At 47.2% G+C, this 142,215-nt stretch overlaps 2 protein-coding genes across 2 annotated transcripts; one reads left to right on the top strand and one right to left on the bottom strand.

The window, feature by feature from the left end:
- The first annotated feature begins 28,735 nt into the window (after positions 1–28,735).
- On the top strand, positions 28,736–92,868 carry IGFBP2 (insulin like growth factor binding protein 2). The gene is made up of 4 exons (XM_030454779.1): positions 28,736–29,163; positions 84,337–84,560; positions 86,033–86,173; positions 86,950–92,868. Exons 1-4 carry the CDS (start codon positions 28,761–28,763, stop codon positions 87,115–87,117), a joined length of 936 nt encoding a protein of 311 aa, XP_030310639.1. The 5' UTR covers positions 28,736–28,760; the 3' UTR covers positions 87,118–92,868.
- A 3,811-nt stretch (positions 92,869–96,679) lies between these two features.
- IGFBP5 (insulin like growth factor binding protein 5) lies at positions 96,680–116,782 on the bottom strand. Its single transcript, XM_008497053.2, has 4 exons — positions 115,436–116,782; positions 97,695–97,921; positions 97,395–97,514; positions 96,680–96,980 (listed from the first exon to the last, which is right to left on the bottom strand). The coding sequence occupies exons 1-4, from the start codon at positions 115,764–115,766 to the stop codon at positions 96,849–96,851; spliced, it is 810 nt and encodes a 269-aa protein (XP_008495275.2). The 5' UTR covers positions 115,767–116,782; the 3' UTR covers positions 96,680–96,848.
- Between the last annotated feature and the right edge of the window lie 25,433 nt (positions 116,783–142,215).

Consider the following 142,215-nt stretch of genomic DNA (forward strand, 5'->3'; position numbering starts at 1 on the left):
TAGGGTGACAGAGAATCACATGCTTGAAACCATCCCCAGTCCTCTGGAGGTGGGCAGCTGCCATCAGTAACATATCCTTCCTCTGAGTATTTGACCCTTTGTCGATGTCTCTTGAGGCTTGGAGTGTGGTGGAGTTGTGGATGTGCCTCAGGTGCCCTTATTAGATGCCTGGATGCATTTTGAAAATGGCTGCTAACAGAATGTCTGATTGCTATTCCACATATTCAAAATGTGTTTTTTTTTTTCTTCTCTTGACAAGGCTTTGGCATGCCTTGGATTGCTAAATATACTTTCTTCTTGCAAATTCTTGGCAGGAATCCGTGTAAGGAATCATGCCAAGCAGTCTCTTCAAATGTTAACAAGCTCATTGGTGTGGCTTTCCCAGCAGAGGGTTTGTGCTTTTTAAAATTTTTTTCCCACCCCCCTTCCCAAAAAACCCAACCCTTCTTTCTGTTGTATTTCTCTGAGCATATGAACTATGGCAGCTCTGCAAAAAAAATTTTTTTCTAACCAGAGCTGAAAAAAGTGCTTGTTTGGTGTTCAGGAGTTTGCTGCCATAACCGTACTCGGCCTCCTGGAGCTCCTGTTGAATTGGAATTTTGGGGCATGGGATGTTTCTAGAAAACCTATCCATTTCCCGTCCTCCCTTGCTCAGTTTTGCTTTTTCTTCTGTTTTTAGCAACCCAGACTCTGAACTTGCATGGCAATCACAGATTCCATGTCTATCTTTCAATAGTCTGTTAGCAAGTGAATGAGGCTGTCCTGCTCTTCTTTTGTTTCCCCTGATGTAGAAGCAGCCCTGGAGGTGGTGCCTCCAGCCAGGCAGGAACTCTGGGTCAGAGCTTCAGGCCCAGGCTGCCTCTACCCCAGGCAAAGGGCAGTGCTGCTCTGGTCTCTTAAACCACCAAAGCAAGGAAAGGCAGGGAGAAGCCAGTGCAGCATTTCAGAAGCCCCAAAGCTTCCTTAAAACAAACCTTCTCCTAGGGCTCTGGCATCCATCGATACATCAGGCTACAAACTTCCCTTTTGCTCCATCAGAGCCAATCTTGCTTAAGCATTTGTAGAGCTGAAGGGCTGTCTTTCCCTTGACCTTTGTCCATATCTTGTTTTTTCACTTGTCCTCTTTTACCTCCTGACCCAGAGCAGGTATAGCATTGCTGTGGGACTGAGCATCCTGGTGCACAGCCAGAGGAGGAGTATGGTCATCCCTGTGGGCTGTAGGTCTGGGGGCTTTGCTGGCAGCACACCTATGCCTAATCTCCAAGGAGGAAAAAAATGGGTTGGAGCTGTCTTCATCAACATGGCCACTGCTGCCCCTTGCTCTTGTGGCAGCAGAGGAAGAGCTGGCTGGGGTTCTTTATTTTTGAGCAATTACAAGCACAATATTGTGAGGGCTGGGGCTTTGGGCTGCCCTTTTATAACAAGAATTCTGTAAAAGATTCCTGCTCTGCCTCAGGCATCCTCTCCTGGTCTTCGGTCAGGAGCGTGGTGGACACACCTTGGGAGCACAAATTTGTGTTTGGGATATTGTATCCTCTTCCTGCTCTCAGAGTCCCTTGTGGAAAAAACTCATCAAGAGGGGTGGGGGTCGATGTGGGGAAGCTGCTGCAGAGGAAACAGAGTTGTGGGGCCACAGAGCCTGTGTTCATCATGCTACAGCCCGGGATGAGCAGAGGGTTGGAAAGCTAAGGGTAGCCCTTGACACAGAGAGATGATACTGGAGACAATTGGAAAAGTATCCAGATCATGTGATGTCTCACTGTTTTCACTGCTTTTCCACTAAGAGGCTTATTGTTCACATTCTCTGCTTTAAAAGTTGTGTCTTTGGCCTTGAAATAGGCCCATTAACCTGGAGAGTGGGCCCTCATAGATCTTGTAGCTCTCCTATTAATGATGACTGGGGTTTTTTTTGTGTGCTGTTCACAAAACCAGGATATTTTCATCGTTGATTCAGTGGGCTTTTCCAAAGGGACCTGTTCACATCAGGGAATATTTATTTATAACTCATGAGTCTGATTTAGGAATTTGCTCTGTGACTCCCCTCCATTTCTTTGATTAAATCTCATATTATGAGGAACATTTTGTTCTGCAGTCTTTGCCCACCCTGAGACAAGTGTCCTGTAAGTTGCTGCTTTGCTTTCTCCTTCAGGCAGTTCTGGAGTGGCTCCAGTTCTTTGAAAGTGTGGAAAGAGGACCAAATTCCTCCAAATAAATATTTCATGGCAGATGCTAAGAGCTGGACCAAGAGGACATTTGATTTTTTTTTTCACTGATTGTAGTTCTTTCAAGTCACCACCTACGACTGCACCTCACCTTTGAAGGGAGAAAGTGTGATGTGCAGAACACCACTGTCTGCAATATTCCAGCTGTGAGGCCAAAGTGATTGCTTGAAGGTAAGATGTATCCTGCTGTCTATCAGTCATCTGTTTCCATTCAAGCTGCTGGATTTAAAGCTATTTTTAATCTCAAATCCAATCCATTTCAGTAAAGGGCAAATCTGTAAAGGGAACACTAAAAAAATGCAGAATAGACCCAAGACATGCAAGGGAAGAATGGGAAAAAATAAACAGTCTAGGCATTAAACAGCTAATTTTTAACCTTAGTCAGCTAAAGTTGTATTATTCTCTTTTGCATGAAAAATAAGAAATACATTAATGAAACTTCTTGTATCAAGCAGAAGTGGCTATTCCAAAGTAGGTCCACAAAAATATATGCCATGATAATCCTTATGAACTTCAGAGGAACACTATGCTGGTATAGTCAAAGGAGAATTTAGAAGATCAACAATCAGATATGGAAGACTAAATAAATTAGTTTGTGATCTGAGCCCACCAGCAGCCTGACCATTGCCAAGAGCTTTGGTTTGGATTATTATTACTGAATCAGATTTTAGCAGCTTAAGACAGTGATGGTTTTTACAACATGGACCTTAAACATTGATAAGTCATTTCACATTGCTCACTTGTAGAATCCAAGCTGGCAGGCATGGTGATAGAACTGCCTGTTGCATTACTTCTGTTTCCAAATGGTGAGGGTCAGTGATCAGAGTGGCTGTGCATGGGTATTAAGTTACTTCATTTGGGCAGTGTACTGTCAAACCCTTAACAACTACTTTCCTCTTGTTTGTTTAGGTTTTTTTTTATGGTGTGTTATCACTTTACATGCACCCTCATGGAAGATGCATGGAATATCTTCTTTCTTTGCCCACAGAGGGTCCTGCAAGCTGCTTTTTAATTGTTTTTCACCTGAAGGATGGAGATCATAGAGTCTTAGAATGGTTTGTGTTGGAAGGGACCTTAAAGCTCATCTAGTTCCACCCCAGTGCCATGGGCAGGGACAGCTCCCACTAGATCAGGTTGCTCAGAGCCCCATCCAACCTGACTTTGAACACTTCCAGAGAGGGGGCAACCACAGCTTCTCTGGGCAACCAGTGCCAGTGTCTCACCATCTCACAGTAAAGAATTTCTTCCTAAGATTTAATTAAACCTGCCTTCTTTCAGTTTGAAGCTATTACCCCTTTTCCTACCTCACTACATGCCTTTGTAAAAAGCCTGCCTGTAGGTACTGGAAGAGCACTATAAGGTCTCCCTCGAGCTGCCTTTTCTTTAGGCTGAACAATGTGAACTCTCTGAGCCTGCATTCTTAGGTGACTGCTCCAGCCTTCTAATCACCTTCATAGCCCTCCTCTGGACTTGTTCCAACAAGTTGATGTTGTTCTTCTGTTGGAAAGCCCAGAACTGGACGCAGTACTCCTGGTGGAGCATGAGCATGACAGCAGAGTAGAGGGGGAGAATCACCTCCTTTGACCTGCTGGTTACACTTCTTTTGATCTTTCTGTGGTGACCCTTGCCTTTCAGAATACATTTTAGGAGCACACCCTGCCACCACTACAGAAAGATCGTACCTTTGTCAAAGGGAGAATTTGCCATCACTTTCAGAAAAAGAGAATAAATGAGAGAGATTCTGGTTTGTGGTCTTGCTCTAATTCTGCTACATTTTTAACATTCAGAAGCCAACAAAGATGAAAGACTCCTGGTCAACCTTTCTATTCCCTTGGAAAAAAAAAAAGTGCAAAGACTTGATAAATATTTTGCATTAATAAATTCCATTTGTCTTGTAAAACGAAGTTTGCCAACTACCCAAGCAGGGAAAATATTTTACATAACTCTGAGTGCAATGTCTAAAAGGTTGCTATGAGCCTGGTTTGAACAACTCTTTCCACAACTCAGAATGTGAAGGAATGCTAAGCTTCACCCATGCTAGGGCCAAGCTTGCTGTGTGTGTTTTTCTGCTGGCTGGCTGGTTGGTGTTATTGCAGTGGATGTGGCAGTCTGTCTGCCTTCTGGTGAGTGGAGTCCAGCAGGTGAGAGATGGGCCATGGAAAAAAGAGAAGGAGGCACGAATGTGGCCCAAAAGCTCTTTGTGAACCCAAATCACTGTTCCTCGCTGTGCTGTGAGAACATTGCTATAAAAGGCAGGAAAAGCACAGCTGTCTACTATTTATTGTTTTGTTACTAATTTTTAAGGGCGATGGTGATTAACCAGTGGAGCAGATTCCCCAGGGATATTTCTTGGTCTGGACTACTGACACTTTCTGATTCTCAGGACAAGGACCCCAGTGCAGGGTCTGTCTGATGGTTTCTATCATTCTGCTCTGGTTTCGCATCAAGTTGCAGAGAGGCAGCGTGTAGGGGAGCTGAAAAAGGATTTTCTTGCCCCTTGCCAGCCCACACCCTTGATCTTGGGTAGCTTTTCCCAGAATAGAGAAATATGAACTGCTGTGGGTGGTAGAAGGAGGGGGACACTCAAGCCTGAGATAAGCAGGGTGTAGCTAAGGTCTATTGTCAAATGACAGTCTGAGGACCCCTCAGGATTTGGCACTTGGAGAATTCCAAGCCAAGCATGCTCTTTTGTAGGACACATGTCCTCACAGCTGACCCACCTCCCTACAGCCTTCCCATCAGGCCTCTCACAGTCTTTTCCTACGTTATCAGCTTGGCTTGCAGGAGCTGGGGTTTTTTCTTTGCTTAGTTTCTTGAGCAGTTTTCAATCCATCTCCTCATCATGTTTTCCTACTCCCTTGAAGATGAGCTGGCTGTAGCTTTTTACATGCTTATACTTCTCCTTGAGCCTCCCTTTGCCCTGGGCCATCAGCCAGGCTCTCTTGGAGGGCAGAAGCCAACCAAAGGCTCCTAAATTTCTGTCAATGCCAAGACAAACCAATGCAAAGTGAAATACAGAGCAAATTAAGGGTGCAAAAACTCTGGGTGCATGAGAACTGTCTGAAGCTCTGCTTCTACAGGCATTGAATCCCCCAGCCCTGCTGCCTGGGATACACGTGCCAGGGAGATATGCCACATGGGAAGCAACCATTCTTTCTTGGGAAAGCATCTGAAACAGTTGTCTAAGGATTTATCCTGAGCCGGGGTGAAAATGTATTTGTGAATCCCAAACAATGTCTCTTGTGGAGCTGTGGGAATGTTGCTATAAAAGGCAAGAAAGGCCCAGCTGTCTATGATTATTGTGATGTTGTTGATTTTTAACAATGAGGGTAATTAGCCATTGGAACAGATTCCCCCTGGGATGTTTGTTGGTCTTGAGAATTTAAACTATGAGGTCCTCTGAGCAAAGATGTGTCTAGGACAAAGTGTGCATACAGCACCGAGAACCACAGTGCCTTCAGCCACAGCTTGTGCAAACCAACCTCTAGTTGTGCTGCAGCCGTCTGGGAGGACGCGTGTGGGCAGACACCCTGTCTCAGCAGAGGGGTGTCATCTCCCACAGGGGCAACAGTAAGTCTTGGGAAAACCTGGAGAGCTAGATAGCCCTGAGAGCCTGAAGTCTTTCTCAATTTCATAAGATTGGTATTTCACAGCAGAATGTCTTCAGTCAGACTATTTCTGGCTGGTCCCTAGCTAAGAACAATTAGTATTTGTTTTAACTGTGATTGAGGCTCTTAGGAAAGAGTTTCAACAGCTGAAGGATCAGACCTTGGTCACCAAGGGTGGGGGTTTTTTTCTCCCCCCCCTCAAGAGACTGTGCGAGTGCCTTCTCTTTTAGGAATCAGTTCTGGAACAGCTGGAGACATTACACTAAAATACATCTCTGGACAGAAAAGCAATACCAAGCCTGTCCACTGATTTTTGTAATGTAGGACACTGCTCCCTTTGCTCTGTGTGCAGTCATGCACAGACTTCTTGGCATCTAATTAATAATTTGCAATTAAGCAGTGGCTCCTTCCTTGCATCATTTCAACACAGTTGCCAAGTAGAAAATTGAAAAGCAAGAGAGCCAAAGAAACAATGACAACAACAACAACAACAGCCAGGGTTTAAAGCTCTAGGAAATTTCTCTTCATGAGGTCAAAATTTCTTGTGCATTTAAGGGCTGGGCTGTTGGCTGGCAGGTGCCTGTAGTTAACCTGGCAAGGCCCTTTTGTTTCAAAGCCCTCTGCTCCTCAAGCTCCTTCTGTTTGACTGGAGTTTCTCAGTCCTAAAATGTGCATGTGTTTGAGGAGGGGGAGGATGTGGGGAGAATTCAGGATGAGGGCAGGTTGAAGAGAGGTCAAATGAAGTTTTATTCTTGTGGCTGGAGAGATAACAAATGCTTTGCTGGGTGGAGGCAGCAGGGAAGGGTGGTAAAGCTGCGCTGAGGTCCCACACTTTCCAGGCCACAGGGCTGGAGAGAAGATGGGGTGACACAGGGAAGGGATTTGCAGAACAAGAGAGGGCTTATAACCAAGGTAGGCCTGGTGCTAACTTTTCTGGATTTTGAGGGACACACCACGAGCCACTCCTCCCAGTCTGCTGGCCAACAGATAGACTGTATGTGGCCTGTTCATGGCACTAAAGAACTTTCCTCTGGTTGGAGGGTTTTTTAGGGCAGCCCTGTTAGAAAACAGTAACAGTAACATCTTGAGAGTTAGGTTTTCCACTCTTTTATGCTGCTAGCCCTGGGGAAGAGCTAGGGCATGCAGCATTGTTGGCACAGGAAGAAGCACCACAGCTATCAACAGCTGAACTGAACACTTGGGGGTTTTGTGCTTCATGCTCAAGGTTGTCAGAGACAGGAGGAGAAGAGGCCCAAGGGAATACTGGTGTTCAGAGCATATCATGAGCCTTTTCTACTTTGCCTGCCTTTTCTCTGTCTTCTCTCCAAGGAGGAAGCCTGTGGATGCACGTGATTTGAACTCTTCCCATTTACAGTCACAGCAGTCTTCATGAGGTTGGCAGCTCCAGGATTTGTGTGGCTGGAGAATCTCTGTGGGAGGTAGGCATAAAAAAATCAGAAGTCTCAAAAACATGACCTTTGAGCAGGCTGAAAGATATGAAGAAGGAAAGGCTTTTTGAAAACATTTTTTTAACTACAAAAAAGATTTTGCTGTTAGGTGAAAGCGTCTCATTGGTTCCCTGTATCTATGGCAGACCTGACAAGTGATGGCTGAAACTGCAGCAAGAGAAACACAGGTTAGATGTTGATGGCCCAACATCTGGCCAAGTAGATCTGATTAACCTTATTTTGAGTCAGGGTTGGAGCAGAGACCTCTAGAGGTCTGTCCTAGCTTCAAAATTCTACAGTTCTATGGTAGAAACAACTTCTCTCCAACAAAGAAGGCCATGTAGTGATGAGGTGATGTGGTAGTATATCATCTCTGAAAGTTTCAAGGCAGAGATTAGGCTAATGCTTATCAGGAGTGCTTGGGTAGAGCTGACACTATTTGGAGGGGTAAAAACAGTCTGTCTTTCTGAGATCTCTTCTGGCTTTGGCTTTTAAAAACAGTAAGTCCTACTTTCAAACACTTTACCCATGTCTGAGGGTATCAATTTTTGCATCCTCCATTTCTGCTTGGAGGAGCCTGAGGCTTACAGATATCTGGTATGTGAAAGACGAACAGTTTCATGAAGAAAAATGCTGTTCCTCTGTGTTCACCCTCCTGGGATGGGGGGGGGTTTCTAGAGGGGAAAGGAATCAATGGTGCAGATGACTCATGGACTGTTTCTAGATGATCCAATAACGTGGGTTGAATCACTGAGCAAACAGACGATGCTGTAAACTGTACTCAGAAGTCTTAGCCTCCTTCCTCCACTCCCATTTCACAGTTTTATTACTAAATCTAAGCCTGGGGAGGTATGTTTAACAGCACTCATGTGTCATCAGCCAGATCTCTTCCTCTTTGCTCTAAGTCTTTGCACACGAAGCAATGATGGGGGGCCTGTAGCTTCTTGCAGTTTCTTGCTTTTGTGGGCTGAGCGTGACTGAATGGCTGCGGTCCTGTGGATGAAAAATGCCTCACACCCTGCTGGCATCAAAAAAGGATTACTGTTCCCCTACTTAATGCATTTGTTTAATGCCTGTTCCATGAGGCTGTTTCTGAGGCAGTTTTCCTTGCAGAATATATCTCCATGTGTGCAATTAGCCAAGAGACATTAGCTTAATGACTTCTGCATGCTTGAGTTAGGCTTAGCCCCATCTCAGATTGCTGCCTTTTCCCTCACCTTTCTCCCATCTGAAAACTTAATTCTCTGCAGCACAAACTGCTCTGTCATGCTCATCTGGATGAGGGCTGGATGCAGGTAGTGTTTCTTGCTGGTCCCCAGCCCTGCTATCACACCTAATTACCTCCTTGATTCATCATGAATTTTATTGCCTCCCCCCACCCCGCCTTTTTTTGTTGTTGTTGTTTTTTCTTGTATTGTAAGTTTGATTTGCTCTTTCAAAGCTATTGTTTCCAGTCCTGTATTCCCAGTGGCTCCAGACGACTGCAGTGTATTCATACTGGAATTGCTGGGGCGGGCTCTGTGGTCTATTTTGTACAAGAGTTCTGACTGAGTGATCGTTTTGGTCTCTTCTGGCTGGTTTCTGAGTTAATGGTTTGGGCAGAGGGAGAGAAATATCTGGCCGACAGGCTGCATTGTTCAGGAGCCTGGTGCTGAAGCAGAGTCCTTCTCCAAAATGTAGGTCAGCAGTTTATTGTGATGAACTGGTTTTCCTGGTCATCTTAAGCAGTCCCCAGCAGGTAGCTGAGCAGTGGCTTGGGTAAGATGAAGGGGACACTTATCACTTAAGCTTCTGAACAGTGCTAGAAGTTTTCAGGACTGCAAGAAGTATCTACCTGTTGAAGCCATAACAGCTGTCAGTGAGTTGTGCCGATGGGCAAATCCTTCTACCAAGCTTATTTCTAAGCTTAATTTTGCAGTTTTACTGCTATAACATAGATTGTGTTATGTTTCTGTCTTCCAGACTGAAGAGCATCTGTCATATTAGTTCTCTTCTCCATGTGCATAATTATTGTCTCAACCACATCACCCTGGGATTGTGTCATTGTTGGACTGAATGGTTCATGTCACACTTTCAGATTTGAAGTTATATATCTGAGCCTGTCCTCTCCCTCCATCTTTTATTCTCAGTCATTTTATTTCCCATTTACCTCAGCCCCAGTTCCAAAACTCAGCACAACAATCATGTCTGCAGAGGGCACTGGTAAGGACAGGCTCCTCTTTCTCCACTTCTGGCTGGATTGAAGCTTGTAGTGGCTCAGCTGTCTGGCCTTTCCTCTGAACACAAATGGATGAAGTTTCCAGAGCCCACAGTGTGTAGTTATTTGCAGTGACCAGACCTGCACAACAAAACTTATGGAAAGAAAGGCAAGCAGACCTGCGTATCTTGTAGGCTTGCTGATAGGTAAAAGCACAGCCAAATAAATTTGAACCAGATATGGTCTGCCTAATGCCACCTCTGACCCTTTCCTTAAATGAGGGTGCAGGAAGGGTGCTGTATGTTCTGAATAACACTGAGTCACATTGTCTGCATCTCTGGCCTTGTGAAAGGTTTCATTTAGTCTGTGAAGTGTCAATATCCTTTCAGATTTCTCCTTCTTTGCTCTACTCCTATGCACAAGTAGGGTCCTTGATGTCATCATCTGCAGCTTACACTGAGGAGGGACCTGTTCTCTCTCCCTTGAAAGGAGCTAAGGTAAAAAAATGTTTGGGTGGACCCTGGTGGGAGATTTTATTCCAGAATTTCTATCTGGGTAGGATGTCTGTTCCATGTAGCCAGCTGTTTTGGAGAAGGTAGTTTGAGATCCCAACTAGAGCAATAGGAAAGTAAGTGACAGGTTCAGGGGTTTTGTTGGTTTTCCTCATCAATTTGCACCTCTAAAGTAGATTTGGCAAGGCATCAGCTTCAGACTTGACACCAGGAGGAACAATCTGAATTAATTTCTGAATTAATTTACCTTATTGTGGCTTTAAAAACTCCAAGTTCTATCAGTTTATTGTCATCCTGGAAAGCACTGTGACATTTATCTTCTTGCTGAATACAGTATTCCTATTAAAAAAAAAGTGTCACTCATGATGTTTTTTTGATGTAGATGGATATAAATCAAATGCATTCTTTTCACCGATGCAATTAATGAGCAGAAGGCGTGGGGAAGTTGTTAAGCTGTTGCATACTGCAAATTAAGGCCTTCAAGAACAACAACAAATCTCTGTCTATGATTAAAAGAGCAGAGATGTCAGTCTTAGTTATCTGGTTATAGGATGCACGTTCTTTTACTGACAGTTTCAGAAAGATCTTGACAGGGTAGAAATACAAGAGTATCAGGTCCTGTAGCTCCTATTGAAACAAACCAACATGAACTTTCTCATCAGACATGCTTCTAATTTTCTTACAGGAATTGTTTATCTATGATGAAAAGCAGTCCTTTTTGTGAAATTGAGCATTTCAACAGAGCATGTGTCTCTCTGAGGATTTTTTCCCTAGATTTTTTTCATGGGAAACAGATCAAGTAACTCCAATGCTGAGGCTATTTTCTTTTAAAACAAATTTTGTGGGCTTTTTTTCTTCATCCTAAATCTGAGAAACTTGTTAAAAAGAGGTGAAGGAAAATTACATTTTTTAGCAGGGAAAAGCAACAACATTTAACTTGACAACCTTTCTTCCTGACTATCTTGGCTGATTGTCCATTAAGCCACTCTTAAAGGCCTTAGAGAGGAACAAAACCTCCATGCTTAGGGGACAGCAAAGCCCCCTGCCTGGAAAGTCCCTCTCAGACAGCCTGGTGACAGTGCCACAACCTTGCTAGTCCAGTGCCAGAAGCTCACCAACTTAACTCGCTCTTTTGCCAGCTGCTGTGACCCAAGCCTTGGGGTTTTGATCCCATTGGGATTCACTTGCAGAGACATGAGAAACCCCAGCTTGCATATGAGCTCCAGTTTTTCCACACCTCTAGGGGAAAGAGGGCAAGGAGAGTTGTCACAGGAGATGGGCAGGGAAGCCACCAGGAGTGCATGGATAAGGGACAGGACTCTGGTCCTTATCTGCTCTGGACATCTTCCTCCCCCAGAAGGCACTGAAGGACAGTGCTGTGCCTGTTTTTCGGGTCTTGGTTTTCATTGAGCATGGGCTTGGGCTTGCTGTCTGTGGCTCTGCTTGCAGCCTCTCCCTGACCCGTGAACCAAACTATTTCTGCAAAGAAAGATCCAGACAAATCCCATGAAAAGGATTCTTATGTCTTTCCTCTTTCAAACCCTGAAGACAAAGCTCCATTTGGTCTTGAGTCCACCTTAAAATAATGAGAGTTGTATCAAAAGCTGGGTTTATCCCTTTGTTTATTGCACAAACCATCCTGATCTCTCTGCCTTTCAAGTCTTTCAGTGAAGCTTCACAAGTGTCAGACATTGCTGGCAGGTGGTGTGCCTGGATTCACTGCTGCCATCTTGCTTTGGGTTACCAGTGAAGAAGGAAGAACATGAGACGTAAGTGTACATGTGCACAGGTAATCTCCCCTCTCACAAACACCACAGGCCAGGTCACCCTGGTCCTGACAGGTTCTCTCCATTGGGCTCAGAAGGACAGAAAGGGTAAAAGGGATGCTCAGGCTGCAGTGAGCCAAGGATGGAGGCCAATTGCCCCATGCACAGGCTTCCAGGGCTTTAACCTCTAGACCACAGTGCTCAGCTCCTTCTGAAACAGGACAAAGTCTTTCAGCAAAACTGTGGAACTGGGGGACTTTTGGGCTGAAATGAGTCCAAAAGACATATTGACAGGCATGAGAGGCCTGTGATGAAATAGCTAAGGTATTGCTGCCGCCAAAGGCTTGTGATGAATACAATGCCCATGTTTACCCAAGAGGTCCCAAAGGTCCCTTGTCAAGAACATTGTGATCCTTAAAGCAATCTTTAAAAAGTTAAACCATGGGGTTAGGGCTCTGAGAATAAAATCTGGGCTAGTATGCTCTCTCAGCTGCTCTGACCTGTTAGCTGATGAGATGCTGTTTAGGAGCTTTGTGCTGAACCTTGTGCTTTTTAAAGAGCATGGATAATATCCTCTGTGGCTTGCCACCCGGAGTCCTATCAGATGAGGGTGCTCCTTATCCCTATGGATGGCATGAATCTCCCAATGTGCCCTGTGACTGTGATGCCCTTAATTCTTGTTTTCTGATGAGGCTCTGTCACCCAGTGACAGGAGAAATCTTGAATGCTCAGGTACTACTTGCTGATATACAAAGTACCCTTCTAGTACTTAGCTGTTTCCATCTCTCTCAGCTGCTGAAAGAAATGCATGAGATGCAGAGCATGGGCTAGCACAGGCTAAACTATCATTCCAATTTGACTTTTGCTTCTTCACCTTGTTGGCTTGTCCTGTTACTTTAATGCACAGAAGGCTTGGAGATGGTACATCAGTGCTGAGCAGAGCTGGGTTGAGAGGAGAAGTGAGCTGGTTGGTGGCTGCTGAGAGCAGAAAGTTGTTGGGGGCCTGAGCACAGAAATAATCCAAGATGAGCAGGATCTGCCCTATGTTGAAAGTCATCGTGATGGAATAGTAAAAATTAAGAGTTGGCACTTCCTGCATAAATCCACAGATGCCAGAGGACAGGGAAGAGGAGGGAGCAGACAATGAGCACATACGACAGGATGAAGATGTTCTGAAGGAGTCTGTGAAGGTGTCTCCAGACTGGAAGGAAGGCCATAGACAGTGCAATGTATCCCATGGTGGGGTAGGACTTGAAGATAGAAATGATTGCGATTTTAGCTTTATAGCCAAGGGAATGGTGTAGAAGGACACATTGATTTGAAACACACAAATGAAGAAAAGACTGAAGTGTTCAAACATCTCTGCAAAGAAATACCAGAAAAGACCAATACTGGGTGTCAGATCCGGAACAGAGAGGATAAACCCATAACAGATGTAAACAAACACCATGACAATAAAGAAAACAAAACAGATTTGATGGATCTTCCTCTAAAGGTGCTTCCAAACTAAAGGCCTTCTGAACTGCTTTGAGGGCTTGCCATCAGGCATCTTTTTGACCCACACAAGTGGGATAGCCCCACCACTGGTGTGGGCAAATCCTGTTTGTCCCTCAAGTTCCTACACTGCTCAGCCCTTTCCTTGGTGCCCTTTAACCTCTCTATCCCTGAGAATTTGTTCTGTGCTTGTAGGTACTTTTTCTCATTCAGGATGCCCCTGTGAGGAAGGGTTGGTGAGTGAAGGTCTTGTCATCCAGCACTGGGCCCCTTGGCATGAAAACACTGCCATGCTGTCATTATTTTGTGCACCTGATGTGATAGTCCTTACAGCCATTCTTTGCTATGACCATTTACAAGGCCTGATTTTAGTCCAAAACAAGCTTCCTTGAAATAAAATCATAATTTTCCAGCCTTCCTGTAGAAGCCAAAAGTATTTGAAGTTGGACTGGACTGTCCTAAACACAGGGTGGGGAGGGAGTCAGTAGGTTGAGAACATTTTAATAATTAAAAGAAGAATGTGAAAGGAAGGATTAAATCTGGTGGTTTATGTGTATTTATTGAGTCACTTTATAAGGTGCCTTTTGCAAAATATCTTGAGCGCTACACAAAAAACCACAAAGCAAAATATTTGAAAAATTTGGACATGAAGCCAGTGTGTCCCAGCATACAGCCAGGCAGCGGAGGAGAACCTGGCACTGGGAGTAGTTCTTTAATCACCAGGCACCAGCAGAAGGAGATCTGTGTCTATAGGACAAGGTGAGCAATCAAGGGAAGGATCTGTTCCCTGTGGGCCAGCTGGCTGGGCCACTGTGGACAGCCTGGAGTACAGGATGGCTCAGGCCACCAGATCTCCTCCAGGCGAAGAGTGTTGAGATGAAAGACTTTTTCAGAGACAGGGTTACAATGGCAAGCCAGGAGACCTGAAGGTGACCCACTGCAAGCCCAGCTGATGTTCAGTCCCCAGGACCAGAGCTGCCCAGGTGGAGACCACACTGGGGAGTGCAACCATTTCTCCTCCTGCACTGCTCCATCCCTGACACGGATGCCCCTGGACCAGTTTCAGGGAGAGGCCAATTAACATATCATTGCAGTAATTTCACCTGGCCACGGCAGAAGCCCAGATGTTTGTCATGGTCTCTGTTATGGCATTTTCTTGCTCACAGGTGAAGGTCAGCACAAGTGTTGTCTCTGGCACACTGCCACGCTGACAGCTTGTTCCTGAGAGACATCCTGAGCTCCCCCTTCCAGCTGCAGGGCCCTGCTCAGCCTTGCCAACGGCTGTGAGTGCTGCCCCAGGGTAACTGCCTCTCCAGAACCTCTGGGAAGTGTGTGGGACACATATATGGTGAGAAGCATTCTAAAGAAGGTTGTTAATGAGAGTGCCTTCCAGTCGCAGGTAGCTCTTGAATGGTCGAATGCTTTTGGACAGGTATGTGAAAAATATTCTGTTGAGGGTTTAGCTGAATTAAAGAACAGGTAAAGACCTGAGAACAAAATTTACACCATTATGCACCTTCCTCAATCTCTTTTTTAGGGGTGGCAAGGAACTGAAAATGGGTAGAGCAGAAAAATGACCATGCCTATTGCTTCTGAGCCATACAAGGTACATTTCTTCACATGGTAGCGTAGCTAATTTCCTGATGCAATAGTTTTGCTGAAAATAGTTTACTACAATAAAAATGAAGGAACATCATGCCCAAGGGACAGTGATAAATCTGCTGTACACAAGGACATTTCTTCAGGGGAGTAAGCATGCCTGCAAGAGAAGGTTTCATTGCTGGAAATGCTGCTCACCAAAACGCAGGACTTAACAGGTAATTTTATAACATTTTCTTACAGTTCTAACTTGTGCATTATCTGCTGTGGCTCAGGCTGGGCATCATGAGTAAGATCAACGAAGCATTGTGAGTAGGGTAGGCTTCATCATTTCCTTCCCTACAGTCAATCACTTGTGTCTCTTCCAATGAGCAGAAGATTTGAATACTTTAAAAAAGAAAGAAAACCAATTTGCATAACAACATATGTTGGCAGTAAGGCCCAAAAGAGGACTTCAGTTTGGTTTTAGCTCTTGATTTTGACTGGACCTCAATCATAACCCTTTGGTTGGCTTTGGACAATCTCTGTTGTGAAAAGAGTTTTGGTTAGAGGTACTTGGAGAGTGGTCAAGAGTCTTTCAGGTTGGTTTCTCAGTGGAAAGAAAACCACAGCAAAGAGTCAGGGATGTTCTAGTTGTTATCCATTTTGCTGATGTATGATCTGCTTGTCTGTCTTAGTCTTTGAAAAGAGGTGATAATGGTAATTATGAAGCCTAAACATTCTGTTGGGATCCTGAGTGAGAAACACAGGATGCAGCACCCACATATGAGAAAGAAAGCATCACATGGCCTTCTGTTGCATGGTTTTCAGGTATTATTTGGAGACCCTCCTTGCTTTGAGGATTTTACCAGCTAAAAGTAGAGCTGATTTACAGCCTGGGTTTGGGTTTTTTTTTCAGAAAAAAAAAAAAAGGAGGAGAGGTACTTGTGTGGAAGATGTTAGATGTTAGAAAAGGAGGTGATGCTTGGCACAGATGCAAAGCATTGCTGGAGGAACTGGTTTGCATGCAGGAAAATTTGACCTTGAACTTTCTCCTGCAGTTCAAGCCAACATCCTCTAACCCCTAGTCCTGAAAAATGTTCCTCCCCCTTGTTTTAAAAATACATTTGTTATGTCTAATGATTCTGGCCAGAGCAATGGTACAGACTTTTATCTGCAGAGTTATGCAGGTCAGGCGTGTGGGGTGACGTGACTTGTGAGTGGCTTTAGCTGGCTTCCCTGAAGTCCTTGTGCAGTTACACCAGCGGAGCTGTTCTTTTCTGGGGACAGTTTGTTGTCATCCCAGGGGATGGTGACTTTGTCCCATTGTGAGGTACAGCCCTACTAGACCTTCTGGGTTCATGCCAAACTGTGACAGCCACAAACTAGCCTTGGCATTCATGCTGGCAGTTCAAGAGTGGGTTGGAAAGTAGATACCCAGATCTCTGACCTGCTCAAATTCATAGTCTGGGTATTTGTCCAGGACCAGAGCAGTGTCTCTGATCACCCAGAGCAGGTAAACCACATCTTGGCTGCAGGGCATGTATTTGTGTGTCAGTAAAATGGCTATCAAACAAGCCCCATTTTGGGGACAAGCTCAGATAGAGCAGTCATGTCTCCTGTGAGCCCATGAGTCAGGTACAGAATGCAGCATGGACAGAAGCAGTGATGGAGACTGTTTGTCTGCAATGAGGCTGCAGCCAGACTGCCTCATCCCCAGATGGAGCATCTCAGCATCCAGCCCAGCTGCATACTGGTTCCCCTCAGGATCAGGCACACAACCATCTTTATTCTGACTGTTGGGTTCTGTAGGGGAGAGCAGAGGCCACTGTCATTCTGCCAGGTGTCTGGGATGAGCCATGGAGTATAACACCCTCTACCCAAGACAGTCTGGACACAGGAGAAGTCAAGCTGCCTCAGAACACACCATCCCATCAGGTTCCTGGTTGTGCTGCACTGTTCTGACTGCGTAATTTGAAAGGACATTAGTGAAGGATTTGGCAGGTTAATCTGTCACAGATTTTCCCAGTTCCATCCAGTATGGCAAACTGGTTTACCAAGCCTGTCATGCTGTTCACTGAGTTCTTGCCCTTCTTCGAGTAATGACAGTTTATTGGCAAAATGTCAATGTGCATGTGGTGACACCCTTTGTCCTCATGTGGGAGGCTATTGTTATGATAGAGTGGGAACACCTCACTTTTTCAGAAGAAAAGCTGCTGTAGAGGGGAACTGTGGTGATTTTGCAAGCAGCAGTGTTTGTTATAGGAAGCTGCATGGTTGAATTCCATCTCTGCCACACAGGGTGGCTTTTCCAGAGAATTTCCAACAAGGGAGAATCTGTAATGTATCCCAAGAAAGACTCTACCTGTCTGTGAGGGTTTTTGTTTTTTGTTTCTTGTTTGGTTTTGGTTTTTTGTTTTGTTTTGGGTTTTGTTTTTTTTTTTTGGTGAATAGTTTGTCAAGAAAAGCTGATGTTTTCTCATGGACCATGATTTAAACCTTGTGGGAGCTCATGTGCAGGCTGCTGGTGGTGTGCATGTATACAGGAACCCTGGCTGGCTCCCATGCGGCTCCCTGCCCTGACATGTCCTATGCAATTAAGAGATGCAGAAGCTATTTCCTAGGAGATTTTTTGTGTTTATGTTCTTCTGGGTTAGGCTAGTCCCAAAAAAGCCATTGGCCTGGGGGGTTGTTTCTGCAGTGGCAAGATAGCTGGAAGAGTTTGAAAGCTGGATGTCTTTTCATAGCACCTGCTCTGTTCCCATCTCCTCTTCATGGGGCAGGGCAGTTCTGCTTGGACAGAAGGATGTCAGTACCCTCCTGACCCTACTCTGCACTAGTGAGGCCACATTTGGGGTGCTGTGTCTAATTCTGGGATGTTCGGTTTAAGAAAGACAAGAAACTACTGGATACAGTCCAACTGAGGACAATGAAGATGATAATGTCTCTGGAGCATCTCTTTTATGAGGCAAGGCTGAGAGACCTGGCTCTGTTTAGCCTAAGAAGACTTAGAAGAGGATCTTGTCAATGCTTATAAATATCTGCAAATTGGATGTCAAGAGGATGGGGCCAGACTCTTTTCAGGGGTCACAAGACATGGGGCAATGGGCACAAACTGGAATACAGGAAGTCCCATCTGAAAATGAGGAAAAACATCTTTACTTTGAGGGTGACACAGCACAGGAACAGGCTGCCCAGAGCAGCTGTGGAGTCTCCTCCTCTGGACATGCTAAAAATCCACCTGGATGTGATCCTGTGTAACCTGCTGTAGGTGAACCTGCTTTAGCAGTGGCAAGAGAATGACGTTTCAATTTTTTTTTTTCTTTTTTTTTTTTTTTTGAGCTCTCCCTCCATTACTTTCTGTATCTATTGCAGCTTCTAGCTTTCCCTCTTCTTGAAGTTCCAAGCGCATGCAACTCTGCAGAAATGCAGCCCTGGCCTGAGCCAGAGGTGACTGACACGGGGGCTCTGGATGCCGGTGGGGCTACGCCGGGCTCCGGCATCCGGCAGAGGGCAAGCGAGCGCGGGAGCCATCCCGTCCCTGCGGCCGGTCCCTCCGGCACTGATCTCATCGGGCCGGAGCAGCAAGTCCAGCACATCACCCAGGAAAGACCCTTTGGGATTGCTTTGAACTCTCAGCAGACAAGATCACCTTATCCCGCCCCTTTTTTTCCCCCCTCTTCATCTGGCTGAATCTTGCCTTTCTTTTGGCCACTAACACCATATTTTATTCTTTGCTGCATAGGTGTCCTCACTGGTATCCTGTATTCAAACTTTTTGACAGTTTTCTAGCCTTACTAGCATGGCCAGATACAAGATGTTTTTGGTTTGGTTTGGTTTGGTTTTTGTTTTAGCCTGTGTTTGTGTACTGCTGTTTTGGGAGACATTTGACTCTTGTTCTTGGTCTACTTTGTAGCATAACTGCTCTGGGCTTGAAAGCTGATTCCCTGGAAGAGCTGCTGTTTCCCAGCCTGCCTGTGGGAAGCAAGGAGCAGTTCTGCCCAAGGTGTGTGCAAATATTGCCCAGGTTGTGTTTGCTGCTCCTTTACAGCTATAGCAAATTCACATTGCTGCTTGTCACTGTTCCAGCTGGCAGGTGTACAATCCTATGTGCTGCAGGACACAAGAATTTTCTTCAAGTTTCCCTCTTTCTGGGGATGTGCACTGTTCACCCTTAGACATGACTGAAGTTTAAGATTTAACCAATAAATTAAATTTTTTTAAAAATCAAGTTTGAAGTGAAACAGATATTTCTGTCTTTTTTTTTTTTTTTTTTTTTTTTTTTTTTTTTTTTTTTTTTTCCCCTGGAGATGCTCTCTCTTTTTGTTCTCTGGACAAATTGGTGTGTGTGCATCATCAAAGTGATTTAAAATGTGGTTTAAATCTCAAAAGACGCTGTGGAAAACCAGCGCTTGTTGTTGAGCATTTGCTTCCTTTAAGAGGTCAGATTTGGGCTATACTTGCTGCAGGCTGGGGGAGCCAAAAGTGCTGCAGAAAGTCATGTACTCATTTCCTTTCAAATGCATGCAGTGCACAGGCTCCTGGTTCTCCTTGTCTCTTCAGAAAAATCCCAGTAAATGTGCTCTGCTCCATTTCATAGCTGTTCTGGTAGGTAAAGGTAAGGTAAGGGCTCCTGACTGCTCCCCATACCCTCCTGTAACCACACTAGCAGTGCCAGCTAGGACAGTCACCCATGGGAGAGTCAGATGCTGGACGAGAAGGGTGGATCTGGCCAAAGCAAGAAAGTGGATTATCAGGCTCCAGCTATCTGAATATCCTAAAAGCAAGAGTGGGGCTGGGCTCTGGGGAGGTAGATTTTGAGCCTTTGTTTTAGAGCTGGTGGGTGAGGGAGCAGAACCTGCTATTGCTGAAGGCTTGTCAGAAAACAGCCCTCTTTGGTGGGATGGGTTTCATCTGGAGTCTGCAAGAGACAATAAACAGGAAGTCCCACAATGACATTTTTATAGAGTTGCTCTGCAGAGTGGGGCTGTGTTTTAAATCCAGATTTAGTTTATTTGAGTGGGAGCATCCTTGGCTTTAATGTCTGCATGTTTTCAAAGCAATGTGTTAAGAGTTGGCTCATGTGGCTCTGATGTCCAGGCAAACCCGTGATCTGGATCCCTCCTGTTATCTTCCTAGAAGCCCATTGGGCTACATTTGTTCTCATGCTTTGAGACCTGAGCTGCAGTGTTTTTGCTAAAGGTTAGTTAGCAAGCTGTATTCTGCACCAGCAATTACTTCATTTTAAAGTTTAAGCAACTTGGTACATCAGGCCAGAAAAAGATTCTTGGAAACAGACACAGAACTATAAAACTAAAATCATCCTCTCCTGCTGAGTGAGACACTAGAATCTTTAATAAAAGGTCTGGTTAATAACAGCATGTGAGAGCAAGTGCTGAGGAGAGGCTGTGGGATGGGTTTATTCAACCTGGAGAAGAGAGGGCAAGAGCTAATTACTGTATTTTAGTCTCCAAAGGGAGGGTTCAGAGAGGATAGAGCAGGTGTTTCCTCCATGTGCTGCCACAAAATGACAAGAAGCTACAGGTTGTTGAAAATTCTGACCAGAAAAAAGGAAAAAAGTTCACGGGGAGAGTGGTTCAGCCCAGAGAGGCTATGGGTTCTCCGTCCCTTGAGATGTTAAAAATTAGACAGGACAAGGCCATCAACAGCCTTTTCTAGTTCTGAAGGGAACCTATGGAGTTCCCTGGCCCAGCCCTTTGTTTTGCATGGCATCTGTTTGGTTGTGATGGGGAGCTCTGAGAAGTATTGGTTTGTGGGGTCACCAGGTGACCTTCTCTTGGGGTGGAACGAATATACAGTTTTGGGCAGTAATGGTCCATCCTTGTTACTTTTGTCAGGCATTTTTTTTTTTGTCAGGGTGTCCATGTCAGTAAGGAAAGGGAGAGCTTGTTGCTCCAGCCCCTTCTGCATAATCAGAATCAGTGAGGGTCCAGCGGGGCAAGTCAGCAACAAGCAATGATGCTTGGGCAGAAGGTCCCAGAAGAGGCCTTGCTTGTGGGCTGCATGACACTGCTTGTGTTCACAGACTGGTACATATAGACATGCTGAAGAAATGGAAAGATTTGCTGCTGTGGGAGTGTCCTGCAAGGGGAAACCCACCCTCCAGGCTGTCTGCTGTCTCAGCAGGGCTGCAACAGTGCAGAAGGGCTCGTGGCGTTACCTTGGAATGAGATCATCCAGATCATCTCCTTCCACACCTGCCTTGACAGGTAGCATGCTTTAAAGCAAATGGCTAAATATTCTGAGTTGTAGCCCTGTCTTTTCAGCTGGCTTTTTGGTCAAGTTACCTGTAGAACGGCCATGGTACTCACCAGAGGTATTCATACACCTGTAGCTGCTAGCAGACCAGAACACTTCTGAACAGGGATGGTCCCTCAGTCTTTCTCCAGCACTCTTGCTGAGGAGGGCACAGGGGCTGTGTCTGTAGGCAGAAAGACAGGTCTTTGTCTTTACCACTGAGCAGGGATAGAGGTGGGACAGGGCTTGTCTGAGGGCAGGGGATCTGTGGGGTGAGGACCTGTTTCTGCAAGATGCTTTGTACCTTCAGCTCTTGGCTTTATCCTTCTGTGTTGGCCACATCTCCAGAAATTACTCAGACCCAAGCAAGGTGCAGACAAAAGACCAGTGAAACAGTATTGGAGAAATTCTTGTTTTAGGAGTTGGTGGGGGATCAAAGGCAGCACAGCCACATACACTCCCTAGTCTTGGAGGAGCTCCTGTTCCTCTACATCCTGTTCCTCTACAGCCAGGAGAGCACAGGGGCCTGGGATCACCTTTGGGTTAGAGGTAAACATCAGTGCACCTTCAAATACTTCTTTTGCCTTAGGAAAGCTCTGTGCTCTGGGTTAAAATTTGAATGGTCTATCTTGTCTTCTGACAGCACAAAACTGTTCCCTGTATTTCTTCCAGCACTTATTTATTTGTCCCAAGAGACAAATAAAGTTACTTCCCTGAGGAGGCTTTGACACAGGCAGCTAGAGACCAGCAGCTGGAGTCTTTTCGATACGTAGTCACTCCACACTTCCCTTCATCCTGTTCCATCTAAGCACTTTCTGTGGACTCGAGTAAGCAATCTCTGCTCCTCCTGGGGCTGCAGCCCCTTTCCACTCCATTCCTGCATGCAATGTTGTTACTCAAAGCAGTGTCTCAGCATGGTTCCCAGGAAAGAGCTGTTTTCTCTCCTGAGTAGGTTCTCCAAAATGTTATTACTTTTCCAACAGCAAATACAAAGCAAGTGGAAATGTTGGCTGATGCTGCTAATAAAATTCTTAAGTATCTACGTGTGCTTTGAAATGCTTTCATCCTACTGCCCTGCTCAAGGGATACCAGACAAAAGGTAAACCCAGGAAAGCCTGTCAATGTAAATGTAAAGAGATCTTCGGGTTCTCTTATTTTTCAGGAGGCTCCTGACCATTTCCTATCCCTTCTGTCTCATGAGTCTGGAAGGCTGTTCCAAGGAGCCTGACCCTCTAGCATTTTGGTCTTGCTGAAACAAAGGAGATTGTGAGTATAACTTTTATCTGGGGGTCTAAATAGCCACGGAAACCAAGGAGCATGTCAGGAGCCTTGACAGATGTAAGCAACATGGTAGCTCCTATGTTCAGGCTTGAGTTTATGGGAACACTGCTACCACTGAAGCAAAATCATGGTTGAGTGGCCTGGAGAGGGAAGGTCTCTAAAGCCAGAGGAGCAAGGTAAGGAGCTAGGGCTGTTGGCCACCAAACCCAGGGAACATTAATCCCTACTCCCTATAGGTTAAGACTGTGATTTTGCGATGTCTGAAAAAGTGCTGGAGTTTCAGGGTCTTTGCACAGATATCGCTCTCTGCTGATATAAGGACTACAGCTGTAATACAGAAGCTGTGGGTAGTACCAGGTCCTTTAATCCTTTAAGGCCCACTTCAAACAGAGATTTGTTTAAAATATAAATATTGGTCCAAAGATGTGCTGCTACCTTAGACTGGCATAAAGGCTCTTTCTTCCCCTCCCTCAGCCACATCTTCTTCCTCAACAGGTCCTCTAGCAACAGCAATTAATGCTGGTACCTGCTGAAGTCAAGGACAATCGCTACACAGATCCCCTCTGTCCTTGTTTTATCATCTTTATAAGCCAGGTCACTGTCCTTGACCAACCTATGTCAATATTTAACAATTTTTGTATCATGTCCTCTCTGTCAGCTGCTTGGTTTCAAACAGCTTTGAATACCTGAGATTAATGAAGGTATCTCTAAAGGATGCTGATGGATGAGTAAGTAGCTTGGCTACTGGGGTGTCCAAACCCACAAGCCTCTGCTATATATGGCAACTGTGGACCAGATAAACTCACAGCACCCTGTTTCACTCCCGTGCACCTTTGCTGAAGAGTGGCAGTGGCTGGGAGATGAGTAGATACAAAGTATCTGGCCCCTGAGCCTGAAAACCACCACTGCTTTATGCCTTCCAGCTAATGGGTGGTTTTAGCTCTGCTAATCTCTAATCAGCGCTGGAGAAACCTAAACAAACTAGCTTGGACCACTCCAAAGCATACATAATTACTGGATCAGGCTGATAATACCCTTAGGGTTGCTCTAAAAACATCTCAGATAGGGTAAATATAAAGAAAGTGGCCTATAATTGACCCTTCTGCTGACATCTGAACTCTGTCTGGGCTGATGCACCTGGGGAAAACAATTTGAGGATTGGGAGAGGAGCCTGGGGCACCAGGCAGGTTCAGACCTACCTCTCAGTGTGACCTGTGGAGCAGCAGAGCTAAGGGCTTGGAGATCAGAGCTGGAGGAGCTTGTGGGGGACCTGTGCTCACCAGAGCTGACCAAGCTCCAGAGAACAAGCGCTGAGGGAAGAATGAAACATGCTGGATGAGTTTTGGTGGGAGGGGGGAAAGGACAGAAGGCCGAGGTGTAACCGCAGGGCAAACAAAAGTGAGTCACAAGGAGGGCAGGGACAGGCAGAGGGTGTGCTGGGGAGAGGGGCAACACCCCAGAGCTGGTGCAGCTCTGTCCTTGCCTCTTACAGGAGTGCTCAGAGCTGCTCATTCCTCCAAGTAAGCAAACATGAGCTTCATTTCATATGAGAACCGTTCCTGCTTACATGGTCAACCACTTCTTCTAACTGAGCCTGGTGGGGGGCCAAAAATATGGTCTGGCACCACATGAAACTTTGCTCCCTCCTGCATGTCCTGGCAGCACAGGTAAGGTTTGTGGCAAACCCCTGGGCACCTAGCCCTCAGGAGGAAGAAGAGGTGATGCTGGCAACTTAGTTCTGGGCCATTCTTCTTATTTTCTTGAAAGGTTGCCATTTTCAGCCTGATTGCCTTGGGGAGCAGCCAGCACTGTATGCAGGCTGGATCAGGTGGGTCTTGCAGTGCTCATCCCTGCAGCACCCTGCTCAGCTTACTCCCACCACCCAGTTTTGGTGAGTGAAGCTGCTGAACTGGAGTTTCTGGAGGCAGGCTAAGTTTTACCCTTCCTGCTTTTGTGGCAGTGAGGCAAGATCTTCTTCTGTCCCCACAAGTGCTTGACCATGACCTGGGTTGGGTATGTTCCCCTGCCACCCTCCAGTGAGGGACAGGGGCAAGGTGGGGCAGATCCCTTGCTGTCACCCCTTGATGTGCTTTGCTGTGAGTCAGTGGCAATTCCCAGGTCCCAGCCCCTTGGCAAACCTTTACTCATGGCTGAAGCTTGGCAAATCTCCAGGGAGAAAGTAAGATGCTGGCCACTGAATACTGGCATCAGGCTCAGCACACAACCTTTCAGCCTTTCTCCTTGCAGCCTTTCTCCTTGCTGCCTTCCTCCTTGCTGCCTTCCCTTCCTCCTCACCTGCCCCTCAGCATGCCAGCTCTGGGACATGGGCAGCTTTTTCCGCCACTCACCGTAAAGTACTTCATGTCAGCCTATTGAAAAGGAGGCCTTTAAAATAATGACTGTTTTATTCTTCTTTCCTCTTTTTGTTTTTTTTTCTTTCTTCCCCCCACTCCCACCCCTAGCCCCCATTACTGACTGAGCTAAAAATGAGGAAAAGAAAAGCGCAGGAGGACACATTGTTTTCTCCCCCCACCCCCCAAGCTGTAAAATACTTCTTAATCATTGGTAGCAAGAGGATCTCTGTGCTGGGCCTCCACTTTTTGTTTGCAAGTTTATTTTTCCTAATTCATCCTTGACAAAGGACAGAGCCATAAAAGAATCGACCAGCACGTCTGTGGGAAAAAACTGCCCTGAAAAGGGTCGGAGGAATACTGTAGCATTTCCAAACAATTCCGAGGTCTAAAGCCTCTGTGAGATGCAGCTTCAGCTATAACTTGCCTTTCTAGGAACAAGCCTACATCTGTTTGGCAATGCCATATTTTGTAGGGTAAAATAAACCCTTGAGAACAAACAGGCCAGCTTATCCAGAGGGGTAAATGCCTGGGAACAGACCTCACTTGTTAATCCTAAAACTGTCAGCAACGAACCACTGGAGAAATTATAGCTGGCCATGGGCACTCAAGCTGTTTTCCCTCTGCCTCCCTGCCTCCCCCCATCCTCACAACAGCTGTAAAATCTTTATTGTTCTGCTGGATTTGGAGAGCAGCACGGAGAGGTCTCCCAGCTGAGGGCTACAGCAGCAGGAGCAGGGGGAGCATCTGATCCATTGTATCTGCACTGCTGTTACTGCTTCAGTGGCAGACAAAGAAAAAGGCAGTGATAAAAGAAGAACAGCCCAAGCACCTACTAAAGAGGCATATGAACAGGAAATCCTGGCTGTTCCCACATCTGAGTTGCATACGGTTTCTTTCCCTCCAGGATCATTATGTTTAATGTCCTCCTGCATTTCAGGCAGCTAAGCCTACAGAGCCCCTTCCCTCCCCCTCCTCTTTCCCTTCCCTTTTCTCATCAGATTTTGAGCCGTCCCTGAGGAAAAATGACTTGAGCACAAGCAGCCTACACAACTGTTCTCAGAAGGAATTTGCCCCTACCAAGAGTTAATAATGGCACCCCAGTAAATGCCCCCAGCAAAACTGGCCTCTTCAAGCATCAATTGCATGTTGAAAAATCGGGTTTAAATTGTCCCTTGGGGAATGACCTATTGGCCACCTAAAAAAATGCAGGATTGGTTCTCTTGATAATTAAGTTCAGGCCATCTCTTGTGCTTACACATGCAGAAACCCAGATGTCAGATTGGGACGAGTCAAAGTGCTGGGCTGCTTTGAAAGCACTGGGAGAAGACACTGTGGGGGCATCACATTTGCCACTGGAAGAAAACCTGCTTTGAATACTTGGAATATTCAACTGACTGCAACAGATAATTAGCCAAACCCTCTTACGCCTCTAAATATAGATTCATTAGTCATATGAAAGTACCTCATTGGAACCAAATGTGAGTCATTAGTGAAGTCAATGGCAGATCATAAAAAAGGTACTGAGCGCCTCCTTCCCCCCCATCCCCAAGAAGTCATGAGCGTGCAGTGAAAATAATTCGCTCCATTTTCTATTGCACATCTGCCGGCAAATCTGTTTTAAAGGGAAGCTTTTGAGGGGCTGCTTGTGTGACGGAATGTGCGTCCCGTTTTCCCACTTTGCAATTTGTGGGAGTAATGAATGCAAAGTCTGTGCTCGGCTTTTTTCTAGATTGTTGTGGGTTTTTTTTGTCTACTTGAAGAGACTTCCTTGAGTCACTCAGGCTAAAAATCAGGTTCTGTAATACAAAAAGGAATTTTGTGATGTGAAGCAGATAAAAATTTTCTTTGTTATTTGCTTCTAGTTTCAGGGGAACTTTTTGTAGGCTCGAAGTTCTGGAGTCCCTTACACTCAGAGCAATGAGTGCTGTGAGCAGCAAAAAGTGCTGCTGACAGAGGGAACCCCAAACTAATTGGATTCCTCCAGAAGTGAAAAGGGGATTGTTAAAATCACTGCCCAGCTTGAGGGAGGTGCAGACAAGCAATGGTACTTTTCAAAAAGTAAAGCAAATGGGCAGCTCTACCACAATGAGGTATGCACAGTTGGACAGGCAGCCAGAGAAAGGGACCATGCTTGATCAAAGTCTTGAAAACCTGAGTTATTGCTTGAGAAGATCCAGGGTCCAGAATGCTACTGCATGCTTGGTCCCAGGATGTATCACAGGAATTTCACAGAGTGTGCTGAACACTGAAGACCATCGTCCCACCTTGCAGTCCTTTCAAAAGCAAAACAAAACCAAAGCAACAAAAAAGAGAGCAGTAAACGTTAACGTGCCCCAAAACTGACATTCCTTCAGCTGAGAGAACTCAGGCTGCCTCAGAGCCTGACTTTAACCATACAGCCCCACAACAATTTGAACCAAGTTTTCCAGCTTTATTAGCTTGCTTGCATTCCTTTGGTTCTGATATTTTTTATTAGTGAAAAAAAAGTCACCTCTATGTAATGCCCCATGTACTTAAAACCCTCTTTGGAGCCTGCGGCAGTCAGGCATCGGAATCAGGAGTGTGATAGGGTTTGAAATGGGTATTTCATACTGAAAACCCAGACCAGAGAGCTCTGCCACTGCACCCCTACTAGCACCCTGAGTTTTGGGCACTCTTGGGAGGCATTGCTGCAGGGGAGGTGCTGGGGCTGCTGCAGATAGCTTTGATCTGGGGATGTAAACGACCTGTGGGGATCCAGGCTGGAGATGCAGCCAGCCCTAAGGGCATGGAACCTTGTGCCTTTCTCCAAGGTGTCTCAGCTAACCTCTGGTCCCTGCTTCCATGGAGGCAGGGTAGCTCCCAGGCCCAGTGTTTGGTTGGGGGCAGGATGATGAGACTGCCCCTGAGCACAGGTTTTGCCTCTCCATCCCATGGTGGGACTTGACCTGAAATGGGGCTGCTGGTGCCCCGTCTGGAACCTCAGGGGCAGCAGGGTGACTGTGGACCCCTGCCTGTCCCCCCGGTTGCCCTCTCAGCTCTCTCTGGGGTTGTGGAGATAACCCAGTTCCCTGCCACCCATAGCCTCAGCACTGGCTGTCCCTGTGGGGCAGGTCCCACTCCCTCCTGAGGGGCAGACCTTGCTCCCCCCTGGGTTTGGCCCTGCTCTACCCAGTAGGGCAGGCCCCTATTCCCCCGGGGGCAGACCTTGCTTCCCATTGCAGCAGGCCCTTGCCCCATGTTGATCACACCTCCCACTTCCCCTCTTGGGGCACCCCCAAATTTTTTGGTGCAGCGTGGCCAGAAGGACTAGGGCAGAAATTGTTAAATTGTACTCAGCACAGGTGAGGTGGCACCTGGTATCCCGTGCTCAGTTTGGGGCTCCTCACCAGAAGGACATTGAAGTGCTGGAGTGTGTCCAGAGAAGGGAAACAAAGATGGTGAAGGGTCTGGGGAACAAGTCATATGAGGAGCAGCTGAGGAAACAGGGGCTGGTCAGTCTGGGGGTGGCAGAGGGTAGACCTTATCCCTCTCTACAACTACCTCAAAGGAGGTTGTAGCAAGGTGAGTGTGGTGTTTCTTTTCCCAAGAAACAAGTGATAGGAGGATAGGAAATGGCCACAGATTGTTCCAGGAGAGGTTTAGATTGGATATTGGGAAAAATTTCTTTACTTAAAGGGTTGTCAGGCACTAGAACAAGCTGCCCAGGGAAGTGGTGGAGTCACCATCCCTGGAGGTATCTACAAAACGTGTAGATATGGAGGGACGCTGGTTTAGCGGTGGCCTTGGCAGTGCTGGGTTAACAACTGGACTTCACGATCTTCAGTCAAGGGAATTCTGTGAATCTGGGGCCGAGCCCCTCTCCTCTTTGGGGCAGCTCCGACCCCGCGGGGGGGAAGGGGGGGCGGGAGAGGGGGCGGCTCTAGGACCTGGCGGCGCCGCGCCGCGCCCGGCCCCGTTCCGCTCCGTTCCGCGCCGTGCCGCTCCCCTCCGCGCCCCGCCGCGCCGCCGGGGGGCTGAGCGCCGTGTCCACCTGCCGGCCCCGCCGCCTGTCAGTCCCGCCATGGCGCTCGGCGGGGACGGTCGCGGCAGCGCTGCGCGGGCCTCCTGGCCGCGGCTGCTGCTGGCGGCGGCGGCGGCGGCGCTGGCGCTGGCGGGGCCGGCGCTGCCCGAGGTGCTGTTCCGCTGCCCGCCCTGCACGGCGGAGCGCCTGGCCGCCTGCCCCCCGGCCGCCCGCCCGCCCTGCCCCGAGCTGGTGCGGGAACCGGGCTGCGGCTGCTGTCCGGTGTGCGCCCGCCTGGAGGCCGAGGCGTGCGGCGTCTACACGCCGCGCTGCGCCTCCGGTTTGCGCTGCTACCCCGATCCCGGCGCCGAGCTGCCCCTCCAAGCCCTGGTGCAGGGGCAGGGCACCTGCGCCCGCCGCCGCGACACGGCCGAGTACGGCGCCAGCGCCGAGCGCCCCGCAGGTGAGCAGCGCCCGGCACCGCGCAGCCGGCACCGGGGACCGCGCGGCGAGGCGCCCACCGAGGACAGGGCACCGAGCGCCTTGTGCTGCCTGCTGGAGACCGGGCACCGTGCACCGGCACCTGGGGCTTGGCACTGTGCAGCGGCACCGGGCGCCGGAGACCTGGTGTTGGGGGCAAAACGCTGCCCACCGGCACCTGGCACCGGCGACCTGGTGGTGCTGAGGACCCGCCACTGTGCAACGCACTCCAGGCGCGGGGAGCTTGGGGAGGGTGCACCGAGCAGCGGCCACCCAGGACCGAGCGCCAGGGCAGCGACGCAGCGGCACGTCGGGGGGACAAAGGGATCCTAAACGGTGTCCTCAAGGGGATCAGAGGGGTAGCTCGGGAGGACAGAGGAGGGGGGGAAGAGGGAGAGTACAAGGAAGGACAAAGGACGTGCATCCCTGGGAGTGTGGGGAAAATGGGGTATTTGGGGGTGCACAACTGTCCCGGGGGCTAGAGAGGTTTCCTGGACACACGGCAGGAACCCCAGGAGTGGGGTGTAACGGGGAGAAATGCAGGGAGTGCCTGGGGGAGGCAGGGTGGAGGTTAGGATTTTCTAGAGAAAACCTGTGGCGACAGATAAGGGTGAAATTTGGGGAGATGTAGCTGAGGGAAGGGGGAGTCATTCAAGGAGCAGAGGGAGGTGGAGGTTCTTATTTGGGTTTGGTGGAGTAGTAAAATCACCCTGGAGGGTGACGGATGCCTCAAAGATATACGGAGAGGCAATGTGGGAGGACTGTGCACTGTCTGGTAGGAAAGAGGTGGCTGAGGAACTGGGGGGGCCTGCTATGTAGGGAGCCCCTTCGCTATGGCTACCTTTCCAGCAGAGCTCACTTTGATGCTAGGGTGGCTGCTGCCGACTCTCGTGAGGGTCCTGGTCCCCTGTCCCCACCTGATCCAGGCACTGGGTGCCGGCTTAAGAGGAGCATCCCCTAAGGGCACAGCAAACAGGCTCTTCACCTGTTGCTGCGATTGCTGCGGGAGGGAGCGCTCCTGGGGACGCTCATTCAGCAGAGCTATTTTTTTAATGCCTCTGCTCCCGTGCTATCAGCTGCAAGCTGATGAAAATTGCGAGATCAATTCTGAGAGTAGAAATCAGCACCTTCTCCTTTAAAATCACCCCTGCTTCACTACTGCCTTCTCGCTAGTTTTACTCCCCTGGCTACAGCTGGATCTCTGACCCTCTTTAAGGGCAAACCTAGTCCAGCAGCACGACTCTGAATTCCCTCCCTTGCCTCGTTTAAAAGTGCTCTGAGCTGGGCTGTATCTCCCGGCTTCTCTCTCCGGAGGGTGAGAGCACAGCCAGGTACCTGCTCATAATGCTTCAGGTACCTGCACACGCTGCTCAGCTCCAGGGACAGAGATGGAGGGAGGGGGGTGAAGAAAAACCTGTATCAGGGAAAACTTTGCAAACTGCTGATTCCCGTGCACCCAGACTGTCCCCACTCCTGTTCCCACTCCTGTTCCCCTCCTTTGCCCAGCTGCAAAGGGCATTGGAGAGCCGAGAGTCTGGAGAACAGGTTGATGTGAAATCTTGCTTGACTACAGAATATGAGTGTCAAGGGAGTGAATTTTACATGCTCTGGAAGGAGCTGAGGACATTTAGATTTGAAGAATCTGGAGCTGACTTCTAGGCTTGTGCTTTTAAAAGAAACTGGAGGAAGTGGAGAGCATTGCACTGATGTGTTGAGAGGTGATTTTCTGAGTTAATGCTGGGGTTTGGGGTTTTTTTTGTTTGTTTGTTTGTTTGTTTTATGGTCTTAATGTCAGAATTACTTCATTGGGAATTTTGCTTCATTTTGTTATCTTTTTTTAATTTACAATGGATGCAATCTATTTGACCATATCTTTATGTCTAATACACACACACATAAATAGCACAGTTTAAGAATACTTTAATATTTGTGGTGCTCTGTAATGTCCATAGGAGGTGGATAATAAAAACACTGGCACATCCTTAAACAGCATGATGTGAAACGTGCAGCTGGAACATTTACAGTCCAGCATGTCTTGGCAGGGGATCTTGGACATCCAGAAAAGGGTTTGCTCTCTTCAAATTACAAAACTTGTAACAGGTTGTTGTAGCCATTAGAAAAACCAAACTAAACCAAACCAACCAACAAAACAAACCCACAACAAAACCAGAACCTGACTTTGCTAGCTTCACTTGATACTGATCTGTTCAGGCTCTCATAGTGGCTTCTCCCTCTGCAGCAAAAGGTATAGGAAGGAGTTTGCTTTTTCTTCAAAGCAGTGACAGGGATATAAGTCTGGCACCGGAAGAGCAGGGATTGGAATTCCCTTTCAAATGCTGATGTCAAGCTAGTTTCAAGAGTGCCCTGAGAGCAGGTTTTTGCCTGCAGAAGGCAGGTGTTGAGGCTTTATTGTTTGTTTGTTTTGTTGTTAAATGTGCTTAAAGGTATTTGCCCTTTTTTCCCTTTCCAAAGGCTCCTTTGGCTGATCCAGGGCTGGAATGCAGACCTCATGCTATTCCTAAATTAAGAGGTTGGCAAGTTTTTTGTCCCTGATGAGAGGCAGAAGCATTGCCCAAATGAAACAAGGAATAAAACTGCAAATTCTCCTTTTGTGGCTCCAGCATTGTTTAGTCTCCCACTTAGGTTTGTAAAGCCAATCCTGAAATGGGTATAGGCGGAAAGTAACATAAACCACTATGTAGCTAGGGAGCAGGGGATGTTGCTCATTGCACAAGAGGCTTCGGGTATTTTGAAGATGTTGGGAATGTTGGAACAAAATAGCAGCAGTCTGTGGAAATCAGGCTGAGAACTTCTACCTCCCCCCGGGGAGGTGAGTGCATGAACTCCCACCAATGGTGAGAGCAAGAAGGCAGCTCAGAAGCTCAGGGATCAGGGCCTCTGAAATAGTTTTGATGTCACTGGACCACACTTTGACAGTTTATTTCAGGTCATCATGTAACAAACTTTACATACTGCTGACTTCCACTGCCTGATCTGGGGACAGAAGGTTGTTGTTGTGTGCACAAAGCTCCCAGAGTTCATGCCAGTCTTGAGTGTGTTTATTCTTTCAGCACCTCAGAGAGGTCTGCACACTGTTTTGCAGATGGACTAAATTATGTGTCTGAGGTCTGCCAGGAACAGGGAGCAGTGAGGACTGTCTGTACACTGTGGCAGCAGTCTGTGTCCTCGTAGATAATCTCCCAGTCCTTGATAGCTGTCCTCTCTCCAATCAGGCCTGGGGTGCCCCAGGACTGAATGCATCTGGGAGACACAATATGCTTTTAGAGGTGTTTCCGGTACCAGTGAGTTGTCTCAACCTCTCCAATCTCAAATGGAGGGTGGGAATGCTCCCTTGTGCTTTGACCATCATGAACTGGAATCAGGGGCTTCTGTGGTCTTGTCCAGCTCAGCTGCACCATTGCATTCCCTTCCTTCTGCTGGGTTTGGCTCTCACCTTGTGTCAGACTAGGCTGGTTCAGGAGCTAATCCTGCAAAAAGCCAGCCCCAGGAAATGAGTCTAGGGTTTTCTGTGAGATCAAGGAGCAGCATGGTGCCAGTGCTTCTCCAAGATGGGAACTTGTGCTAGGAGGTGGAGCAGGGCAGGTCTTAGTGATGTCTACAGCTGTCCTGAATTGTCTTGCCAGAGTTATGGCAACAGTTGAAGAGCATGTCTTTTCTCTTAGTGGATACAAGGCCCTAGGAATAAAACTTGTTCCACTCTGAAAAAAACAGTTCTTGAGCTAACGAGTTCAAAGCTGACCAGTTTAGGGAATTTTTTTTTTTCCATTTGCTGGTGCTATTCATTTGGGTTTGTAGTATTGCTTTATTTTGTTGGGATATTTGTACTGATTCAGTGGGATTTGCCTCAGAATCCACTGCTGGCTACTGAGTACTGCTTTGGAATATCACTTTTTTATTAAAACAAATGTGTTTTTTTAGTCCATGCCAGTGCAAAGAAAGTAACCTTTCCAAATGGAAAGAGAGCTGAGCAAAGAATGTGGCCCCAGGCGAACTTGAACTTGCAGGGTTGGGTCAGCCTTATTCACCTGGTCAGGGACATCACTTTGAACTCCCAGGATACAAAAGCAGCGTCAAAATAGTTAACTGTTACAAGTGCAGCTTGTTTTAGCATCCAACTAAAATCCTTATTTGGGTAGCCTCAAATGCCACACATCCTTCCTTATGGGTCAGATGTCAAAACCTCTATTTCCCCTTGGCAGGCAGCTGCTAAAAGAGAGTTTAATGTATTGCTCCAAAACACAGAAGACTGAGGTTGGAGGTAGCATAATTGGAATTTTAACAGCAACTTGAAAACCATGCCAGTAATGCTATGAGTGCATTTTTCAAGTCCAGTGAATTGCCAGGCAGACTTCTGCTTTTCCTCTGCTTTTATAAGGAAATGAAGCATCCATCATGATATCCATGTGCATGTGTGTATCTGGCCTTCTGCCCCCACAACTTCTGCCCCTGTCAGTCAAGTTGGCCAGATCTAACAGAGTAGTGAAGGTCTTGAAGGCACCGTGTTGTTAAAAAGTGGGCAAGGAGTAGAGGAGTCAGACTATGGGTGTCCCCCTCATCTTGTGCTGGACACCTTTTGAGGCATAAGCACATGAGTGAGAAGGAGGTTAGTTACAAGTGCTGCAATCATGTGTCCAGCCTGGATTATGCAAGCTTGGACATGACTAGATACCAGATAACCCAAACACAGGAACCAAATCCACAGAAGCATGTTGATATGTCCCACTGCCACTGCAGCAGCTCAGACCAGTAGAAACTGAACATCTACAGAGCTTCTTGCCTTGCATATAATTTTCAAAACTGAAATGCAATTATTAACAGCTCTGAGGATGATACATGAATGAAAAAAATCCACACAGCTCATCTGTCCTTGCTGCCTCTGAGGCTTTGCCAGTAGGTCTACCAGGTGTCCAAGCTCCTTTGCAGCAGCTGTGTCTGGTCAAGAGGTAACCTGGTTGGGCCTTGGTCTGGCTGTCATCTTTAAGTATTAAGACAATAAATAATACCTTGTGTAGCAGTTTCTTGAAAAGAATGCTACTCCTTGCACCCAGTCCCACATGAGTTTGCTGCAGGAGGGGTGATGGTTGTGTGAAAATGGTGGTTTGGAGGGAGGGGTAAGCCTGGGAAGATTTTAAGATTCTGGCTGAAAAGAGAAATGTGTTTTCGTGCTGTCCCTTGGCAAATGATCTGTTTCCTTCTTGCTCTTTGCAGTTGTTTCCTTTCCTCTGGATTTCAGTCTCATACTTACTGAGCATGGTATTTGTCAAGGGAACAGCAAGAAGCCCCATCTGTGAGAAAGTCCATGTCGTTTGTATAATCCACATCCAGGAATTGAGCTGAGATAAACAATTCAGGAGGCAAAACAGTGAAAACTGGAATGCCAGAGGTGTGTTTGTGTATGGCTCTGTACTAGACCTGGCTGCAGCATCAGCTGGGGCTAATTTGTCTGCCAATGAGCAGCTGTCACTGTTACCCACAGACATAACTGGATTTATGAAGACAAGGTTCATGCCAGTGGCCAGCAGCACTCCTCTACCTGTTTTTCTTGGTTGTGTGTTCACAAGGAGGAAAAGCAGTTTTCCTGGTGGATTTTCTGTGCTTCTGCTTGGTTTGGGCAATTCCAGCTTTCTGAGTGTGGTCACAGCTACCTTCCCTGCTGGGACTCTGATTCCTTTAGGGAGGATCTTTGCACAGGGAGTAAGAGGAATATTGAGGTAAAAACTAAGGATGCTTTTGAAGCATTTCCATTACAGGCGGAGAGCTGAAGCTGGTGGTGTACTGAGTTTTCAGGTTTAAGAATTCCTAGTTTCTTGCCTTGAGTCAATGTGAAATATGTAGCTTTGATCCAGTGTCTGCTTAGCAGACCCCTTCCATATCAGAAGGATGCAAACCTGTTGTCCTTGTGTGTGTTTCCAGGATCGCTTCCATCCATCTTCACCCCTGGCTCTTCCTTGGGGAGGTGCTGCCTAAATCAGTGCACGTGGGATCACTTTTGATGTTATCCTTTAGCAGCACATATTGAACACACGGATCTTGGCTTTTCAACTTGTCTCTGCTGATTGTTTGCACCTGCCAGATGAGGTTCCAGGTGGCATTAATCTTGTGGAGAAAGCTGCTTTAATCCCCTGTGTCTGCCCAGGGTGGGAGTTGTGTTAGGGGTCCCTTTACTGTGGGCCATGGACAACATGCTGCTTCAGGGGTACCAAATGTGTTATAGATTTTGGAGGCTAACCATGGTCCATACCCCAGGCATTAACTCAGGAGAGGAGAAATACCTGCTGGGGGTCCTGATATGTTGTACATATTATTCTTGTCTGTCTTTCATCCCCACTGATCTGACCTTGTAGCATTTGTGTCCCAGTCCCTCCCCATCTCAGTGCACATCCTCATGGTCCACCATGCAGGTCTTTGTCCTTTGCTGGACACTAGGTGAGCCATGATAGGGATTTAACTCAACCAAATCTTTACCTTTCTGGCAGGAGAACTTTTCTGCCAGTTAACAGATTGCAAATCCAGTCCTATTATAATTTCCACAAAGACAAGCTGCCTTCAGCAGACCAAATCACCAGATGAATCATCTTTGCCTACCTTTAGCAGTCATTGCCAGAAAGCTGGGAGGTGTTCCTCACCCATGAACTAACCAAGTGTGACCTCACTAGATGTGTGAGTTGACATCCAACTCTAAGCAAATGTGATATGGTGGTTATCCTGGGGAAAGGCTTAAGAGAAAGGGGTTAATGCACCTCTGTTGGAGCTTTGCTGCAACTCAGCTTGTTGCAACAACAGTCGATTGTCTTCTGTGTTTTGCCCGACATGTAATTTAGATGGATACCGGGGGAAAATAAAGTCTCTTGCTGCATCAGCTTATGGTAGAAGTAAATGGTTTTAGAAAGGAAAGAGTCAGTAATCATGTGCCTTTCATATGGACTGGAATACTGGGAAACATCGGATCACTTTTATAAGCCTTAACTATCCTTTGACATTGCAGCTTTTATTCTGAAGAAAGCTGCACTGTGCCTCTTGGCTGGTAAGGGAACAAGTTCACTGCCTGGTGCTCTCTGTAGTCAAAGATCCTATTAATTCTGCCAGCCATGAGGAACGATTTCTTGGTATTTCATTCTGGACTGTAATTGAGAGTGACACAAAGCGCTGGTGGGAATTGGATCATGTTGAAATCCCTGCTTTCCATTACAATTTTCTGCAGATAAACCAGCTCAGGTGGGACAAGGGGATTTCTAATGCTCTGCCCTTCAAATTAATAATGCCTTCAACACCTTACTGGCTGGAGGTGAATTTAGAGAGGAATTTTTGTGTCTCCTGGCAGCTTGTCCTTGTAGCCAAATGATGCAGGATACCTACAACAGTGACATGCTGTTTCCGCCACTTGTGTGCTGTTGTGTATGGAGAATCCCATTGTCCAGTGATTTATGGAACATTCATGAATGTTTGCCCAGTATTTCTGCTCAAAACCACAGCAAGATTTCCCTGTAAAATCTTGCATTTCTGACTTCAGCCAAGGCAGCCTGTTCTCAGATCATCTGCTAGTTGTGGAAGACCCAGTCCATGCTAATGGACTTTTCATAGCTTGGTGAAGAGGTTGACTGATAACATTCCCACATTATTTTTTTGCTGCTTTAAACCTAGAAAAGGATGAGCACCTGATGCCTGTGTCCCAGGAGTCCTTGCTGATCCATCTGAGAGGACTGGTGACTGGTGGGTGCAGTGAGCTGTTGAAGGTGTTTCAGTGGTTTCGCATCTTCTCCAAGACATTTTGGTGCCTCCAAAGATCAGAGGAGTGTCCCCCAGTGTCACCTGCCACTTTTAGGGTAGGGAGTGCACTGTGCTTTAGAAGTCTCAAACTTTTTCCCTTGAGGAGAGCAGACCGATCCTGAGTGGCCGCAGTGAAGGCAGAAGAACAGAAGCTGTGAAAGTCTCCAGAATTCGCCCTTTCTTTTTTTTTTTTTTTATCTGAAAGATTGCCTTGGGGCTGTTGAATCCAGGAGGTCTTGTGTGCAGTGCTCAGTGCACTGTTTGGCTGTGAGCTGAGCCAGGGGGAGATAGTTTGTGAGGGGCACCATGCACCATGGCAGCCCTCCCACACAGCCCATGCTTGTCTCCTGTTGCTTTCAGCATGCCTGTGGCTCACCTCCACCTGGTGGTGTTTCATCTGGCACTTCAGAAGCCAGCAGAAATGGGCAGAGGAACTGGCTTGACACTCCTGCACTGTTGGAGCCCAGAGCTGGTGCTGGGGCTCAGCTCTGTAGCCGCAGCAGGGATGTGCAGCTACTGAGGCTGTGGATGATCCATGGTAGCTGGTTCTGGGGCTCCCCAGGATGCCTGCTTTGTGTCCTCAGCATTCTGGTCACTGGGAGAGTTTGGTATGGAGGATGTAGGGTGAGGTGGTTGGCCACCATTGTATTACTGTTAGCAGTGAGGCTAACCCAACAGCCCCGTTGGTCTTCCTGGTTTGCAGCTGAACTAGCACAAGGAAAATCCTGGGTGGTCACACAGTAATGAGTCTTACATTCTTTCTGAAGGCTAGAAGAGCTGCTCCAGGCTCCATCCCATGCTCTGTTAATGCACCTCTTAGTCCAGTTGGTCAAAGACAAAGTTCTCATGCTGGAACCTTCTCCCTGTCTCCACTACTGGGCTCCAAGAGCTTTTTTTTTTCTTTTTTTCCTAGCATAGTACCCACAGCCATGAGTTTGATATGATCTCTGATGTGAAGAGGGCACTTTCCCTTTTTCTGAACATATGTGAACCAGATTGATACAGTGGCAGAGAAATTTCTGTAGCATAGTCTTGATCTGACTGTAGTGTGACTGGACTGATAAATCATCTGCCACGATGGAAATTGGCATGAGGGGGCCTAAAGCAATGGGTAACCATGGAAGGGAGGCTTTTCCTGTGGCCACAGTGAACAGTGCTGCCCCCATGGCTTGTGCAGAGATATTTTTGGTAAGCTTTTGTTTAGACTGTTAGATAAGTTGTTTTAGATAGTCCATTTCACAAGACATTCAGGGCAAAAGGTCTGGATTTCTTCTGGTTTTCAGGGAATATGACCATTCCTGAACCTGGACAGTGGGACAACACCAGAGGTACTGCTAGAGGCTAACCTGCTAACCCATCACTGAATTTAAAGAACTGGAAGAGAAAAATGAGACTGTGACAAAATGGTGCCTTTTTACACAATAGGTCAGCTCCCTGTGGGTATTCTGAGTCATTTTGTTGTTGTTGATTTTAGTGACTAAAATAAGTTTATTCCATGCTTTTTTTCCCTCTGCCAGGCCCCACAGACCCTGTCACCCCCAGCTCAACAGATTCCATTAATTCTTGTGCATTATTGAGGGATTTTGGTTGGTGAGATTCTTTCCTGGAATTTCTCTGTGGAGGAGCCGAACTTCCCACTGCTGGCATATAGGACCCCAAAAAGCTCACGACCCCTGGCATATAGGACCCTTGCTTATGCCCAGCTATGTGATGGGAACAGAACTTCTAATGTCTCCAGGACACATTGGATACCTGCTTCCTTCAAGGCACTTGTCATTGAGAGCATGGCCAAGGCTGGGCAGATGGAAATGTTGGTCTGCAGAGCTTTGAATAATGCTCAAATATCTGATTCAGGCTGATTTTGGAGGTCTATATCTCTCTGCACATGACTGAGGCATGCTTGGTGTGGGGGCACTGGGAGAAATTTGGCATGGAGCCCTCTGAGGCAACTGTCTTGTTTAGTAAAACTGGGGCTGTGGGAGTTGGTGTGAGGAAATAGCAACATCCACTTAGGTTTTTGCTGTCTCTGTCCCAGGGGCTGGCTGGGTGTTGCAGGAGGCCACAGGAATTCTGCTTGTGACCACAGCCAGATTAATGGCCATTTTGGCAGCTTTTCAGGAGTGAGGAATTTGGCCAATTTCACAATAATGGCTAGAAATTCCACATGAATTAATTAGTGTTATTACAGGACATGTCCTTCCTGCTCCTACAGGGCTGCCTGAAACACTGAACTCATTATATGAAGAAATGAAAATAGTACTAAAAATAAGAACTGGTATCCCAAGCCTGTGTGAGGAAACATGTGGAGTTATACCAACATCCTCCACCAGACACGCTTCCCTGACTATGGCTTTCAGCCAAATGAGATCTAAACCCAAGTTTTGCATCAGTTGTAGCCACTAAAATGCCCCAGCCTGCTCCATGAGGGTGTCTTCTCTCTTGGACCCTGCTCATCTTAAGCCATTCATCTAGGCTTCTCAATTACTCTGATATTTTCAGTTTGATGTAGTGTGCAGATCTGACCCTTGGGTGTAGCACAGTGGAGGCTGCACACCTTCAACCTCCTCTCCCTGTGGGATGTGCTTCCACAATGTTGTTACTACCTTGCAAGGAACCCTTTGCTTCTACAGTAAAATGCTTGGAAATACCCTCGGGAAAGGGTGCTCTGTGTTTGAGTTTCAGTCAAGGGTATGCCATGGAAAGGTCTCCTTGAGAGTTGTCAGAGTAACATTAGATTGAGTAAATATTTTGGTAGCCCAGAGCTGATAACTTTCCCCCACTTATGTTTGTGGGGAGTCAGCCTGTAGAAACTTACCATCTCTCACGTGGCTTTTTACACAAAGGTTGCCCATGGACTCTGTGCTCTTATTTTTATTGCTTTTTAGAAGTGCTGATGTTGTCTTGAGATTTACCTGCTGGTAAGTGGCAGGTGTGCAAAGTACACAGAGCTTGCTGGTTATTCTAGTGTGTCCTTTGGGAATATTACTTCAGATGTTTGTGTTTGGACATGGGATTCTCCTTTCGAGTCCAACCCCTCCTTTCTGCTTAACCTCACCTTTGTGAACTAACGTTTGACCTGTTTGGTTTTTTCCCTCTTAGTTTTGGATGAAGTGAGTTCAACATGACAAAGCTGACCAAGGAAGTGGTAAGATTCCTGCAGATCCCACCGCACAAAGTGTGGGTTTTTTGGTGCTCAGCCTTCTTAAGAACTGTAACCCTCATTCTGCAGGGACTAAGGCCAGCCAAGCTGACAAAGGACTGAAACACCGGATTTTCAGCATTAAAAAATGTGCCTGGTAAAAAAGAGAAAAAAATGACCACGTAGACACAGACAACTGGAAAGCTTTAGTCTTTCTAGTAATGTTTGTTATTGATTTCAGTCATTGCTTTCCTCCATTTTTTTGTTTATTCTTTTTATCAGGCTAGTTTCAAGGATTTGTTACCTTAACCCCTGGCCGTTAGGTTGGTCCTGCATGTGCTGAAACCAACCTTTGCAAATTCATACCATGCTGAAAGCCCTTGGGCAGTGCAGCAGGCAAGCAGACCAACATGGCCAAAGGTCCATCGAGGTACATCACTGAGGTGTCTTGAGGCTTTGGGATAGGAAGATGTCCACAAACAAGAACAATTTGGGGCTGGTCTTAGGAATCCAGTTTCCTACCTGTTCCCTTCTCCCACCATCTCATATGTCCAGTAGCAACAGCTGTGGTGAAAGGGGAGGTCCTGTCAGCTGGGCTGTGCCCAGTGGAAGCACAGCCCTGACCAGATCTGGTTTCTCTCTGAGTTACATGCTAGGAGAGTGCAGCCTTTGTGTTGTGGCTGTCAGCGGTGTCCTGTCCTCTGGAGCTCATCTGCCCTACCCCAGCCAAAATGTCTGAGCTGACCTAAAAAAGCTGCTTGTGATTGAAATGCAACAGCCCTCTATAAATATTTTACTGAGCCTGTGTTTCTTTTTACTTTTTTTTTTCTTTTTTTTTTTTCCTTTTTCCTTTTTCTTTTTTTTTTTTTTTTTTTTTTTTTTTTTTTCTTTTCTTTTCCCTTTTTCCCCAGCTCTTCCATTTTTCCCCGCGCATGCGGGGATAGTCAACTGAATAAACATTCCCTTTGTGGCATCCTGCGATGAAGCGTATTTTTGGCAGTTAAATTATGCATTTTGCTTATCTCCTGTCAATATTACCCATGCTCAAGACTGATACTGCGCTCAGTATCGAGTGTGTGAGCCCACCATGGGCTGCCCATTGCCAAATAAACTAAATTCTGAAAAACTCTGCAGGGTTTGCAGCAAGCTTTTGCAGCTCTTCTCTTGAAGCAGTGGACTCCCATCAGATTTATGAAACTATTTTAATGGGGCAAGTTCCCAAAACTTTATCCAAGAAAGAGCTGTGAATGGGTGGGACTTCAGACTGCGTGGCAGAGTGTCTGCAGTGCAAGGTTGCAATGAGCAGGGTAACACAATGCGGAAGGTACCTCTGCAAGCAGCCGGCAGCCAGGGCTGCACTTTGGAAATCACTAAAATCATGGGATGGTGTCAGCAGCATGACCTGACCTGACAGCCTGACACTGGGATCTGGGGCTTGTTGTGCAAGGTGTGCAGTCTGCCCTGTCCTGGAGTAGCCCTGGGACAGGTTGCTCTCTTCTCTCTGCAATTGTGGAAGCCTGCACAGTGGCTGAAGGGCAGGTAGCCACAGCTAACTGTGGGAAGGGACTGGGTTACCTATTGTCCCCAGGATGGAGCTGGAGGTGCAGTCTTCATTCCAGGAGCAATGCCATGAGGTGGGGTCAGTCACCATCACAGTTCAATGTGGAACAAATGCAAAGTCCCCACTGTGATGGTGGCAAACTGCATTTCAGAGCTGGAGATGTGGCACGGGTTCCGTGCCACTCTGAACCACCTTCACTCAGTGCAGAGGCTGGTGCTGTGCAGTGCTGCTGTCCTGGCCTGGCCTGTGTATCCTGAGGAGAGCTTGGCTTTGGGCTGTTTGCTTCTCAGGTAGTAACCATGAGCAGGCTGAAGCCAGGGTTGCTGGTTTGCCCTTTTTTCAGCTAGACACATGGATCTGTTTTAAGGCAGTCAAGGTACTGAGTGAGTGAGACTGAACCTCCCAAAAAACCCCACAGCTCCCCAGAGAGCCAGCATTGGAAACCTTGGAGCAGGTTTAGATGCCAAAGTTTGGGCAAACATGTTTCAATGCTGCCTGGAGGGACTTTTGTCCAGAGGCTTTCCTGTGGAGAGACATACCCAGGAAGCAGAAATAGCAAGTGACTAAACATCACAGTTACATTCCTGCCATCTGAAAAAAACTCCCTGTTTTCTTTTGGCAGCAAAAATTAACTTCCCTTTTCTCCTCCCCAAGTGGGCGAGCTGCATCCTGGTGGTCGTGCCCTCACTGCAGATACACGGGACTGTCCATGTCAGGCTGAAAGAAAAACTCTCCTACTGGGCGCTTTTCACTGTTGTGCTTCTTTCTGAAGAAAATGTGCAGGACTTTTCCTGGCCCTTGTGAAGACCAAGATGCAGGTCTGCTGTTGGAATAGGGTATTGGCCTAATTTGTGAGCTTGTCTGGGTTTTGAGCCACTTGCTTCCCTCCTGCATCTTCTGTGCTGCTGAGTCTGAGCTTCGTGGAGTGGGGGTTGGCATCCGGCTTTTTGTTATTCATGTAATTAATCTCATCCCTCCCGACTGTGACTTCTTAGGTTCCCAGGCACAGACTGGCTGGGGCACCTGCCTTTGGTCTCTGCTGCACTTTAAAAGCCCCATCTGGAAGGCAAAGAAACTGAGACAGGTACTGCTGGGTGTGTTGTTCTTGGGGGTGCTTCTCCTTTGGTCCTGGAAGACTCACTGATGGGATTGTATCTCAGCAGAGCAAATTTCTTAGACTGCACAGCTTACAAGATGCTGTAGTGATGAATATGACAGCAGTCACGATGGTGCCACATGTCTCTTAGTTTGAAGATGCCAGGGTGAGGAGAACACTAAAAGCTCCAATGCAAATCCCCATGGGATTTTTTGGCATTTATTTTAATAGTTTTTTGAATAGCAGAAGCCTGAACTTTTGTGGGATGAGAGCCCAACAGGTAAGGAGTGATTCAGCAGCTGCTGCACCCACGAAAAAATGAAGAGCTTGGTTCTGATTTGCAAAAGGCTTTTGGCAGCCCTCTGGATCTCCTTGGTGCCAAGAAGAAAATACATTACAGACATGCTGACCATGTGCATTCAGGCCAGTGTGTGCATCCCAGCCCCTCTTGCCTTCTTTCTTTGCTGATGTTTTCTTCCCTAGAAACGTAGAGCCCTGTACATTTTTCCCATTCCATTTTTTTGTTCAGCATGTTAATTTTTTTCCCTGCTACAAAGTGCCGCGCTCTCTTTCATTTCCTCTTATTTTCTCTTGCAGCATTTCTGCTAGCTTTACCTTTCCTCCCCATGCCTGCTCTCAGATTTACTTTGCATATTTTCAGCAGGGTGCTAGCAGGCTCATTTTGACCTGTCTAGCTTAGTGAAGACCTGCTGAAACCTGCCATTGCTCCAGAGAGAGGAGCTGTCAGAGGATATCCTGCCAGGGTGGGAAGGTCAGGCAGAGAGTTCTGTGGGAGCATGTCTGGGAGCTGTCGAGGTGACAGGCTCTGGCTTTGGAGTCCACAGGTTGGTTCCTTCTTGGAGCTGATCATTTTGGTTTGACTGCCAAAACATTAAAATAGTAATAATAAAAAAAGTCTTAAGGTTTTATTTAGGTAACTTTGAAATATTGTTGTGTTTCTCCTTGGAAGCACAAAGGGACCTCAGCACAAACTTTCAAAGGTGATGAGGGAAAACAGCAGCAAAAAAAGTTTACCATTGAGCATCTTTAAAGAAAGCAAAGTGAATGAACAGCCAGACTCTCAAAAGTGGCCCCAAAGAGTATACCACCAGTTTACCCAGTTGACCTAGGATGTGTGAAAAGTGGCCCCAAACTTCCTTTGCCTGAGATATGGACACAGACTGGCTGGGCTTCCACGCTGTAGCACTTGGATCTTGTGAAACGCTGACATCTCGGTGTAAGCAGCTGGTGGTATTTGAGGGAGAGCCTGGAGGAGCATAGGGATCCTGCCTGGCTTGGTGAGCCTCCTGAGCAGCAGCTGCAGGAGTCCCAGGACCTCTGGCTTGGAGGGTGTGGAAGAGCTTAGTCACAAATGGCCTGGCTTTTGGTAGCTTGTGTTTTCATTGCTCTTCCAGTTCTTGCTGAAATTCTGCCATAAATGTACCTCCTCAGTGGAGCTGCTGGTATACAGGGTCCCCTCCACCCAAATGGAACCTGTGCTGACCACAATCTTTTATTTATTTTCCATCTAAAAAGACGAAAAAGAACCCTCAGATTCGACCATAATCAGACCTTTTGTCTTGCTGTGATAAAACCAAAACAAAGACAAAACCTGGAACATTTTCTATATGTCTGGGTTTTATTTCTTTTTTTCCAAATCATCAGCCAAAGCAAAAGACCCCAAACAGACCCCAGGTGTTTGAACTATCCTTTTTAATGCAAACACGCAAACGCTCTATAAAAATATGTGCAAGAATTTGAACTACTGTGGGGTTTTTCTACTCAGTCTCTTTCTCAAGGGCATTTGGAGAGAGCTTCTTTTCTCTGCTGCAGCTGCAGTGAGATGTTTCAGTTATGGTACCCCATCCAAATGGGGCAAGGAGACACCATCAAGAAACTATGGAGAGAGCAGTGTGACTGCAGGTGGACCTGCAGTGAATTTTTCCTAGGGGTATCCTTGATCTTCTGTCTGGGTTATGTCTGCATCTGTACCCACCTCTTTTTCCCCCTCTTGCAAACTGAAGAGGGCTTTCCTGAAAGCCCATCCCAAAGCTGGGGCTGGTGGCTTGCTGTCACATAGAGAGGTGCAAATCCTGGACTATACTTGGATCAGTGCCCAAACAGTTTCCAGAGGGGCAACTCCGCAAGTAAAGTTTCCCCAGGTTTCAGTGATTTGAGTGACCACCAGGACATGTGGGTTGAGATGTCTGCAAACTTTATCCCTTAGCTCCTTTTTTTCCGGTTACCTGAGGTGCTGTCTTCTCAGCATGCAAATTCCTCTCTGCTTTGCATTGCCAGTAATTCAAGATGGTGCAAATTGCTTTCCCTGGTCACTGATATCCGTTTTCTGACTTGGGGTTTCTGCTGTCGCTGAGTTTTGGCCTTCACCCTTTGGATGCTGGCACCTACTGAACCCAGCTGAGAATGTGGCCCTTTGTGCAGGAGCTGTTCACAGGAGCCGGGGAGCTTTGTCTTCCCTGCTGCGAGCCTTTTTGGCTGGTGAACGTGTGCCCTTTTCTGGTGGGGAGGGATTTAGGGGTGAGGGGGAGGTGAGAGCGCTCCTTGTGCTGGAAGAAAAATGATGAATGACTCTCTTGTGCTTCTAAACAAAACCAGGAAATCGGGGGGGGAGGAGGGAAAGCAAAAAAGGAGGAAATGAGAAACAGTAAAGAGGCCTCCCCCACCTTCATATAAGCAATCACTCCACAGCATCTGGAGCCCAGTAAAAGGGCTGTTTCCAGGAGACCTCGCACTTGCTAGCTACAGAGATCTCCTTTATTGCAAACTCCTGGGGTTTGTATTCCCATCTCCCTTGTGCCGGCTGGGACAGCAGCCCAGCACCCAAAAATGGATCAACAGAGGCAAACTGAAGCTGGGCTTCCGTGTCCATTGGCACTGGAGGTGTGCGTGCCGAGCTCGGCTGGCAGGCTCTGGTCTGTATCTGGCCTGGGGATACGGCTGTGTTGCTGCCGGAGCAGCCGGCAGGGTGTTTGTGCTGGCGGGCTGCCTGGCAGTGCTGGGGCTGACGGCACCTTGCCGGCCTCACGTTACAGTGGCACAGATTGTGCCATGCTCTGTCGGGTGTAAAATCTGCTGAAGTGGGGTCATCCCTCCTGCCCTCTCCCTTGAAATTGTTTTGGATGCATTAGATGCACTGGGGATGTATGCAGAGTGAGTCACTGGCCATGATGGCTTGGGTCTGATTTTAAGAACCTTCAGGACGGGGTTAGCATCTCCAGAAATGTGAGCTGTTTACTTAAAATGGTGCAGAAATACATGACTCTTATGAGGCTGGAGGGGATGGCAGTCCAGCACGAGCCATAGCTAACAGCCACATCCATGCTGTGGTTTGGTGGCAGAATTTGAAGAAGGAGCTCCTTTTCTGTTTGTTAAAAAACATACCTGGCAATGACTGTAACAGGCCAACCTTCTTCAGTGTAACCTGACTGCTGTCTCTGGTTTAGGCATTGTGGAAGGGGCTTGTTGGCACTGTGAAAGCTGTTCCTGAGTGCAGCTTGAAAACCATAATGCAGGTTTCAGAAATAGAGACCCCGTGAGGCAAGTGGCTCCTACCCGTTTCCAGCTGGATATGATCACATGTGAAGCAGCTGAGCATTTTCACAATCCTGGCCAAAATACTGGCTGCTAATTCGATTGCAGTTCATATTCCTCTGTTGTCTCCATCAAGTCTTACCTGGACTCAGGCAGTGGAGTGGTGCAGTGGAAGCATGTGAGGCCTATATCCCAGAGACTGATGGATTGAAAACATCCTCCGCAAGCAGGAATTTGTAATGGTTGGACTCAATGATCTTAAAGGTCTTTTCCAACTAAAATGATTCTATGAATTTAAATATTAGGTGGGAGTGGGGCTGTCTGTTTATTTCTCTTTTCTGAGCTGAGAGGAGCTCTTTTCCCCCTGCATGTAAGTCTGTTAGTGTGGTTGTCCAGCTGTTGTCTGACAGTCTGAGGGTGGTGAGTGTTTCTGACATGGCATTTGGTTCTTGCTTGGGAATTTTAAGTGTTCAGGGCTCTGGAGGAGAATTTTTAGTAATAGCAGAAACTCAGATATTGTGGACCCTCTGTGCTAATGGATGCTTTTATTTCTTCTATCAAGAGATTATGTTTTCAGCCAGGCTTTAGCTCAGTGTTTGCTCACCTGCTTGTGTGACCTTATTTTCATTCTTACAAATCTGGAGGATTGAGCATGTGTCTGAAAAATATGTTTGCTCTCCTGTGTGAGCATGGGAAGAGAGCTTTTATCTCCTGAAAAGGTCAGTCTGCATTGCCACCTTGGATATTTGCATCTGCTTTTGAAGTTCCATCACATCACCCTGTGAGCAGAAGGGGATCCTCATTGTGTTTCACAAATGCAGGGGGCTCAATGTGTATCTCTGCTTGGCGTGTTGCCAAAGGAGTTCCCAGGAGCTATGGAGAGGGATGGCTAGACTTGTGAAATGGGTTGTGAATGCTCACATGGAGAAGAGGCAGGAACATCCTAATTGTAGAGGAGTCGCAGACTCTTAGTGGTAATGCGTCGCTCTTGGTGGTGATGCTGGGGATTTCAGTTGTTTGGCTGGGGCAGACTCCATGTAAGTCAGCTGGGTTCAAGAGAAAAAGTAAGATGGCTCTTGAGTTTAGAGCAGTTCCTAGGAATGGTCAGTCTATAGGGGGATTTGCTGAGAAGGACATTATTGTAAAAACTCAGCTCTATTGCCTGTAACCCACAGGGTGGCACCTCTCTGAAGTAACTCTAGGTCTCCCCTTGTGCCCTTGCCTCTGGGTGCTGGAGGAAGATATGCGAAGTCAGACACTACCTCCACTCTTTCCACTGCCTCTCTGAACATTGTCAGTTTCAGAGTGACCCTAGAATTGCATGAATTTGGGGGCAGTTATCAGAAAAGTTGAGCTCTGTGTCCAGCTCCTTAGATGGAGAGTAATGGTGTGTGTGGCAGGTGACAAGGCTAAGTTTAGTGTTTCTTCTGGTCAGGGACTGGGCTGGGAGCTGGGTATTGTTATAGCAGTTACATTAAAATGTATGGGGAAAAGGTATGTCTTTCTCCTTGTGCCAGCAGTGCCCACAGGAGTCTGGTGAGGAGTGACCAGTCCCTAGAAGAGGCCAGCTTATGATTCGCCCCATGCCTTCATTTGGTTTTATACCAGCTTGTAGAAGAGAAGGCTCTGGGGAGATCTTATAGCAGCCTTCCATTACCTGAAGGGGGCCTACAGGAGAGCTGGAGAGGGGCTACATACTGGGGTATGTAGTGATAGAACAAAGGGGAATCATTTAAAACTGAAGAAAGGAGATTTAGATTATATACTAGGAAGAAAATCTTCAGTGTTAGAAAGAATTTCTTTACCGAGAGGGTGATCAAGCATTGGAATGGGCTGCCCCGGGAAGTAGTGGATTCTCCGTCCCTGGAGATATTTAAAAAGAGACTGGATGTGGCACTCAGTGCCATAGTCTAGTAATTGCAGCGGTAGTGGATCAAGGGTTGGACTTGATGATCTCCGAGGTCCCTTCCAACCCAGCCAATTCTATGATTCTCTGATCGAAAATGGAACAGATTACCCAGAGAAGCTGTGGGTACCCCTTTCCAGGAAGTGTTCAAGGCCAACTTGGATGGGGCTTTGAGCAACCTGGCCTAGTTGGAGGGATCCCTGCCCATGCAGGTAGGTTTGGAACCAGATGATCTTTAATGTCTCTTCCAACCCAAACCATTCTATGATTCTGTGATGCTTTTAAATCAGGGTCTTTAGGTGACCAGGAAGTAGGGTGTGCCAAGTCAGCACCTGCTGCTTTTTTATCAGACCCTGGGCAAGGGTGTGAAGTTCTGGGGAATCCCCAGAGCATCACAAGCTCCTCCACTGGTTGCTCCGGTGCAAGGGGGATCTTGTGCCCCCATTAGCACAAATTGGTGGTGTTGAAGCCTGGTGAGTTTACATTCTCTGTAAGTCACTTGATTGGAAACCTGGGGCTGTTTACGTGGGTGACAGCTCTATTTCGGTCTTGAGCCCTTCAGATTAGCTGGGTCCACTCAAAGGGAGAGAAATCTTTGGGCTTTGGGAAATTGTCTTCCTTAGTAAAAGCTCCTGAGGGAATTCTGACTCCTCTGTGGTTTCCATAACACCATGCTGAGGTGTCTATGCATCCTGATGTCTTACTAATTTGCCAGTGATGATTTTTCATTTTTTTTTTTAGTTCTTTTTAACAGTTGCATTGTGCAACTAATGGGCTTTTTATTGGTGGTAAACAAGCTGAAATAGGCAGGAATCCTGCCGAGGCTGGACTGGCAGGCTTGCCTCTCAGTGCTGTAGAAATAACTTGTTCGGTTTTTTCCTTTAAAAAAAACAAAGAGAGAGAGAGAGAAAACCTGTGACACTCCCACAGCTTGATGTTACTGCTCCCACCAACCTCCACCATAGAAAAAGCTGCAGAGCAGCTGAGGTGCATGATCTGGGATTCATGGCCTAATTTTTGGGTTAAAACTACTCTCTGCTTTGGTTTAAAGGGCTGTAACTTCTGATGAGGAGGGCAGTGGGTTTGCCCACTGTACCATCCTGCCCTGGCATGGAGCTGCTCCCTGCCAGGCTGTGGCCAGGATGCTCAGGCTTGAACGCATGGAGCCTGAGGGACTTGATGGGGGCTGAGAAAAACCGCATGTCTCCTAAGCTTCTTGCTTGATAAGCTGAAAGCTGGCTGTGGACACACAGCATTTCAGAACCCTCCTGGAACGGGAGTGGGGTTGTCTTGGAAACTTGTACAGTCTGGGGAAATGCAGGTACCAGGCAAACGCAGAGAGTGTGGCTGCTGCCTTGAGCTGGTGCCAGGTGATGCTGGGTGTGAGAGCCCAGACCCATTACCATGGGGCTCTGTGGGAGGCACAGGGGCTCCCACCACGTGAGGACTTGCTGGTGGGCTCAGCCTCTGTCCCTGCAGCATGTGTGCCACCACTGTCCAGGCTAACCTCAAGTGAAAAGTATCAAACTTCAGTGGCCAAGAAAAGAGTGCTGACCTATTTTGGGCACTTATTTACATTCAAGTTGCTTCTCTCTGTGAAAAAGCTCTTGTGACTCCAGCACTTTAAAAAAAGTCTTTCCCCTCCTATAGCTTTTGTTTTTAACAGGATATAATCTAGGACTAACATCTGTATTTTCCAGAAATCAGAATAAATGTCTTATTATCTTTTCTTTTAGTTTTCTTGCTGAAACAACACTTTTACTGAGCAAAGCCAGCTCTGTAATACAGCCAAGCCTTTGGTTGTGTTGTTTTAATTTTTACAGGTTCTCTTTTTACTTAAAGCCTTTGCTACAATTTGAAGTTTTCAGCCCAAAATGGAAAAAAACTTGAAAATATGTCACTTCTGTCTCTGATCATGAGCCACAATGAATAGAGTCACAAACAGTATGGAAAGCTGTTGGGTTTAATTCCTGGGATTTTTTTTTTAAAGTACACTTCTGATTGTATCACTTGCTGAAATCTTAATCTTCTGAAAGGTCTTACCAGTGAGAATGTTTTTGGCTTGCTTTTTTGTCTTTCTTTGACAACTAGCTGTTCTCTAGCTTTACATGCTGCAGTTTACAGCTAATTCTGATTTCATTTCAGATAGAAACTGGGGTATCATTGGAATAATCATTAAATTTGAACAGCTAGGTCAGCGCAGCCATGTGTACTATCCCTAGCTGGATACTTGTCATCCTGCATGTTTTAGGATTTGCATTTCTTACTGTCAGCAATAGAAATGTAAGTTAGATACTTAACCAGAAAGAAAAACAAAGTAAAATGCTACAGGTTTGTCAGCCATGTGAATGAGTCCTCTGCTGCATTCCATTCCATCTTTCCTTTAGTGTAGGAGCTTTTTGTGTCTGGTTTTTTTTTTTTGGTGGTGTTTTTGTTTGTTTGTTTGTCCCGAATACCTAAAAGAACAAGAGTGAGAAAACCGGGAGCAGCTTGATTTATGAAAATTGCAAACCCTTTGGCTTCACTAGCCAACTTGCAAATTCACCGAACGTAGCATTTTGATGCTTAATCAGCTGTTCCTTATGTAAGTGCATGGACATGAAGAACATATCCCCCTTCCAGAAGGTCAGTGGGAGCCTTTCCACAGCTACAGCTGCATTTGACCCAAAGTATTATCTGAGAACGATTAGGGAAGTTTCTTTGTTACACAGTTGTGGTATGTGGGTTTTGTATCTGTCATACTTGTGTTCCTATTTTCAGAGCATCTGACATTCAATTGCCAGTGTCTCGTGCCTAGGCAGACACACAGCTACTGATGCTCTCATGTGCACCGAGAAGTCTCTGTGCATCGATGTGCCTGGATTTGGGACAATCCCTTGCACCATGGCAGAAGGGCTGTGCTGGCTCCATGGGCTCCCAAGGCTGATGTCTCTGTGGTTGCCATCAAACATAGCTGCAGCTTGGGCATTGCCAGGCTGTGATTGTTCCCTGATTGTGACGCAGTAGTGCAAGGCTTAGGAGAGGAGAACTGGAGCCTGTCTTGGTCCTACATGTTGTCATAAGAGGTTTTTCCCCAATATTCCTCACTGGGCAGTCAGATGCTGTGATACAGTCTGTGAGTGGTTTTCATCCAAAGTCACCAGGTAGTGGAGAGCTGGAGGCAGTGCACTCATGGCACAGCAAGGGAGAGTTTTTCAACTTCTTTCAAAGAAGAACAGCAATTGTAGCCTCTCATCCAGGACCATGCACTGCTGCAAAACTGATCTGAGAAGCTCAATGGTAGAAGCTCAGCTTAGCAGTAATGGAGTATGGAATGGTCAGGTGAAGGCCTCCATGCTGTATGCTGGGGTTTGAAATACCAAATGCTCTTCAACTTTTAGTTGTTCATGTCTTTTTGAAGTTGTTTGTGACCCCTGTGTATTAAAAGCATTTGTAAAGCTTGTCTGAAAGGAAGTAGGTATGAAGGTGCAGACTTAGCCGTCATATATCCTATGTGTGATACATCATATCTGAAGTCACATTTTTCCTCTACTCCCTCAAACACCCTTTTATGTTGCCTTAGCTGTCCTCATGGTGTTGGCAGTCTTGTGCATGTGTTGGCTTCACACCTTACATGCCAGAAAGACTTCTAGTATTCTGGATTTTCAGTTTCTTGGAGAGGCTTGGATCCAAATCTGAAACTTGGATGTTCTTCTTTCCCAGTATTACTGCCACCATATTTGTCTCTAAGCAAGAAGACTGATTAAGTGCACCTCTGTTAATGTGCAAGTATGGCAGTTCCTTTAAGTTTCATATTAACTTTTATTTTTCATGTGGTGAAAACACCAGAGGGTTGAGGAAAGAGCAGTGCACAGCAGTTGCTGGATATGCATTTCAAAATTCGCCATGGAAGACTGCCTAATTAGATTTAATGAGCTGGCTGGTAAGCATGCACATGTGTGTGTGCTTTCCACTTCTCTCTAGCTAACAGGATCAGAAGTGCTTGTGTGTGTCTGAGGTAATTTGGATGAGTACGTGGGAGAGATGTTTTTGCACTTGCAAAGTGCAGGTGTGAAGCAGACTTTTACCTGCATTTCTCATGTCTGTACTGTAACAAGAGACTTCCATCACGGAGGTGAAGCATTTGATAATGCAGGTGGTAAACTGGAAGTGAAGGATGCTTAGGTGAAGAAGGATGGGAGCAGAGCACCTTTGATAGTTCATATCCCACCCACCATCATGTACTCCCAAGAGATGTTGGTGCAGGGAGTGGCAGAGCTACAGTAGGTGACAGGATGTGTGCCACCAAACTGCCAGGGCAAGATTTTAATTTAACAGGAGACAAATGGTCAGTGAGGCTGGGATTTCAGTGGGCGAGGTGGATAACAGCCATCGGGTTTGCACTTCACTGTGTCTTGTGTCTGCTCTGCTGGCTTCCTTCCCACCCCTCCATGGCTGGAGAAGGTCCTGAGTTGGCTGTATGTAATTTGGCTTTTTTGCAGGGGTCATGGCCATGGGTCAGTGCTCTGTTTCCAGGAAGGTCCAGACTGGGTAGAGAGCTGTGCTGAGAGGGTGGCCATTTTAATGAGGGTTTTTTCTTTGTGTTTTTTTTTCTCTCTCTCTCTCTTTTTTTTTTTTTTTTTTTTTTTTTTAAACTAACTAACCTTTGTTTTCTGTCAAGAAAGCTGTCCTGAGGCATGACTTAGCAAGGCAAACATGCCTGGACAAAGGGAACATTAAGCTTGCGCAGAGGGAGGGGAGAGGGTTACACCTCTAATTACTTCGTGTGCATGTAATCTTATTTTTTTTTCCCCTCTGGTGACTGATGGGTCTTGAAAGGACTTGCCGGGTTTGGTGCGTTGATTCACTGGTGCAGTCGTGTTCTGGGCTGAGACTGTGGGCTGTCTGGGCCCCAGGTGCTGAGGGCAGGCGATGCCCTTGTGCTGGTGTTGCTCACACCTGAGTCAGCGCTTGTGCAGCACCAGGTGCTCCAGAGCTGGGGGATGGGCCTTGGGCTTCACTGCTCACAGCCCAGCCCAGCCAGGCAAGAGGATGCAGGGGTTTGGTTCTGCTGTGTTAGCACTGTCCTGAGTGGGGTGGGAGCCTGTGGAACAGCAGCTCCTGGTAGTGGTGTGGGTGCTCAGAGCCATCCCGAGCAGATGTGAAGCACTGAGCTGCAAAATTGCCTCTGCCAGCCATTCAGAAGGAGGCAGTCCTGAACTCCTTTATTGCATCCCTACCCCTAAAATAGGGACACAAAGGAAAAAAAGGATTAGTGCTCTCCCGATCAGTTACCCTCTCCATAGGAACAGCAGCCTCCTAACCACCCAGCCTACCATTTGTCCCTTTTTCTGGTCTTCATGCCTGTTTCTGGAGCTCATGGTAGCACCCAGGCTCTCATGAAAAAAAATGGTACCTGGGTTTGGCTGGAAAGGGAGTTAGGGCTTGCAGCGTTCATGTGGGGAGCAAGAAGAGGGAGGAGGGGGGAACTAGGGTGGAAAGTGGTGAATGACGAGTTGTGGGGCTGGTGTTCAGGGAAAAGGAGGAGCAGCTGGGACTGCCTGGAGGAGTAGGGAAGGAACTTGTGGAGTGGGCTGCAGTCCTGACCTTGAAGCCAATGGATTAGGAGCACTTGGCAGGGAGCTAGGGGTCTGGTTTTAGGCAAACAGTGTAAAATATGATGTGGAATTCAAGGAGGTTGCTCCAAAGCCAGTGGGCTTGGCTCCTTAAAGTTCCCACAGGAGGGAATGCATTTTAGCTTGATTCCTGTAAAGGTTTTCCCTTTCCCATAAGTTTTTGTATCCACTGACCAACTCCCTGCAGGTGGGGTGGTGCAGAGGTTTGACCAACAATTTCCTTATTTTAAGTTTGATGAAAATCACTGGCCAGGTAGAGAGAGAAAAGCCCTGCTAGTGGCCTTGTGGTGAGGAATGCTGTCTTGTGGGTTCAACTACCATATTAGACATCAGGGCATCCACATGGTTGCTAGTGCCCAGCATGCACTCATGGGTGGAACTGCTCCTGAGGTGGCTGGCTCTCACTTGGGGAAACAATGCACTTTCTGCACCAAAATCATAGAATCATTTAGGTTGGAAAAGACACTTAAGATCATTGAGTTCAACTGTAAACCTAGTGCTGCCAGGTCTACCACTAAACCATGTCCTTAAGTGCCACGTCTGCACATCTTTTAAATACCTCCAGGGATGGTGACTCCACCACTTCCCAGGGCAGCCTCTTCCAGTGGTTGACAACCCTTTTGGTGAAGAAATTTTTTCTAATATCCAATCTAAACCTCCCCATGCTTTTCTAGTCTTTCCTTCTTTATTTCACCAATTCCTCTTTCTTGCTGGGAGGTAATCCCATGCTTTAATAAATCTCAGTGGTTTAGAGAAAATATTTGTCAGCAGATCTTCCCCCCCTCCTATGAGTATTTCTTACTTTGGTGAAGTTATTGGTATTTCTTTCATTGGTGAAAAACTGTCTCTAGCAAAGGGGAATGAGCATCTTTGTAAATCTGAGCAATTTTCTTGCCCAGACAAGGTGGAGAAATCTGTGCCTGGTGCTGCCTCTTTGGTTGGTTTCTCCAGGTCTTCTCTGCTCATACATCAGTTGCGTTTTACACCATGCAACAGTATTACAAGCATTTTAATTTTTTTTGTTGTTGTTTAAGAAAACAAAACAACAAATCTCAAACCACCCAACTGTCTGTGGATTCTCCCATTAAGTGGAGCTGAGGGATTGCAGCAAATTACCTCTGTTGCAGGAATCCCTTTTGGCTTGAAAGGAAGCATTCATGCCATTATGCAATACATGTTCAATTTTCAATTTGCTACAGTTTTGTCCTGCTCCCTCCCTTTTGTCCACCAGCCCAACTGGACTCCTGCTGAGGCTCTTCATTGACTTAGGTGTTTAAAAAGTCCTGATGTATTGGTATGGTCCTAATCCAACAACACTGTGCTCTGAGATCTCCAGTTGGAGCAAGTGGCTGTAGTGCAGAACCTGAGTCTAGAATCTCTCCCAGTTCAAGCCATCATTTTTCATCACAAATTCTTTTCTGAGAGGCTGTGATTGCCTTGTCTCTCAGCTTCCCTCCCTGCATTCATATGGGAAAGCATCTAGCATTTCCAAGTGGTTCACATTCCTTGCAGAAAAAAAAATCTCAGCAGCAGAGGACTGCATAATCCTCCACAGCCAATAACTGAACGTGGTCCCAGCATAAAGGTACTGGGAAAGGCTCAGGAGCCTTCATTTCAGTCATATTGTCTCAGATGGAGGGTGGCTGAGCTCAATGATTTATTTAGCTCAAACCATTTCAGATACAGGATGGTGTTCACTGCTTATTCAGCTCTAGGAGAGTTCTACCATTTGCAGGAACATCTACTGCTGGCACCTGTTAAATCTCAAACAGGAGCGTACCTGTGCTATGCTTCAGTTTAAAATGGATGGATTTGGCACGGATTATTGCTCCAGTTCTATGTAAATATAAACCTCTGCTTCCAGGGAGCCTGCCTAGGGTTTAAGTCTATGTAGGCATGAGCATGAGCATTTTGAAGGACAGAGTTTATTTGTTGGCTGAAGCTGGGCCATCAACCACACACCTGCTCTCCCTTCACTCTCGTTGGGAAACCAAATGGCTTAGTCTAAATCACACCAGATTCTTGAGCTTTTTATGCACCAACTAAAGTGGAAGTGAGGGGCTGGATGTGTTGTGGCTCCTGGGAGTACTGGATGTGGGTGGCTGCCATGGCTCAGCTGGTGGCCCGAGGGGGCTGCTCTGAGAAGGGTGTGAGTGCCCTGGTACTGCCACAGATGCACTTGCACCAGTGCTGTTCTTGGGTCAGGGGGATCCCCTGCATGTGAGTTGCAGGACCCAATGGTTAGAGACTATCTTCAACAGGAATACAGGGCTGGGGGGTGATTTGTCCTGAGAAAATGGTGAGTGTGGCTCCTGATCATCTTCAGTCCTGCGTCTTTCCTCTCCCTGGGGCAGAGGGGGTCTGAGCTGTGGGGTGGCCTCATGCTGAAGGAGCCTTGCAGTGAGCCATGCCTAGGCAGCACCAAAACACACCTCAGCTCTGATTCATGGCAGTGATGCAATTGTCTGTGCTGGTGTGGGCTGGAGCTGAACTGCTGTGAGATGGGGTAATAATGTGGAATTTTTTTTTCATTTTACTCCTCCCATTCAATACTTTGCAAGGATCACTGGAATGGACTACAGATAACAAAGCAAGCTGTTGCCATCCACAAAAGCATTTTATTTTGACTCCCTAAAAGCTCTACCAGAGAAAATAATAAAATTTTACTAGCTGTTCTGGTTTCCAGAGTATTCATGCCTGGGGATGTACCAAGATGGTGGAATAGGAAGATCTAAGGGGAGGGGCAGATCTCCTGAGGCATGGTCAGGAGCCTGAACTGTTTAAAAAAACATAACACAAAGCAGAACAAAGCCAATCAGCCCTTTTCTAAAGACCATTTTTGCTGCTGTTCCTCAGTGCAGCACAGCTGACTCCCCTGACTTTCTCTGTGCTGATTTCTATTACTGATTTCTCTTGCTGCAACAAGTGTTCAAGTCCCAGCTGCTGTGCAGCAGGCTGTGTTTCAACCCCCCCTCCCCTCTTTCCCAGGGGCTGTTGACCTGCCTGTGCTTGAATCCTTTGTGCTGTCTTCCACAGCTTTTTCCTTTCTCTTGCCTCTGCTTCTGTTTTGAAGGGTTCAGGCTGGTGATGTGATGTGATGTGTAGTAGTTTTGGTTTTTTTAGGGATATGTAGCCTTGACAATCTTCCTTGAAAAATGGCCCAGCCTGAGGAGAGTGGAAAACTTCTGAGAATATTTGAACTGCTGACTAGTTCCATGGCCTCTTGGGTGATGCTGCAGAGGGGCAAATACTGCTCTTTGCAGACACGAGAGCTGTGAGGTCTCTCACCTGCAGAAGGTGCCTCAGAATTCCTTGGTTGCAGTGTGGACAGCCCAGCCTGGCTGGAAGGTCTTCCTAACCCGTTGTATTTTGTTTGGATCCAGGCGTTGCTTTAAGCAAATTCAAAGTTCATTCCTCCTACTTGATCCAGCCTTTTTCCTGAGTTTCCTCCACATGGGATGTGCTGGAGTCCCAGAGCTGTGCGAACACCTCCAGGCCTGGATGGTTTTTGGAGTAAAACATCTCATTTCTGTGCGGGGCTGGTCTCTGTGGGGGACTGATCTCTGCCCTTTCCCGGGTGCTGCCCCTCTAATATCATACAGGGTAGAGCCCAGGTCTGGCTGCCGTAGCAGCTGGGGGCAGGCAGTGAGCAAGCCTGGCCCGCAGGCTTGGTGAGGTGAGCACTGGGCCACGGGCTGCTCCTGAACACATTTGTCCCCGCTTGTTCCCGCCGCCGCCTGAGCCCCAGGGATGGGAAGGGCGGGTGGGATCCCCTGCGCTGCCTCAGGACCTGACGCCGAAGCTCTCAGCAGATGCGCTTAGTGCAGGCAAGTGCCTGCATGTGTTTTCCAAGGCTGAGTTCGCCGTGCCCATTCTTTGTCTCTCTGCTGCCCTTTAAAATTCCCAAATCTTAACATTTTTGGCCGCTGTCACATGCATGCGCTGCTCTTGCTCCCAGAGCATCTGATTGCAGTCGAAGCACAGATCTTCCCCCCTTAGCATCTCCACCATGTGCTTTGCAATGTGTACTCTGTTGGGTTCTGATAAAGTGCAAACATGGTCCCTGTTCAGCTCTTGCACTCAGTGAAGACTTCTCTTGTTTTAAAACAATGTGCTGGCTGTCCCATTATGAGCTGGGCTTTTTTCCAAACAAGCCTTGTGTGTGGGCACGTGTGGATTATCTTTGTCTCTATGGCTACACCAAAAACTATAGAACCAGAAAATTTGCTCAAGAGATTGAGATCTAAGATACAGGTTTCCTACAGCTTTCGTGAAAAAGAGTTGCTGGGTGGTGGTACTGTACCTCGTTCACATCTGATATATTGTACCAGAAACTCAGCCAGTATTAGACATCAGAGAACTAACTCTCAAACATGGTCTCAGGAAGGAGCTACATAAAAAAACCTCTTAAAAATCAAGCTTTGTTAGTTCTATCACTCCAGTGTATTAATATTAATTAGGTCATTTTACTAATTATCTGTTCATCTGTATGTAGGGACAATTGCTAGCTTGCTGATGGGTCCCAGCTGAAAACTGTAGAACATGAGAAACAGACCTTGAGAGTCACGTGTGGGCAAGAGGAGGTTGATTATCACCTTCAAGAGCTCTTGTTTGCTAGGGTTTTAGATTATTTTGGCAATCCCTAAGGTGCATGTGGGATGGAGAAGTGTTCTCTCTGATGAGGATTAAGCATGTGCTTTTGAAGAGAGAATTAGCACATATAAGCTGCTCACTGGTGCCTGCTTGCTAAAAGCTGCTGTCAACATTTTGAGAAGATAACAAGTAACAGCAGTTACCAAGATCACCATCATGGTTACTGCATTTTGGCTTTTTTCAGGCACCTCCCTAGTTGGGGTTTTAAAGGTGTTTCTAATCAGTCAGTGCTTCTGCCTCTGGAGATGACTTGCTGAGTCTCCTGTGGTAGGACTTTGTCTTCTAGGCTTTTCTTGGAGTTTTTCCTGGGGTGAGCATTGTCTACTCCCTTTGTGATGATCATGCACTCTGTAGTGAGCACAAGGAGCTAAAGTAGGGGACTAGAAGGACAACCTTGTGGAACACCTTGAACTGTCACATTTCTTTTGGATATAAGGTGTCTTAGAGGGGAGATTTAACTGGCAACTCATTGGTTTGTCTTGCACCAGCAGTTGGATGTGCCAAGTCCCTTTTATATTTCTGTCTCGTCTGGCTGCAGTGCCACACAGCTGCTGTCTGCTGCCAGGAATTTTTCCAGCTCCACCTTGACTCTGGGTGCTTCCATGTTAGGCTGGACTTTGGGAATGAGAAATGCTCAGGAAGGAAAGATTTGGTGGTGAGCAAACATATTCTCTTGTCAGTCTTTCCAGGCTGTTTATAGGAGTCAGGTCCTATAGGTGATTTTTTTTTTCAGTATGAGTTTATACGTAAGTTTAGATACTCCCTGTGTTTCAGTTGTTCCTTTACGTGCCCAGTGTAATAATCTTTGTAGCCATTTAAGCAGTTTATTAATTTTGTGAAAAAATGGTTGAGATCAAACCTTTTTAATATTATGAATTTGATGTCAGAGAACCACATGGAAAGCATCCCTACTGCTCCCCTTGGTTCTGTATTTTGAAGGACCCACCAATTGATTGTGATTTTTGGCAGATGAAATGATGAAAATGGCCTCATCCTCCTACAACTCATGAGTATTCTGGTAGAGATCTGGCCATTTTAAGGCAATTTTTCCTTTCTTGTTGGTCAAACCTTTTATTTCCTATCCTGTGCCTTCCCCTGGGAGCACCTGCTATGTCCACCCCTACTGATGGCAAGTGGATGTCTATCAGACCTTCCTGGTTCCTTCCTCAGCTCTCTGAGCAGGAGTTCCCTTTCTCTATCTGTTTCTAGATCATGCAGCACAGCACAACCCTCAAGTTCAGAGTAAACTGCTTTAGTCCCCTAGGTTCATCCAGGTGGGAATCCTCATTATGGAGTAGGTTTGAACTACTACTTACTTTATATTGGAGAATGAGGGATAGACTCAAACTAATGTTGCTGCAAAAGTGAGAACATGGAGGCTTGGTCCAGGATGTGGCAACATGGAGGGGAAAAAAAGATGAGGGAAGAGTGTCATTCTCTGAAATGGGTACTTGCTTAAAGCAGGAAGTGAAATAACATCAGGTATTATTGATGTTGGGGCATAAGTGGGGGACACAAGGCAGCAGCAACATGGAGGTAGCTGCCTCTGGACACCTGTATGTGAACAAACATCTGGCTCAGGAAGAAACTCATTTGTCCTGGGAAGAAGTTACTCTGTATGGGAACTGGTTAGGGCAGGTTTACTTCAAGACCAAGTTGCATCATGCACCCTTTTTTGCTGCCCCTTAGGTCATCTGGGGATTTCCTGGTTGATCCTGTTGCTTTCTCTGGGTGCTTGAGATATCTTTAAAAGGTGCTTGTGAACAGCTGTGGTGAAAAAGCATAGAGCTGGCCTAGCTCATAAAGGGAAAAAGGGGTTCAGAGAAACTTAAATGCTTTGGATACATTAATCAGTGGAAGACAAGAAATGCAAGAAATTATTTTTTTCTTTTCATGGCAGCATCTTACTGAAGGCATGATGGGATGTGGTGAGATTGGTAAATGGCTGCTGTATTCATGGAAGAAATGAAATAAGATTCTCTACTGCCCTTGGCAAGGGTCCTTTGCCCTGCTGTGTTGCTTCAGAAAGGCACTCTCATAGTCCAGTTGTTAGTCACCCCCTTGTTATTTCATTTGATGGAAATTATTATAACCAGCTGAGGAGATAGGGCAACAGGAAAGACCAGGCTGCTGTCTTATACCTCTGTATTGTTCCTTTGTTTTGTCCTCCCTCCAAACTCATGGCCATCCAGACCATGCAATGGAGATCAGGCAAGAGCACTCTTTATGGTGGGAGGAGCAGCCAGTCTGGACTTGTGCAAGTCAAGTTGCCTAACTCTGAAGTTAAGCTGTCCACTGGGGATAAAACAAGGGCTGAAATCTGGAGCCTGGGACTCTCTTCCCAACTCTGCCACTGATGTCTGCATGATCCTGAGGAGCAACTGAGGTTGCTCCAGCTTATGCTCCAGCTTACTGCTGTGTGTAAGCGTTATGATGGTGCAGAGTTGATTTTGCAAAATGTATGAACCTTGATGCATTCAAGGAGACTGAAGGCTCTTGTTCTAGAGGAGTCCTCCATAATGTGGCTGGTTACTGCAGCCTGAGTCAGCCAGATGCAGGAGGCTAAGCAGAGGCAGGTGGATTCAAGGGAGCTCAGATGACCTGACCCTGAATATCCATATTATCTAATCCAGACATGAAGCAATGAGATTAAGGGTGCTCAGCTCTCCCCTAAAATCCCAACTGTGTTCCTTTGATGAAGCTTTAGAAGACAGGATTATCTCTAAATAAGTTTGTTCAGCAAATTGTATACCGGGATTCTGTTGTCCTGAAAGGACCTCAGGTTAACATGTACATCTTAAGTGGTAGCAATAGCATTTGATAAAGTGGCTCAGGTTTAGAATTAGATTAATCATTTTTAGGAAGCAGAGTGTGACCTTTGCTCCTGCAGTCTTAGGGTTCTTTCAAACCTTGGTCCCTCTGAAGCTGTTCACTGACTAGGAGCAACTTTTTCCCCATGAGTAAATAGCTCATTACTGCCTGACTTTTCTCAAGGGCAAGTTGGAGACTACTATTGCCTCTTACGTGCCTAGGCTCACATGTGTTTTGGCACGTACACCTCTTTGATATGAAAAGTTACTGGGTTGAGAAAATGCAAATCACTTCTGCAGAAGTGCTGATTCTGGTTGTTTGGGAGGAAAAAAGACGCACCCAAATCTTTCCTCAAAGTCTTGAGTTTGAGGAGTGTCCAACCTCTGCCATGCTTGGTAATCACAGTGCCTGGTGCCAAGCAAAGATTGGATTTTTTTTTCAGGAGGTAACCAGGTGATATGGTTAGGTGGTGGTATGTTTGGTGCTGTGGGGAAACAGCTGCATTTCCCCCACCCTGCTGGGTGCTTTGAGGTAGGAGCATTGTCTGGGTAGGTATCCAGAGGCAGTTGTCTCTCCTAGGTTTCTGCATAGGGTCAGCTTTGCTTAATCTGCATAGCCCAAGATAAATGGCAAGTCAGATGCACAGTTCAGGGTTAATGCCTGAGGTCGTCTCAGTCTGGGCAGCTGCAGTGCATGAGCTTTTATGTGAAAAGGCGATTTTTGGAGTGAGGCAGGTGAGGTAATTACCATAATCCTTTCCCGCTCAGATTTCACTAAACAGCTCCAACCTTTGCAGAGCTGAAAAGAGAAAGAAACTTGACTACCCTCCCTCCCTTTACACTTTAACTTGTATGTGCAGAGATAATAATGTGCCAAATAAAGTGGAATTATTTATGTGGCACTAAGAGCATGGTCAGTGTCAGAGCAAGGGGCTTTCACCTAAATATCTATTCAATGTGGCTTTATGGCTGTCCTTGCCATAGTTACAAGGACTTCCTTCCATCTGCTGGCTTGTTGTTAACAGTCATTCTGTCAAAGATGAGATTTTTATGATCCCTTTTTTAATAGATGGGTACTGCTGGATAGAGTGATAAACTATTTCCTCAAGGTCTCTTAAGGAGGATGAACCAGGTTAGGAGGGCTTGAATCCAATTTTCTTGAATTCCAGTTCATGAACTTGGCCCTGAGACTGTTTATGGGACCTTCCTGATGTCAGGATTGACTTCCCTGAAGTTAGCTATATTGCACCAGCATCAACTGCCTTTAACAGATCATGGCCAGGGCCATGTAAGCTGCTTCCAAGGACTTGACTGCAAAACACAGTGTACAAAAACCGGAGTGAGGGCAGGAACAAAGTATTGAAAGCAAAGCTCTTTGGCCTCACAGTCAGTAACAAAATGGTCATTGGGACTTTCTTAACCTGCCAGAATCCATCTTTGTCTTAATCTAATTCAGACTCTTTCATTTGTGTTTCCCCTTTCTTTTTGATGACATTGGTTTTGATGAAGAAACATGCCAGAGCCTGTGACTTCCGTGATAGATCTACTCACAGTCCCTCACACTGAGAAAACACAACTGACTCCATCTCAAAGAAATCAAAGATGAGGACAGTAGGGGAGGGGAGGGGAGGCGAGGCGAGGCTGTAGAGGTATTTCTGAGTAGTGGTGTATTTTGTTTTCTTTAATCATATCCTCAGAAAAGAGTAGGTACGGGATGGCTGTGAGCAAAAGTCAAGGGCCCTAAAGCTGGTGGCACCACAAGCAGTAGCATATGTAGACCACATAGACTGGTAGTGGTGTTGTCCTAGCTGTAGCAGCCTAAAGACATACAAAAGGCAAGCTTTGTGGGGAATGGTAGCCTCTCATTACGCTGATGGCCAAGCTTTCAGGTACACGAGTTGAAGTCTGAAGCAGAATCATCAGTCTTCAATGCTACATACAGTTTGAGATCAAGTACTCCAAGCTTAATGAGGTAGGTTGATCAGGTAGGTTGTTGGAGAGAAAGGTAATTCACCTCTGCATATGAGAGGGGTGTTACTAAAAACCCTAAAATTAAGGAAATTACCTTCTGTGGGGAAAAGCGAGAGAATTTACTATCTGTTGAATATGTCATTACCTGGGAAGAAGCAGAACAAAACTACAGCAGGCAAGAAAGCTAATCTCCTTGTTGAAACCAGGTTTTCAAGTATCTAGCAGAGTTCTAAATGCTTGTTTCCAAGTTCACCACCTGAAGATGTTTTATGGGTCTTTTTTTTTTTTTTTTGAGGACTGTGGTTGAGAGGTCAGAGGCTACCCAGATAAAGGGATCTGCTCTTTCACAGCATCAGTAGCTAACTTGTGGGACTATATTTCAAAGGATGCTGTGAATACTCAAAGTTCTTGAGTGCTCAAGGGGAGACTGGGGGGGCTACTGGGGGTTAAAATCCCCTCAAATGGTCTTCATCTCCACTCTCCACTCACTTTTGTCTAGTGTATAAGATGAGTCTATGTAGACCCATGGTCTGAGCTGGTACAGTTGTTCCTGGTTATTTTGAGAGATGCTGGTGGTAGGACCACTTGAAGGTGTTCACCAGATACCTTAGAAGATTGTAGTTCATCTGAGTACTTTGGGAAATAGCCATGGGAGGACGGACAGAGCTGCAGTCTGTGAAATGAGGGGTGACAGGGGTTGTGTGGATAGGTCTCTCTGTAGCATTGTTAGGAAGATAAGTGTTACCAAAATAATATTGCTGTGGGTAATTTAGGAATGTGTCTTATTATCGAGGAATACACATCAGCAAGCATGTTGTATTAATAAGGTAAACCATATTCCTGGGTGTGATAACCCAGATTTTTTATTAAATAGTAACAGCACCAGCAAATGGAGGTTCTATTTTGGGTTTTGTTTTGGTAACTAGTGTTGATGTTGTAACATCAGCGGGGTCTGGAAGAATCTTGGACGTAATGCTCATAAAATGAATTCCTTTTAAATCAAATGGAAGCCTAAACAAAAGTAAGTCTGGAACTAGGATGCTTGTCTCTGAAAGGGCAAACTTTGAAAAATGAAAAAACCTGGTGGGTGAAGTCATCTGGGTAGAGAAGAACGAGAACCTGAGTGCAGAGGATGCAGAGCCTGTTTGTAATTCAGAGGTGCAGAAACTATCTGGGCCGGGGTTCCCAAGCAAAGGAGGAAAACACATCAGGAAAGGGCTCCTTGCTGAAGCTGTTGAATAGCCACCTTAAAAAGGATGGTTGGGATTAAGCAGAGTCTGTAAGGAATGGAAAAAAAGACTAATCGGCAAAAAAGCAATGTCTTAGAGGTCAGGAGGGGTAGGGATGAAATGAGAACTGCCAAAAGTCGTGCTGTGTTAGGCCTGGCAAAGGAAATTAAAACAAATAGCAACAGGTTTCTCAGCTATATAAATAAAAAGAGACTTGAAGCTGCTCTGCAGTGAGGACCAACTGGAGATTAAGATGATCTAGGTATGGCTTCAATATTAACCAAATTTTGCTTCAGGAAACCTTGGAAACTGAGGTGAAAAACCAAATGGCAAAGAACTAAATTGGTTGAAATCAGGTGGAGGGCAAAGACCAGAAAGGCTGTCCCCAGTTTTTGAAGGGACTAGGAAAAAAAAAAATCTCTGTGTCATGTTTAAAGATTTTTAGGTCATGGTAGTAAATAGGAGACACAGGGACCCAGTATTTCAGATTTCCAGAGGTGAAGTGATTCAGACAAATACACTTCCATTAATCCAGCCTCAGCTATGGATGACACTGGCAGATCTGGAGGACAGAGTAATAAAAGGACTTGAATGGAAATGCCAAGTAGATCAATCAAAGGTGGGTCACGCCAGGCTGAGCCAATACTGTTGTCTGATACACTATAATTTTCTGAAAAAAGTTACCTAGTCTGTGTGATCTCCCCTGGAGGAGCAGATGCAAATGCATGTGAGAAAATACTCCTTGAAACAGGGACAAAGGGAGTCTGTTTAAGAAGTGGTGAGGGACTGACAGACATGTGTGTGAAGGTGGTGGGATTTGGCTGTAGAGGACCTTGGAGATAAGAAGTGAGGTGCACCTGGTTGTGGATTTGCAGTGATGGCCCTGTTAGAAGCCGTGGGTGTGAAGGTGTTGGATACTTGTGATTGCTCCATGTTCTGTTCATTGTCATGGATGGAGAAAGCTTAGGAAAGCTCTCTAGCATAAGTGCTGTGGAGGGGTGATGGGGTCAGGGATGGGGTAAAACTGAGTAGCATGAGTGCTGGAATGGGTAGTAAGAGAAGGCTTCAGTGAAAGGGACTTCTGCTAGCAAGATCTGTCATCATACAATTAAGGCCTGTATGTTTTAATTGATCCCCGAGTTAGGGTGGACTGCCATTTGGGTCCTGCTTTGCAAAAACCACATGGCTCACTCTACATCCAGGGAGAAGTGTCCCACAGAGAGAGGGAAGCATTAACCATCTGTAAAAGCAGCTGGCAAACCCTGAGCTGCAGTCGTGAGATTGAAAAAATGGATGGGGGCAGGCACAGCTGCAGGGACAAGCTCCAGGGGAGTGGGAGCATGTGCTTTGGGGAGGGCTTGGCAGGGGAGGACTTGGCTGCTCCCTCAAAATACAGGAGAGAAACAACAACAGAGAGGGGAAAAAGCATTGTGAGCTACAGAAGAGTTGTCAACACAAGGAGAGCATTGCCATACCATAGCTTGGCCCTTATAGTATCCCATGCAGAAAACATGGCATCTTCTGCTGCCTGAAGGACTGTCCTGCTAGGACATACTCTCCAGGTGAAACCTCAAGAGCAGGGCAGATCCTCTTTCTTCCCAAGGAGGTGGTATGATGTAGATGATGGCAAGTCCCATGTCCAGTGGCTCAGGGGGACTTGCACAGATCCCAAGAAGGATTTATTTCTTTCCTTAAAAAGGAATGTTAAATTTGTTTTAGTTCTGTTCATGGACCCAGCAGGTTTTGTCAGTGCACAGAGAAACCAGTGCTGACTTGCTAGGCTAATGTTCCCGCACCTTAGCAAAAGGTTCTCCCATGAATTCTTGTCATGGGAGAGTGGTTGTTAAAGATCCATATTTATCTACCAAATTCAAAATGAAATTGTGCTCTCATAGTGTGGAGTCTGCAGAAGCAGTTGGATATAGGCTAAGGCAGTGTTCTTGTCTCACAGCAAGCTACTGTACTGAGTTTCCAAAGGGAATTAGAGAGATGTCTTGCTATCTTTGTTAATATTGTTTTCTAGGTGCAGAACTTCAGCCTGCCTGCCTGTTTTCTTTTTAAAGTAGATATATTTAATTGTAGTGAACTAAGCAGCATGAACATACTCTGACCTAAAGCGAGTTTTGTGTATTTATTTATTTACTGAGATTTTATTGCTCAGCATTTCAGGGTAACAGAAGTGTCCTGTGTTTGTTTTCTTTAGGCTCCACAGTTTGCCCTGCAGCCAAGTCAAATTACTGCAGCTTTGTGGGTAACTGAAATGAAGAAATCTGTACTTTGTGACCTTAAAACTTTTGGGTGAAAGAGGATTGGGAGATTGGAGAAATGGCAAGTGCACAGAAAGCGAATATTCGCAATGGAAAAAATGGGGGAAGACTTATGCAATCCAGTAACTAGATAATGTGGTAAAGTTAGGAAGCCTTGATACACAATCAGTTGCTGGAGGAGGAGGTATCAGGTATGTAGTCCTAGGCCAAACAGCCCTGACAGGAACAGGGAAGAGGATAGCTGGCATCTCTGATACTTTAATTTGCAAGTGAAACAGAAGCTGGGCAGGAGAGAATTGAGAAGTGTCACATGCTTTAAGATCTCAGAAGGCTCTTCCCCAGCTTCTAGTGGTCCTTTGTATATACTGCTAGAGTGATTTATTCATGTGGCTCAGTGAGGGCTGGATTCCTTGCATTTGCTTATCCCCACCTCTGAATTCCCCCAGGGTGGGTGTGCTGCCTTTGGGGCAGTGGAGCAAGATGCACTTCAGACTGTTTATGAATCATTCTACAGTTTCATTCTGGGAATGTCCCAGGGAGGCTGATGGCTGTTTTGGTGCCAAATAGTCATCAACCTTCTTGCCATTTTCCAGTTAATTTGTCTGGATGACTTCTCTGATGACTTCTCACATTTTCCACCACCTGATGCTCCATGAAGAGTTTGTTCCTTTGTCCATCTCTGGGGCTGTTTTGTTGTATGAATGCTGGCTTTTTTCCTGTATGATTTAAGGATTTATGTTAACCTCATCAGTCATGGCAACTGATCAAGGCCACTTTTGTAAGGAGTTATCACCTAGAGACCTCTGACCCATGCTCACCAGCTCCACAGTAGCAGGTCTGAATCTAAGCCCTGCCCTTTTCTTTGGCAGAGATACTTGATTTAGGGGTCAGCCCATGCAATGTCAGGTCTTCTCCTCGGTGCATCCATCTCTGGTGCTGCTGGGGTTAATTTTTCACAGCTCTGAGGCCAGAAGGATAATGCCCCATCTGCAGGCCCTGAGTCCTGGTCCAGTTCAGACCACAGGTTTTTTGCTCTTTTGACTAGATTGCTACAAGAAAACTGTAACAGTTTTAACTTTAATATCACTCAACAGGAGATGCCATAACCCTTTTGCAAACTGTGCCAGTGGCTAATTGTTTGGATTGTCCAGGTTTGCCTCTTCAGTTCCTTTCTCGTCTTCATATACTTATATACAGCTGAAGTAAAATTTACCCTGGTTGCTCTTTTTCCTTTCTTAGTATCTTTACCTGACAAATGTATCCTGATTTCTTCTGTGGTGCTCCATTACAGTTGTGTTTAGGGAATGAGCAAGAAGCTTGTGGGGAATTTTCTCTACAGGTTTTATTTACTTTTGCTTTTCATTATTGATTAGCCGTTTCCATTCTCCTCTTCTCTTACACTCCTTAATAATAAATATTTGTGCTGCCCCATCAATTTACAACAGTATTCTGCAGCCCTCAAAAGAAGCAAGGGTAGGTGCTCCACCTATCTCTAATCTTTCCATGCAACCCCTTTTTTTCTGTGAAGGTACTGGGAGTAGAGATGATACAGCTTTGCTGGGGAGGACCCAAATACAGGAGGTGCAGAGTGTATTTTGTTCCTTTGGAGCTTTCTGAGGTTGGAAGAACTTCCTACTTCTCCTTCAAGAGAGAGGATGACATACCTGCTGCTGCTAGTGCATACTGAGGGTGGAACTACTCTGGTAATTTGCTTTGCATGTCCAGAAGAGGTGGCCTGTGCAGTGCCTTATGCAAGTCTGGTCTGTGTAAAAACCCCACTGACCTTTTGTTCATCTGTTGCATGATGAAACCAGTGACAAACTTTGCAGGGCTGGCTCAGCCCACTGCATGGGGTCCTCCTCTTCTGGGGTGGAGGGCCCAGGCTGTTCCAGTGAAACAGGATCTGCCAATTCTGCTGTCTCAGCTGCTCCAGTAAAGCCTGTCTTGGAATGCTCTCTCCTTGCAGAATTTGCATTACTGCTTCTGTGAGTGTTAAATGCCATCGGTAACTCTTCACTGCTGACAGCAAACCTTTCCCCCCAGGGCTACTGTTTTGCTGCTTCCTCCAGGCCACAGCTTCTAAGCTTGTGTAGGAGGAACTTGTAGTGAAAAAAAAGTCTGTAACTTGGATATCTCAGGTGTGGAAGAACTTGCCTGAACAGATCTTGAGCTGTAAAGGGACCAGCCCCAGTGAAAGCCAGTTCAAAATGAAAAAGGATTTTCTTACCCTAGTATTCAATAAGAAGAGTCAAATGAAAACATGATGGCAGCAAGCACATGTGGCTGTGGCTGTCCATCTTGAGGGCTGTTAAGTAAAGACAGTGTTTATTTGTTTGCCAAGAGAAACACACTTTTACTTTTAACCCTTAGCAAGCCGTCCAAGCTTTAGCTCTGGCTGCCACCAGTAGGGTTTATTTAGCAACGCAAAGCGCAGTGAGGCTGAGGGAGTGGTGCAAGAGAGGCTGCAGCTGGGCTTTTGTGAAAAGGCAGGGAACAGGGCAAGGGAGAAACAATCAGGAAAACACTTGGTGCAGAGTTTTAGAGTGGAACTTGTGATGTGTAAATAGTGGTTAAATAGTTGGTTAATCAATGCCAGAATCGTCTTTTTGGATGTCCTCCTTAATTACTTCAGCTGTGCCAAGACATTGATATCCTTGAAAACCTGAAAAAATCCCATTAGAAGGTGCTTTCTTTGGGGCTCAGCCAACATGCTTTGCAGGCTTTTTGAGGAAAAGCAGCACATGACCAAAGAGCAAGAGCTGATGAGCTGGGGTGGTTGGGGCAGCAACAGGAGTGGCACTGGAGGGGTCCTCTCCCTATGTTGGGGTACCCATGCGGCTTGTCTGGAGCTTGCGATGAAATCCTCACTCTGGGGCGTTGTCCTGGCTCTCCCAATTAGACAAGCAGCAGTAAGGAAACTGCTGCTGCAGTTTTTCCACGTGCTTTGGCTTTGTTCCTGTGCCCTCAGCTTTGTGCCGAGACCTTCTGTATTTGTGAAAAGGCCGGGCATTCTTCTTTCTCTTTAAAGAAGAGGTGTCCTGGCTCCCAGCCCCTCACAAGGGCTGTGGTTGATTTCAGAGACAGGATGGAGGTGTGCATGGCACACAGCAGGTGCACATTGCTTTCTGAAGGTGACTTCTTCATTTAAGGGGTCTTTAAAACCTATCTTAACAGGGTATGAAGACCTGCACTTTGGAGTTTAGACCTGCACTGTGGACTGAGGTAGAGAGCTGTGATACTGTGAAGAGAAGGAGGAATGAAGAAACCTATTTTTCAGTTTTCATTAGCATCCCACAAAGTGATCAAGCAGCACATCTGGAGTAGCAGGGGCACTGAATTAAACCATGAAAAGTAACTTCTGTAGGAAAGCTGGAAATGCCCTTGGTATAAATGGCTTCTAAATGGAAGTACAGAAATTCATAGAGGCATGATTGGCTATGAAATATGAAGATCTATGTGCAGTCTCTGGCTTGGAGAGCCCCTACACCATTGGTTTCCAGAAGCAGAGGAAAAGATCAGTCCTTACTCTTCTCTAACATCTGTTGTTGACCTCAGCTGTAGCTGCTGGTGGATCACAGACATCACAGCCTGGTGCTGGAGGAGCACACTGATGGGCTTTGGCAGGAGACCATGAAGAAGAGTCATGTGCTGGAGCCTCAAAAAAAGCTGTGTGCAGCTGGATGGGTCTGCTCTGCTACCTCAGCCTCTGTGGCTGTTGAAACTCCGTGTCATGGTCAGCTTGTGTTTTGGATTTGTGAACTAGTTTGGTCTCTGCACAAGGAGACCACAGCCCACACCCTCTCTCAACATTGCTCTCATCTGCATTGCCGCAGATGCCCTCTTCTGTCCCCTCTCCATGGGTCTCAGTTGAAGGGGGGTTTTGCCTAAGCCAAACCTCATGGGTTGTGAGGGCCCTGAGTGGAGGACACACTCTAATTACAGGTTTTGCTTTTTTATGTACTGCAGTATATAAAATATCTGCTTTCCCCAACTTTGGAAATAGGGATGTTCTTGTGAGGATCACTTGGGTTTGTCTTCCCATGGGTGGAGCCCACTGGTTCAGTTTGAAGGCCTGAGGGATTTTTGATAGGAGAGATGTCCTCGGTTTTTGCATAGTCAGCCTTGGGTAGAGCAAGGGAATAAGACACAGAGAGGTTTAGAAATTGTGATTTATTTACTGCTTTCCTTCCAAAGAATTCAGAAGAAGCTTGTCTTGTTAAAGATGGTGCTGTTTTCCTCTCCAGTGAAACGAGTGCCCAAGTTACTTTCAAACCCTCAGCAACACCCACTAACAGTTTGGGATAGGCAGTGCAAAGCTTAGTTAAATTTTGACCTTTCTTTCACTTCACTATTCAGATGTTTCTTCTTGTGGGTTTGAAGTCTTGTTGGACTGGGGCAGGAAGGACCAGGGGAGCTCATTCGGCTGCCTGCTGGTACGCAGTGCTTTTTGCTCGCTTCAAAGGGTGGCTTTTTGTGTTTAAAACATCTGAGAAAAGATACCAGGCAGTGAGGAATAAAAGATGGTTGGACCGTGCACTGCAGCATGAAATCAAACTGGGAACATGGCATTGGGAAAGCTGGACAAAGTGCTTTGAATATCTTACTCTTGTATGAGGAGGAACAAGCAGGACACTGAAGCCTGCTTCCATCGGAAGGAGTTGAAAGCTGGAGGTTTACAATGTGTGACACTGGCCTAACAGGACTCCCTTGTGGGTGGGGGGGGCAAGAGAACAAGTAGCTGATGGTTAGGGCAGCACATTTGGGTGAGGAATGTACCTGACAGATGTGAAAAGCAAGTGGTGTTAACTGAGAAGCTTGCTTCTGAGTGTCAGATTGTGGGAACTGCTGCATCTTAGCTGTGACACGTGGTGGTGTGATGAGGCACCCCTATTCATCTGGCCACTAATCCTGAAGCTGCCATAGTGCTGGTTTCAGCAGGTTTGTCCTATGAAGCAAAAATGCATCTGATGTGCATTTGATGCTCGGTGAAAGTCAGGCTGCCCCGCTGAGTGGTCACAGCCCCAGTCTGCAGCAAGAGAAATACTGTCTTGGGGCAGTGTTTTAAAAGCCAGGATTCAGAGACAACTGCTTGTACCTGCCCATGCCAAATCATGTCCTGAAATTTAGAAAATAATATATCTGGTCATGGGGCCCTGGGAGAATGCTGCAGCCCAGTAACAGTGCCCCAACTGCTTCCCGCAGGAGGGACCCAGTCCTTTTGTTCTCCCAGTGGCTGGGAAACCCTTGGGGTGGCTTAGTGGGAGAACAGCCAGCTTTGCAGTCAGTTACTCCTCTCTTCCCAGCTACTGTGTGCCTGGCTTCTTCTTTCACAGGGAAAACACAAGCATCTTCGCTGGCAAAGGAGCTTGCAGGTAACCTCTGTCTGGGGGCATGAAGGAGCTTTGCACTTCTGCAGGGAATTTCAAGCACCCCATGCATGGAATGCCGACTTCCTGAGCTGGGCTTTTCTGTTGTTCAGACCACCTGGAAGGATGTGCCAGAGGAGGCTTGCAGGGTCATTTTGAGTGGTAGCTGGCACTGGTGCAGCCTGTGCTGGGTGGATGGAGAGGGACGTGGGGGCTGTGTTTTGATTTTGCTTTTCCTGTTTGTTTTAACTTGGCAAAGGGAAAGCTTTAGAGACTGCAGGGGCAGCAAGAGCCTTTTTCTTTTCTTTCTTTCTTTCCTCCCTGGCATGTTCTGAGACACCTTCCGCCAGTAACTTTTTTTTTTCCATTGTGGGCAGAGGGACAGTGGGAGGAGAGGACTGGTGCCTTGAAGTTCTGCAGCCTTGGAGGACATAAAACCAGAATAGTTAGGAATGGGTTTTGTTGTCCAGGGGGGTAGACTTACCTAAAAGCAGCCCTTAGTGTGTAACCAGCTGTCACAAGTGCTTGTATTCCTGCTTCAGGTGGCATTTCAGTGGAAACAAAAATTAAGATGGAAAAAAAAAACCTCCACAAAACAACCAACCCCAAATGCCATAGAAACCTCTCCCCAAAAGCCTATTTAGAAAATGGAGATAAAGAAGCGATAAAGTTAAGTGCTCAATTAAGCAGATGTACGTGCTTCAAAGCACTGACAAGATGTGGCAACAGTGACTCTAATGAAAGTGACTCTGTCTCACTGACCCAGTGGGAAGGAGGTAGATGCAGGTGCAAGGTGTCCGTGCCCGTTGCTTTCTGAGGATAATGGTGCAGCAGCAACTTTTGTTCTGGGGGCTGATGGAAGCCCCTAGAGGGGATGTGGGTGCTCAGGGCTGATGTTTGCCACTGTACCCTTGCTTCTGCCTCCATGTCCCTGCAAATAGCTCTGGTTACCGTGCTTTTGAGTTGCAGTGGTCTCACTGGAAGCAGTGAAGGTGGGTTAATTTAGTACTTCGGGCAATTAATCTAATGACAGCCTCCCACCCTTAGTGCTCCTGGGAGGTTGTGGCTGCCTCCTTGATATGCACTTTCTCCAGACCTTGTGGGAGGGCCCTGAGGATTTACATGCCCTTAAATGGCTGCCACATTTTGTTTTTGCAAATCTAGGGGTTCAGAAATGCAGCAGAAAGCTGTGAGAAAGTTGGATAAATGGGCAGGTAAAAACCTGTTATTCACGTGCAGCTCACCACCTGCAATGCACGGAGGTTCCACCTGGGCCGGGCTCTCAGACCATATGCAGGGTTGGTTTGGAGAAGAACATAAACATCAACATGTAAACAGGCCAGCTGAAGCTGTTCAGGCATTTTGGGGTGAACTCCCATGCTCCACTAATCATTCTTGAAACCTGAGGTTTCTGTGGAATTTGCTTGCAGAAGCTCAGTGTTTTAACTGTTTTGGGCTTTGTTAAAACAGGCATGGGTGTTTTGATCTAGCTTGGGGACCACCTCCCCACCACATACCACCAGTCTTTTGCTACAAGCCTGGGTATTCTTCCAGCCTTTAGGTGACAACCAGATCCTCACACCAGGAAAGGGGTGCTGTGTAGATCATGTGGCACAACAAACACACCAGGGGCACTTGGTGTGGAAGTGTGCGTCTGGGTGTATGTGAAATGCTTCAGGGAGCTGTTTGGGTGGCAATCTGACTGTTGCCACATCTGAACGTCCCTTTCAGTCGTTCAGTTGGCTCATCACATCTGCCTCCATCACCCCATGTTTTGTGGTGGTCTGTTTTTAAACTTTGTAATGCCTCCCTCCTCCTTGGGAATGCAGCCGACTGATGTTCCCTTTTCATTTCTCCCTCTCTTTGCCACAGTTTTATGACTCTCTTCTTCCGACCTTTAGCTCAGCGGGAGCCTGCATTGCTCCTGAGGTTGAATCTTGGGCAACTTCATGGGTGGTCCAAAACAAAGAGTCGTTTGCAAACAAACTAAAATCCAGCCCCTTTTTCTATAAAGGCAAAAACCCAAAGCAATGACACAGCAGAGCAAATCAGTAGGCTGCCTTGCATTGTTTCCCTCCCACCTGTGTGGGTGGAAACTTCCCATTCTAAAGGCCAAGTGACACAGATCTGGCCGTGCTGTAGGCTCTGAAGGTTTTAAGCCACTGAAGGACCCTAAAGGTAATTGGCATTACTTGCATGTACATGGCCGTTGCATCCCACAGTCTTTGAACATCAGCTGATCTGCAGTAAATTGCTGCCTCCTGGTAGGCTGTCAATGAACCAGAGTCCTTCATGGCATTACTGCAGGTGTGTGTGTCATTCAGCAGTGGGTCAAACCTGCAATTTTGATAAAACTCCTGTTTATTTCAATAGCAGTGTTGTATCAGTAAAGACTTAATTCCTAGAGAATGGTATTTGCCTTGTTTCAGTAAATACGCATAGTAAGATAAACAGTAAATGTGGATAATGAATACACATATACAAGACCAGGTTCAGTCCCCTCTCATGGTGTACTCTTAATATGAAGGTTCAAATGAGCTCTCTCCCTTTATGTGGGGAAGGATGAAACAAGGTGTTGAGAAATCCAGCCAAGTGAACTGCAAAACTGAGTGAAATATTGCCCCAAGAACGAATGAACATGTTTGTACATAACCTGAAACAATTGCAATGTTGTTTAGCTTGACCGTCAAATGAGACACCCTCCCTTCCCCCAGTCTTTGAACAGCTCAACTTGGGGCTTAAATGTGGGATATGGCAACTCAGCAATATTCCCCATGAGGAGAGGAGGATAATATCTGTGTGTGCTGGAGGCAGCTGGGAGATTGCAGGTTGGGTGGGAGAGACTCTTAACTAGATCACAGCAGATACTGCCTCTTTCCACCTACAGTTCAGTGCTCTGGTTTTATTTTGGAGGCTCTTGTGCTTTTTTCCCTGGGGAATGCAGGTTTTCTGGGGAAAAAAACCAGACACGAGGTTGGCTTCCAAGGGCAGGTGTTTGGATAGGCGTCTGTGTGGGGAGTTGCAGGTCTAGCAGACTTTGAGTGACACTGGTGGTAATTGCTTGGCAGAGTTTCTGAGGAGAAGGGTAGGAAGGAATTACCATAATACTGGAGTTTTGAAAAAAGGCAGACTGAGGAAATGTGCGATGAAATTTTGGGTGGGTGGTAAGGGGAGCCCTGGACTGAGCCACTGTCTGGAAAAGCAACTGTGGAAAAGTGAGATGTTATTTAAAAACTAGTAATACAAATGCTGAAGTTCATTCCATTTGCATGCAACAGTCATAATAACCAGAGAAGCCAATGTGGCTGAGAAGGGAGTGGAGAAATACTGGAGATACATGAGAGATGGCTCTTGCAGGCAGGGTGTGGCACTGCTCTGACCTTTTTTGGGGTTTAAGTATTTTTGCTTTACTGTAATATTTTTTTCTTCTGATTTTGAAGCTTTTCTAGTGTTTTGCAGGGTTAGAAGGTCACACTTTTGTCCACTCTGCACACAGCCTTCTCAGAAGGCATGCAGAAATACTCTGGTCATGTGCTGTCCAGAGCCACTTCTACACTGGCTGTTGATCTTGATGGGAGTTGTGAGCAGGCACAAAAGGGCACAGCTGGGCTTTGTGAGCCAGAGGACATCTTTCTGATGAGCTCCTGAGGATCCAGAACAGGCATAGGGCATTTCCAGAAACAACCTCAAGACTGTCTCCTCTAACTTCTCCTGTGATAAAGACCATAAAATTTCCCTCAGCAACCTCTCTTAGGAGCAAAATGTCTTGTGTTTAACTAAAGCACCTATCAAAGAGACACGCTCTGAGTTTTAAAGACCTTGATGGACAGATGTGAGCCCTTCTTCCAATAGCACATCTTTTCATGGTGCAAGTTCAAATTGAGTTTTTAGTCTCCAGCTAACTTGGTGTTTGCTTGTTACTACATGTACTTAGAAAGGTAATCATCTTAAAAAAGGAGAAGAGTCTGAACAGGTCCTGTATATTATACTTTTTTTCAAAAACATATGAACGAGGCTGAAATGTTTTGCATGAATTTGGACAAGAGTTTCTTGTTTGTGATTTGTGTATCCATCAGATCGTCGGCCCTTCACCAGCCCTTTCCAGTGGGCTGCGGAGTGTCATGCCTGGAAATCAGCCTTGCTAAGGAATCAGCTCTTGGAACTCTGCCAGCCTCTGGCTCTCCTGCAGAAAAGAGAGGTGCAGCATCTCAGTGCCAACAGGGATCACCTAGATAATAATTAACATGCAGGCACCCTCATGGAGGCTGTGGTAGGGGAAAGCACTTCTGTGCTTGCGTAGTTGGGCTGTGGGATTCAGAAGTCCTAATGGGCTTGGACTTAAGGTCAGAGATGAGTTTGTTTCCTAAAACAAAGTGGGGAAATAAAGGTAATTCAAATATAGCTGTTAAGCCTGTAGGAAATAAATAAGGTGGTTTTTGTGGTCTCGTTTCATTCTGAGAATCCATAGGAGCTGAGGATTTTAGGGGCTGAGCTTATACTAGAAGTTTTTAGGCAGGCTTTAGGAGGTTATCAGGGGCACTGAAGACCCACAGGGATGCATGTGAGTAGCCAGGAAAGGACAGCAAGGTCTTGGCCGGGTAAGGTTAATGGCTTGTGTCACTCAGGCAGAAACCCCTAATGGACTAAAGTAGCAGCTACTCTGGAGATACTACAGATGGGGTCAAGGTCAAATTGGGGAAGCTACAGTGCAATTAATGTAAGCTTGAAAGCCTTTAAAGTTAATTAATTTGGTTCTGCTGGGAAGGTTGCAGCTTTGCAGAGGGCTGATCAGTGAAATGTGTTGAAAGGGCTGAGGTACAGTTTACTAATAAGGGGGAATTCGTTCATGGTGGCAGGGAGCTTGGAGAGCCTCACTCTGCAAAACCTTCCAAACATCTTGGGGACCTTCCCCTCTGAACAAGCTGCCTGCAATCCTGTTGAAGTTAAGCAGTGTCTCCAGCCACAAGATGAGACCCTCCAGCTTGTCAGCCTCAGCTTTTAGGTGAGCTTGAAGAGTCTCTGCTGTAGGTGCATGCTGGGATGTTCAGCGGCCCCAAGCTTGGAGGTGAAGTGGGTGAAAGAACAGCTGACTATCAAGTGGAAGTTGGGTAAATGAGGGCACTTGAAGCGTCCTCTTGCATTTTTGAGGGACCTGAACAGCATTTTTCCTTATCGTTCTTGGCACGCAGCAAACAGCTGGCATGGAAGGGAACAGGCTGTTGAAAACAACACTTGCAGGCTTGCTGTTGTCAGGAGAAGGGCTGCAGCAGACCTTCTCCAGTGGTGGTTTGTGCTCTGCTGGGCCCACACAGAGGGGGTTGGTGATGTGCTACACGGCCCATCAGTCGATCATTTGGAAAGAAAGCTAACAAAACAAACCTGGCTATTTTATCTCTCTTCAGCCTGGCTGCACATTTTCATGAAATGGTGGAAACTTACTATTTTTGAGAATTCTTTTCCTGTTTGAGATGTAGTTGGCATTTGCTGACGTGTTTGTAGATATATTGGGAGGTGGAGGAGGACTAATAGGGAGACAGGCAGTCATGCAAACACATGCACATGCAGAAACACATAGAGGCAGGCTGTGTTGTTGCTCAAGTTCTGTATCTTTGGGAAACCAATCTACAAATACAATTGGAAAAAAAACCAAACGAAATAAAGCCCAGGGAAAGGGGATGTCTTGATCCCTCTTGTTCCCTCATTTGACACCAAACTCTCGGTTCAGTATTGCTTCTGTGCTGGCTTCAGGGTGCCAGAGGAGTTTGTGTGCAAAGGGGGCACAGGTGCACTATAGGGCACTGTGCACTGGGTAAGAGGTTTTTTCACTGGCTCTGGACCTAGGTAGATGGAGGAGGGAAAGTTGCTCTCTCTAGCCACTAGAATGGGCAGAGAAAAGAGTGAAGCAGGCCACTGAAAGCTGTGCTGCCCTGAGTCAATGTCCCTCTGGAGGAACATAAAGCATTTCCTGTGGGATGCTGGAGTCAAAGGCACTGGGTGCCCCTTGGATCACCTCTCTGTGCCAGCCCACTCAGGACAGGGAGAGGAGCTTGCTAAACAACCTCTGTCCAGAACATGCCGTTCCCTCCCCAGTCCTGCTCTCCTTGTTGGTAGAGGTGGGCTGAAAAGATCTAGTGGCAAAATAAAGGGGTGTTTGCAGAGCCCCAGGGCTCTTGGCCTCAGGGGATCTCAGAGTGCTTTGTGGACAGCTTATCACAGAGGTAAAATGAGTTCTTGGAGTCTGATACAGGAATTTTCTGGCTGTGGTGTGCAATTGCTCACTGTTACTGAGCAAGTTGGTGTGATGAAATAACCCTGGGGAGTGCAGACAGGCCAGAGAGAGGATCTTGGGAACCCACCCTGAAGAAGCTGCTTGGCAGATGGGAGATGCTCCAAGCTGATTTCCAACTGTGTTTCCTGGGAGCCCATGTTTCTGAGAGATTTGGGAGACTAGCATTCCCTCCAGTCCTCTCAAAAGCCAGGGTGGCATGGACACCCATGGGCTGCTCAGGAATGCTGGCTGTGTGTCCTCTGCAAGCAAATCAAGTGCTTAAACATCCATGTTGCCTGTGCAGAATTGGATGAGGCTAAGAGGGGGGAGTCTCCGTCGTTGAATCCAGGAAGGGGTCATGCATGACTCCTCCTTAGGCTTGTCAGTGGCTGCTAAACCCAGTCTAGGTGCAACCTTTGGCTCCTGAACTTCTATTTGCCAGGAGGCGAGATGAGGAGGCACTGCTGTGTCATTGTGTCCTTCATCCTGCTCCTTCCCTGAGCATCCACCATTGGCCACTGTGAGGGACCCCCTCACTGAGTCCCCCCAGTCCTGGGGCTGGGGGACTTATCAGCTCTCTGTCCCTTCTCCCACCACTCCCTTGCCTACATGGCCCATTGCTTGTGTACCCTGTGGCATTTCCTGGTCACGCTGCTTTGGTGTGAAGTGAAAAATGAAACTTGAGTGGCTACTTTGGTTTCGTCTGCCTCTAGAGAGTTGCATCCAGCTCGGTTTCATTACACCTGGGGCCAGCCCACATACCGGAACCCCCGCATTTCCCCTCCTCTGCCAGCTGAACGCTGATGGGTTCTTTGTCGTGGCTCAGCGCTTTGCAATTTGGCAGCGGTAATCAGCGAACAGTGGGTCTTTTTTGGGGGGCAGGATGGGCCAGAGGGCCTGGAGGGGACTTTGTTCTTGGCAGCTCCTGCTGTGAGGAAATTGCAGTGCCGGTATAATCCCTGCTGGCAAAACGTTTGCTGAGGTATCCAAGCTCCAGGTCAAAAAACACCCACACCAGAACTATTGCACAGGAACCTTTGCCCAGGGCTCTCCTACAAATACTTTGCAGACTGATGAGGCAGAGGTTACCAGGGCTGTGGTCGGGTTTGTCTGCTCCTTCCCCACCTCCCAGCAAACAATTTTCCTGCTGGGGATGTTGCATATGTTACAAGTAGGGTTTAAAACCCCGTCTGCTCTCAGGCTGCAAAGGACAAGTGCTGGGTTCCTGGCTGCCCGGGACAAGGCAGCTCCAGCTCCTTAAAATAAAGAAGTTGCAAGCAAAACCCGGAACAGGCATTTAAATTATCCTGAAATGGTAGAACCTTGAAGTCACAGGAGGCTAGAAGTGTTGGAGGAGGAAAAAAATAAAGCTAGATGAGGCAAATAACTCTGCTCGGGATGAAAAAATCGCTCTCTGAATGCTTCATTGCTGCACCCAGGTGGTCTGGCTCCTGTGCACAGGGCGGTGCCAGGGCAGCAGCACAGGCTCTTCCATTCACTCTTCAGTTCCCCGCATGGCTCTGGCAACAGTCTCATATTTTTCGATGCCTTTGCTTTTACTGTGTGCAGCCTAGGATGAACACCTTTCTCTTTAGGTAATTAATGAGCTGCAAAGCACTTTGATGGCTTCAGAGGGAAAGTGCTGGCCAAGGAAGTCTGCTGTTGCTGCCGGAGGTAGATGTTAGCCCATCCAGCCAGGACACAGCTGGAACTCAAGTCTGGTGGGCTTCAGGCAGGTTGTTAAAGGCCACTTGGGATGAAATTTTCTGTGCCCCTCAGACCTTAGGCAGCATTTAAACTATGCAAACGCCCTGGGCTGATAAGCAAATGCGTGTGTGACTCTGCAGGTAAGCTGTCCTCAAAGGAAAACAAGCGCAAAGGGTTAGCAGTGCCGAAGAGGGTGGCTGTGATCCTTGGCATGGTGTGTGTTCCCTGTGACACAGGCTGGCCCTCTCCTGCTAAGTGAGTGCTGCTGCCTCAATCCTGTCCCACAGCCCAGAAAACTTCAGAGCTCTTAAAAGGGATAAAGTTGTAGTTTTAACTTCAGGCAGCTGCCCTTTTTTTGTGTGTGCTGTAGCCCCTCGGTTTCTCAGCCATCTTAGTGGAGGTGCCTAGAGGTCTCAAAGCAGATTCCTGAAAATTTCAGTGCTGGAAATCAGTAGCTGTTTTTGAAACTGTTGGCAAGACTGTGCAGCTCTCTACAGATGTTAGCTTATGGCCATTTGAACACACTTTCACCTCAGCCAAATCCTTGCCCCATTGAAGCCAGTGGGAATTTTCCCTGAAAAAGGTCATAAGGAAATTGTTTCCTTGGCATGGAGGAAGGTGTTTCATGGGCTCCACATCAGTGTTCAGAGAACTTCAGCTATCTGCTTTGAGTCCTGCCGCTTTTGTCCCACCCTGCACAAAGTGCTCTCCCTTTTGATCCAAAATAGCACAGAAGATGTTTTCTTCATGCCATAGGAAAATGAAAGAACTATAAAACTGTTTTGTTTTAGAGTTTGGCACAACTCTTTTCACAGATGTATTTAGCATGAATTAAATTTGGGCAGCAAAAGGCCACTTGCCAGGATGACAAATGGATTAGGGTTGAGTATCTGACACAACTGCATAGCTGCCCATCCCATGCTGGTAGGGTAGCTGGGTGGCTTAATTGGTTCATGGAGAGTCATAAATACACACGATTTGCTACTTTTGGGCAACATTAAAAACCATTCTCTGACTGTAAAAGGTGGTGTTTGGATCATGGCTTGCCCTCTGTTCTCCCAACCTCAAGACTTGATGTCTCCACTCTCTGTTGCTACCTGGCCTATTTGGTCTTTCAAATGGAGTCCATCACACCTGATGCTCATCCTTCTGTGCATACAACTCATCTGAGAAGGAAATGCTGGTGCTTTACAGGTGGTGTATACTTCTGTCCTGTCTCACTTTCCCAGTGATTGAGCCATCCCAGTAAGTCTCGGGTCAAAAGAGCACCTCCCAAGAGCAGCACTGGGTTTTTGAGAAAAGCTGTGACAGGGCTCTGTCATCAGTCAAGCTCTGTGTCTGGGTGAGGGTATGGCTCACTGGCTGGCTTGGCCTTGGGAAGAAAACCTTGCAGCTGATAGCAGTTAGGCCCTCCTGTCCTCTCTCCAGGCTTTCTTCTGTGATGGTGTCCAGGGAGCCAAGAAAATCTCTTCTGTTCCTGGGTGTGTTCGGGCACATGGTCTTGCACACTCTACTCCCATTTGTGGTTTTCTTTGGGCTGATAATTGTTAGCATTGGAAAGTGAGAAAAATGAGAAAAAATATTATCAGAAGCAGGTTTTGTGAATGAATCAGCCGACAAGAGGCTTACCAGCTCGCCTTCATTTACTAGTGCAATGCTTATTTGGGCAGATGTCTGTATATTTTAGTTGGAGGCAGAAAGGAGTGAGAATCTATGAGGGAAGGCACTGCTTCCAGTTTGCTGCTTTTCTGTCAGTTTGTACCATCGTTTTTTTGAATGAAGCAGGGGACTGCAGAGTGTCTGAGATGCTGCCCTGCTGCTGTGCTTGTTCTTCTGCAGTTGACAGCTTGGTGGGACACCAAGAAGAGAAGCACAAAAGACTATTGGAAGGCTAAAGCCTTCCTAAGCAGGTCATTGAGGATCAGAGCCTCGCCAGCCTTGCCTGTCTCTTTCACAGGGCTTTTTCATTTGATCCTGTCTGAAGGGCAGCCTCATGGCCTTCTTCTCACTATGTGTTTCTAATTAACAAGGAGACTGGTGTATAAACAGAAGATTCCTGCTCAAAATATTCCTTGTCCGACTCCTAGGATGACAGCCAGATGGCAATTGCCAGGCAGCAGCCCAGACTTTGAGCTCGCTCATCTGGCTATCAAACCTGGTCCCCATTCTCATCTGGAGCTAGTATTGAGGAAAGTTATGGACTTTGTTGGATTGGTTTTACCCCATGATTGCTTTTCAGTTGCTACCTAAGCAGCTAAAAGACTTGCAGCGTAGACATACTAGTGTTTCTGGGAAGTGGGATGATCCCAGTATTTGGATACTGGAGGCCAAAATGGTGAGGCAGTTCAAAAGGGTATTGGACAAATTAATTGAAGGATGTGTCTTTTGGTGGCTTTTAAATCCTCTGTGTCAGATGCAGTCTCCAGTCATGAAAGTGCTTTTACTGCTCATCTGCAGCAGAGATTTGGAATGGTTCTTCTGACATCTGTCCTCAAGCAGTTGCTGTTGGTCTCTTATGAATGGCATGCTGGGCTGGGGTTGCTCTTTGATTCAGCCCCCTTGGGCTGTTCTCTTGCCATCAGTCTGTAGGCAGCTGCACAAATTTGCTGAGTAAGTTCCTAAAAAACTCTTCATGCGGTTTCTTCTGTGAGCCTGGGGTTGTCACACCTGAAGAGAGCTTGGAAAGCTGTGACAGAAATAAACCCTTGCTATATTGATTTTTCATTCCCTGTCATGGCAGTAGATCTATGCTCTGACATAACATCTTAATGCAGCTTTGAAAAAAAAGGAAATGTTAAAATCTGCAAGTGATCTGTGTGCTTGGTCTTCAAAGAAGCAGGAGAGATCCATAAATTAAGCATTGTTACATGAGCCAAAGCATTGCTTGCCCTCCACTGGGGAGTTTGATGTGATTTCTTTACTTCTGTCTAAGTGCCTGAGTTCTGGAGGACTGGAAAGCCGAAGCTGGTGATACTAGAGAGAATGCTAGTGTCAGTAGGCTGAGTACTACAGTTCCACCTTGGCATATGCTAAAAGACACTGTGTTTGTCATCACTGTAGGACTGGAATGCTCTGGTCTGTCACTGGTGTGGGACCTGTGGAGCTGCTGAAGAGCTCCTGTATACAGAGAGCCTGGGTTATTGTGGTGAGACGTGATGTATGTGTAGTGGTTGAATCATGATTTGGACTGGAAAGGACCTCTGGAGGTCTGCATCCAACCCCCTGCTTAAAGCAGCAGCAGCTTTAGTGTTGGATCCAGTTACAGTAAGATGTGCTTGCTCTGCCAGATCAGACCAGACACTAGGGAGGGGTCAGCTGTTACCTTCCAGAACAAACAGGAGGAACTGAGATCTGTCCTTATTGCCACCACAAAGACTAAAGGACTGTCTGTGGCATTGTGACCATTGTGTTCTGCTTTGACAAGGACTGTTCTCAGAAACAGTACCAAGGAAACTGGGAAAATGCACAAAGCAAAAAGGAGAGAAGATGGAAAAAGTCCAGTGTTTATCCACAGCTTTCTGCTAACTCATTTTAAATGGCTGAAGTAGCTGGGGGTCTTGTGGCTTATAGCAGGGGCAGAATTAGGCCCAGAATATGTGGGACTGTTCTGCTGACAGCAGAATTGGCTAAATGCAGAAGTAGAAGATAAATGAGTAATGTACTGTATGACAAATTATGTGAGAGACGATATGGCAAGGACAGTCACTGGAATGGCAGGATCTCCAAAGGAAATTAGGGTGGTCATAAAACAGGCAAGGTATTTTTGAAAGTAGGCCTGAGAATTTATTTTAGCACATTAATACTGAGTAAGGATTCCTGGAGATACTTTGGGGGATGATAGATGGACTCAAGGTATTGTTACTAATCACTGTAGTTTTAAGTTTTGGAGCTGAAGTACACTTGGCATCCCTAACCCAACTGGACTTCTGGTGGGAAAATTACATTCTTTGGGAAGTAATTTAGAAGGTCAAAGAAAAACCAGAAAGAACTTCTCCAACAGCAATTTCCCCTGCTCTCTAAACTGTTTTTAGTGTGGTAATAACTCCAGAATGAAAGGATCTATTCTCACCTTCCAGATGAAAGGGATAATGCAATTTAAAATTTTTCCTTGAAAAGATTTTATGGCTTGGTAACTGGCCATGCTTGAAAGCCATGCAGGGTGGGATGAACACGTGAGAGAGCACCTGGCAGAGCTTGATCCTTCTCTTGTCTGCCCTGGCTCCTGCAGATAATGGTGATGACCGGTCTGAGAGCATCCTTGCTGAGAACCATGTAGATGGCACCACAGGGATCCTGAGTGGAGCTGGTGGGAGGAAGCCCATGAAGTCGGGTATGAAGGAGCTGGCTGTGATGAGAGAGAAGGTGAATGAGCAGCAGCGGCAGATGGGCAAAGTCAGCAAGGCTCATCACAACCATGACGACTCGAAGAAGTCACGGCTGTCGACTGGCAGGGTGAGAGGGCGGGGGGGGGTATGGGGAACTAATGGAGGCAGCTGCAGGCTTGCTGGAGAAATGCAGAATTTAAAAACCCTTAGTGACATTTGCAAAACACTGTCTTAAAAAGAAAAAAAAATAAAGAGAAAGAAAAAATGGGGGAAGGGGAAGAGGAAAAAAAAAAAAAAAAAAAAAGAAAAGCAAATGTTTGTTTTGGCCTGAAGCTGAGGCCGAAAACACCATCTCGTGAAACTCCATGTGCTGGCAAGGTGTTATTTTCATTGCAGCTTCACCTTCTGACAGCAGAGCTGGAGAAGAGGGGTCCTGTTGGTGCAACACCTGCCTCTTAAGGGGTGTGAGCCCATGTCCCATGGACCTGCTTCCTTACACCCTTTTTCCCTAAGCAAGTGCCAAGGATGGTCCAAGGGGATTTGGGGGGTGGAAGGGTGTCTGCCTGCTGAAAGGCATTTCCAGTTTGAGGAGGGGGGCCCTGAGCCCCCGGAGATGGGCTGTGGGACTATCACGTGGCGAGGAGAGTGCCCAGAGTCCTCCCTATCCCTTTCTTCCGTGTCCCTCCAGTACTTGGCCGTGGTTTCCCTCTAGTGGGCAGCTTGAACAAGGCAACTAGGTGGGATGGGAATGGAAAATCACCCCAAAAGGTCTGTAATACATATCTCTATAAACATATGGAGTAAAAATAATAATATTTATATATATGGGGAGTGCAGAGACAGAAAGGAGCTTGAAAAGGGCCATCAACCATCTCCAAGGAACAGGCAAAGCCGCGGTAGAAAGTGAGGTGCAGGCACCACCAACTTAGAGACCTCCCGTACTCCTTCTGCTTCTTTGGAGAAAAAAACCCCATAACTGCAAAAGCAGAGATGTGTGGACTCAGTCTGGCTCACATCAGTTGTAATGCAACCCCTGCCCTGTCTGGGAGCCCTGGCTTGGGGCTGCTGTTGATGCCTCCAGACGATGGCTTTGCTGAGTGCCCTCATTCCTGGAGCTTGCCCTCCACTCCCATGAGGGTCTTACATGCTTTGAGTTACACTTCTGAGCCCAAACTGCATCACAGGTATGGGATCTCGGCGATTCTTATGGAAAGCCTCCTGGGCTGTCTGAATTAGTCGTTTCACATCACTTATCATCACGATTGGGACCCATTGGAGCATTTCTGAGTCTTCACCTCCTCCTCCCTCAGGCCTTGTGACCTGGTGTCATGTTGGCTTTTGGCCACATGAAGCACATGGGAGAGATGCCTCCCCATGTGTATCTCCACACACACTGGCATGTGCAGATGTGCCTTTGGGTACCCATAGGAGAAGAAGTCAGCAGCAGGACCCAGTCTCAAACCTGTGTCCTGAGGAGGTGCATACAGGTGTTCATCCTTTCTGGTGTTTCTGTTGTCTGAAGTGTTGTTACTATGTGATACTGTTTGATGAGACACATTGCCCTGATTTTTTTTTTCCTGCTTTCTGGGCTCTTTTCAGACCCCTTGTCAGCAGGAGCTGGATCAGGTCCTGGAACGCATCTCCACTATGCGGCTGCCGGATGAACGAGGTCCCCTGGAGCACCTCTACTCCCTCCACATCCCCAATTGTGACAAGCATGGCTTGTACAATCTCAAACAGGCAAGTAGGGAGATCCAGAGCCCCAGGGCTGGCTGCACTCCCAGGAGCAGCCCTGAGCTCAACACATATTACCCCACTAAATGCAGTCAAAGGGGACATGCAGCAGTTCAGGGCTGGGCTGATGTTGCACAAGTGGTGCGAGGTGTGGAGCAAAACAGCAAATATCACATGTGGTATGGACAAGTTTAGTAACACCCAGGTGTGTCTGCAGCCATGGGCTACTAAGTGGAGATGTGAGACCCAGATCTACATGTGGCTGTGAGCCACCCAGAGATGGAAAATCTGTTTAATTCAGAGTCTCTTCTTCCCCATAAGAGCTGTTTATCTGTTCAGGTCTGTTTTCATATGCTTTGAGCCAAGTCTGTGCAGGAGAAAAGCAGAGGGGCTGAATGCTGGCCAGTCCTGCAGAAAAAGCAGAAAGCGATTCTGGGATCAGGGAAGTTTTTAGTGAACTTTACTGGTTTTGCTCCAGAAATAGAGGCTGGCTCCAGAGCTCCAGGAGGGATTCCTTCCAGGCAAGGTGAGGGTTGGGGTGCAGCGTACTTCTGAAAATATTTATGGGACCCGGAAAGATTCAAATAGGGGAAGAGGTCGAACCCTGAGGTCTCTGTGCGCAGCATCCCTGAATCTTACCTAGATCCAAATCCAACCAAGTGCCAGATCACTGGAGAGACCCCAATTCTGCCTCTGTTTGGGCTTTTGGCTGGTGGGACTGGAAAGGGGTTTTTATTCTCAAGTTTCCTCAGCTGATGCTTGCTCTATCCCTCTCTGTGCAGTGCAAGATGTCACTGAATGGGCAGCGTGGTGAGTGCTGGTGTGTGGACCCTATCCACGGGAAGGTCATCCAGGGTGCACCCACCATCCGTGGGGACCCCGAGTGCCACCTCTTCTACACAGCTCATGAGCAGGAGAACCGGGGAGCACATGCCCTGCGGAGCCAGTAGACGGAAGTGATCCTGCTCATCAGAGGTGGCTCACCATGGCCCCAGTGCTGGATTTTACGTGGGTTTCAGTGTGTCTTTTTAGGCTCTGGAAGAGACTGGGGTTGGGTCCTGTGTGCTGCCCTCTTTCCCCTGCTGCCTAGCTCCTGGGGAGGGAGCAGGGGAAGGGCGGTGGGGGGGGTTGCAAGGAGAAGGGACTGCTTTCCTATAGTCTTTCACCCAATGTAAGCCAGAGAATTGGTCTTTTTTGCTCTTCACTCTGCGGCCCTGTCCTCCCTGCTGCTTTGCGGCCTCTTCCTGCACCCTCCAGCATGGAGTGCCATGTGCTCCTTGACACCTTCCAGGGGCAAAATCCCTTGCCATGGGCAAGAGGCAAGCAAAAAACAAAATAAAAAAACCTCCCACCCTTTCCCCCCTCTTTCCCTCCCTTCCCCAAGACCAAAGACTGTAAATACTGTGTCGCCTGCCTCTTGTGTCCTGCTAGTCCTCTGTGCCCCAGCCCGGCCATCAGTCCTGGCATGGGATGTGGACTGGAAGGAAGGGAAGGAGAAAAGCCTTCAGCTTCCCAGCTGGAACATGCCACTGTGTTTAGGAGGTATCCCCAGAGGAATAACAGCAAGGGAAAGGCCTAAAGATTAGGCAGCTCCCCCCACAAAACACCCCTGGGTGCTTCCCTTCCTGGCACTGGAGCACAGCCAGCCCTGCAGGAACCTAACTCCAGCTGCTGGTCTGGGAGGACTGGGCCTTTGGGTGACAGCAAAGCTAAATGCTTGGTTTTTCAGGGGGTTTGAAGGGCTATTGCCCAGTATTTCTTAGGATCAGCTTATGATGAGGGAGCTAAAGTGAACTTACTGGGGCTGGGTGGAAGGATACCTGTGTAGATTTAGGGTACAAAGCCAGGGAGTGGCTCTCTCTCTTGCTCTCATTCTCTCTTTTTTTCTAGATAGGAAAAAAAACCCTTCTATAACCTGCACTCCCAAGCAGCTGCCCTTGTCCCTCCATTTTTGTTTGGGATTGGAGTGAGCATCTGCTATTCATCAGCACACACTTTTTTTTTTTTCTTTTTCTTTTTTTTTTTTTCCTTTTTTTTATTTTTTAAAAAGTAAATTACAGTATATATCTTGCTTTGTAAAAGTCCTGACACACACGTGCACACAGACACAGGCACACACCCTTCTACCCACACATACATTATACAAATTAAAGCCAAGCAACTCCGTGTCTGGTTTTGTGCCAGATGTGCCGCTCTGAGGAGATATTTCTCTGCTGTTATTTTACCTGTTGATTTCTTTCTGTACAGAATTCACCAATGCTGAGAATAAATAACTTCCCCTTCACCTAAGCAAGATTTTATAATTTTCTTCCTTTTTTTTCCCTTTATTTCCTGTTTTACTGTAGATACCATTAGTAGAGCAATTGGAAAAATCCTCTCCTTTACAGTAAGTCTCGGTCTTTCCCTAAATGAAATCAGGGGAGGGTGGGAAATAAAGCATCTCCTAATAATATCTAGCAAATGCTTCTGAGTAGCAAACAGCCTCCAGATACCAGGTCTCCCACAGGGCTAGGTTGAATAGGGTGGAGGAAGGGGGTTCTCTGGCAAGTGCGGGGTCTGGCTGGGAGCACCCTATGTCTGCACAGCATGAGGCAAGGCAACAAATCTGCCTGACTATGACCCATGGGGATGGGATCAGCCCTGCTAACTGCCAGCACGCTGCAGAAACACCACATCAGGGTCCCTGCTGTCAAAACCACCCCCATCCAGGAGCTTAGACCTGGATAAGGTAAAGCAAAAGGGCCCAATGGACTCTGGAGGAAGGGGAACATTGGGAATAATTCTAATTTTTTTCCCCTTTCCTTCTTGGCCCTACATTTCAGATCTGAAGTGTGAAGGGCACAGAGGGTCTCTCCAAGTTAAGCCCCTCATGACTTTGCAGAGATTTAGATGAGGCTGTGGAGAAGACAGGGGAAAGATCCCCTTTGGAAAGTCAAGGGTGGAGATGTGTCCGTGGGGATGTGTATGAGAGGGAGTGAGAGTGCATGAGAGAGAGAGAAAACATAGCTGCATGCAAAGCAAGTAACTGTAAAAATGATGCTACCTGTTTTCTGTTAACATCTGAGGATGTTCTGCTTTTTCATGTAAACCTTGCACACACTAGCTCTCATCTGCAGTCTGTACTTTTTGGTTTGTTTAGGAATCGGGAAGTTTTCTTTTGTGTTTTTCCTTTTTCTCTTTTGGAAAAGCTGAGCTGCATAAAGTTGGAATAAATTAAATGGGGTGCCAGAAAACTGTCATCTTCCTCGCTCCCCACTCCTTCTGTTTATAGTACACATTTTCTTGCCTGATGCATCACACCCAAATTTCAGCTTTTGTCCAGGGGTGGCTGTGAACAATGTGCCCAACAAGTGCAAGCTGCAAACAGGGAGTTGGGCTTTTCATTATCACTGGTCCCAACTGTATGAGCAGGGAGGAACTGATGTCACTTATCCATTGGATTGATACGTTCCTGTTCCAGGCGTGATACCTTGTGAGTCTGTAAAATGCAACCATACCATCAAGTCCTCTAAGCATCTGGCCAGCACATGTATAGAGACCATTTCCCTGCCTGACAGCAGCTAGATTTGGTGGAAAAGGGTGGTCATGACCCGCTTTGCCAGGCAGAGGACAGCAGTGTGAGTGGCCTGTCTGATGTGATGCTTGTGGAGCAACCTGAGCTGCCAAGAGGCTGTCAGAAAGCAGTTGTTTCCTATTAGTTGAGCAGGGGAGCAGCTTTGTGAGGGAAAGTCCCTCCCACCCAGCACAAGAACCTTGTCAGATGCTTGGGCAAAGGCTATAAAGAGATGGGAGCACTGCTCTTTGCAGCTTCCCAACCTTGGTATTTCAGGGGCTTCTTGAGTTGCATTCAACTGTGCTGTTCCTTAGCTGGCAGGTGGACCTGTTCTCCGTGAATCATGCAGGCTCCTTTAAGCATCTCACGATGTTTTTAATCTCCTTTGTAGCCCATGCAAAGAGTTCCTTCGCTGAGGAAGGCACTGCAGGAAGAAATGCTCAATGGGGGACCCTCTAAAGGCTCTCCCCTTTTTCTCAGTCAAGGAGAGCAAAATTTGAGCCAGCTAAAAAGCTGGCCTTTATTTTTTGTGTTAAGTATTTGCCCAGAACTGCTGAGAAGGTTCAGGGAAGCCTTGGCTGCATGTGGGATTTGGGCTTGGCTGAGGCTGCTCCATTCATGGGGCCAGGATGACAGGTCTCTTGAAGGTCTTCGACCTTTTCCCAGGGCAAGAGATGCTGCCTAAGGGAGCATGATAGCATAGCTCAATGCTTGGGGTGCCACAGGGATGCAAACAACAACAGTAATTAAAAAAAACAAACGAGGCATTAAATTAAAATTGCAGCATTGAAGGAGAGGCCACGTGTGGCCCCAACAGCCAGCAGCCAGGTGGCTGTGGTTTCCCTTTGGCCTTTCCAAAGGCTGCCAAAACCAGGCTACTTCCCATCTGTTTTTTCCTACACCATGCCAGTACATTGAGTAGTACAAATGCTTGCTAAGGGGCTGGGCAATGGTGGGCAGCACCAGGAAAATGTACGGAGACAGGAGGCAGCAATCATATAAATCTGGAGGGGTGTAAGGGAGGACAGGCAGGATGGGGGTGGGATTGGAGCTGGAAAACATTGGAAAAGCAACAAAGTTAACATTAAGTACCATCCTGTTTTGTGTCTGTTGGGGCAGCTGAAGGTGGCTCAGGGGATGCTGTGGGGGGGTAGGTGCCAAGTAGCATCATGAAGCCTCAGAGTGCTCCAAGCCAGGTCCTGCCCAGGGAGGGCTGGGAGGTATCAGGGGTGCCAGAACCCAGAGCCTGGCCATAGCCGGGCCACCTTCTGGTTCAAGGGCTGGAGGGAAATGGTAGCCTTCAGCCTGCAGCTGGCCTTGCATAGGTGCAGAGGGACAGTAGTAAGCCCAGGTGAGCAATGAGCTTCTGGTTATGTTTGCCCGAGATTGTAACATGGCCTTGAAGGCCGCATGCGTGTGCATGTGTGCATGGGTTTGATGGATGTCACTGGTTGGGTGCTTTCCCTGGTTTCACGTGGGCCGGCTCTGTGCCTCTTGGGCTCTGGGTAATTGTGTGGGACCTGGCCAGCTGCATACAGTGTAGCAGCCGAAACCCCAGCAGCTCTGGTGTATGCACATAAAACAATTCACACTGGCAATCAACAAGTTTAGCATAGCATAAAAATTTTGCAGTAGTATAAACAATAAGATTTAACATAATATAATGTATGACTATCCATGTAAAGCTATACCTAGCTATTACATGCATACAGCTACAGCCTGTGGGTGGGTGTACAATTTACTAGTGTGTGTGTGGGGGGGGGAAGCCCTAACTTGTTGTGTGGGAACCCATTTTCAGTGTCCGTGTGGCTGAAAGCAGCAACGGTGCCTCCCTGCCCAGCTTGCACAGGGCCCGCACCTCCGCATCCCCCGCATCCCCCGCCGGCGGGCTCGGGGCGCCTCCTGGTGCCGGCTCCGGCACTGTGCGGCTCTTGTGCCGCGGGGTGCGTGTGGGCAGCGGACTCAGCTCTGCGGGGTGGCATGAAGGAGGGGGGGCGGGGGCATCGGGTTTCCGGACACACCCCCGCCCCACTTGATCGGGGTGGGAGGTTTGGCCCCATCCATGCTCTGGAGCGAGAGAGCCATCAGGAGCAGGCGGCTGCGACAGCCCTGGGCGGTGCAGGTAGGATAGGGGGTATGTTTTAGCACACCCCTGGAAACGTGCAGTTTCTGGATCTTTTTCGCATCCCACCCTGCACTGGGCATATGGGATGATGCTGTCAAGCAGGGCAGATGGAGGTCATGGGGTGGCACAGGTGGCAGGATATAAGAGGGTGTGTTGTAGGATGAAGGGTAATGGCTGTATGTGTGTGTGTGTATAGGTGGGGGGGGCAGATCGGGCACTGGGGGGCACAGAGCAATAGGAAGGGCCACCAAGGGCGACCATGTGTCTGAGAACCACAGTCTGGGCTTCTAAGAGATAGCAAGGATAATCCTGTACTCTGGGACAAATCTTCCTACTGCCCAGAGAGGTGTGAGGCTCAAACATCATGTCTAGTAACTGCGGGATACCAGCTGGAGGCTCAGCATCACCAGCAGCCAGGTCCTCTCCCCCCCACAACCTGGCTGAACACTTTTGCTGTGCCCACTGTCACATCCATGCAAAGAAATTGCTAAAACTACCCTCTGTCCCCTCCCTCATAGGACACCTCTAAGAATGGTCTATCCTCAAGCTTACAATTTTAACATTGCCTTAGCATATTGCTCCGGTGGCAAAATGTCTCCTAAACCATTGTCACCATACTACCATCTGCCCTGTACCTCCCACAGCACCTCTATAAATCTGACTGAGCCCCCCCAGGGGCACAGCACGACTGACCAGGGGTGTGCTGCAGGAGCAGCTCACTTGCAGGCCCCAGCATGCAGATGCTCCACAAGTGTCAGGCACAAGCTAACTGAATGCATAACTTTATTAAATAAATGCTTTGTCATGAGAAAAGACAAAGATCAAAGAGTAACATAAATTATAAGTTGAATAAATAGTATACAGCAATCTTCACTTTTTAATAAAATGTGAGATTTTTTTTTTAAGTACAAAATGCTAAACAGAGCATTAAGCTCTTCTTCCATTGTCAGTTTTTCACAAACTGCTTTTTTTTTTCCCACCAGTAAGATTATGAGTATTTCTTGTTTACTGGAAAAAAAAAAACCACAACAAAACAACAAAACAAAACAACAGAGCTACCGTATGTATGTAAAGCTATAAAAAGCTATCGTAAAATGTGTAGTGAGTATTGCTTAAAGATAAAAACCAGGCAGGAAACTCGGAATCTGGTGTGTTTTAACAACTGTGTTACAACAGTGGGTAACGTGCGCAGTGACGTCTGTCCCGGTGGCAGTGATGGGGGGGCTGGCGGGGCTGGGGAGGGGGGCACAGTAGGCAGGGCTCCTAGCCAGGGCCAGGACAGCGGTCTGGAAGTGAGGTGAACTGTCGGTCCTTAAATATACAATGCTCCGTTTGGGAAAAGGATTTAAAATCAACAACAACAACAAACCCCCCCAACAATAAAAAGAAAATTTTCATGGGGAAGGGGGACAAAAAGAGAAGGGTGGTGAGAGAGCAGAGAAATAGTGCAAAATGCTCTTGTACTAGTGGTTTTCGAAGTCCACTGCAGTACAGACAAGGGGTAGCCCAGCCACTGAGCTTTACTCCCCGGGGAGATGTGGTGGAAGGGCTGTCCTCACCGCTGCACCATCCTTTACCTCTCTTTCCCAGCCAGCATCCCGGGTACAAATGCTGGCGAGGTGCAAACGCCATGGCTGGAGACCCCTGAACCTCATGCCTCCCCCTGATACCCAAAGTGTCAGCACTTCCCCATGTGCCTCTTGTTTTTCTCATCCTGAAAGCCAAGGGGTGCCACTGGATGCTGAGGATAGGAACACCTTGTCACTGTTGCCCCAGGCATTGGGCAACCTCTCCTAAATTTGCTCCAGCCTGACCCAGGCTCCAATCCCAGTCCTAAATATTAGTGCAGCATGCAAACAGCCTTGTCCTGCTGGGGATCCTCAAGGGAGAGGGTGGCGCAGGGGTTACTCAGTGGCCTGTCCTGGGAGCTGAGGTGGTCTAGGGAAGTGTGGGTAGTGCAACTCCCTCCTTGCATCCTCTTTTCCCTTGGTTGGTGGGAACAGGACCACCCATGCCCTGGATGTGAAGGGAGGAAGAATGGACGTGCAGGATGGATTTTGGTGCTCTGGGCTGCCAGGGTCATGGCTGAGACTGTCTTTGTAGGGAGGGGCCAGGGAGGCATCCTGTGTCCCCCTCCCAGTGTCACCATCGTGGCCATGAAATGAGACTACCACAAGGCCCTGTGAGCTGACTCTCATGCTGCAAAAGCATCAGCCCTGAAAGGCAAGGCCCATGGGGAGCTGCTGTCCCTCTGCCTGCTCCCATCCCACCCTGGAGGCATGTCTCCTTTCTCTGCAGCCAAAGGCTTTCAAGTTTTGGGAAATCAAACAACAAAACAAACGAACAAAAAATCAAGAGAGGGAGAGAGAAGGAGGGAAGGATCCTGGGGAAGGTGGTACTGGCCTGTAACAGTCAGGAGGTTTTGCACAGGAATTAGCAAACAGAGGAGGTGGGGGACTGTGGTGACAATGGCAACTTGTGGCTATTGGTGTTTGCACAGGTGCCTCCATCTGCCTTTTCTACCCCATTCTTCACCCCACCTTTACTGCACCATCAACCAACACCCTGGTCAAACCAAACTTGCTCCATCAGCCCTGCAGAGTCCAGAGGTGTCCCTTCCTTGCCCCATCACCTGCTGCACTCCCCCCTCCAACAACATGGACATCACCTTGCTCTTTCAGGGCTTGTTTTTGAGTAGATCTGCATTTGAGGCATCCCCTTCTTTTCAGCATGGGAAGACACATTGTCCCCAACTCCAAACATTCCCCACCAGCTCTCTGGGGAAGCCCATCAGCAACACTCATCCCTGTCAGAACTCCAAGGGAAATAATTGTAGGGCATCCATTCCTGCCCTTGACTGGGGCAAGTGTCCTGAAGGAGGGTGTGTGTGTGAGGTGCTTGGAGAAGCAATGACGTATCTTGGCGAGACTACAAGGGTGCCCAGTCCGTGATGGAGGGGAGCGTCTGCTGGAGATCCTCAGTGTCAAATTCTCCTTGTCCTATCCCCACTGGTAGGGACCCGGTGGCACTGGCAACTCCCTCTCCTCCCTGCCCAGCTCCAGTATGCTCAAAGGAGCCTCAGGGGTTCAGAAACCTTCCCCCTGAGATCAGCCGTGTTCTTTGGGAAGGGCTGGCTGCCAGGTCCAGCTGCAGTGGTAGGATGTGGTCCCTGATGGATGCATGTTTGACCACTGGGACTGCAGCACTCAGACCCCACAGCTCGCTTTCCTTTCCTTCCTTGCCTTTGCTGCAGGATCTCCTCTGAACACCAACATTCCAGAAACCCTTGTCATGGGCAGAAGAGACGCAACAGTCCCAAAATTGAATGTAAAAATGAAAACTAACAGAAAAGTCAGGAAGGCAGCTGAAGGCTGTCCCAGTGCACCTGAGGCAGTGGGTCTCCACAGAGCAGTGGCTGCTGTCACTCAACAAGGAGCTGGATCCCAGGTTAAAGGCAAGGGCCCTTTGCAGGACCTTACTGTAAAGTGGCAGGAATCAGCTATGGCAATGTGAGCAGTATCCTCAACATGAAAAGATGGTGAATGGCATTTTCCTACCCACAGGAAAGGCTATAAACCAGCCTTAGCAAAAATTCAAGACAAAATGAAGTGTAGGTTTGTTTGGGTTTTGTTTGGTTGGTTGTTTTGGTTTTTTTTTTCCCTGGAGCAAACCACTTTTTTGGCTGTGAAAAAAAATTAATAAAATAAAAATCTCCATAGTTGTTCTTCCTTGTGGCAATAAAGGGTGGTGAAGAGTTTTGGCCCCGATCCCGCTGTCCCCACATAGCGATGCTTCAGTCTGGACAGTGATTGCATATCTGTGGGCTCAGATGCAGCCCTTGGTGTTGGTGGGGCCCTGTCCTGCAGGCACTGATGCTCCTCTGTAACTCTGCTCCTGGGCCTAGTCTGGCAGGTTATTATTACTGTTTTCTTGGGAGGCAGCATCTCCCCCTATGCTTTACAGTTAAGTCCTCCAGATTTCAGGTTTCGAGGCAGTTTTGCAAGGAGGCAAAGCCACATCTGTGCACACACATGCTCGCAGACATGCATGCAGGCAACACCAATGGTCATCATCCCACTCGTCCAAAAAGAATTCTGACCTCCCATTCAAGAGGAAGTAGACAGAGAAGGATATCTTTCCTTTTTGGATGATTGCTTTTTTAAGTCTGTGAATGTTTTTTGGGGAGTACTCATGCCTTTGCAGGTGCTGTGTTTCTCTCCTTGGCTCATCTCCAGATACAGAGCCAACAATCCCACTCCTCCTCCTGACATGTCAAAATCTGCCTGGATCCGGAGCAGTCATTTGAGGCTGAAGTCAAATCAAATCGACTCGAATGAGTCCCAGAAATGTGGGGAGGAAACTCTGGAGGACCGCAGTGAGGAGGGGGGATGCTGGTGGCCACAAGGTTTTCTCTTGAGACCCTTCAGAAAAAAAAAACTACTTAATTAAAAAAAAAAGAAAAAAAATTAAAAAGATTAATCTGCCCGAAACCCATACTGGAAAATCACCAACTTGGAGAGCTTCCTACATCAGGGTGGCCTCTGGTCGTAGCAGGGGAATGCGGGCGGTGCTCGCGAGAGGCATGGGAAGGTATGGGATGGCAGAACGGCCGCAACTGGCTTGTCTCTGGCTCTGTCCTTTCCTTGCTGAGTCCTTGTTGTCAAGGGGCTGCTGTAGATTCCGAGTCCTCAGTTTCTTCAGGGTTTGTTTTTCTTTTCCTTTCTTTTCTTTTTTTTTTTTCTTCTTTTTTTCTCCCTCTTTTCTTTTTCCTCTTTTTCATTTTCTTTTTCTTTTTATTTTCTTCTTTTTTCAGTTCGCTTTGCTTCTTACTCTTCCTTTCTCTTTTTTTCTTTTCTCTTTTCCTTCCTTTCTCTTTTTTTCTTTTCCTCTCTTTTTTTCTTCGTACATGAGATGAAAGGAATCGGAGTCCCGGGGAGGTGTGAAGGGGAGGGTGGAAGGGAGCCTGGGTAGGTAGTGATGGGGTGGAGGGAGGGGATGCAACTTCACTCCACGTTGCTACTGTCAAACGCGTGGCACTGCAGGTCTCCACTCAGGTAGTCAGTCCCTGGCAGCTTCATGCCGTATTTGTCCACGCACCAACACAGCCCACGCTTTCGGCCTCGAGAGGGCTTGCACTGGGGAGACACCCAAGGGTAGAGAGATCAGGAGATGGTCACAAGCTATCCTGTGGTCTCTTGCATTGAAGGTCAGGGTCAACCCTGTGCTTTGCCCCTTTCACCTCAGCACTCCAATCCCCTGGGGAGGACCTAGCTCCTGGGCTCTGCCTTCAGCACATCTCCATCCCTGCTGCTATCCCAGCCCAGGGCTCTCTGACTTTTCCTCCTCCCTCACTGGCTCCTTCAAGATGCGTACTTCAAGCCAGATGGCACTTAAAGCCATCAGCAAGGCCACCCAGCGACAAACATGCCTCAAGATGCTTGCAGCAACCTTTCCACTGGCCCAGCAGAGGGAAAATCATGATTTCCATTTAGGGCAGTGGCACAGAAAAGCCTCCCTGGGTGGGAAGTGTTCCTCCATGGGGCTCTTACCTGCTTCCTCTTGTAGAAGCCCTTTCGGTCACAGTTGGGGAGGTGAACGGCGCGAGGGACCATCCGCTGGCTGCTTTTGAGCTCCTGCAGAGATGCCTCCATGTGCCTGCGGCAGGGGCCCTGCAAGCGGCAAGAAGGAGTGTGAGAAAGGGAGCAAACTGCAGTGAGCCTCCTTTTGCCAATGCCCCAATGCCCCAAATCCCCTGTCACCTCCACCAGCACCTGCTCCCCAGAGGAACTAAGCCCTCCCTCAGGCCCCTGCCCACGGCAGCCCCACAGAGGGAAGGTGAAGGTGCCCACCAATTCAAACTCTTGCCGGAGCTCAGGGATGACGATGCGGGGGTGGGCAGTGTTCTCTGCCACGCCCATGAACTTGGCCAGGGTCAGCTTCTTCCGGCGGTCCTTCTTCAGGGCCTCAGCCTTCAGCTCGGAGAGGCGCCCAGGCTTGGGCCGGTAGGCCTTGGGTGGGTAAGTCTCCTCTGTCATCTCTGACGTGGTTGGCTCCTCGTGTTCTCGGGACTCCCGTTCTGGAAAGGAAGGGATACCACTGTCAGGTCTCCATGATCTGACTGGGGCATGCTTTGGAACAGGGAGTCTCCCACCCCATCCCAAAGGATGCCTTTGTACCAGAAAGTATGGGAATATATGAACAAAGAAATCTTTTTCCCAGCTGTTACCTACAGTCCTGGCTTTACCCCACTATGTGGGATTTGACGTGGCTTCTGTGTGACCCTCAAGCTCAGGACAGGAAGGTGTCTGAGGGCATGGAATATTTGGAGCATCAGGATTGGCTCCTACATACAAGGCCACCATCATCTGCAATGTGTCAGTGAAGAAGGACTGGTGAGATGGTTATCCCACACCCAGAAAGGACCATGTGACACACAAAATGTGGCAGAGCCATGGCAAAAATGACAAATTCACACCCTATCCTGTGTTGCAGATGTAAGAGCAAAAGCCAGGGATGCTCACAGATGAGACAACTCCAAAGACAAGTCCAATCACACAGCAAAGGCACCATAAAGTTAGCCAGATTACTTGTGCAGTGATACCAAAGATGTGGCTGACAAGTGCTAGCAAGTGCTAGGATCTCCAGGATCCTCTGCCTGCAGCCTCATGCTTATGGGACCAAACCAGCCCCTGTCCACTGGCTGGCCCCAAGAAGCCAGCAAAGCTTGGGCTAATTCTGTCAAGTTGTGCTGCCTGACTGCAGCTTCCACTGATGGTACCAAGGTCAGGAAGGAGTGCACTGAGGCTCTGCCATGGCTATCACCTTCCTATACACCCCCCAGGTCACCCAAGAGTGACCCGTGCCGGCAGGATGCAGTCAGGAGCCTTGCATGGTTATATATAGGAGAGAGCTGGTGACAGTCTAAACTTAGATGACTTGTGACATTTAGAGCAGCTACTAGAGTGAAAAAGGGTCATTTCTGCACTAAATTAGAATAGAGTTAAAAACTCCTTAGGTTCCCAGTCTCCCATTTCCCAGCAGCCATGCACTAACACCAGGTTTGTGCTGGCTGGGCAATGAGCACAGGGAAACCCACCACAGCAGGAGGAAAACCACCAGAATGGATGAAATCCCTCCCTTCATGGTGTCTCCTGTGACTTCGATGGCAATGAACCCAGGTCATCCCCTGCTGCAACCCTGTGGTGAAGATAGTGGGACATCAACTTTGCCCCTTCTTGCAACATCACTGTCAGGACAAAAGAAGGCAGCTCACAATAAAACCTGATAAACACCACCAGTCTCTTCTTCTTTCTTGCCAAAGTGACCTGCCCTCTCCAAGCAAAACTGGAAAAATTTCTACGACCACTTATTTATTAAAGCAGCCCTTCTTTCTTTTCCTCTTTCTTCAAGAACAGAATTGGGTCAGCATTCCAGATTCAGCACCCACAACAATAATGACCCCACACACCATCCGCAGGACTCCCACATAACCCTAGCACCAGATTCTCTGTCCATTTTGCCCCATGATGCTTTTATGCTTGAGGTTTTTTTCTTGCTACTAGACTCAAAGGCACGCACAAGTCAGGGCTGCTCTATCACAGGGGGGTGGCAGACTAGGGATAGAGAGGAGTTGGATTAAACTGGGAATGATCTTGTCCTTGAGGAAAAGACACTGTACAAGGTGCAGCAGAAGCACATCCTTTGCCACAAAGTTGTTGCAGCAATCTTAGGTCTGAAAGAAGACCGGAGACATCTGCAGTGACTAAGCTATTCCATGGCAATGGAAAACGCTGTGGTCAGTCCCAGGAATCCCTCTGGCACTGATTGCTAGGGCTGGACAAGGCAGAGCCAGGGCATCTCCCTGGGCTGCCCTATGTGGAGGTTTCATACTCACACAGACAACCCTACAATAATGTGTGAGGGGCAATACCACTGCAATAACAAGTATCAGAGGCACAGCTACCTGGGAAAACCTAAAATAACAACTAGGTCAAGGCAGTGAGGGTTCAGTCAGGAAAACAGCATGTGTTGTCTAGTACCTGGGACTTATGATGCAACTGGTGTTTGCAACAGCTCAGCCTGTTCACACAGTCAGCAGCTTCAGCCTCTGTAAACACCTTACAGAGTGTAAGGTGTTTGCTGCTGCTTCCTGCAAGCTGCCAGCAAGCCACAGTGGTCTGGGAGCTGGAGACTAATGTGGAACCCTTTTGGCAAGGGGAGATGGGAGCTACAGGAGCCCAGTGCTCTGCAGAGGGAGCTGAGGGTTAGTACCAAAAGCTTCCCAGCTCCCAGCCCGAGCCCAGCTTTTCTGGCAAGGATAAAAAAGCACCTGGAAAATTACCTCTTTGACCTCCCTGACATGCATGGGTCCCCCTTCAAGTAGCAATCCAACAAGGGATGGTTGTGGTGGGACAGACCCCTCTGCAGCTCAGCAGTGGTGCCTAGTTTGGGTCTTTATTTCCCAGTGAGAACCCCATGGATGCCTTGGAGGAATCTTTTTCCTCTGCCCTCTGGTGTTTTTTATAGCCTAATTTCCTTCAGCAACATGGCTGAAACACTCTCTGCTCATGCACCTGACTATCTGTTCCCTAATTTGATACTAACAAGCCAATTTTGACAAACTGAAGGGCAGAGGTCTCTGACACAAACTCCTGACAAGCTCTGGGCAGCTGGTGAGGGATCTTCCCTGTGCCAACACAGGAGAGGGACGGAAAGAGCTGGGACAAGCAGGATCCATGCAGTCCCCCCCCTTCGCCTCCTGGCTGGCTCATCCACATCAACCTGCAGCTTCTCACTGCAGCTGGGACCAGACACTCACGTTAGCATCTCCAGAGCTCCTGTACCAGCCTGACCATCCTCACCCACCAGCTTGTTTGTTAACCTCCCTCTGCCTTCCCAGGTTGGCTGGCTGGTGGCAGGCAGCACTGGCACTGCTGTGCCTCTCCTCATGAGGAGCCACCCTCAGGAGCAACGCCCAATTTCCCTGAATGAGCCCTAATTGCACCTGTCTGGGACTCAGGATGGAGGCTGGAGTGTCTCCTCCCGTGCTGTCAGGATCTGGCCCACTGCACAGGCCCTTGCAGCCTACTCCTACATCGGCCCTGGAGCACTGGGGTTGGGTTTCAGGCAGGCGGTGGCTGTGTGCAGAGCATGCTACAGCTCTGTATTTCAGCTGAGGGCACAAGGCACTGGCAGGGAGGCCACACTCACCGTGTTCCCAGTCAGGGCACAGTAGGAAGCAGGAGGTGGGTGGCTTTCATTTCTCCATCCCTTTTACCCACTCCTCAGGAGGAGGTGACCTCTCAGCAGAGGTCTCAGGCTTGCTGACCACACAGAAGAATGACAGCTGGCCAAGCCAAGGATGACTGGCTAGCCTGGAGGTGATGTTGACCCTACAGCCAAGACAGGAGATTGAACTCAATTCAAGAGTCACCCTCAGGCTTCATGTCTAGTGTGATACTGTGGTGCTCGGTGAGGACTCAGGGAAAGAGGGGAGAGCATCACACACTCCTGACACAGGTCAGGCCAGAAGAACTGCTGTTGAAGTCCTAGTCCATGCAGGCTCCCAAGAGCCCTAGGAGGTGGAAAGAACCCATGGCAGAGAATGGGGTGTCCTCTGTTCTAGCATTCCATCTCCCCATTCTCGGATGACCCAAGAGAGCTCCCCAGCAGGAGCCATTTCCAACTGTTTCACCCTGCCCCTATGGAAGAGACATAGAGTAAACACCAGGCAGAGTTTGTGGAAAGCCACAAATTTCTTCTTCCTGTATGCTTTCTGTCCTCATCAGATACCACTCAGAGCAGCCCAGGCACTTTCCTGCATCTGGGAAAAATCTGGATGCTTCTGTGCTTCAGATGTTTTGGACATGTGTGAGGTCCCCACAGGGTAGGTGGGTGTGTTTGGACGTGGGTGTGAGGCATGTGGGAACACCACCTCCCTCTCTCCTGGTATTACAAAGTGAAGCAGGAAGCTTGTTCCAAATACCTAGGAACCTTGAATTTTCGTAACATTTTCATGGGTTGCTGGCAGGAAGGTAGGAAAAGTATGTAGCAACCACCCCTGCTAATGATCCGTGCTCATCAGATCCACAGGACTTGCTGTCCTGTTCAATAACCTCCCCAAAAACCACATACACCTAAGAAGGACAAGCACAGCCATAGCACAACATTACTAAACAGCCCTCTTGATTACTATCAGGATTATTATTATTTACAGCATGAGCACTAACATAATACACCACTTAAGCAGAAAGGTGTTGGAGAAAGACTTAACGGGGACTTTAATTAAACCTCTAGCTTAGGAACGACAGCAAATGTCACTGGAGGAGATCCTGAGAATTTGCCCAGTCCTCCCTCTGCCCCAAACTGGGCTATCTCTGCTAAAGGTGCTCATTGCAAGACAGAAATGAAGGCTTGCATTATCCAGGGCTGAGATATTGCTGTTCATGGAGCAGCAAATGTCAGCAGCTGAACAGCACAGTACAACAGTGCTTTCCACTGTCTCTGCTTTCCACTGAAGGAGGATTTACCTCCAGAATGGAGTGCCATCTTGCACTATGCCCATGAAAGGGATATCATTAGCTGCAGGACTTCATGAATGACTCCCTGCTTTTACAACAGGCTCCTTGTGATTTTGAGTCTTTGGAGGACCCCAGTGTCTGTCCCATCACTGCTTATGGAACATGGCGTTTTCCAAACCTTTCCAATGACCTTTGATACCTTGGTCTTTTTTTGGGGGGAAAGGACAAAATTTGGGGATAAAACACCTAGGCAACTGATTCTGGTAATCGAAAATGGAAAAAAAAATACAGAAGAGGCTGTGGCAGAGAGGGAGGGACTTTTTCTGCTGTTCCCATTGACTGATGGGAACCCCCAAGTGCCAAACAGAGCCAGATTTGGACACTCCCTCCAAGTTTTACCCATAACATGAGTTCCTCAGCTCAAATAGCTGGAGCCTGGTATCTACCACAGCTCCATAATCTACCCATGCCAGCTGCTTTGTGTCTTCTAGCTGGACTTTACACACACACAGAAGCAGAGGCAATGATTGCTGAAATCAATGTTTGTTTTCTTTCCTATGCCTGCCTGAGGGATGGGTTCATCCCACTTCTCCTTCCTGCCCCAGCCTTTCTGGTATTTGTTCTCACTGGGCAACATGAAGCAGCTTCCCTGAGCTCCCTGTGGCCGAGAGAGGAGGAACATTTGTGCTGCCCCTGAAAACAGCTTTTGCACTTGCAAATCATGTTAGAGATATACTTATTTTTCTTCAAATTGGGTGCTATACAGAAAGTCTGTGCTTAGGTCCCCATCTGATAAAGACTCCAATGTGCACTTCCCCCAGCTGCCCTCCACGTGTCCCCACTCCAGAGGAGGGGACATGCCTGACCTACACCAAAACCTCCTGGGATGGGCAGGCAAGTTTCTCTTCAGCCTATACTTGCACCTGTACCTGGGATGACAAGAAAACAAAAATCCCTCCCTCCTGGACAGCACACAGAGACAGCCATGGTGTCTGCATTCTCCAAATGCAGGCAGGGAGGGGATAATGCAAGCAGGGAGGAGATGCAGAGCAAGAGGGGTCATCTCATCTCGCGTCCTTTGGCAGCTGAAGAGCACAACTGAGCAAAAGCATTCCCGAGCTCCCAGGAGGCCCAGAGAGAAGGGAGCTTTTGCTGCCCTAACAAAGAACAGCTCGTTTACGTTCCCTTTACAGGCACAACCCCCCAGCGAGTTACCCTCAGCCCTGCAGGGGTGGGCAGTGGCCGCAGGTTGGGCGCTGTGCCTGGGGCTGGGGTCACTGCTCCAGGCCACCGCCCCAGTGAAGTCAGGCGGTGATCTCAGGGCGGCCGCCCAGCCCGAGGCCGTCTGGCACCCACCAGGGGAGAAGCAGCCAGGACTGGGGATGCAGGCTTTGGCCAGTCCCTCTGTTAGCCCAGGGCGTTAGCTGCTGGAGAGCCAGCTGCAATGTGCTTTGGACTTTCGACGAACTTTTGTGCTTTGGTGGGGACTCGGCGGCAGTTCAGCGCGGCCGCTCTGGTGGAGGCTGGCGGGGCAGCATGCTGGTGATGAGAGACTGGGAGGAGACACCACACACCAAGAAGGACAGAAAAACAGCAGTCCTGTATGGACTACCACCCCACCGCCTCCTCCAAGTCCCAGCAGTGCGCAACAGGCATCTGTGTCAAATAAAGCCTCTGTGCTAACACAGAGATGTTTGGGCTTTGATGGATGGATAAACTATGTCAAAATCATTGCAGAGATGCTGCATCCTCCAAATTGTGACTAGTCCTCTCATTTGGCTTGGGTGCTGATTTTAAGGTGGAATGATGTATCTCTAGGAGCTCCAGTCTCTGCATCCATGATTCCAGTGGTCACACTTAGGCCTCCAAAAGTCTGAAGTTAAGAGAGACAAATCCTCCCACCTCTTCAGTCCTGGTACCCTTGCAGCCTGTGATCCAGCTCTCATGAGTGGCAGTGCCAAACTGGTTTACAGGCACAGGAAGAAAACACAGATGCTACTTCCTTCACTGAGAATTAACAGCTGCCAAAGGCAAAGCGTGGAAATAAGTGTTGAGCAGTCAAAGCATTGTGAAGCACCCACAAAAGCCCCTAATCTGCCCCACCATGCCCAGTCTCCTAACAAAGACATAGGATCAGAGTACAAATTGTCCATGGTTCAAAAGCCACATAAGCTTTTGGAAGAGAGCTCTGGGGTATTCCAGTACCTGGGACAGTATGGTGAAAGTTGCTGGGACCTCACTCTCTTGTCCCACAGAGATACCTTTTAGGAGAATAGAAGAATCTCTTCTTCTCAGAGAAGAGAGAGAAAAGTAGCCAGAGGACTGGAATAATTCAACCCCTGATTAAGGCATAGCCATTTTATTAATTCAGAGCCAGGAGGATGCTTGGGAACAGGTCAGGAATACCTGAAGAGCAGTGCTGAACTATTATTTTGGCAGTGCTGAACTAGCCTGGAAGACCAGCTCTTTCTCAGGAGATTAATGTCTCCTCAGCAGAAACCTGTGGATACAGATTCTGCTGCATCAGCCAGGGCTCACCTGCAGAGCGTGAATATCAGGTGCCTGGGCTGCCCCCAGGTTCACACAGCATTCATGGGAAAGGGAGATCATCGTCTTGATGACCTCAGTGTCATACAGAGCTGGATGGGGGAGAAATGCAGCTCAGCATGTGGGAAAGGAGCTCTCAAGGGAACTGGCTCATGTTTTGGTCTGCTATGGAAGTTCAGGGCCTATCTATACGAACGGATCTCTGGGTCAGCACCACTTCTCCGCAGTGCCAGCAACTGCTGCGGAGGTGGGATAGGTACAGCTATGGGAACTGGAAGTGTAAAGAAGGATCCATGCTACTGTGTGCCAAATGATACTTTCCTGAGCTGCCCTTCCTTTCTACAGCCACAAAATAAAACTCCCTGGGAGCAATTCTCTAGGGCAAGGAGAAAAGCAGGTTTAGGTACGGGAAGCTCCATGATGTAAGCTCTCTCACTACACGTTGCTACCTGTTAGTTCAGCAGACTCCAAGCACCCATGCTGTGCTGGAAAAGCCAATCTTGGGCACCAGCTGCTGGGCTGGGCTGGGCTGGTTCTGACTTGGGATGCACAAGCAAGGACTGAAGCTCAGCAGGAGACAGGTGCTGTCTTAGATCTGTCTCTTTCTCTCCAGTGAGCTCCCAAATCTGGTTATGGTAAGTTCTTAACACAGGCTTGGGAATTTGCAATGCATACAGAAGACACACCAAGTCCAGGTGAGGGTCTGGGTAAACAGGAAGCATGGCCAGAGACTCTGGGTTTCCATTGATGACTATTTCTGTGCACGAGAGTACTTAAAATGTCTAAGTTGGAAAAATTTCCAGAGTTTCTCTCTTCAGTAAGATTATCAGCAAACATCCATCCATTTCAATTAAATGATGTCAATGTGCACCATCTTGCAAAACTGCAGGTGCTCTATTTTCAGATGCTTTTATAAGTCTGACATTTCCTGAACTAAGTTAACTTCCAAAGAACTGAACTGGCAAGTGAAGGGGAAGGAAGTATTTCAGGATCAGATTTACATCAAGAAGCTCCTGTTGCTGGTGCACTGATGATAGGAAGATAAAACATATTTCCTTCCCATCATCTGGAGACTGCAGATGTTTCCCATTCTATATGCTGAAACTGCAAAAGAAGCTGAGAGCTGAACGGCAGAATGACCCAGAGAAATCTAAATAAATCATCTTTCAAAATCATAGTGACCAAGACATATTTTTAAGTCACAGAAAGCATGAAATCATTTGGTCTTTCTTAGTCTTGCATCTTTTCCAACAAATCCAACCTAGTGGCAGATTCCATTAGTTGTAAAAAAGGTGGCAACTCCCCCCCCCCAGGATGCCAAGGAACTAGAAACAAAAAAGATCAAGGAAGGAAAACTCGAAAAAGAAGACTGCAGAAGTCTCTGCCTAACTGACAATAAAGGAAAGGAGAATCTGGAGTTCTCCTGACAAGCATCCCTGAACTGTTTGCCAACATTTTCTCCATGGGGCTTCCTTGTGGCAAAAAGAGCAAAACTGAAATTCAGAGGGAAACTTTATTTGAAAGGAGATGATCCTGAAGAGAGGATGTCCTACCAAAGATGTAGACACTTCAGTTTACCCTAAGCTCTCTGGCCTGCTTATGGATAAAGGTGGCTTTTCCCTTTTGAACGGGGTTTTGATTCTGATGAAGTTTCACACTGAGCAGGAGCTTTAGCAGCTTTAACAGCTGGCCTACTGGAACTGAATCCAGGAGACACCAGTCCCACCAGACGTAAGTGGTTCCCATCAAAAAATCCATCCCTACTTACATTATTGAGGGTCTCTGTCAGCCTCAACAGCAGCCTGTAAAAAGAAGTTACAAGAAAGCCAAACCCTTTTCTTAACCAAAAGAGACATGAAAGCACATCAGGTGAAGTCTGGAGATGCACCTGTGTCAGGTGCTGGGTGAGAACTGGTCCAACACCACAAATATTTCAGGTGTGTAGCTGTGACTGCAACCTCCAGCCTAGCCTGGTTTAATTTCTAGGCCTTCAGCCTGAGTTCTGCAGCTCTGCTTTAAACCAGATGGAAAAGATGGGTAAGATCATCCATTGCTCATCTCTGTGTCAGCAGCAGATGACACATCATCACATGTACCATCCAACCTGACTTTTATGAGCTCCGAGGCCATGAGATTTCCACTTCTGCCCGCAGGACTCCCTTCTACTTTCTTATTGGCTCCTTCTCTCAGAAAGCCTTTACCTGGAGTAGGTCTGGCCATTAGTCTCCCCATCCACCTAAGTAATCCACAAACAAGTACATGGAGTTCGATGTTCACACTCTTGACAATACTGATAAGCAGAAACTTGATTCTGACAGATGACTCTTGCCTCTCCTAGCCTTTTCCCTCCCTGCACTGTACCACTGCAGACACAAACCAATTCCCTTTGGCCAAACATGAGGTAAAGATGCTTTTCAATATTAAGAAAATATCACAGGTCACTTGATGGACCAAAAGGTGCAGACCTTCACTTTGGGATTTGAAGCTCCAAGACAACCTATCACCTTTTGCCACAGGTCTGGAGTCTTTCTAGAATTATAAAATCCCAGTTGCACTCTATTGTTTTTCCTGCACGTTCCAGCCACCTCTGCTACTATAAAACCAAATAACTGAACAGTGAAATGGCTATAAATGATGCAGAAAAAAATTTTCCCACTTCTGGTATTTTTTCTGGAAAGCGGGAGTCACAAGGGAAAGCAAATGCCTGTATGTCACTTTGTATCTAAACATTATTAAGATATATTAAGACATACACATGGCTGTGGCAGCACAATATTTGACTGCTGGACAGGCATAAGACATGCAGTCACTCCCTAATAAAACTTTTCAATTTAAAAGAGGTGATGGGAAAGAAAAAAAACACCTTAAAGACAAGTCCTATAGTAGGTCACTTGGCTTATTTAACTACTACATTTTCACTGTAAATCCAACGCATAACATCTGATTTCTTAAGGACGAATAATAATCACTCTGTTCATGTAATTGTCTTCTGAGGATGAACCTCATGTGAGTTTGGAAAAGGAAAATATTTCTGCTGGTTCTCTACAAAAAGAATTGTGACTGTTGACCATCTTTGCCTCAACTTAAGGTACATTTATGATAAATTCCCTCTCTAGTTTAGCTAGGGGATCATTTCCTTAAGTATCTGTCAGGATTACCTTCCTGCCCTTAAATAGCAACCAGGCAAGTTATCCTCATCAACATAACAATTATCTCAGTCACTGAGCCATCTGTGTCCATCCAACAAGCAAACAAACCAAACTACAATAACAGCCCTCAAGGCTGGTAGCTAGCTGCTAAGAGCAACCCTGCCAATCCTACACAATCCAACAGCCTCTTTGGCTTTAGCCTCACAGTCCTTCGAGGACTGAGGCAGCTCGTGGGATCCCATGGTGGGATTTAGGTGTCCAAAAACCTGTGATGTTCTAGGCCTAAAGGAAAGGTGCTTAGCATCAATCTCTACCAGGCTAATAGGAAGCAAATGCCAGTTTGCTGGGGGGAGCTATCGATCCTCCATTCCCACATTCTGCATGAAAGGAGGCAGTACCACTAGGGTGGAGGCACAAGTAAAAATTATGGGAATATCAGAGGGGTCTGGAGAATGAGGGTAATAGTGAGAGCAAAGGTTTATGCATACACACACACACATACAAAATGCTCAATGACTCCATAAATTTAAGATGACTCCTTTAGCCTGTTGACCAGAGTCTCTCACCAGCTGGAGGAGGCTTGGACCTTCCTGACAGCAATGCTTAAGACAGGTGTGGTTTCCCAGCCAGAAGCTGGGAGAGACCACAAGTTAAAAGACATGGACTGATGAGCATTTAGCACACTTGTCCTGGAAACATCATAAGCAGACAGGAGACCTACCAAAATATGAGAAAGGGCTTACTTGAGACCAAATCTGCCCACTGAGAGTCCCACATTTCTGCAAACAAATTACACTGGCTCCTGCTGGAATTAACTGTGAGCAGTGGATTGACATGAACACTAAGGAGTACCCTCATCTCAGAAGCATCAAAGAGCCACCCCAAAAACATCTTGCTGAGAGTTGCCTTGGCTACACAACTGAAGGAATAGAGAGTGTCCTGTGGGGGCTGAGTGGCTAGGGGATGAGGGCTGTCACTCCTTCATCACCAGATGTGACATGAGCCTTCCAGGATAGGCTGAGGCATCAAGCGTGACCTGTGCACAGTGATCTCAAAAGGGCAGCCCAAGGAACCAGGAGCACTGGCAGAGCTGCCACCCCACTCTGTGACCCCCATGCAGCCCTGCACATCACCCCGGGATGACCCAGTGTGAAGTTTCTTGCTAAAAGGACCTGGTGGGTCCATGTATTAGGGGATTCCAGCCAGATATTCCTCTCTTCCTTGCCAGAAGAGCCTCCTTATGTTTTTTGCTACACCCATGATGAAAGATAAACAGATAACATATTTTTGCCAGTAAAAACTCTCCTTACAAATGACTAGGTAGTTACTACGCTGGCTGCCAGTAAGCTCACCCAGGCCAAACTTTGGATCATCTTTGACCTCTGCAGGCACGATGTCTTCAGGTCCTGCTGCTTCCTCCTATGCAACACTGAAGGTTGTTTATCCTGCCCTGAGACTGCCACTTCTCAGCAAATTTGCCTTTTTTTCTCAGTTCAGTTCTTTTTTCCTGCTTCCCCAAAGGCCAATTATTGCTGCTTAGACAAAGAGAAGTTTGCAGGGTCCTGGCAGCCTCAGTGTCCCTTGTACCAACTTCTCCACTGATGCCATGAGGTACCATTAGCCCCCTTCCCCCCCCCATGTTCTCCTGCCCTAGCATGGGGCAGGAGGTGGCTTGGCTGCATTCTTTCTGCAAGCTGCAACCCATCTGCACCTTCACTGGGATATCTCTTGGGGTATTTAACTAATGTAGACTCAATGTATCCAGAAAAAACAACCCACTTCCAAGCACAGGAGGGGTGAGTTTGGATCCACCCAGCTGGCTGGGAGGAATATCTTGAATCTATCTCCTTCCTTGCCTCCCATTGTTTGATATGCTCACCTGCTGCATCTCATTTCTCAGCTCTCAGTGGGAGGATAGGGTAGGCTGATCTGTAATCCAATATCTGATCTTGATGGCAAAATACCAACATGCCAGTCAGAAGCAGAACCACTGCACCTAAGAGAGGTTTCTGTGTGCTGCCTGGAAACCAATCTGCCCCTAGAGACAAAAATGCTCCATGTGTGTGTCTGCACACATTAAATGTTTGTACAGGCATCCGTGGGTGTGTGAATGTGGGTACATGTGTGCCTATGTTCACATGCATATCTTCCTTGTGCACATTAATCCTGCTGCTCTGAAGCCCACATTGAGGGGCAGGTGTGTTCTGGCCAAATTCTACTTTTACTTGTGTCTGACCTTGAATTTGCACTAAGTGCTTGGAGAAAAAAAACCAAACTAAACAGGCAGGATTTGCCATTGCAGGGGCCCTTTTATCTGCCCTGTAACAGCACAGATGAAATGAGCTGCAGCTGTTCTTAGCAGCTTGTCATAAGAGGAGGATGAGCCCTGGAGGGGCTGAGATTCCTGCTCCACTTCTCAGACTGCTCCCAAGCTTTCCAGTTTGGGCAAAGATTGCTGGGAACCACCACTGCTACAGCAGCTCCTGGAGCTGCTCCCGGAGCTGCTCCTCCAGCTGCCATGTCTTTCAGCCCAGAGCGAGTAAAACTTCCAGCGGACGTTAGGAGGAAGCAGAGCACTGCATTCCATGCGAGGAGCACCAGCTTGCTGCTTCTCCTCCTCTCCTTCCTTCCCGGCCACCCAGATACATGTGTGCCAAACTATGAAACCAAAGAAACTGGGGACTGCCTTGAGTCTGGCACAAAACATACCCCAGCTCTCCTACCCCTCTCTACTGAGCCTGAGGAGAAACCTCACCCCCCGCAGTCACGGAAACACCTCCAGTCACACACAACTCCGCTCACGCCACTGACGTGCCAAAGGCGCGACAATCATCTGGGCTGGTCCTATTAAATAGTGACACGAGGAGGCACGAAGCCTTCCTCCAGCATCTCTGAGACCAGCCCCTGTTCGAGGCTGTAGTGAAACAGGCTCTGGAGGGGCTCACTTGGATCAGGTCCAGGCTGAGAGCAGTGCGCTGGAGCTCGGGACCAACTCTGTCCCTCTTGCACGCACACACGCGCTCTCAGAGAGCCACGTCTTTTCTCCGGTGAACTCTGCTGGCACTCGGCAGGAATTTCATTTGGATCAACTACTTAATATTCTCCCTCCTTCCTTAGAAACCAGGCTGCTGAAAAATCTTTCCAGCCAAGGCCCCTCCTTTCCTGTTTGAACCACTCCATCTCTCACTCCCCCATATACACACACCGCAGAAACCCGGCTCTGTTGCTGGCACCTGATGGATTTCACTTTTTCTTTTTTTCCTTTCTTTTCTTTTTTTTTTTCCCTTTTTTTTAATATTGTTATTGTTGAAACTTCAGATCAAACGAAAAATGGAGACTTTCCTGTTTCAGATCTGAGGCTTTGTAGGCCTGTTGCTACTAGCTTTTGCATTGACAGCTCAGAAGCTGCTTTGCACAAAGGACCAACGAGGTCCCTCCCCAAGTGACACATGTTCCCAAGCTGGTGTGTCCCAAGTGCCCCGCTCCCATGACTCCTGCCCTAACTCCCACCCCAGACCATGGCATAGGGCTACCCACCTGCCCCACCACATCCTCATAGCTTGCTCCTGAAGCCCCCCATTCCCAAGCGGGGAGCAGAAGAGCATGGAAAGAAGAAACAGGGTGCAGGGAAATATGTTGGGGAGGCATAAGGGACTGCACCAAACACAAGCCACAGAAAACTTGGGCTCGGCACCACCACTCCTCCTCCGCCTACTTCCAGCTGACACAGCAAAGACAAGTTTCTTAGGGCTAATTCTGCAAACCCCCCACCAGGCCCCCCTTTCCCCTCGTGGTTATCATTGGCTCATGGTTTTGGGAGGAAACTTGCCAAGTCTTGCTCGCTTTCTAGAAAGAGAGCAGGAATGAGCTAGAAGAAGGAAATATTTGACAACCTTTGTTTTTTCATGAGCCTTTTTAGGCCACCAGGCTCCAATCTGTGCCCTCCACTCCCCGGCACTCGGCCTGACCTTGCTGTCTCAGCAGGAGGAAGTCTGGCAGGAGCATGGGGGAGAAAAATGGAAAGACATGGTGTATTTCAAAGGAAATCTAAACAAAACAGAGAAAACCCAGAATCCTGCAGCGTGTGCCATAATGAAACTCATTTGTGGCTTTTTACCAGGAACAGTCAATTAAAGCAGTGATGTTTGGCTTTCAGTAAAGGACAGTGTCTGACTGTTGTGCCAGGAAGTTCTACAGGGACTGTCCCGTCAGATACCTACACATCCGTCTGCTTAAAACAAGCCTTACCAAAGCCCTTTAATCCCACACTTGCATTCATTTCCGACCTCTCAGCAAACTCAAAGCACATTCTGCTCAGTAGTTCCAGCAGTTCTCAGTACCGTTGTGCCCATATTGCAGATGAGGAAAGCGAGGCGCGGTACCCGGGAGCATCTTATCCCCAGGCGAGACATCTGGTCTCAAAGAGAGCCAAGTCCAGCCCCCCAGGCCTGGGCTCATGCAATACCGTTTGTTGCGCCTCCACCTTGACAATAAGGAGGAAAGTATCTGCGATTTTAAATTCAGACAGCACAAGATCAGAAATAGATAGAAATGCAGTTTGATCTAGCCTTGTTGTTGTCATACAGTTCGTTTTGCAAAGTGCTGATTCTTTCTCAGTCGATCGCAGCTCAGAGCCAATTTTGGTCATTGACAGATTGGAGGGCCAGGCCAGCTTCCCCAGCGCACGGTCTCTGCATTGCTGGCCAAACCAGCAGAGGCCAGAAAGTTCAAGTTAAACTTCATTTCGTTCCTTGCCCCGTTGCTTAGAAACATGCCTATGAAAATATATTTTGTTCTCACATGCTACCAGTCTAATGCCAAGAGAGTTTTTTCCCCTCTCCTGTCCTCAGGAATTCCTGATTTATTTTTTATTTTTTTGCAATCGCACAGATCTCAAGAGGAGCCTGCTGGTCTCTCATGGCTTCCTGCAGCAGCCTTTCCAGTCCAGGCTCATCTCCTGGTTGCAAACAAAACCCATTGAAAAGAGCTCCCTGCGGCACTCAGGGATTCCAAACTGGAAGTGCAGGCGGTGCCAGGGGGTTGGTTTTGCAACAAACCTTCAGAGTCTTTCCTATCCCTCCCCTTGTCCATTCAATGGGGGCTCCCTATCCCCGGGAAACCAAAACCAGCAATATTACAAGAAGACTGGCCAAAGTTTCCATGCAAAGCACCTGTTAAGGACCAGTTTCCTTGGGAAGAGCAATGCAGGTGGAATGAAAGGAGGTTTGCACTGGAAGCTGAGCGCTGAAGCTTTTTTTTGGGTGCCTTTGGCCTGCACAGGGCACCCTTGGCCCTGCTCTCCCAACTACTGTTGAGTTGGCTGCGCAGCTCTGCCTTCCCGACCGCACCGCCTGCCCCCGGCCGCGCACACATAGGTGCAGAGTAAATAAACACTGAAGATGACGAGCTCTGGGATACTTCACATAGCTCCACTGCCAGAGGGTTACTGCCGGCTTCCTGGGCTCCATGGCAGGAACACGGCTCCTGGCTTCAGCCAGGAGGAGGTCCTTCCCATCCCTCTCCCCTTCATGCTCTCCTTCACAAAACCAAGCTCAGCTTTGCTGTTTCTGGCCTGTTTTAGGGGAGTTGTAACATTTGCTGTCATTTGGGGGTTAGGGTGAAGTTATACACACAGAATTTGGTTTTGTTCTGAAGAATGGAGCATAGCAGCACAACGACTGCCTGCGAGCAGCAAAGGAGAAAAATAATAAAAGCATCAAGATTTATTAGGTGCTGGAAAGGAGAAATGGATTCCCATTGCGCTGGTATAAGCAGAAGCTTGCTAGCAAGCAAAAAGGGCTTTTTCATGGACCAAAAAAAGTGGGGGGCTTGTTTCTGTATTTTCTGTTCCAAGTGGTTTTCCCCAGTTTCCTCCCTGCTTCCCCTGTACACTTGGAAGAAGTGTCCTTGCACAAGCTACAGGATCCAGAAATGGGAGCTTAACGCATGCCAAAGCGAAGGAAGGAGCACTTCCTTTCGTGCTTTTGTCACGTGCAAGGTGCAAACATTTCAGAAGCTTGGCTTTGCACAGCTGCTACCATGCCAGCCTTCATACTTGCTTTTAACCTGTTCTTTCCGATTATTAGCAAAACTGTGTGCTGCTTGTGCAGCATCATGTGCTGCTTTCAGAGATTCCCTGCCCCTAATGCACCTGCACCTCCCTGGGCTAAACCAATCTCTCAACAAAGACATCCAGACGGTAAAAGCAGGCTGCAATCATCACATGGAGCAAGCTGGAGGCTGAGTAACCACCCTAGGGGGAGCTAAGGACTTTGGGGATACGGCAGATGGTTGCAAGGAGGATCTCTGCCCTCCTCTGTATCCCATGCTGCAGAGACCAGCTCGGGACTCAAAGCAAAGTGGCGGATATGGTGAGATAAAAAGGTCAGGGAGAGGGTGAAGACAGGGATGCAGGAAAGATGTAAAGGATGGAACTGGGGAAGGGCTGGGATGCAGCTGTGACTGAGAGGGTGCATCTGGGAGGTGGGGGAAAAAAAGCTTTCCTTTGGGGATGGGACAACCCAGAGGTGATGATGGAAAGGGGAGGTGGGGGGATGGGAGAGGCTGTGGGATGATGCAACAGGAGGTTCAACCAGGGCATGGATGGAAAGGATGGTAAAGCAGCAGGGGGCATGGAAGTACAGCCAGGGGGATGGAATAGTACCTGCATAGATGGAAAAGCAACTAGGGGGAGGAGGCGGAAGAGCAGCCCGTAAGATGGAAAAGTAGATGAAAACCAATAGTGGGATGGCAGAGCAGGCAGGGGAAGTGGTGGTGGTGGAGAAGCAGCCAGAAAAGATGGAAAAACAACCAGGGGCTTGGAAAAGCTGCTGATGGAGGGGGTTGGGAGAAGGAATGGGGAAATAGCTCGGAAGATGAAAAAGCTGTCGTATATTTATGAGAGAGAAAAAAATCATGCTGAAAGATGGACAAGTCGCCAGAAAGATGGAAAAGCAGCTGGTGATGGTGGACAGGAATGGAAGAGCAACTGGAAAGACAGAAAAGCACACTGCTGGGGAGGGTGGGGATGGAAAGAGAAGCAGGCACAAAGATGCAAAAGTAGCAGGGAAGGTGGAAATGCAAGCAGGGGTTATAGAAGAGTACCTGGGAAGATGGAAAAGCAGCCGGGGGAGGAGGGGGGCTACAGGGTAGATCAGCCACTGGGAGGAAGTAGAAAAGCAAGAGGAAAGATGGAAAGAGAGCCAGGAAGGCGGAAAAGCGTGCGGAGGGGCATGGAAGTGCACCCGGAAAGCGGGGAGAAAAGCAGCCGGGTGATGGGGTGGAAGAAGCAGACGGCAAGATGGAAAAGGAGTCCTCAAGGCGGAAAAGCATGAGGCTAGGAGCAGCGGCTGGGGGTGGGGGCGGGTCACTCACCGGCCTTGGCTTGCTCGCGGTAGCTCTTCTCGCTGAGGCAGACGGCGGTGCCGTGCAGCAAGGCGTGCAGCGGCTTCTCCTCGCCCTGGCGCGGGAGGCAGCGGAGCCCACGGGCACAGCGCTCGGTGTAGACGCCGCAGGGCTGCCCGGCGGGCAGGGCGCAGGTGAGGCAGCAGCCGCAGCCCGGCTCCTTCACCAGCTCGCAGCCCAGCGGCGGCGGCGGGCAGAGCGACAGCGCTTTGCCGTCGCAGGGCTCGCACTGCACGAAGGAGCCCAGGCAGCGCGACAGCCCCGGGCAGGCGCCCAGCAACACCAGGAGCCGCAGCAGCATCGCGGCGGGGATGCTGCGGGACGGGGCGCGGGGGGCTGCCGCCGGCGGGGGGCGGGGGAGGGAGAGGTGGGCGGGCTCCGCTTACTTCCCGCTTGCCCCTTTGGGGGCCAAAGAAAAATAATAATTAAAAAAAATAATAAAAATTAAAAAAAAAAATAAAAAAGGAAAGAGCAGCCCCTACTTGCAGGCGCCCCACACTGGGTCTATTCTCGGGGTGCGAGACCCTCCTGCTTTTCTTTTGGCGTTGGGAGAGGGGGAGCGTCTAGGTTTGCTTTTTGTATTTTTTTTCTTTTTCTTTTTCCTTTTTCTCTTTTTTCAGCTTTCTCTAGCCTGGAAAGGGAGAATTCGCAACCGCGATCGGCGGGAGCGTAAAAAAAGAGGGGGAGGGAAGGAGAGGGAAAGGGAAAAAAGCTTGCAAGGGTTGCACAGCCTACAGGTTGCAGGGGGAGGCGTGGGGGAGCAGGGGGGTTTAGGGAGGTGGGACCGCGATTTCACACACTCACGCACACACTCTTCCCAAGGGGCTAGGAGGAGGCAGGTTGGGAAGGGAGCAAAGTTCCTTGAAAACCAGTGCCCTGCTATTAATGCATCAAAGCAGTCGAGACAGGGGAAAAAGAAAAAAAACACAAACCCAAACAAAACCACAAACAAAAAAACAAAACAAAAAAATGGAGAAGGAAGAGGGGATGCAAAGCTCCCCTTCTCTCCCTCTTCTTCTGCAGGAGAAAGTCTCTCCCGACGCAGCGAGCTGCTGGGAAGCTTGGTATGAAGCAAAGTTGTGTTTCGATCGGCTCTGTTCAACCCTCCCGCTTTCCTCTTCCAAGATTTGCAAAGGCAAAAAAAGCGGAAAAAAGGAAAAAAAAAAAAAGGAAAAAATAAGAAAAAAAAGTTTTCAGCAAAGTTGGACTGTTTTGTTGTAAAGTCTGCAGAGGAGCGGTAAAAAACTGGGGGAAGGGGGGAAAAAAAAAAAGAAAAAAAAATCCACTTTGTAGATCTCCCAACACTTTTCCCCTGGAGAAGTTTCTAAAGAGACTGAATACTGCAGAACAGGCTGTCTTTTAAATAGACTGCCTCTGGCTGCCTGCCAGCCCCTAGCTGCAATTTGAGATCCCAATGACACCTCAGCTTGACTAGGTGCCAGCAGCGAGGGCCCTATCAGTGCACATCGAGCCGGTGGGGGTGGGGTGCGCAGCTTCTGACTTCTGGGCTTCAAACCCCGGGCAGTGATCAAGGATAATATTAGGAAAGACAAGGGGAGGAGGAGGGGGAAGGGAATGCCGAGGATGGGGAGAATTGGGGGGTGGGGGGAGGTTTAGATCTTCACGGTTTCAGCAGATTTTTTTTTCTTTAAATAATTAAATAAAAAGGAGAAAAGTGGTTGCAATTCAGTTGCACGGCACTCTGGGCTTCAGGGAGCCTGGGAGGGAGAAGTCGGCATTGAGTTTAGGGGAGGAAGTGGGGAGGGGATTGAGTTAGCGGGGCCTGATCCTGCATGCTGTACGCTGTGCTGCTGGGGCAGGGACACCCCGCCCCTCCCCCCCCCCCCAGTCCACTGCCTGGGTAGTGGGTGAGCTGGGGACCCTCCAGAGTCAGGGGAGCCGATGCACACAGCAACCCATCAGTTCTAAAGGTGAGCGCAGCGAGGAGATGGCTGGATGTGGGCCAGGGAACCACTATCGCCTGCTCGGGTCCGGGAAGGAGCCTTTGTGTGTGCAGGGTGCCCAACTCTCCTCTCCTGCCTCTTAGCCCCTGGGCGAGGCATAAAAATGCTTAGTGTTAGGGTGTGCCCCCGACACCCCCAAACAGCAAGGGTTAACACGGCCGGACAGTGAGCAGGAGGGAGGGCTGGGCTGCTTGTAAGAAGTGTGTTAGATTCCTCTTTGGAAAAGTTCGCTGTTGCTTAGGGCATGCCAGAAAACAAGGGGTATTTTTGCCATGTAAAGTCCAATTTGCACGTTTTAGCTCATCTTCATCTGCTTCTTGCCCTGCACAACGTAGGAGAAACCAAAGCAAAAAGCAAACAAACAAACAAACAACAACAAAGAAAACATCCCCTAACTCTTTGCAATGTTCATCCTCTTGTCCTGGACAGCTTGGGGTTTGTTGTCTTTTGTTCCACCGCTGCATTCCTAAGGGTTATAGCTCTATGGGCCCTGGTCCTTCGCCACTTGCCTCCCTCAGTACTCATTCATTGCTCGGAGCAGGGAAGCTGGAAACAAGGAGAAGGGAATCTCCAAAATTGCCATGTGTAGCCCCGTGGCCCGCCCAGACAGCTGTGGACAGGGATGTTCTACCTGGAGCAGAAGGACAAGCAGAACCCAGCCCGGAGTAATGGCTGAGCGGAGGGGTGGGAGTTTGCTCCTAAGCACTGATTTATCTACTAGGAGAGAGGGAAATAATAAGTGATCAGTTAGTTCTGGGTGAGGTTTACGTGTGATTCAAGTAAACCCCCTTTATATGCACACACTCCTCCAAAGCCTCATATTCCCCAGGTTTCTTTTCAGATCAGTCATCTATGCAGCTGCATTGCATGGATTTTGCCACTAGAATGCACCCTTATCTATGGTAAGAGAACGGATCGTTGCTGAAAAGCATTAACTCCTTCTTCTCCAAAACTTCCAAGCTGAAGGATTTTCTTTTCCCTCTCTGGTGTTCCTTGTTTTACTGCCTTCCTGCTCCCGTGGACTCTGTAGTAAAGATCAACGGTCACCTGTCCTCGCCCAGCCTTTTTGAAAGAGAAATCCACATTTCTAAACGGGTTTTTTCCTCTCTTTTTTTTTTTTTTTTTTTTCCCTTTGCTTTGCTTTTCTTTTCTTTCTCCTTACAAAGAGGTTTTCCAGAAGTTTTACTTAATACTACCTGAGTCTCTGCTTACATCACAGTTAGCTGCCAAAAAATAAGCACCCTGGAGGTAAGAAAAGCTAACCCCTAGGATTTTATCTAGAAGTGTTTTTTAATGGTTTCTCCAGTTGACACTTCTGACTTGTATAGCATATTAATTGCATCCTGACGCTCATTTTTATGAGAATCTGCCATGGATCTGAATGGATGCTTTGCAGAAAATGGCACTGATCTGAGAGTGAGCTCTGTTTGCCTGGAGATCTGGAAGCACTCTGTGAGAGGGCTTATGGCAGGAGAGAATTTGCTTTCCTCATTCTCTCCTTCACTCCTTCAGGAAAAATGTAGCCTGCATATTAATACCTGGTATGGAGACAGTAAGAATATTTAGAGGGGTGGAGGGGAGGTTTCACTCCCACTCTAACCTGCGAGACACAAAATGTCGAGGCGTGTAGAGAGCTGCCTGCATTGAGCCCAGCTGCAAGCCCTGGCACAGGAGGCTTGGGCATGGCTGGGATTGCCGTGGGGCAGAGAACCTGCGAGGGATCCCTGGGGAAGCTGTTCTAATTTAGGTCTGCCCAGGAGCTTTCTCCCTGGCTTTCAGAGGAGGCCAAAACCCAGGTGGTGTGAAGTTGTCTATCAGCTGCCCTCATTTCACTCCTACACTGTGCTGTGAGGACCTTCACGCACGAAAGTGCAGCTGAAAATAGAGTCATATCCTCAACCAGAAGACGACAAGGTTTTAGTCATGAGAGGAGCCCTGATGGTGGGTGTTCTCCCATATTATGAAGGTAGCCGCAGCTATGGGCATCTTGGGGCTACTACCTGCATTGAACCACTGAGCCCATCAGTCATAATGAAGTTGCAGATGAATGTCTGGTGTGTGCTCCTCAAAAGAGCTATCTTTTTGGTAACTTCTGTTGACACTCAAGGAAACTGTCCTGGGAAAGCAATAGGGCACTGTGCAGCGTGTGGCTAGTTGTGAGCTGTAGGAGAGCCTGCATCTAACAGATCACATTTCTCCTGGCTTGTGCTCTTCCAAGGGAGATCACAATCACATTTTATGTTTATAAGACATGCTTTCTTATTTTGGAGGAGTGAACAGAGAGCATTAAGAGGAAACCAAGGTTTGTATTAGCGTCTTTCATCATACTTAATTGCTATAGACTCCATGAGGTACATATGGCTCTGTTGCAAAAAAAGAAATTATTATTTGGAAGGCAGTTACCATTCTCTGTACCTCAGATATGTCACACTTTATTACAATACTGACTGTAATGTGCAAAAGCACTGACTTTCCTGGGCATGATAAAGAGGATGGAACGCATGCTTTAATCAGTTTGGGCTAATCTGTGTGTTTTGGAGGCACTTAGAACATTAAGCAAGTTCAGGCATCTAGGAAGGTTAAGAGCCAAATCACAGATACAAGAGTGAGGTTTTTTCCTTCTTCTTCCTCCAAAACCACTGTCCAGTTTGTGTAGATCTGAAACTCATAAGCAAAATAATGCTTATACAGGAGTATGTATAATTTTTTTGTGTGTGCAAGTATTAAAAAAACACCAATAGGTTGTGAAATCAGGTACCTGAAGCACCTTTATGAAAAAAGGCCAATATTTCATCCTTGGAAGGAAAAATGACAAGTGACAAAAGTGAAACTGGTGGGCAAGTCTGAGAGTGCAGTGCAGAAAAAGAAGATGGGCAACAGCAGACAGTGCAGGTATCAACAAGATATTTCATTTTGTGTGGAGACTGGGTTGAGTGTCAGTAGTGAAATGTGATTTCTTCCCAAGAACAGTGCCTTCTTACTTGCGATGGTAACCTCAACAAGTGCTCACAGCTTCCTGCTGGGAGCTCCCTCCTTTCCAGCAGCCTGTCCTGCAGTGGTGGGTGTAGTAGAGCTAGCGAGGGCTAGGTGGCATACTGGATACATTGGAGAGTCACCTCCAAGGACTTCCTTCCATATCCAGCAAGGGCTAGGGCTGAATTAAATTATCTCTTTGCAAGCAGCTTTCTGTGTCATTAAAAAAAACAAAGCAACCGATGCTTCCAGTGAAGACAGCATCAGTGTTTTGCTTTCTAACATGCCTCATGGGGGTATCAATTTTAAACCGCATGTAGAAATGGAGTCTCTCTTCACCAGATCAGTGCTTGGGTGTTCTGTGGGGCTGTGTTGTTTCTATTTCTCATTATCAAGGCTTGGCTGCCAAGATTTCTAGTGGTGACTGGTGAGTGGGGTGCCTCCATTTCCCCATGGCCCCCCAGAGTCAATTTGCATGGTGTGGGGATACAGTGAGGGGCATTAGATCCTGAGCATCAGAAAGTCCTCAGAGTCTGTCACAAGGACCAAAGCATAAAGGCTGTACTGGATATTCAAATGATAGGAGTAGAAACGGCTCAGGGGACAAATTCCTCTTGCTTGAGCACAGATAAAATTAGTTTCTTCTACTAATGAGGAAAAGACAGATGTTTCATTGTGAGCAGGCAGCAGAGGTTCCCCTTTGCACCTTCCCAGATGGAGTAGAGAGCAGAGGTCATTGCATAGCTGGTGGCTCACAAAGGACCTGGGAGTGGTCCCTGGGTGCAGGGTGGGTGTCTCAGCATCCCTCCCAGCACATGTGTGTGGCCCAGCAATGAGTGGGTGCATTGACTCCCTTACTGCCTGGCCATATGTGCTATAGCATGGGCCTGCATATGGGGCCATGCTTCCCTTGGGCATCAGGAAAGTGCCCTTGGCATCAGCTTGGCTCTGAGGAGGAAGCTGAGATTCTGGATGACTGGGCATGAGTTGCAAAAGCAGCTTCAGATCCTCTATCTACACAGCAGGGCTGGTGAGGCTTCTGTATCTTGGAAAGGACTGGGTGGGTTTAATGGGCTGTCTTTGAAAGTGGTTGAAGATCTTGTTGAGGCACTCCACAAGCTGGAAATATCCTTGTGATTTGCTCACTTTCCACCTCCACCTTCCCCCACTCTGTGCTGCCCACATTCTTTTTTTGTTATTAATTGTTTGAGATTCAGACAATGCCTCTCCTTTAGCCTCAGGCAGAGGCACTGGCTGAATCACTAAAACACTTTAACACACATCTGCTGAGGCAGCAAAAACCAGTATCTCTCTTTTTTTCTCCCTCTTTCTCTGCCTCTCCAGTATCACAGTCAAAAGGTGACAGAGACACAAAGTGGATCTGGAATTGGCTGAAAAGGGAAAGTGCTCCCAGCTGAAGTGCAGAAAACACCTGCATCTAATAAAAACAAATGAGAAACATCATCAATAACTAGAAGAAAAAATGGTATAAATAAAAGGACGAGTATAAATTGAGATGGTCTCTTGGAAGCTTGAACAGATGCCCCAGCCTGCTGTCTTCTGGAGTTTTTTTTCAAATTATTTACCTTGCAGTGCAATAAAATAGTGGGCTGCTCTGTCTCTTTGGCACAGACGAAGGAGCTTTAGAAACCTTTCTGTGCTGATGGATGCCATGGTGATGAGTGACCCAGAAATACAATAGATTGTTGCCGTGATGGGAGAGGAACACTTCCCTGGAAGATGCAGTTGTCTCAGAAGGATGCTTCTTTCTGTAAGGTTTTGTATTCTGTAAGATGCTTCTGCCCTGTATGGCTTTGCAGGTTTTGCTAGGAACATTAGGATAACTATTCAGTGTAGAAAATATGCTTGGAGCTGACCAAGACTTCAGAGGTCCCTCACAGGGTGTACTGAGTGTCCTGTGTCCTGTGTTGTCTTTTGTCTCTGCGATCACATATCTGCTGCCTGGCCCCATAAGCATTGCTTTACCTGGAAGAGATGACTTCTGACTGTGACCATCAGCTCCCTCCAAGATACTGTGCATGTTAATTCCTGAACCTTTGCATAGTGCCTGAGGAATTGGTATGTAAATAACCTCTTTGGCCCTGCTGATTTTTTCTCCCCCTTTTTTCACCTTTCAACCTCTCTGGATTCACTCCTGCTCTGTGCATGAGCCAAGATGGATTTAGGATTTTAATTTCCTTTTGTATTGCCACTTTCCTGGAAATGTTCTTGTCTGAAGCATTATCACCACCAGGAACACACCAAGACCCCTCTCAGGCCAGGGTAGTGTAATTTTCAAGGAGAGCCCCATGGTGTGGGTGTCTAGCTGCACCACTGTCAGAAGTGAGTATGGGTGGTTTGAAGGTTTTCTAGAGATGAAGATATGTAACCTCTACAGCCTGATTCTGAACAGCACTCAGAAACTAATCTGTCTCATCTGCTGAGATGCCACAGAAGTTTGCAGGGACATCCAACCTACTCTGGGATGTGGAAAGAATTGGCTGTTCCCATTGATAATCCTTTTGACTAGGGAAAATTCTCCTTTCTCTTCCCTTTGGCTATCACACCTCAACTGTTTGATGAATTTTCTGCTGGCTTGTGTACAGCCTCATTGAGTAGAGCAGTTTTGTCCTTCAGAGGACAATTAAGATCCTCACCAATCTTAATCTAGGCTGCATCTTAGACCCTCAGCTTCCCTCTTGGGAAAGGAAAATTTCCTGTCTTCATCCCACACATGCATGGAGCCTTATGCCTGAAGGTCTGTGGAGCATTTAGTATTTTGGGGTCCTGCTGAGACACAGGGTCCAACAGCTTCTGTGATGGGGACACAGGCTCATGTGAGACTCGATGGAGATGGACCCAGACCAGAGGGGCCCTCAAACAGTACTTGGATACATCCTCTTCTTAGCCGCCAGTAACTGGCCTGGATGTGGGCTTATGATTATATCCCTGAAGTAATTCCCTGGACTTCCCCTTACCCCCACTCTATAATTATTCATAGTTATTTTCTAATGGCTGTCCTGCCACTTGTTTTCTTTCTGGCTTTCTTCTTCTTCCGAGTAATGAAAACACATCAATGGCCTTTCTCCAAGAACAGTTATTAAAGCAATCACCCCTGCCTATCCCCCCTCCCCTCATTTAAAGCCTATCAAGCTCCATTGGATTTGTGACCAGAGTTTGCATCAAATTACTGTTTTGGGATTGCCAAAAAAAGCACAACCAGAAAGTCTGGAGGGGAGGTGGGAAGAAGAGAGAGAGAGAAAGTTATAATCTTCCCAGATCACTATTAATTACATTTACAATAATTATGTTATTCCAGGCGGTTATACCGCTGACAAGCAGGAGGATCAGCTCTTGCAGGAGAACCTGCAAAGTGTGCACACTTTGGGTTTTGCTTTTCCTTTAAAACAAGTCCTTTGTGACTCGCAGCTGCTGCTGTGACGCCGGACACCTCTGTCCGAAGTATGATGGAGAGGACAACGTGCATGTGCAGGGAGGGCAGATGGCTTCACTCCCTTGATGGCAGAGCTTGCTCCCGTGAAAGGGTGCTAGCTTGGATTGCTGATTTGCCACCTCTTCTGGGGATGAGTTTCAGTGCCATGTTTCATTAGCTCAAACCCTTGACAGTCCAGAGCACAGCAGAGGTGAGGTGCAGGACACAGGACTGGAGGTGACTGTCTGAAGCTGTTACTCAAGGCAAGGAATGATTAAAGGATGTGGTCTCCTGGCTGTGAGTTGGGCTGTGCCTCATCCAGACTTCCTGAGAACACGCTCTTGTGTGGATGGGTTTAATGGATAGACATGGGGATTCAGTGCAGACCCAGCAGATCATTTCTGCTTTAACCAAAGTGGTGTAGCAGTTAGGGAAGAAATCAGAAATGCCAAAAGGCACTTGGCTGTTCACCAACCAGCCCCTTTTTCTGGTGCCTCTTTCTGAGACCACCGTCCTCCTCAGTCTCCTGCAGTGCTGAGATCCCTGACAAGTCTCTTCCTTACACCAAGGCTTGAATTATTCTCTCCTTTCATTGCCTGTGCTTGACATTTCCTGCTTGAAACCCCCTCTCCTATCCTAAGCCAGAGGTGTAGGGACCCACATACTCCTCAGAAACAAAACCTCAAAGACATTAAAATAACACATTTTGTCATTGACTCAGTTATCTGCATTTTCAGAGCTGTCTTACTTCAGGCCATCAAAAGCTTTGGATCCCACATATTCTCACCTGTAATGTGATACATTTTCTGCTTTAAACCAAATGTTCTCCCTAAAACTGCATGTCACACAGACCACTCAGTGAAGAACAAACACCCACTTAGCAGTGGGGAAAAATTTTTATACAGCATCCACTTCATCTCCAGACTGAGAATCCTGATCCTCAACGGAAACCTAAAATAATACTAACTCTTGAACTAAAATTCATAACTCTCCTGTCTGTGACAAATCACAGCTTCTGCAAGAGATGCTTGTTTTATGTCATATTACAGCTTCCCTTACAATTTACCTGTCCCCCAGGATCCTAAAGGGAATAATTGTCCCTCTGTCTGCCCATCCAGGACCAATGGCCTTCTTACATCCCCTTTTTCATCCTCCTCCTCCACTCTCTTGTTGCTGGCTTCCTTAACATAGATGGTCATAAGTCATCCCAGCAGAGAGCCACAGTGGTGTTTGTAAGCCAGGGACAGATCTCCCTAGCACTCCTGACAAGTGGCTGGCAGTGATGGTCCCCTTGTCCTGCTTGTGTAGTAGTAGGAAATGTACATAGAGCAAGAGCGGTAGGGCCTCACTACCAGTCTGCTACCCTAACACCCTCACCTTGTTGGTAAGGGGAGATGTTTTTGCTCTGTGGTCAAGACATCCTTTCCCTTGCAATTTGTCTTCACTGGGAAGCATCCTGACTCATGTTTCTGCCCTGTCGGCTCTCCCAATGAAGTGGAGCCTTACTCATGGATAACCCAGCAAGAGTCCTTGCCTCCCTCTGATGAACAGCCCTGGGACACACCAATTCATAGGGTTGAGGCTGGCCCATAAAACCAATCATTGTCTCACTCAATATTAAAATAAATACTAAAATAAATTATAAATAGTATTAAAGCATATGCATAAAAAAGGTTGTTGAAATAAGACCAGATGCATTCCAGAAGGCGGTGAGGGAAAACAGACTGTGCCCAGTACAGAAATAGCGGGGCATTAAACATACAACTGTCTCGTGGGCTCCCAGACTCAGAGCACACATCAAAGGCCTGAACTTAGTCCAAACCATCATTTCTTTGCTTCTTCCTTCCCTCTTTTTTTCTGTGGAGGGAGGAATCTCCACAGCCTCCTATGAACCAAGTTTCACAACCTGGTGGAGGCATGTAGCTTCCTCTGAACTCTGTTTTCCTTTCACAGCCATGCTATGATAGACTGGGAGAGAGGGAAAGGTAGACTTGCTTGTGCCTTGAATTGGTGATAAATGGGAAAAGTTGTTTGGGAGGTCGAGCAGAGCACACAGGTCTCTTGGCAGGAGCCAGCACCCTCATGGATCTGTGCTGGGAAGTGGTTATGATTCTTTTGCTTTTGCAGCCTGGGGAAATGTAGTGATTCAACACACTCATGCCAGTGGGTGACATCTTCATGTTGTGATGCTTGTAATAGCATCAGGAATTAATTCAGTATTTGCCCTGCACGTTAGGCTGACAGGAACTCGCTCAGACTGGAGGCATCTTCTAGCACACGTGATGTCGTGTCTTTGAAGGCACTTCTTGCAATGGCCTCAGGAAAATGCCAGCCAAATATGTGCTGTCAGGCAAGAGGAGGGTAATGGGAACAGGGCAAGGTAGACAAGCCCCCTATGAAATGAAACTCCAAGAGAACTTCTCCATAGCTGTGGGTCTCATGTTCCACAGGGATCCATAGACCTTTTGTCATCCTTTTGTCTGGAGCAAGCCTGGTGAAAATGGGGCCTTAAAACACTGGGCTTGCTGTAGGGCAGGTAATTTTTACATTTCAGATGGGAGCCTGAGATTGAACAGCTATGTGCAAAATGGGCAACAGAGGGTTAAGGGCTGAAGAGAAATGTGGACAAATATAAGAAGTTAGAATTAGAGGATATAATGCTGTGAAGTGCAGGTAGTTTTACAGGAGAATTAGGAAGAGGAGCAGGGATCTCCCTCTCCTGCAGTGTAAGAAAGCTGGAGAACCTTTTCTTACTGTTGAAATGTCACATTAGGAAGCATCCCAGTAAACATGAATCTTAGCAATCATGCCAACTCTGCTGACATTCATGTACCAGAGAGATGAATTCTTCCTCAGGACAATAATATCTGTGAACAAAACCCTGTGCACAAATTTAGGCCAAAGGAAAAAAAAAATCATGCCTCCCACTTGTCTTCATTTTTATGGCCCATTTGCACTCTTTTTCCGGAGTTTTCAGCAGCCTCTTCAATCTTCCTGCAGAAACCCCACAGGATGGCCTGATCCAATGTAAACTTTACTGTAGCAGCTTTCCCAGGTGACTGGCTCCTGTAGCTATTCTCTCTGCTCTAGCTCTGCCTGAAGCCACTACTTCTTGCCAGATCCTTAATGTTTTTCTGTGGTCTCCACGTCTGTGAATCAAGCACATTGCTTGATTTCCCATCTCTTCCTTGAAGACCTTCATGTCTGCCTCTTCAGTTCTCCTGTTTTCAAAGAGAAGGCAAAGTTTTCAGATCTTGTGCTGTATGTTTCACTGTCCACAGAAACCTTCCTAAATCTGAACATCTTTCAAGTGCAGTGGTGCAAGATGTTGGAGGGGTCACAGTGAGATTCTGTAAGACCATATCCATCCTTCTACCATCTCATGCTCAACTTTACTCACACCCTTCCAAATCATCTGTACACCCTAACTATCTATGCTTGCAAATTCCATCCCACCTCTCTTTACCCATCTAAAAACTGATTGTCTGGTTGAAGGCAGCTGTTGAGCTCTTTCATGGTTAAAGATAGGTGCAGAGATCTGAGATGTCCTCAGACCTGAGAGTTTTTGTGGATGTTGAGAAATCCTGTCCTTTCCAGGGTCATTTGACTCAGTGGTGATGCTTCAGTGCTTGCAGGGCCTATGCTTTCAGTCCTTCCTCCAAAACAGCCTAGCTTTCATGCCTTGGACTCCACTGCATTTCCATCAGGCTCAGGAGCCCTTTGGCTGACGACTGCTCAGCTTCCAAGACCAGGCAGGGGTGGATGGCTGCAGTCACCCTGGTACAGCTGCAGCCTGCACGGGATGTCTTAGGCTCAGTCATGCCTGCATCCGTTCCAGCTGGTGGATGAGCCAAAAAGGCTGCTGTTTTAGCTGAAAGGGTAGTTGGAGAGTGGCCTTAGAGAAAGTTTGGACTCAGGACTTCTGTTTCTGGAGCTGCTTGGATACAGTTTTAGCTGAGCATGATGTATGTGGCTGCTGAGTTGCCATCCCTAATCTTTTTCCCCTCTACCATAACCAGTTTCCATAAGCATTGTGAGGCCAGCTCTGCAAAAAACCCACCCAAAACCCAAAACCCCCCCCTAAACCAAACAACCAACCAAAAAAGATTAGTTTAGCAACTATATTTCCTGTACATCAAATGTCTGAAGACATACAGGTTTCCCAGTTTCCAGGGCACCATAAAATGAAATACAATAGGAAGGGGGAATGAGATTAATGGGAAAATTGTCACAGTCTGCTCTCAGCTAGAGCAGTCACACCAGAAGTGATGGGACCATGCCAGTGGAGGTATGAGCAGGATTTGGCCTTGAATCTGTTAAATGAGGACATTACCAGAGTACCAGATTACACAGCCTAGTTCTCTGAAACAAATCCTGCTAAAGTAGAAAGGATTTGTTAGGAGGCTGCAAGGTCAGGAAAGCAAGATTATTGGTTTAGCAGCCTTCTGCTGCACAGGGGACCCCAGGCTATGGCAAGAACAGCTCTGCCCAGCATTGCACGTCTTTTGCTTTGTCATTTAAAAACTTGTAAAAAGGAGAAAGAGACATTCTACTTTCTTTCTCTTCAATATTTGCACAGTTGGAGTAATTCTTACTCTATGCTCTTTTTTTCTTCTTTTTTTCTTTCTCCTTCAGAAAATGAGTGCTTCAATGCCCTTATTTTCTAAATAAACTGAACATGCCCACACAAGTGCACCCACGAATATTAGCAGCCCAGAGCGCATGACCACAACAACGAACCATTTTGTAGCACAGTCTTCATGAATATCCTGTTCAGACCAGCCAAGCCCCTGTTCATAAACAGCTCTATAGTTTCTGTTAACCCGCAGCCCTCCAGTAATGAGTTCAGTTCTGTTCAGCCCTATACCCTCTGGTGACCTCTCAGTCAAAGACCCCACTATCGCTGTGCAACTTGCCCACAATTAATCAATGTGGCACAGGGCTTGCAAATTACTTTCACCCTTACAAGCCATTACTTTTGAGTGATTCTACAATAACAAATCGAGATCCACTGCTGGCAAAAGAGTCAGATATGTTGATTTTTTTTTTTTTTGCAAACACCTTAAAACAGCCCTATAAATATTTTAAATTTTTTTTGACATTTCAAAAATTAAAATTTATGGCCAGAACTTTGGCTAACATGACCACAAAGAAGTAATAATTTGGGGTAAGAGGCAAAGAGCACTTTTAATAGGTTAATAGTCCAATCAGGAAAAAGAAGGGCCCAATGTTAGCCTGGAGGATCCAAGTCCTGTAATACAGCACAGATCACATCTATGGGACTTCATTTTGTCCTCCTCTCACCCAAACAGGAGGATGTCACCTATCTTATGCCTGACCATAACTCTTGCCTTTGTGATACCCATGCCAAGGCTTGGAAGATGCTGTGACATCTGTCACATGCTGGTGCTTAATCCCTTACTCTCTGTAACTTGTTTGTGCAAGAGAAGCCACAGCCTCTGGTTTGTGGCTACCCCTGCCCCCTGCCTTTTCTCGGGTGGATGTGCTGGTGGATAAGTCACCTTTTCCTATAGCTGGTACTTAATTTCCAGCTCTATCCTTTATCTGGTTGCTAGTTTTCATGAGAGCTGTAGAAAAGTTACATTTAGGAGGACCCCACAGTGCTGTCAGATTGGGTTGAAAAGGATCAGTGAGTTGAAAAGCTGTTGCAAAGTCGTTAGGACACAGAAATACCTTTACCCCTAAGCATGAATATGGGAGAGTACAGTTCAGTCGTTGGCGTCTGGTGTCACAGCATTGTGGTGACATTTTCACTGTCATGGTGTCCTTTGACAAAGTCACAGTCTGGAATCTGTTCTATTTCACCTTGTTTTAGCACCTTGGATTGAAATGAATTTTAAAACCAGAGGGAAGCACAAAGAGCTGGCACACAGTGGGGTCCTGGCTCTGATCTCTCCAGAGCCACTGACTCACTCTGTGATCTTCAGCAAGGCTGTTGACCTGCCTGTGCTTTGTGCTACACAGATGGAAAATGGAGTAAAAGAAAAAGCAATTGGAACTTTCCTCAAAGGAGCAGATGCAAAGATTTTCTAGATAAATAAATCACCCAACTCATGACACTCCAGCCCCCCCCAACCCTCCTCTCTTCTTTGCGCCTTATAGTTCAAGTAAGAAGCAGTTTAAAGTGGAAAGTCTGGGGCTGTGTTTTCTTACATGTTCTGGATCCTCCTTTAACTGTGAAAATGTTCAAAGTGAAAACTTGACCTGGCAACGGTTTCTGAATGACCTTGCTTTGGCTGTGAAATACACTTCAGCTTTGCAGGAGCAGATTTTTATAGTCTTCTCTGGTAGAGGAACAAAAAGATTTTTTATTAATATTGTTATTATTTTTCTTCAAGAGGAAGCTTTATACAGTCTGTATGTTATGCTTTCCCCAGCACTTGAGGTCAAACCAGCAGTTCTCTTCTCACTGTTCCCCACTCGCTTTTTATCACCCAAAAAAATAAATCCCCACTCTCTCACAAAAGATATTCCATAGCAGCAGAGAGAAAGGACAGAAGCCCCTGCAGACAGCATGACATTTCTGCCATTGCAGCCATGCACAGTAGAGCCTCACATCTAGGCAATGTGATCTTGTAGATTAAAGTTGCTAATTATAATTGCTTAACGGAGGTATGACAAATGCTACCTCCTAAATCAAAGGAGCAGTGATTCACAGGAACCCTGTACTATCCAGCACTCCCAGATCCAAGTGCCTTGTGGTAGAAGCCACGACACTGGCTCCAATGCCAATGTCCTCCAGTGTATTGTAAATACCTCCAGTGTATTGACTTGAAGTCATGGTTCAAAACTGTCTAAAGACACCACTTATGAAGACTTGAAAATGACTGCTCACCAGCTTGGTAGTGAGTGAAGGATCAGAAACTGTAGCTGAACATCTGGGGCTCAATTGGATCTCAGTTGGTCCTCCTCAAGCACCCTATGCCAGAAGGTCTCTGCTGAAGGCCACTTCTGCCAGAGCATCTGTATGCAGCACCAACCATGTACTGGCTTAGAGAGTTTTATGTTTGCTCAAAAGGCTTTACTGTGCCTGGCTGTGCTTGTTTGCATGTGCATCCAATTCATCTCATACCTCACCAAGATCCACAGGTGAACACAGCACAGGACATAAGGATTTATCTGGCTGTACACTCTTATGAAATTGAACCTTAGGTGACAACTAATTCTGAATGATGTATTTTCAAAAGCAACAGGTATGTAGTAAGGGCTAGTACTAACCTGAAAAATTGCTTCGCTTTGTCACTTAGGCTGACCTATTATGAAGAAGAAAACCCGATGGTCTCTGACACTGATTTTCCTCATAGCCATAAGTAAGTTTTAGCCTCAACCTCTTAGTGTTATACATTGGACATAGTAAACATTTCCTTTTTGTTGTCCAGCTCATATCTATGCTTCCTGGATTCCCAGTAAGGATTGTGGGGGTAGCCACATGGAGGAGGGAAAGGAAAGGAATTTAGCTGTGAGCCAAGCTGAGTGTACTTGTACCAGGCAGACTCAAGAGTATAGCTCCAGATCTCTCAGTTCCAAGCATATATATGGCCTGCATTTCCAGAACTGTAAATGAGACATCACATCATCAGGCTTGTGAGAGTAACACACTGAGGAAAAGGAGACAAGCCAAAGACATATTACAGTATTATCTTATTATTCCTTTACACTCTCTTTCAATCAAACTGTGTTCCCCATCCAGCATTTTACACATGATTACGGGCTCTTTGGAGGCAGAGACCATATTTAAGATGCATTTGTGCAGCCGCTGAAACAATGAGGTCATGTCCTTGATGAGGATTTCAGCAGGATAGGGATGCTAATGATGGCTGGATGCTTGCAGGAAGGGTAAAGGAGCATTCCCCTGCTGAGATGCTACTTGAGAGCACAGTTGAAGGTCTGTTTGCTTCTATCGCTTGTTCCAAGTTGGTGAGGGTTTGATGACAGCCATCTGAGGGATGCCTACCTAATATTCTGCAACCAGGCAGTCCATTCTTCTGCCAAAGGTGTTCCCACACTGGGAAATGCTTACCAATTGCCTAATCTGTGTAAGAATTGCCCCTGCCATCAGAAGGTTTTGTGCCTATGTGTAACTGAAATGTGAGATCTGGGGAAAATTGTCACAAGACCCTTTAAGGCAATTTTTATTAGGTGTTGGATCTTCTAGTGGAGGGCTTTTTTCCCTCCTGCAGACTAATGTAGGAAAGAATCACACCATCAGCTGAGCCCTCCCATGAACCACCAGCAGACTGTGTCCACAGGGGGAATGGAAGTTATGGGATGAACCACACTAGATTACAGTGTGCAGTCAGATGTGCTAAGAAGTTTGTGAAGTCTGGTCCTTGCTACAGGTTTGACACACATGAGGGGACTGCTGTAGCTGATCCTCCTGCAGAGCTGTAGCTCTTCACTATTGCTTTGGAATCTCTTTCTCCACCTCCCTGCTTCGTTGCTGAGGGAAGCAGTGATCCATCATTGTGGTATTGATGGTTTTTGGGACACTCTCTTAGCCCACTTTTCCAAACAAATTTTTCTTCTGCAATATTGTCAGTGTCCACATTTGCCTTTCTGCCCATCTGGATGATTTACTACAGTCTTTCTTTCTGCTCACTATTCTCCCTGTCACTGTGCTGCAGGCTGCTTTAACCAGAGGGGTGAAGGTGGGTTAGGGAGGGAGGGAAGCAGAGCAAGGAGACAGGAGCTGTAGTGGCCTTAAAAGGCTGTTCAAAGGCACCCAGAAAGAGTCACTTGTCTGCATTCATTATCTAAACTTGTGCTTTACAACCATGGGCAGGTGGTGATGGAGAGGTGCCTATGGGGAAGACACAGACTGCACTGAGCTGATGCTTTCCTGTGCATCACTGCCAGCAGAGTGAAGCAGAGCAGAATGGTGCAGGAATATTTTGTAGGTCTGAGATGTGGGTGATAAAAATGGGTCATTATGCACTGGCCTGTGGCACATGCTGGGCTTAGTCACACTTGCTACTCCAGGACTTGCAGTAAGCTGGTAGGAGAAACATAGCCATTCCTACTCAAAATCTACTTTCCTCCTTGTTCTGGGGATTGGAGAGCTGTTGGGTCACATTTCTGTACACCATGTGTAACCCTGCTACGTGATGCAGATAGGGCATGATCCTTGAAAAGCCACTGGAGTGTTTGACTCAACAGCTACAGACTTCCCAGCAGGCCACATAAATCAGGGCTTTCATGAAGGCCTCATCCACCAGCCCTTCAGTTCTGCCTGGTAACTTCTTACAAAACCCTCTAAAATCAAAGAGAAAGAACACAGGCAGCCCTTGCCTGGGACAAGCCCCAGTGACTAGATAAAAAGGAGCAATCCCCAATTAGCAGACAATGCAGAGCCATCTGTGCTCAAACACAATCCTCTGGTTGTGGACCACGTGAGGAGAGGAGAGCCTGGTGTCAGCTTCTTGTGAAACCTACTGTGATTGCAAGACACCAGAACAAATGTTTGGGATGCTTAGGGCAGGATGGGGGTTTCCAGTCCCACGTGGGCAACACCATGTCAGGCAAAGCAGGAAGGGTGATGGTGGCAGTAGGGAAATTTAGAGGTGTATTGGTGTGCTCATGACTGTGGCTGAGATATTTGCTCAGCTGAGAACTGCAGAAGCTGTCACATTTGTTACATCACAGGTGACCTGGGAGAGTGGGGAATGGGAAGTCTATTGAAATTATAGAAGACAATAACTCTGAGAGTTATATCCAGGAGAGAGCAGGTGGGGGTAATCTTCATTGTGAGCAGTCCTGCACTTCAGTGCTTCACTTTTCCTTCCTCTGAGGAGATGAAAACCTGGTAGAAGGGGGCTTTGGCTCCTGTCTTGGAGAGAGTTGGATATTTCACCTGCTTTATCTAAACCAGTCCACATTTGCAGGGTCTTCTCCTGTAGCAGAATTTCCACATCACAAATCACAGTTTTGTTTTGGTTTTTGTTGTTGTTGCACAGATTTGAACTGTTTTTACTTTTCCCAGAGGGAGAAATAAATGCATACTATATATACTGATGAAGAGATGAAGTTTACACTGCATCCAGATGTGCCTGGTAGAAGTTGTACAGTGTGTTATATTTCTGTCTTGCATTATCTCAGGTTTTGACCCCAGTGGTGTGCAATCAGGACAGGGAGAGAGTAGCCACCTTGAAAAAGGATACTTTCCTCCATCAACTGCTGGAGGATTGCTTGAGATAGCCCTAGATTGTGATATTTTTTGCTTCCAGTAGTGACTGTAATTTTGGCCTATGGCAGCCATCTGCACGTACACGGATCTCATGCCACAACACCAATTTTGGTGCTGGCTTCCAAGGCTTCCTTCCAGCAACCAGATCTCCTCCTGCCTGAGGTCACACTCAGGCCTGAGTGCTAACACATCATTCACATGTTTTCCAAGAGCTGGATCAATCTGTAGAGATGACTGACTCTGGGAACAAATGTCCTGTTATGCAGAGTGACACTGTTGTGCTGATTTCTGATACACCCAGTTTGTGCAGCTGAGGTGCTGCCAGGCTGTCCATGTTTAGTTGCCTGTGGTGTAACGGGTGCTCCATGGCACCACAGCAGAATACACAAAACTGTGGGAGTTTGGGTTCTCTTGCTGAGAGCACTGTTAGTGATTAAAGCCCATAAAGTGACCAAAGCTTCTCACCTCTCTTTTGCATGAGACACAGAACCAGCCAGGAGAAGGTAGTAACTGTTGACTTTGCCATTTTACTGGGCTGTTTGCAGTCATCCAGCTATCTGTTAGCTCTCACAGTCATGCTGTTCTCCAAGCTGAGCTGTATTAATTGCCTCAAGAGACCCAGCATCAGCTGCCTTATTGTAACCCAAACCTGTGATTAGTTAATTGTAATTAATTGTGTCTTGCTGTAATTGCTAGTAATAGAACAATAATTCAACCCATGAGAAGGTCACAGTGGAAGAGACAGGTGCTCTTGGCCATGGCTGTGGCAGCTCATTGGAGGAAAACTTAGTGCTTGAGACTTGAAGTGTACTTGGATTTTGGTGGTGCCAAAACCAGCACATGATAATATATAGAAAGATGGGAGCTGAAATCTCTCTAGCAAAGACTTGTAATGAGATAGTCCACAGCTCCTGCCTGAGGCAATTTCAAACAGATTTCTAGCTGTACAGGGGCCAGGTCCCTCCAGACTGTCAGTCCTCTTTTCATACCCCATCTGATGTCCATTTTTCTGTTGGGTTTCTGTGCTGTGCTTAGACTTGTTGGGTTCCCCCAACACTGTGGAGCTGAGGGATTTAGCAACATGTGGTTTGTAGTTTTTAAGCTGAAAGATTTGTAAGCTATTATAAACAGAAAGGCCCAGCCAACTCTTACTGCCTGACTGAGCTATCAGCATCTCTAGATGTGTAGGAGAGGCCATCCTTTCCGCATGTTTATTTGTAACACAAGGGAAAAGAAGGAAGCATAGTAGGGTTTAGTACCACATAATTTACTGAAGAGTGACAGCTAATTTGCATTCTAGCTAAGATATCCAACAGCAAAATGCAATTGCTTTCACACACACTCCAGGATTCCTACTGCATGGTTTTAAACACATGGATTTGATGGACAATGAATTTTGCTGAAGCCCATTACAAGTAAGGAAGAAATGTGATGAGGCTTCAAGGAAGTTTTAAGTGTTTGTGTAAGAATTACAGAAGACTCCTGAAAAAAAATCTCACTATTTCTCCACCAACAGGTTTATCTGTGCCCCTCCTCTGAGATGCCCAGTTAAACAGTCCCATAGAGGATGCTGAGAGATGGACTGGAAGGAGCTGGCTGAGAGGAAGACTTCTAAAGGAGGGACTGACTCTGGGATGAAGGATCAGGCAATCAGGACAAGGACTGTCCTCAATTTATGCTGGTGTCTCCACTTCAAAATCCTCCACTTTCTGGTAATTTTAAACCTTGCTAGTCAAAAGTAAGGTTTTTAAAAATTGTCTTTCCATAATAATTAGACAAGCTGGCATAGTACTGTCTGCTTTTTTTCTCTGAGGACACAAAAACTATCCTGACATGGAGTCCTGTTTCTGGTGTGTTATCAGGCAAGCATGACAGTGGAAATCTCAATGTTTTGGTATCTACTTTAGTGCCCCCCTTCCAGGAGCAGTCTGTGATGCGATTGTACTACTGCCAGACCAGGGGGCTCAGTGCCTCTGGTCACCAGTGTGACACCCAACCATGACTCATGACAGCTCCTTGGTCTGAGGTTCAGCCTCAAGATCCTTCTTCTGGAAAAGAGTCTTGCATCTCACTCCAAAGAGTACCACTTGATTCTCCTCACCATCAGATAACTGAAAAACACCCTCACATTTCACCCCTCTGGGCTCCTGTGAGTGCTGAGGTGTGCAGCACTGTTCTGACTCCCCAAAAAGTCTGCAGCAGGCACACAGCTCACCTTAGTTTCCTAGGTCCAAAAGCCTGTCTGGAGAAGGAAAGCAACATGGTCAGATAAAAGCACCAGCACTTCAGCACTGCTGTGCACAGGAGCACTAAAGGTGAGGTACAGGCTGGGAATTCAGATCCAGGCTGCTCTTCCATGTCTCCCTCCCCTTCCTTCTCTTTTGCCAGATAGCATAGAGCAAAATCAGGACTCACACACCTCGTGCAGGGTTGTAGTGTCTCGTTTCAGCTGCCATTCCCGTGGTGGGTTTATGTTCAGGGTGTCTGTCCTGGCTGGAGGTGGAGGCACACCCTGCTGAAGACACGATATGACCAACGGGCTGCACCTGGGACCATAACTAGTCACAGTTGGATGGGTTTCTGCTTTCAGACCAGCTTGCTCCAGCCAGCTACACGCATCCTCCAGGCATTTTTAATGTTCCTGGAAAGTCCTCCCAAAAACAATCACATCATCCAGATCAGCTGAACATGTGGCCCACTGAACAGCTGCCAAAATCAGATCCATGTGCCTTTGAGAGGTGCTAGGGGAATTGCAGAGACCAAAAGGCGTCACGTTAAACTCAGCAAGAGAGACACACTGTCTTTGGACAAGCTTCTTGATGAGTCTGCCCTTGGCAGAAGCCACTGAGCCCATTTGGAGAGGAGCACTGCTCTGTGGTGCGGGCAAGCTCCTTGGGCAGCCCCTCCTGCTTGCTTTTCCTTTTGCCTCAGCTTTTAGTACTCAGCTGCTGGGAGAAATGCTGGCCACTCAAGCCCAGTCTCCCCTGAAGAGAACAATCTCTGCTGAGACCACCCAGCAGAGAGGCTGGGTGCAAGGGAGCCCTTCTCCTGCTGGGTTTGGTTACCAGAGTTTGTCCTGTCCTTGTTCTGGTAATTCAGTGCTTAGAACAATGGGATGTCAATCCCGGCTTTGGGTCTTAAAATAATGAACAGCAGCATCATTATCTGATGCAATCAGACCATATTTGAGGACGATGCACTCCTTCCTTCCTGAAAAAAAGCCTGTGGAGCAGCTCAGTGGCCACTGGGAGCCTGAATGTGAAACCTGTGTGACAATCAAGACCTTCGTCCTCCCTCTGCACTACACCCACTGCATTGCCTTAGACACTCATGAGAGGTTTTTTAGTAACCAAGAATGTCAGTGACCCTCAATGATATTTTGAAGAATGTGTCATTTCTACCTTCTTACAAACAACAAAAATAACCCAGAGTTTTCCCTAGCTGCTTTACTCAGCAGGCTTTGCTTTTTTCGCTCCTGGGAAGTGTGCTTGCATGTTACCGTAGAAGTCTTAAAAGAAATGGATGAAAAACATGTGATCCTGTGTCCTTGCAAAGAACTCATCTGATAGCAATCTTCTCCCCTTGCTGGTTTGTCAGACTTACAAGCCAAAGGAATGTTAGCAAAGGGGAGAAGGGACAAGATGTCAAATCTCTGGACTCCCGCCGTCAATCTCCCTTTCCACCTAACATCTGCCAACACAGGGATAGAGGCTACGCCTGCCAGATGGCTGATGGATAATGGCACCATTGTAAAAATTGGCCAGAGCAGCTCAGACAGCAACCCTGCCACCCATCACAGCATGGGGCAAGGGCTCAGATGGCTGTCATTCATCTCCAGCCATAAAGGAGGATCTTCCCTCCGAGACCAAAAAGATCTCATCCTGACAGGTGCAAAGCAATCTCCTGATTTAAGCGGGAAGGGAGGGTTGCTTGGCATCTCCCAGGAGCAAACATTAATCTTTCTGGGTTTATTGTTGGGGGGTATCAGGAAAGAAAGGGCTCTGATTTTGCCAAAGCAGAGAGAAGGTGTTGAGATACCTCCTGTAGGACCTTTTTTGGGGCTGTCAGTCCTGATACATTCCTAGATTGTTTACTTCTTTTAGCTCTTCTGCTCATTTTTTTTTTTTTTTTTGGGTGGCTGTCAAGGAGGAAGGCTTTTTATATTGGTTGAATTTATACCTCAGTGACTCAGCACTGGGCTTAGCAAGAAACGCAGTTGCCCCAAGGTGATGTAAATGGAAGAAAAGATTGTGCATGAGTGTTGGCAGGGGGCAACTTGAAGAAAGCTTTCTTGCTTCCTCCTTACTTGTGCTGAGCAGAAGTGCGACCAAGCATCATGCTCTGACATGCTGAGCTGCCTCCGTCCTTCCTGCTCAGTGGCTTTTCTCCTGGTGCATGGGAGGAGGTCTTGGAGAGCAGCACTCCCAGCTGGCTTGTAACTCCAAAATGCACCAGCTGATCAGTATCTTCTGTGGAATACCTGTCTAGTGTAGACCATGTGTGGAGAATTAACTGCAACAGAGGGGCTGGAACAATGGAGAGGGATGGCTGAGGAGCTGAAATTTACTTCTCTCACCACAAAGGTTCCTGCTCACTAGTCACAGCTGCCTTACAATAGCAGTCAGTGCAGGCGGATGTGGAGCCACCTGTGAGCATGTGCAGGGACTGAGGTGGGTACCTATAGTGTAAGCACCAAATGGAGATGGTGGGGTCAGGTCAGAACCAGCCAAAGGAAGCATTTCCTCCTGCAGCGTGTAGTCAGTCTGTCAGATGCATGACCAGAGGATGTCATGGATGGAGAAAGGCTTCCAGAGTATACTGGATGAGTTTATGAAGAAGAAATTCACTGGGGATTAATAAATAAGCAGAAACTAAACATATTTAGGTAGATCTAAGGAAAGCAGCATGTATACTTACTTCCCCTGTTCTTACTTTCCCCATGCTGGAGGGCTAGATATATATGTGCTCAGACCCAGCTCAAGCTGTCCTTGTGTCCTATACAATCTAGTTCCTTGGCAGCTACCTTAAGCTGAACATTGCCTGGTACGGGCCACAGACCCTTAGTATGCCCTTCCTAGGAATGCCATGAATGTTCATAGAGATTTCCAAATGCTTCCCTTCTGGTCACCTTCATTCCTAACAGAATAAAGGGGAAAATGGTGCTTGATGATGAGCCAGGATGTTTTAGACAGAGACACTCATCCACGAAACAAAGTTGCCTAAACACACTGGGGGGACATTTCCACACTAACCATGACAGGTAAATGCTCTCCCTTTGTTGCTTGTGGGCAATGTGGGTGCACTGAAGCCTGCTTTCCTGCTATAGGCTCGATGGCTCTGGGTGATCATGCAAGCCTCACTACCTTCTTGGCATTTTGCTCCCCCCAGACTAGATGTGTGCAGTGTCCAGCCACCTGCATCTAATCTGGAGCCTCGTGCTCCATGGTAGGTGTGGAGCAAGACACAAATTAATCAGCTTACCTTGGTTCATTTGCTGGACCTGGCACTGCCATGCAGAGGCTCTGCAGGGATTGTACAGGGAGAACAGCCAGGGGACACAGCAGGGGCTGTAGGTGTTGGATGGTGGGAAGTATGACCTGCCCCAGGCAAGGGTCAGGAGCCACTCATCTGTGAGGTGATTGGAGTGGCAGCTAGAAGATACTGCTGGAAGTACCCTCAGGCATACCCTGGCTGTTAGCTAGGGAGTTAGTACTAAAATGAGCTTCTTTTGGTACTTCCAGTACTTTCAGTCTTTTCTGACCATCTTCCTCGTGCTCTGTAAGCCCACTTATGGCTAAACTCTGTAATCACTTGGAAATGAAGAGACCAAAGCCCCCTTCCAGTGCACCCTGAGAGAGCAGGCTGGTATTCCTGTTCCCACAGAGGATCTTTGTTTGTGTCCTTGCTCCAGAGGAAACCCACAAGGCTGAATCTTATGCAACACATTTGGCAAATGAGGCTGTGGAGGGACTGTGGCTTCGTGACTAAATGAAGTGACATAGGGTGGGAAAGTCCCCAGAACTCACACCAAGAGCAAAAGGGACAGATACAGAAAGAAGACTGCTGTTGTGGTAGCATAAAACAAGAAGATTTACCAACTCAGTGAGAGGGTTGAGGGGGGAAATACCACATCAAGGAACAGCAAAATCACCCTGTTGTCACTTAGGGGTCTGGCACACCCTTACCAGAGAGGGAATGACCCAGCAGGTGAGAGAAACAGGATGAAATGAAGGAATTCATCCAGTGAGTGGTATGATTTATGTTATGTAGGAGGCCAGTATCAAGATGAGGTTGGACTCATCTAATTTTAAGCAGTCCTAGTATTTAAGTATTTGCCTCAGCAAGCTGTATAGAGCCCAGTTTAGGCAACACAAAAAGATGTGTATCTCTACGGAATATTTATCCCAGCTTGTCCCAAAGGTGGAGGGTATTCCTGGTTGGAGATGCCTACTTTCTTTCATTAACTGAACAATCTAGACAGCTACTTTATTAAGGCATCTAATTTGCAAATGGCTAAAGTTGGTGGGGTGAACATCAGTATAAGATAAGAATGAGTCTTTTCAGCCCTCTTCTTCTGATTCATTAAATAAAAATTATCTTGCACTGCATTTATAAAGATACAAAAGTTGTTTTCACTGTGTGAGTAACAATAAGAAGTACTTGATAAGACTGCAGAGGACCCCAAGGCCTTTGTGTTGTTTTGTAGACAAAAGAATTAACAATGTGGTCTGTTTTCTTCTTTCTTTTTCATCTAACAGAAGAAGAAACAGATTTCAAAGAATTCTGGTTTCAATGTAAATGTGTCAGTATTTTTTTTGGAAATGACAGAGCCTTTCATGAAACAGATTTTAAAGGCAGTTTGCATATACAAAGACCACACCACAAAATTTTGCATAACTTCTACAGCATGTATCAAGTTCTTCTGAATGCAAATTTGGGGGTTGCGCTGATAAGACTAAGGGCTGTTATATATATAACTATAACTATATATATATATGTATATTATAGATTGATGTAACTTTATTCATTGGCCTAAAATGTTCTTCAGGGAAGGGCAGAGAGAGTCATCCCCAGGGTACCCAGGCTGTAGCCAGTGTCATAGAGATTGAATTACTCTGAAGGAAGAACAGTTTCTGGTATAAAGACATGAAGACTCCAAGAATAAAGGTAGGATGAATAAGTTGCTGGTCAGGGACTGGAAATCACAACTGCTACTTTGCTGCCCACAGAGCCCTGCTACGTTGAATGGGGCAGTCCTGTCCACTGGCTAAACTGAGGCATTGACTCAGCAACATCCTGAGGCAGGTGCCAAAATTTAAACCGTATGAGTAATCCAGGGGGTTCTCATGAAGATGTTACAAGAACATCTTGCATATTGCTAACTAGGCCTATGTTTCAGGAAGAGGTGAAAGTTTCTTGTTTTAGGAGTGTGATGAAGACATTAGGGGCAGCCATTATTTCTGTCATAGTTTTACATTCCTCTCCTGTATTTTACTTGTTGATGATCTACATCAGAGGGTTCCTTTCTTAGTCTTTTCTAAGTGGAAGTCTTCATGTTTCTGCCCTAGATCTTTTTTGTGTATGTTAAACATTTTGAGGGCTGGTGATTCAACCTATGTTTGAGATCAGGGAGTGAAGCTGTGTACACAATGGCATTGTAGTGCTTTCACTCATATTTTCTAGCCTCTTCCTAAGAGTGATGTAGTCTCTGTTGGCCACCAAGATCTTGAGGCTACAAAGGAATTTGGCACAAGACTCGGGGAACAACTCTCCCAGTTTCCCTTTAGAGGTGTTCTTTTCTCAGCACACCTCATTTCTGTCTCACTGAGAAGCCAGTTTACTTTCACCGAGGTCTACAGAACATGTTACAGTTTCCTCAGGGATTTACATACATAATATACAGAAAGTATGACTATAGCTAGGACAGAAGGTGGCATGGAACAACACCACTTCAGTATTTATGGTGTGTAAAGAAGGATGCTCTGTCAATCTCAAACCACAGTAGAGATTTAGAAAGAAGAATGCAGTTTCTCTGCAGTAACTCATCCAGAAAACCAAAGCTAATGAGCTTTTTCCTGACAAATGGAGGCTGGAATCCTCTACCACTGCAGACTGATGTGGTCTTTGCTTAAATCCTATGTCCTTGGGGTGCCTTCAGACAGAGGAAGGGTGTTCA

The sequence above is a fragment of the Calypte anna genome, chromosome 7, assembly GCF_003957555.1.
Source record: "Calypte anna isolate BGI_N300 chromosome 7, bCalAnn1_v1.p, whole genome shotgun sequence".
Lineage (NCBI taxonomy): Eukaryota > Metazoa > Chordata > Aves > Apodiformes > Trochilidae > Calypte > Calypte anna.

Excerpts from the sequence above, each read along its gene's own strand:
- IGFBP2 (XM_030454779.1), top strand. The coding sequence starts at position 28,761 with ATGGCGCTCGGCGGGGACGGTCGCGGCAGCGCTGCGCGGGCCTCCTGG. Across the intron at positions 84,561-86,032 it reads CACGGCTGTCGACTGGCAGG|ACCCCTTGTCAGCAGGAGCT; the intron begins GTGAGAGGGCGG and ends GGCTCTTTTCAG. Across the intron at positions 86,174-86,949 it reads GCTTGTACAATCTCAAACAG|TGCAAGATGTCACTGAATGG; the intron begins GCAAGTAGGGAG and ends CTCTCTGTGCAG.
- IGFBP5 (XM_008497053.2), bottom strand. The coding sequence starts at position 115,766 with ATGCTGCTGCGGCTCCTGGTGTTGCTGGGCGCCTGCCCGGGGCTGTCG. Across the intron at positions 97,922-115,435 it reads CCGCGAGCAAGCCAAGGCCG|AACGGGAGTCCCGAGAACAC; the intron begins GTGAGTGACCCG and ends CTTCCTTTCCAG. Across the intron at positions 96,981-97,394 it reads GCTTCTACAAGAGGAAGCAG|TGCAAGCCCTCTCGAGGCCG; the intron begins GTAAGAGCCCCA and ends GTGTCTCCCCAG.